Source organism: Trachypithecus francoisi, unplaced genomic scaffold, assembly GCF_009764315.1.
Source record: "Trachypithecus francoisi isolate TF-2019V2 unplaced genomic scaffold, Tfra_2.0 Contig01461, whole genome shotgun sequence".
Classification (NCBI taxonomy): Eukaryota; Metazoa; Chordata; class Mammalia; order Primates; family Cercopithecidae; genus Trachypithecus; species Trachypithecus francoisi.
The window spans coordinates 6,437,543-6,581,721 of NW_022681433.1; the positions used below are offsets into that span (position 1 = coordinate 6,437,543).

Consider the following 144,179-nt stretch of genomic DNA (forward strand, 5'->3'; position numbering starts at 1 on the left):
GCTGTCATCACACCACTACACTCCAGCCCGGGCAACACAGCAAGACCCTGTCTGTCAAAAAGTCTGAAAGAATTATACCACTGAAGAGGCCAGCCATCGTTATAGAAAAATAAAAGCTGTGAAAGTCAACAAGCATGAAACTAATTCCTGCAGAAAACTGTCCAGATGTTGCGCATGACTTCACAGGATTTATGACAGAGCCAATGAAAGAAATCATGAGGTGAATATGGCAAAAAAAAAAAAAAAAAAAGATGGCAGATGAACAGTTTTGACATGGATGTTGGAGAAATTCAAGAGGTAACAGAGACAACACCAGTTGAGTTAACAGAAGATGACTTGATGGAGACGAGTGCTTCTGAACCAGTGCCAGATGATGCGGAAAAAGACATACAAGAAGCAGGACTCCAATTATTCAAGACTGCTTGTCTTTTACAACTTGGACCCTTCTACAATATGGGCACTGAAACTAAAGCAAATGGTAGAAGAAGGATTGGTACTTTGAGAAACATTTTTAGAGAAACGAAAAAAAGTCAGACCAGAATTATGATGTACTAATATTTCCATGAAATTACACCAAGGGTGGCTGCCTCTCCTGCCTCCCCTTCTACCTCCTCCATCTCTTCTGCCTCTCTCACCTGGGAGACAGCAACACCAACCCCTCCTTTTACTCCTCCTCAGCCTACTCAATGTGAAGACAAGAATGAAGGCCTTTATGATGACTCACCTCCACTTAATGAATGTTAAATATATATTTATAATGTAACAGTCTTATATATTTCCTCTGCATACATTTAAAACCACATCAGTGTTACAATTTTTGCTTCCACAATCAATTTTAAAAACTCAAAAGGAGAAGGAAATTTTATTTATTTATTTTAGTTTACCATATGCCTTCTTTCTTCCTGATATTTCAAGGTTCCCTTTTTGGTTTTTTGGCAGTTTCTAAGTCGTTTTATTTAGAATTTTGCATTTGTTTCCTGAATCAATAAATACTATACAACACAACGTAAACATAGCTACCATTTTCTGTTCCCTGCTTCCCCCTACCTGGGGACAATCCCCTGGCAATCTCACTCAGGAGTTTTAGGGGTTCTCCCTCCAGATTTGGTCCAGAAAATGAGGTTGAGTGACCTAGTCCCTTGAATCACTTTCAAAGGAGCTCAGCTGAGGTGAGGAGTGTGCTCTCTCTGAGATCTAGAGGTTACTAGATTGGGGAAATGGATTAGTGATTTTTGGGAGAAGAGCTGGCACCTGGGGCAAGAGCTTACCCCAACGAAAAGGGTGTAGAATGTGATGAGTTATGTATAATGTAATACTTAGAGAAATCACGAAAAAAAGCTATATAAATAGATATACTCAAAAACACTATGAATAAACAAAAATTGAATTCTAAAAATTGTTCAACTAACCACAGGATGGCAGAAAAAGAAAACTGAAGTAAAAACAAAACAGAAGTCCAGGCATGGCGGCTCACGCGTGTGATCCCAGCACTTTGGAGGACCATGGCTGGAGAACTGCTTGAGACTAGGAGTTTGAGACCAGCCTTATCAACACAGTGAGATTCCCATCTCAATAAAATAAATACATAAATAAAATAACCAGGCTTGGTGGTATGCACCTATAGCCCCAGCTACTTGAGAGGCTGAGGCAAGAAGATGATTTCAGCCCAGGTGTTGAGGTGCAGTGAGCCATGATTGCACCACTGCACTCAGCTTGGGTAACAGAGTAAGACCCTATTTCAAAAAAAGAAAAGACAAACAAAACTCAGACATAAAACAAGGAAAAATGATGACAGACGTAAGCCTTAAGCATATCAAGAATATATTACATTAAATGTAACTAATCTAAATTCAAGTAAAAGAGATTAGCAGAGTATTTAACAACATGACCTAACCATATGCTGTCTACAAGAAACTCACGACAAATATAACAATATAAGCAGGTTGAAAGTATAAAATGGAAAAAGATATCATACAAACTAATCAAAGGAAAGCAGAAGTGGCTATTATAATATCAGATAAAAGACTTTATATCAAAGCAAATTACTAGACTCAGAGTGGGATTTTGTAGTAAGAAAGATTCAATCCACCAAGAAAACATAATCTTTTTTTTGTTTTTTGAGATGGAGTCTCGCTCTGTCACCCAGGCTGGAGTGCAGTGGCGCGATCTTGGCTCACTGCAAGCTCCGCCTCCCGGGTTTACGCCATTCTCCTGCCTCAGCCTCCTGAGTAGCTGGGACTACAGGCGCCGGCCACTACGCCCGGCTAATTTTTTATATTTTTAGTAGAGACGGGGTTTCACTGTGTTAGCCAAGATGGTCTCAATCTCCTGACCTCATGATCCGCCCGCCTCAGCCTCCCATAGTGCTGGGATTACAGGCGTGAGCCACCGCGCCCGGCCCAACATAGAAATCTTAAGTGTGCATGCCCCAAACAACAGATCTACAAAATGCATGAGGCAAAATGGACACAAGTGCAAGGAAAACAGATGAATTATAGTGGGAGATTTCAATACTTCTCTCTCAGACAATTTTACAGGAAAATTTTACCAAACATTTAAAGAAAAAGAATTAACACCAGTTCTACATACTGTCTTCCAGAAAATAGAACAGATATCAAAAATCAGACCAAGAGAACAAGAAAACTACAGACCAATATGTCTCATGAATATAGATGTGAAAATCCTTAATAAAATATTATCAACTAGAATTTAGGAATATTTAAAAAGATTTATCCATCCTGACCAAGGCTAGCTCATTATTTAAAAAACAATCAACATAATTCATTATATTAACAGGCTGAGGAAGAAAATTATATGATTATATCAATTGACTCACCAAAACCACTTGACAAAGCTCAACATCCATTCACAATAAAACCTTCAGAAAAACAGAAATAGAGGGGAACTTCCTCAACTTGATAAAATGTAACCACATAAAACCTACATAAAACATTATACTTAATGGCAAAAAACTGAATATTTTCCTCTTAGGGCAGGAACGAGGCAAGGATGTCTACTCTTACCACATTCTTATTCAATATAGTATTGGAAGTTTTCGTCAATAAAGGGCAATAAAAGACATACAGATCAGAAAGGAAGAAATAAAAACTCCATATTTGTAGATCACATGATTGTCTACATAGAAAATTCTAAGGAACCTACCAAAAAAATCCACCTAGAACTAATAAGTGAATTCATTAAAATCACAGAGGCCAGGCACAGTGGCTCATGCCTGTAATCCCAGCACTTTGGGAAGCTGAGACAGGCCGATCACCTGAGGTTGGGGGTTCGAGACCAGCCTAACCAACATGGAGAAACCCCATCTCTACTAAAAATACAAAACTAGCCGGGTGTGGTGGCACATGCCTGTAATCCCAGCTACTCGGGTGGAGGCAGGAGAATCGCTTGAACCCGGGAGGCAGAGATTGCTATAAGCTGAGATTGCGCCTTTGCATTCCAGCCTTGGCTACAAGAGCGAAACTCTGTCTCAAAAAGAAAAGTCACAGAATACAAGATAAACATACAAAAATTTATTGTATTTATATATACTAGCAATGAACACATGGGCACAGAAATTATACATGGAATATCATTTACGATCAATAAAAAAAATGGTTAAAACATACCATATTCCTAAATTGGAAGATTCAACATAGTAAAGATGTCAATTCTCCCAAAATTGATATACAGGCTTAATAGAATTTCTATCAAAATCTCAGCAAGAATTTTAGTAGATGTAGAAAATATTATTCTAAAATTTATATGAAAATGTAAAGGAAGTAGAATAACTAAAACAATTTTGAAAAAGAAGAAAGAATCTACCTCTTTGACTTCAAAACTTATTAGATAGCTACAGTAATCAAGATTGACACTATTGGTGGATAGATAGATACAGATCCATCAATAGAATATAACAGAGAACCAGAAATAGGCCCATATGAATATGCCCAACTAATTAAAAAAAAAAATTTAGTAGAGACGGGATCTCTCAGTGTTGCCTAGGCTGGTCTCAAACTCCCGGTCTCAAGCAATCCTCCCACCTTGGCTTCCCAAAATACTGAAATTACAGGTGAGCTGCTATACCTGGGCCCAGCTGTTTTTTGATGAAGGCACAATTGCACTTCAGTGAAAGACACAACCTTTTGAACAATTGGTACTGGGACAACTGGACATTTATAGGCAAAAATTGAACAACCTAAGTCTGACACCTTACACAAAACTTAAAATGGGTCACAGGCTTAAATGTAACATGTTAGACTTTTGGAAAGAAAAACACAGGAGAAAATCTTTGGGATCTAGAACTAGACAAAGAGTTCTTACACTTTATACTTAAGTCACAATCAATAAAAGGAAAAATTAAATTGGACTTCATCAAAATTAAAACCTCTTGCTCTATGAAACACCCCCTTAAGAGGATGAAAAGACAAGTTAGAGAGTAGAAGAAAATACCCCAAATCCACATATCCAACAAAGAACTAGTATGTTAAATACATTAAGATATCTTAAAACTCAACAGTAAAAAAAAGTAAATAAATAAACAATTCAATTTAAAAATGGCCAAAAGTATGAAGAGATGTCTACCAGAGAAAGATATGCAGGTAACACATAAGCACATGAAACCATACTCAACATCATTAGCCGTTACCAAAACACAAATACCACAATGAGATATCTACTATACCCCTAGCAGAATGGTTAAAACAAAAAATAATGACAATGACAAATGCTGGCAAGGATGCAGAGAAACTAGATCATGCATATATTGCTGGTGAGCATGTAAAATGGTACGGCCACTTTGGTAAGTATTTTGGCAATTTCTTTAAAAACAACACATGCAACTATTACACGATGCAGCAATTGTGCTCTTGGGCATTTGTCTCAAAGAAATGAAGATTTATGTTCACACAGAAACTTTACATAAATATTTATAGCAGCTTTATTCATAATAGCCCCAAACTGGAAATATCCCAGAAGTCCTCCTATAGATCAATGGTTAAACAAACTGGAGTGTATTCGTACCATGCTATACTACTCAGCAACCAAAAGGAACAATTATTGATACACTCAACAGCCTTAATCTCCAGATTATTATGCTGAGTGGAAAAAAGCATGCATACTGTATGATTCCATTTATGTAACATTATTGAAAGGACAGATTTATAGAAATAGAGAATGAATTAATGATTAAGGAAAGTGTTGGAGTAGGAAAAAAGTGGATGTGGCTATAAAGAGGCAGCATGAGGGATCCTATGGTGATGGAAATGTGCTGTATCTTAATTGTATCAATGTCAATATCCCGGGTGTGGTCTTATACCATAGTTTTGCAAGGTGCTACCATTGGGGGAAACTGGACAAAGAATACTGAAATCTTCCTGTATAATTTCTTAAAATTGCATTTTGTCATTGTTCAGGCTGCTAAAACAGAATACCGTATACTGCGTGGCTTAAACAACACAAATTTATTTCTCACATTTCTGGAGGTTGGGAAGTCCAAGGTCAAGGTGCCAACAAATCCAGGGTCTGGTGAAGGACTCTTCCTCATTTGCAGTAAGCTGTGTTCTCATTGTGCTCTAATTTGGCAGAGAAAGAGGGAGAGTGGGTTCTCTAGCATAAGGACACTAATCCTATTCATGAAGGCTCTACTCTCATGACCTAATTACCTCTCAAAGGCCCATCTCCCAATACAATCATATTGGGGGTTAGGATTTCAACATATGAATTTTAGAGAGACACAAAACATTCAGTCCATAACCCATGTAAATCTACAGGTATCTCAAAATGAAAATTCTAATTTTGTTGTTGTTGTTATTTGTTTGTGGAGATAGGGTCTCACTCTGTCAACCAGGCTGGAGTGCAGTGGCACGATCTCAGCTCACTGCAGCCTCCACCTCCCAGGCTCCAGTGATCCTTCCACTTCAGCCTCCCGAGTACCTAGGACTACAGGCGCATGCCACCAGGCCCGGCTCATTTTTTATTTTATTTTTATTTTTTGTAGAGAAGGGGTTTTTGCCATATTGCCCAGGTTGGTCTCAAACTACCGGCTTCAAGCGATCTGCCTGCCTCGGCCTCCCAAATTGCTAGGATTACAGGTGTAAGCCACCATGCTCAGCCTGAAAAGGTTAATTTTGAAAACTAAAATAGGCATTTAACTCTTTTCCCCAGTCCTGTTATTATTGTTACCACCACTACCAGCTACTACTGCCGCAACTACTGGTTTTGTTTTATTATTATTTTTTTAAATGCACAGACATTCTTTTAATTCAAAATGTAAAGGCTCTGGTCTTTTTATAGAATAACAGAACATCGGAAGAGGTCTTGTGATTCCACAGGCAATCTTCTGGCATCACAAATGGGGAGCTATGACCCCACTGTAGGAGAATCAATAAGCTATGCATGCAAACTAGTGTCCAACTTGCCCTTTTTAAAATAAAAGCAGTATTGGCTGGGAGCAGTGGCTCACGCCTGTAATCCCACCACTTTGGGAGGCCGAGGCAGGTGGATCACCCGAGGTCAGGAGTTCAAAACCAGCCTTGACCAACATAGTGAAACCCCATCTCTTCTAAAAATACAAAAATTAACTGGACATTGTGGCATCCGCCTGTAATCCCAGCTACTAGGGAGACTGAGGCAGAAGAATTGCTTGAACCCAGGAGGCAGAGAGTGCAGTGAGCCGAGATTGTGCAACTGCACTCCAGCCTGGGCAACAATAGGGAAACTCCGTCTCATAAATAAATAAATAAAAAAAATACAATACAATAAAGGGAGCATTAGAAGAACCTATCAAATACAAGCCCTAATCAGGAGAGGACAGATTATCATACCACTCCAGATGTAGGTAAGGTGAGATTTAAGCCCACTAATGTTTTCAACTATGGTTACTTTTCTCTTCCCACAGGCTGATTATGTAAAGAGAAAAACAAATGGAGGTTTTAATTTTAAAACCCTCAGTTTAATCTAGTCCCATATGTTTTACCCTCTTTAACACCTGCAATTCACCTGATTATTAATAGTAAGTCTATTATCGCTGAGCTTTAGTGGCAACCATATTACATTCACTTTTTTACATTACTCCATAAAAATTCTTCTAATGAAAACAGAACCTTATTTATATTTCACATAAGAAATATATGTTGGAAAATTTAATCTCATTAAAAATGTGGTTTCTTGGGCATCATAGTTTCCTCTAGACAGGCATTGGTTTTGGGGATACCGATTGGTTACTATGTTACTTTTTCCAGTGAGGCAAGCTGTGTGCATCTCAGTTTTCTTATCTATGACATGGGAAGATGGAGATATTATGTGGGCTGCTTCCCTACGGGGTTATAGTGATAACCAAATTAAATAATATGAGCGTCAGCTTACAAACTAAAATTTTATGAAAATGTGCAGTAACACACGTGTACATATCAGAAAGAATATGTTGGTATCTGGTAAATACAGAATATTATCTCATATTTTATTTATGTGTTTATGACCTACCTTATTCTATATGCAACTTTATTTTAAAAGACTTCATTTCAGGCCGGGAATGGTGGCTCATGCCTGTAATCCAAGCACTTTGGGAGGCTGAAGCTGGCGGATGCAATGAGCCGAGATCGAGCCTTTGCACTCCAGCCTGGGTGACAAGAGTGAAACTCTGTCTCAAAAAAAAAAAAAAAAAAAGACTTTATTTCTCCACTCAGACTTCTCACTCTAAGAGTAATGCAAAACCTAATGAAGTATCAGGATTTGTTTCCTTCTATGTCTATTTAAAAAATTTATTCATTTTTAATTGATAAATAAAAATTGTATATATTTATGGTATACAACATGATGTCCTGAAATATGCACACATTATGTAATGGCTAAATTAAGCTAATTAACATATGTATCAACTCACACACTTATCATTTATTTGTGATATACATATATATTTAAAATCTCTCTTAGCAATTTTCAAGTATACAATACATTGTTATTAACTATAGTCACCATGTTGTATAATAGTTTTCCTGATCCTATTCCTCCTGTAAATGAACTTTTCCATCCCCATTTTCTTTTCTTTTTTTTTTGAGACTGGGCCTTGCTCTGTCACCCATCCTGGAGTGCAGTGGTGGGATCTCGGCTCGCTGCAACCTCCGTCTCCTGGGGCTCAAGTGATCCTTCCACCTCAGCCTCCCGAGTAGCTGGGACTACAAGAACGCGTCACCAAGCCCAGATAAGTTTTGTATTTTTCTTCTGCAGAGACAGGGTTTCACTGTGTTGCTCAGGCTGGTCTCGAACTCCTGTGCTCAAGTGATCGACCTCCGAAAGTATTGGGATTACAGGCAGGAGCCACTGCACCTGGCCCCTAACTATTGTCAACAGAGCCCTAAAAAATAGACCTAAGACTCATTAAATGATATGTGAACCAACAGAAAAGACATGGAATCAACCCAAATGCCCATCAACAATAGACTGGATAAAGAAAACGTGGTACATATACACCACGGAATATTATGCAGCCATAAAAACGAATGAGATCAGCCGGGCACGGTGGCTCAAGCCTATGCACTTTGGGAGGCCAAGGCGGGTGGATCACCTGAGGTCAGGAGTTCAAGACCAACCTGGCCAACATGGTGAAACCCCTTGTCTACTAAAAATACAGAACAGCTGGGCACTGTGGCAGGTGCCTGTAGTCCCAGCTACTCGGGAGGCTGAGGCAGGAGAATCACTTGAACCTGGGAGGTGGAGGTTGCAGTAAACCAAGATTGCACCATTGCACTCCAGCCTGGGTGACAGAGTAAGACTGTCTCAAAAAAAAAAAAAAAAAAAAAGGAATAAGATCATGTCTTATTGCAGGGACATGGATGAAGTTGGAAGTTGGAAGCCATTATCCTCAGCAAACACACACAGGAACAGAAAACTAAATGCTGCATGTTCTCACTTATGAGTTGGAGCTAAACAATGAGAACACATGGACACAGGGAGGGGAACATCACACATTGAGGTCTGTTGGGAAGGGAGGGTGGGAAGAGGGAGAGCATCAGAATAAATAGCTAATGGATGCTGGGCTTACTACCTAGGTGACGGGTTGACAGGTGCAGCAAACCACCATGGCACATGTTTACCTATGTAACAAATCTTCATATCCTGCGCATGTACCCCAGAACTAAAAATAAAAATTTTTAAAAATGATATGTGAACACAGAAGTACACCATCAAGGAATAAAAGTGATTAGGTTTTATTGGTCAAATGTTTAAGATTCTGTGTGCACATAAAGCATTGTATGTGTATAGAAAATGCTTTTAGAGATATTCTTTTATTATCATTTAAAGTATTCTGAATATCTCTTTAATTTCTCTTAGGGTCTATAAAATGAAAGAGCAGTGTGTGGATTGGAGAGCATAAGATTTATTAGCCATTATAAAGATGATAATACCATGAAAATGGCAAAAAGGCAACGTGTTAGTCACTTCACAGTTACAAGGAAAAAATTAGCACGTTTCAGAGAGGCAGCACACAGGCAGGGGTCTTGCTGGTCTAATGGCTTCAACCTGTCCTTTAAAGGAAAGGAGAGAATTTTTCTAGCCAATTTGAGGCAAAAACTTGGCTTTAAACTAATGATTTGTTTTACCCGTTATTAGTGGTCAACCCCAATTATAATTCTGGGGTTCCCTAGGTTGTTGCCTTTTATTTTAGAAAGTATTGCACAGCTTCCAAATCAAAATTAAATTTATCTTTAACTTAAATATCTGCTATTCAAAAAGAATGGGGCTCATTTAGTTCTATGGGGATCAGTTGTCACAAAATCAAACACCCCCATCACAAACTACAAATATATATAGAAATGAAATAAATAAAATTTAAATGTAAAAAAAGCCATTATGATGGGATTAGAGTCTGTGCCACATATACCATCAATTAATTAAGTCCCATGTGAAAATAAGAATAAGCCTTAGTTTCACCCTTACAGTGGATGTAAGTTTTATGGATCATACTCTGTCTCTTCAGCTCCTTTAACATGCTTGCCACTTCTCTATGAACATGCATCACCACCCAGTTCACCCTCACTACACACACACACACACACACACACCACACACACACTACTACTACTACTGTTAGTCTTCCAAAAAAGAGTCCAGGGGCAGGCATTGTTTTCTCCTGCATTGCTCTGCACCTGGGATATGAAAAACCCAAGCCCAAGCTCAGGATTCATTACCCTATTCTCTTCCTCTACTCATAGTAAATCTTCCTACATTTCATAAGTATTTAATGAGCATTTACTATGTGCCAGACACAGTTTTAGCTGTGAGAAATAAGAGCAAAATCAGATACACTCATCATTCTTTTTGATATTATAATTAATGAAAGGGGACAGATATTAATCAAATAGTTAAATATGTATCAATGTGGAACAACAGTGTTGATTATGAATGAGAGAGATATAGGCCGCACAAGAGTACAAAACAGAGGATCTGACTAAGTCAGAGAAGACCAAGAAGGCTTCTCTAGGATGTGACACTTAAACTGGGATGCAGAGGAAGGGAAGTCACTAATGAGGCAAGGAGGGGAAGAGGGAGCACTCTATGAGGGAGCCCAAGTGAAATTTCAACTGGGAGTTGATTGTTGAGTAAGTCCTGCCACTTAATTAAGTAGAAGCCTTTCTGTTCTTTTATATTTATGGCATATTCAATCATTTATTGATTTAATTTATTAAAAATCTTTCTGGGTTTGTTAAGGGCAGCAGAGGTATCAAGAATGAGAAGCAAATATGACATCAAAAGCAAAGCAATGAAAGCAAAAATAGACAAATGGGACAACATCGAACTTAAAAAACGTCTGTGCATCAAAAGAAACATTCAAAAGAATAAAAAAATCAACCTACAGCATGGGAGAATATATTTGCAAACCACATACCTGATAAGGGGTCATCTTCAGATTACATAAGAAACTCCTACAACTCGACAGCAACAACCACCACAATTACAACCAGAATAAAACACTGGCAAAGGACTTGAACAGACATTTCTCTAAAGAAGGTATACAAATGCCAACAGGCATACGAAAAGATGCTCAACAGCACTATTCATAAGAGAAATGCAAATCAAAGTCACAACGAGCTATCTCCTCGCACCCTGTAGGAGGGTCGCTATCAAAAGAACACAAAATAACAAGATTTGGCAAGGATGTAGAGAAATTGGAACCCTTGTGCACTGTTGGTGGACCTGTAAAATGTTGCAGCCATTGTGGACAACAATATGGAGTTTTCTCAAAAAATTAAAAACAGAATTACTGTTTACTCCAACAATCCACTTTCTGGATATATATCCAAAGAATTCAAAGCAGAACCTCAAAGAGTTACTTGCACACCTATATTCATTTTTTCACAACAGCCACAAGGTAGAAGCGACCCACATGTCCACTGATGAATGGATAAAGAAAATATGGTATATATATGCAATAACAGAATATTATGCAGCCTTAAAAAAAAAAAAAAAGAAATCCTGTCACATGCTACAGCATGGATAAACCTCCCGGACACTATGCTAAGTGAAATAAGCTGGTCACAAAAGGACAGATACTGTATGACTTTACTCATATGACATGTCCAAAGTAGTCAAAAATCACAGAGACAAAAAATGGAAAGGTAGTTTCTAACTGGGGGAACTAGGGGAGAGAGCATTAGTGATTAATAGACATTCAGTTTCAATTTTGCAAGATAAAAAAGTTCTAAACATCTGCTGCTGCAAGACAATAGTTAAGACTACTGAACTGTACATTTAAAAAAATTAAAGACATTAGCTTCCGGTTTCATGAAGCCATGGCTTACGATGCAGACATGTCCAAGTCCAAGAACCACACCACACACAACCAGTCCCGAAAATGGCACAGAAATGGCATCAAGAAACCTCGATCACAGAGATATAATCTTTTTTTTTTTTTAATTGAGATGGAGTCTCGCTCTGTCGCCCAGGCTGGAGTGCAGTGGCTCGATCTTGCCTCACTGCAACCTCCGCCTCCCAGGTTCATGCCATTCTGCTGCCTCAGCCTCCCGAGTAGCTGGGACTACAGGTGTCTGCCACCACGCCCGGCTAATTTCTTATATTTTTAGTGGAGACAGGGTTTCACCATGTTAGCCAGGATGGTGTCGATCTCCTGACCTTGTGGTCCGCCCGCCTCGGCCTCCCAAAGTGTTGGGATTACACTGTGCCCGGCCGATAGGAATCTCTTAAGGGGGTGGACCCCAAGTTCCTGAGGAACATGCACTTTGCCAAGAGGCACAACAAGAAGGGCCTAAAGAAGATGCAGGCCAACAGCGTCAAGGCCATGAGTGCACGTGCCGAGGCTATCGAGGCCCTCGTAAAGCCCAAGGAGGTTAAGCCCAAGATCCCAAAGGGTGTCAGCTGCAAGCCCAATCGACTTGCCTGCATTGCCCACCCGAAGCTTGGGAAGCATGCTCGTGCCCTCATTGCCCAGGGGCTCAGGCTGTGCTGGCCAAAGGCCAAGGCCAAGGAACAAACCAAGGCCCAGGCTGCAGCTCCAGCTCCAGTTCCAGCTCAGGCTCCCAAGGTGCCCAGCCCCCTACAAAGGCTTCCGAGTGGAGATCTTTGTCTGCCAACGTGAGGACAGAGAACTAGTGCGACACCCCCAGGCTGTCGTGTACATGGGGCTGGTGTTCTCCTGTGCTATTTGTACAAATAAACCTGAGGCAGGAAAAAAAAATTAGACATTAAAAAAAGTCAGTCTCATCTAGTCCCTAAAATGGTTCCAAATAACATATTACTAAGCAAATTTTTAAATAAATGAATAAATCTGATTAACTCCAATAGCAACATGAATTTAACTGAAATAATAAAGGTGCATTTCAAAAATTGTTTAAAAAGAATGATAGTCAACAAAACACTGAATTAATGATTAAAAGGTCATCGGTGACCTCTAAGAATATTAGGACAGCACTGAAATCAAACAGTGGACAGCGGAAGACAAAAGCCAGATTTGGTGAAATTAGGAAGGGTGGGGTGGCAAGGAAGAAGAAATAAATATCAGCCCTCCTTGTGAAGTCTGACAGTGGAAGAAAGGCCAAATACTGTGTCAGTTTGAGAAAGGGTTTGTTCTCTCCCAGGACGAAAAGCTCTAATTTGATTGATTTCATGACCTTAGTTATTGTTTCTCTCTCATAGAACAAAAAGAGAGATGCCAAATGGACTTAAAGAGAAGTGAAACCCAGAGGCTGCAAATTGCTAGCCGAACTTGGTTCACAATAAAACTTAAGTTGGTTGCAAAATATTTTAAGCCTGTAGTGGCTCCTGCCTGTAATCCCAGCACTTTGGGAGGCCGAGATGGGCGGATCACCTGGAGATCAGGAGTCTGAGACCAGCTTGATCAACACAGTGAAACCCCATCTCCACTAAAAATACAAAAATTAGTTGGGCATGGTGGCATGCACCTGTAGTCCCAGCTGCTTGGGAGGCTGAAGCAGGAGAATCGCTTGGACCCAGGAGGTGGATGTTGCAGTGAATCGAGATCACACCGCTGCACTCCAGCCTGGGCGACAGAAAAAACTATCATAAGTTGTAAGATTTTCCACAAAATTCTGGATGTCTGTTATCTCTTGAAATGATATTATTATCGCATGGCCACAGCTGGCTGGAGCTGCATAGCAATCTCTCCCTTCAGAAAGGCAAAGCCACATCTCTCTTGTCATTACTTCCTAATATTTTTCACCACATACTAAACATTGCATTCATTCGACCAATATTTATTGAGCACCTACTATGTGCCAGGCATTGTTCCAGGCTGTGAGGATACAAGTAGTGAGCAAGACCAGCCTTCTTACAGAGGAGCCAGTCAAAACAAACATATACATAGTTTATACAATTTCATGTAATGATGCTGCTGTGAGGGGGAAAAAGGTAAATTCATTTTAGGAACAATTGTGGGAAGAGGAGGGTGATTTTCTTTTATCTTTTTTCCCCAAAGTATAGTTTCCTGCTTCACAGTACCTATTTATTCTAAAGGTAGCATTTCCTTCCACCTTCGACCCTTGATTTCTCCTTTTTTTTTTTGGCCAAAGTTTATTGATTATCTCTTCAAAGTGTGCATAAATGCATCTCTTCCTCACTTTTCTAGAATGCCGCAGAGCCCACCACATCATGCTGAGATGGTTGCAATGGCTTCCCAATTGGTCTCCTTACCTCTTATCTCTACAAACTTTTCTCCCTCACCCCCGTCCACCTTCTAGCCTGTGTAGATTATTCTTCCTGGGACGTCACTGCCCATGTTGCATCACTTTTCAACTCCACTTCAAGTTCCAGGACAACAATGAGGTGTACATACCTGGGTTTTGGAGTCAGGCAGCCTGGAAGGGATAGTCTGTATGTCCCTCAGTTTCCTCACTGTAAAATGCAGATGATAATTCTCCCATGAGAGGTCGTGAGAGGGAAATGAGAGGAGGTGTGGGAAGCGCCAGTCCAGTTCCCGGTTGGGGGACTCTCACAATGGAAACAGCATCTGATCCTCACTGCTGAGTCAAGACGGTCCATCGCTCTCTTGTCTCAATCCTTTAGAACGTATTTGGTGATGAACTGCCACGTTAACATTATTTTTCTTATCTACCCAACTAGTTTGACAATTCTCCTAGGAAAACTGAGGCTTTTCTACTCAAAGCCTCAGGGAATTCTGCACATAGCAGGCATTCTGCCTTTATGATTGAACAAGTTGGGCCTGCATCAGTGTCAGGCCAGGGTGGCAAGTGGGCTGAAGTGCAGCCTGCACTGTGCTGGGAGGCCGGCACCTGCAGGACTGCACCCACTGAGGCAGGGTGGAGGCCTGGAGGGGCAGGACAGTAGGTGTTCATGCTCTCTTCTCAAGTCGGAGCTGAAATTTCGACCCTGTGAAGACCTCCCTGACACCTCCCTGTGCCCATTCCCCTACGGTGACACACAAAGTTGTGTGATAATCATTTCTATGTGTATCTCTCTCTCAGGCTGCATTTACTAAGGGCCAGTGCTCTGTGTTCATATAGTTAATTCGGGTGCCTGGTACTTAGGAAAGCGTTCAATAATGATTACGGAATGAAAGATGACTTTCAAGGAAAGTCCGAATGGGAGGCAGAAAAACTGCAGCATCAGGACAGAGTTACAGATAAAATTTAGAGAGGAGACTTGAGGTGGGAGGAGTATGGAGGCTCTGATTCCTAGTTATTACTCTGACTGGAAACATTATCAGGCTAGCTCAAACTTAAGGTACTAGAGACGTACAAAGCAGAATCTTTGCATCCATGGATGACTACAGACTTTGTTACAATCTGTTTTTTTAATTTTTTAATACTATTTTATTTATACTCACTATGAAAAAATGGTAATACTATCATGTTTACATAGATGCTAATATTGGAAACAGAATTCAGTAACAAATTACATTTAAATTTTATAAAGAACACACAAACATTAAAACACTGATTGGTTAAAGGAAGCAGAGTTTGAGGAAAAACCATTAGCTATAATTTTTACTTTCATTAAAGAGCAGCACCCTCTGAGAAGAATCAAATCAATCAGTAACATTCATCTATACCATAAAATAAAAGTACAAAGGAAAGTTAGTGATTGTACTGATTTTGCTTTTACTAAGCCATTTTACGTTCCTCGCACTCAATGCGAATAAAACATAATCTGAAGAAAAATATCTCATTATTATTCGCAATAAAAAAATCGGCTTCATTCTGCAGGCCTGGGCAGACTGTACAATAGAGAGCACTTACTGGCTCAAGTGGATCAATGTACCGGTTTGATTCTGATCCACGGAATAGAATCTCATCCATATTTGGTGGCTGGACTAACTCCATGGGAGCTGTGGCAGACTGAACCATTTTTGTGGTATCCCCAGATCTCACTAAATAAGAAAAGACCCTACCCCAGAAAATATAACAATTGATCTGTCCATAAATTTTATCTATATGCTTCTTCTTTAGTATAAGTTGGAAAAAGAGGCCCTTTCTTGAGCACATGGATAAAAGTACTGCCGTCTAAAGATTGCTGGATCGATATTGTGATTTATCGATATAATAAAGAGAAGGTACACATTGAAACCATTGTCCGATTAAGAAACTTGCACAACTTGTCTCAATTCTTCAAAGAATGGAGTTTCTTTTCTAGGCTGACAATTAGTCCTGTATTGGCATTGCTGCTGGCTATGAAACTCACTACCAAAGGTAATGATTTAATTGAATCACCTGGTAGGTGTAACAGTAACAGATGATACTTTTATTTTTTGAAAGTCCAAGTTTGCTCCTTTGGTCTGTTGCAAGGGCAAAAGTAGATGAGAAATCAGGTCTCAAAGCACGCTCTGGAGCATTATCATTGGCCACTTTAAAATAGGTACTCCAACTCTGACACAACAATTTTATACATGAATCGCTTTAGGTCATCCGCCATGATGAACTCCCTTCTCTTGCAGGATCAATCTCCATGCCTGGGGGTTCTGGGCTGCCCGGTTCTCTCCACTGTCACTTCAGGGACAGCTTCAAAGACCACAATCTGGTTTTATGTTGGGTATATGGCAAATGCAAAGAATTGACTCTTGGGGTGAGGAAGCTGCCCTTCCTACCACTGTTTTATAGCCTGAGGGAGCTCATGTTAGGCCAAGACCTTACCGTCTTTCAGAAAACAGATCTCAGTTTTGCCATGGTTTTGAGGTCCTGAACCAAAACGTCACTGGCGGTTCTACCAAATCACAACCTCTGACTGAGTCTCTCCTCTCATATGATTCCCATAACAGAATGTTTTGGTGGAAGTTCTGTTAAGCAGTAAAACCACAGCCAACCAAGAAATCACCGATAAAGCAAAGTCTAGCTTTCCATTAACCAGGACAGTCAGCTTCTGTAAAATGGAGTGTCAACACTGTGCCTTCTGTACTAGGCCAAGTGTTTTCTCCTTCTTGGAACTCACCAGATCTTATTGTTCTTGAGTGGAATGGATTAACTTTCTATACTAGCCTTGAGGAATACATGATAGGAATTCTATCAGTGACAGACTAATGTTTAGGCAGGAAAAAGTCATCATCATGCAGAAATATCCTGGTATGTAAATGAGAACGTACAGAAAAAAGCTGACTAGACATACTCTAAATCAAAGGCCTGCCAAGAGTCAAGAGAATTCCGCGAACTGAAAAAGACTCCATGCCAGAATCATGAGCCAGCGCTGCAGAGGTTATAATTTCTTTCTCTGCATTGTGTCCTCTGCATTATGCTCACATACGAGAAGAAAACTGAGATACTGATTGGGCCATTTCTTTTCTTAATTTAATTTTTAAAAACTTGAGCCACAAGGTATCAATTCTGAGGACCAAATTAGTTTACTGGCAATAAAGTCCACAACCAGCATAATCCTTAAAATATAATCTGTAGCCCTTACCAGTTCCGCTGTTTCCTGGTGTTTCTCACCCAGGACGATCTCAAACCCAACAAGTAGCCAGGAGCAGAGGTATCTGGGCCAATGTAGGAAGAAGACTTTGAGGTTAAGGCATGGTATTTAAGGTTCTGCTGCAAATGTTGTTTTAAACAAATCACCATTCAACTACAACGGTATAATAATGCAAACATATCATCTGCCATGAAGAAAGTGCAGTGCTTTGAGAACTAGAAAAAGCAGTTAAATTTAAGGCCTTGCTTTATATTTCGGAGCTGCTATCGGGGCCTATGACTTTCCTGCACCCAGGAGCAAACTGAAAACTGTCCTGTGTGGCTTTATTCCACGTTCACCCCTGCAGCAAATGCCTTTTCTGTGAGGAGCTACCGGCTGATGGGGAATCAAGAAGTGGTTCCTCCTAAGTGGCGTTTCTGAGTGGGTTCCAGGAGTCCACAGTGACCTTAAGAGGCAGGCTACTTGGGGGGCAGCCAGGCCGTGAGACGAGAAAGTTGTTAAGTAACATTGCTGTGTGCCCATAAGTTTGTATCTTTTATTAGATTAGATAATATATCTCACATGCTGGGTTGTTAAGCAAATAAATATGCGTAAGGAAATTACAATCCACATAATTATATGAGTCGTTTCAACCACCACTCACCCCCAGAGTGACTGTATTTTCTTGTGCCTATGCCAGTGCAGCCCAGTTGCTCTGTCACTGTCAATGGGGACAGGATCCCCTTACTCCGAAAAGCAAATCAGGAACAAACAGGGCAAGTGAGAGTACATCAGGGCCCAGAAACATGTGAGAAACAGCAGCTCAGAAGGGTCTCCAGACTGATGGGCGCGTGATCCTATATTCTTGTTGGGCTGACAACCCTTCTAAGGCTTCAGGCTCCAGGTGCTGGCAAGAAAGCTCAGAGGTGGGGTGCGAGAGAGACACGCGAGGCGACCCACGCAGGCAGAAGGCTCCCACCCCACCCGGGGACGCCCCCCCACAGCAGGCCGGGATCGCCGGCAGGGGCTGAGCCTGGGGTCGCGCAGGGGGACCCAGAGGGCAGCCCGGGGCTGGGGGTGGGGAAGAGGCGGGAACCCAGGGGCGGACCGCTGCGAGGTGTACTCCCCCGCCACCCCTGCGCCGCGAGTTTCCGCGCACGTGGCCGTGGGGCCGGCCTCGCTCCCGCCCCCCGCCGGGTCCGCGCAGCCCCCTCCTCCGCTGTTCCCGGAGCGGCCAGAGCGCGCGGCGGCGGGCGGGGGCGGGCCGCAAGCAGGGCTCCCTGGCTGCTTTCCAGGTCGGCGCACTAATACGGGCGATGAGGCTTCGCGGCTCCAGTCTGACTGACGCCGGCTGGGGCCGCCGCCGCCGCCGCTGCAGCCGCTGTCTCGGTCCCCGCCGCCGCCGCCGCCGCCGCCGGGCCCTGCAGGCGCTGGGCGCGCGCAGCCAGGCAGTGAGTGCGCGACGCTCGGAGCGGGCAGCCGGGGGACCACCGCGGGGGCGGGGTGGGGGGCGCCGGACCTGGGTGGGGGAGGGATGAGTGGCACCGCGGGGACAGGTAAGACTTGCCCTCCCCGGCCGCGCGCTGCTTGTGTGCGTGCGTGTGAGCGCGTTGAGTGGAGGGCTAAGTTGTTCGTCCTCGGGGCAGCCTGGGAGGCTCCTCGGCGTGTGGCTTGGCTCCTGGCGCTCGCCGTCCCGGTGCTTCTCGGTGGGGCCTGTCTAGGGTGGGGTGGGCGCGGAGCCGGAGGGGACCGCTCCGGGGACTTGCTCGCAGGGCCGCCGCCTTCCTCGCGCCTGCATCCGCCCGCGCCGCGGGCCCCGGGACCTGTCAAGGGATGCTCGTCCTGCGGCGGGGGCGGCGGCCGGGCTGGAGCTGGGGCTCGGGGTGTAGGCAGGGACCAGGATGGGCGCCAGAGGAGTCGCTTGCTGTAGCTGGAGAGCGGGGACAGCGGACAGAGGGGGCGGCGGGGGTCGTCATTGTGATTCTTTGGGGGCCACTTTTAAACTCGCCAGTGCCCCATTGGCCTCGTTGGCCTTCTGTTTCATAGGCTTTTTGCTTTGCTTACCTTTGAGGCATGCGAAGTGAGAAAAAAAAAAGTTAGGAATGTTGTTCAAGTGTCTCCGGGCTCGCGCTTGGACTGTGTCGGAGCCCGAGTGTTTGTCTTTTCCTTGGCCCGCCCCTCGATGCCAGTTCTCCGCAGAGGGGAGGGGGCGAGGTGGGGAGCAGATACAGGAGACTGCCTGACGCCAGCTTTGTGATCGGAAGGAGGAGCGCGGGGAAAGCATTTTTATGGATGGCTAATCGCTGACAAGTCTTCCCGTTACTATTCCTTCCTCCTCCCGCCCTTGACCGTGAACATTTGAGATGATAGTTTGGAAATACTACGTTGACTTATTTCTGGGCTGGAGTGGGTACTCCTGAGAAGTAACCTACAAATGATACGAATCCAGTTTGGGGATAAAGTTGTATGTCAATTCTTTACCCAGTAGTTCACAGTGAGGTACACACCCACAAGGGCACTGTGGAGTGCTTTGGATGGATCCAGTTTACTAGTACCATTTCGGTGGCTTGCCAGATTTCTTGGATGATCTTTTGGAAATGTAGGTTAGCAAGAAGCGTGGAGGCTGACCGTAAAGTCGTGAGGCATTTAATAATGCTGCCTCCTAAGCAGTAACTGAGCAGAACGTTTGTGGCATCCGTCTGGGAAAGTGAAATGTGACTACTACAAGCATATCTCCTGCCTTAGCATTCCTCCAAGTGTGAGGAAATGCCTTTGGATGTTTACATTTTAAAAATAGTGATCTATATTTAAGAAGGCATTTAAAATAAAAGCCAAAGACATTCTCAACTCCAAATAGACAAAGATTCAATAAATGAGTTTCCCTGTGCTTGTAGGAAAGCATCAACACGATTTTAGACTGCTTTTAGGTTTGTGGTTATCCAAGGAGGCTTCAGATGAGAAAAGGATGTGACGCTTTATAAATAAGGAGCATTTTAAATACAAGATGACAGAAATTTCAAGTACTGTATCCGAAAAACAACGTTTAGTGGCAATAGTCACCTTCACTGATGGCAAAACAGCTGTCTACCAGACAGCCTTCGGCCTCTTAATGTATTCTGACTCAACCAGCTCCCATTTTTATGCTTGACTGGTTATCTTTGTCAGAGTTGTTTTATGCTTGAGCTCTGTGGTTTCAAACTATGCTTAAGGGAATGCCAACATACTCTTGATCTGAACCAACTCATTTTTATCTGCAGTGTTTACTAAAAATCAAAGACGTAAACAAATTTTGGGTTAAACCTCTAAGTACTTTAGAGTTACCACATCTTTGTCATCAGTCTTTCAAAGTCAACATGAACTATTTGGCTTTTCTCCTTTTAAAATCTTTTTTTTAACTTATATTTTCCTAGTTAATGAGTAATCAGAAAATATTCACAGATGTCAACTCTTGCACCTCTGATTGCCCAAGACATGGAATGAGAAAGAAGAGTTTTGTTTTGTTTTTTAAATGAAACATTACTAAAGATATCCATACGTAAAAAACAACTGGTACACTATTTATCTTTACTAATCATGTGGTCAGTCGGAGGGAAAAAAGTCTGTCCAGAAATTGTTTCAGGAAGATGAAAATATTCAATGTCAGCATGAAAATACTCAATATATTTTCCAAATAGTTTAATTCTGATTAATGAGAGTGCAATATGCGTTGCCAAACTGGAGGGATAGTGTTTCATAAGTGATTGCTATAGCATTAAGGTAACTAGTTTATATCTGACATTCCCTCTGTAATAAATAAGACAGCAGTTTCATCATGTTCTGCTTTAATATGTGGGAAATAATCCTTATCCACAGGATGTACTCTCATTTAAGGGAAGGTAAAGGTTATGACAAATACATGGTTTTTCTGATGTGCCAAACATACTATGCTAAATTTTAAAGCTTTAACGAGGCTTAGTGCAGATTTTCTGTATATTGTTTTGGACACTTAGAGAGGAATTAAAAAACGGGAAACTGCCCAGAATAAAGCAGTAAATACAGCAGTACGTTGAAACCGTGAATCTTCTCAAATAGTTGTAATTTTAGGCTGTTGGATTTATATTTCCTTGGTTACTGTTGCTAGTGAGTTGAAAAGTTATTCTAAAGCAAAAAAAAAAATGCAAACAGTAAATTCATAAGTACTTATAATAGTGTGAGTATTTTCACAATGTTTCATGTTATCCTGGTGAATGTCCATGTCCTAAGGACATTAAAAAAATAAACAATTATCCCCTAGTAATAAACTAACCTTTTAAAATAAATATTCCAGTAAGTTATGTGTCTTAAGAAACTTGTATCCACTAAAGTTGTTAGGATTTCAAGATATCTGTTAGCATTAGAAGTCATTATACCCATGAAAACTGGATATTCTTCTTGCCTGGTGGTCTTCATCCTGACACTTCCTACCCCAAAACCATGAGGTGACACCTCAGCCGCACTTGCCTGACTTATATTCTGCTCTCCTTTAGTGTCGGCCTCCTTATGTGTTAGGCTGACTCAAGACCACTTTTCCAGGCTTATCTTCCCGGTCTTTCCCTATTTTATGCTGCAATAAAAATAGCGAATGCTAGTTTCCACGCATATCCTGGCTTTCCTCTCCTGTGCACCTTTACCCCACGCTGAGGCCTTCCCAGCTTCCCCACCTCCCACCAGATCCTCAAATGTGACTTCTTTATCTTGTATGCCCTGTTCAGGCGCTGCCTTCACTGGACTTTCTGTGATCACCCTGGTCCCAGGTATGTCCTTCTTCCAGCTCCTGTGGCTTTTTGCCTTTTCAACTCTTGTCTGTCTTATATTAAGTTACTCATAGACGAATTTATTTCTTCCCTTCAGACCGCCCTTACAAGATCCAGGAAGGAAGGGTCTGTTTCATCTACCTTTTTTATTCCCTAAATGCGGACCACAGTGCCCTTTATGGTACTCTATCAATTAACAACAAATACATGACACATTTTTTCACTGAACCCTTGGTCCCTCCTGAAATAAAACCTGTAAAAGCATTTCATCCGTAGGATAAGGTCCATCTTTCAAGAAGCTGGTGTTGAATCTGAGCTGAGGACTTGTTACGAGGCCTGAAATCGCCTCAGCCCAGTTGCGAGCCTGCTTCTCCTGAATATTGTGGCTGAGCTACAGTCAGGAAAGCTTCTATGATACTCTTATTGCATTAGCAATTTTCCATATCAGATTCACTAAATACACAATGGAAGCCATTTAGTAGAAAAACAGATTTTAATGTGATATGGCTACCACAATGAAACACTAATGTGATTCCACAGAAAATTGCTAACACGATATGCTGATCCCCCCCGCCACCATAGCCGCATAAAAATTGATACTGTTTTTAGTGTATGTGTTTCAAACTATGCTCACAAAAGGAAAGCAGACTTCTACTGAGATGAGCTGCTGCTTTGTTCACATCGGGTGTATAAAGGGTCTTGTTATCAGCCTTGTCAGAGGCTGAATCTCCTTTCTGTGCCTGGTCATTCTGTTATAGAAAACAGTACTAACTCTTATTTTTAAAATATATCACGTTCTGTGTAATGATCCAGTATTAAAGTTAATATGATGTGAAAAAATAGAATTTGCTTATAAATACCATGCCTGTATAATATATTCAATTGTACCGTTTTAATTGAGAAGCTCTAATCAACTCAAAACCCATTTTTCAAGAATCAAAATGACTCCAATATAAAATTTAAATTCAGAATTTAAAATAAAATGCACAAATATTAAGAAATGGATTGTAGGCCGGGCGCGGTGGCTCACGCTTGTAATCCTAGCACTTTGGGAGGCCCAGGCAGGCAGATCACGAGGTCAGGGGAACGAGACCACGGTGAAACCCCATCTCTACTAAAAATACAAAAAAATTAGCTGGGCATGGTGGCGGGTGCCTGTAGTCCCAGCTACTTGGGAGACTGAGGCAGGAGAATGGCGTGAACCCGTGAGGCAGAGCTTGCAGTGAGCCGAGATCGCGCCACTGTATTCCAGCCTGGGCGACAGAGCGAGACTCTGTTTAAAAAAAAAAAAAAAAAGATGGTAGATGTGTGTGTGCACAAGGCTGTAACACTTTAGAAATCATAAGCACTGAAGAGATTATGGTTCTTCCCCCTCACTCCCCAGCCCACATTTAATTCAAAGAAAAAAGTTTAACCCAGAGAATAATTATAAAGGAGACATAGGTAGTTCTGATTTTTCCTATAATGACAATTTTCAATTCCTCTTTTTTAGATATGAAATATCCAAATCTCTCTCTGTCTCATTCTTTGGTGCTCTATTAGCTGATGTCACTGGTGGGGATTATTTTTATGTGAATTTCCCCTTGGGGAAATTTAATACTTAGTATCTGATCACTTTTCTTTTTCATATTTAATTCTGAGGGACTATAAATAGAACACGCGTACTCCTCAGTCCCAGGGAGAGTTTGGTGCTGCAGTTGTGAAAAGCAATCTTCAGTTTACAAGCACTGGGTGTGCCAGGGATGGCCATTCATTCTAGGACTCCAGTTGCCAGTTTTCTGTCACTGAACGAAGGAATCTGGACAGCATACATGTGGTCTTGGGGCCACTCAAACGTGTTGGTGACGTTGGGGATTCTGAGCTGAGGATTCTGATGACTTAGAGTTTGCAAGTAGTGGAAGTGTGAACATTGTGAGGTAGCCATGTCCTGAACCCACTGACCCCGGGAGCGCATCCCTAGATAGACTGGGCCATTTGCCTTAAATCACTGCTTTAATCTACGGAATATCTTCTTCCATATAGCCTGTTAATTTTTACGTTTAATCTGTTAAAGTGCTTAGAAGCCTATCAAATACAGATTTACTTTGGTTACTGTGTATTTTGATTTGTTTTCACAAAACGCAGTAATTGTGCGGTGGTTAATGTCGTTCTAAAGGATTTTGTCCTAAGTACTTGTGGGCTATGGAAGGTTTACAGCAGATTTGCAGATCTTTTTTAAGAAGCATTTGATGGATGGTAGCATTCAACTGAAGTGCCAGGGGTTGCTTTCTGAATTCTTGTATCTAAATTTAACTGACTTGGTAGTACCACGTTTCAGGAATTAATGGTAACGCAGAAAGGGATTCACAGATTCCATCAGTTTCCCACTTTGTGGCAGAATATTTAACATCTCTTATCTGTACACTTCATCATAAGTTAATGAATTCATCTTGCTCCTTTCTTTGCTGAGAATCACAGAGTTTGGCTGAGAGAAGGAGTGAGGAAGGAAGAGTAAGTGTTGTTTTTTTTTTTTTTTTTTTGAGACAGAGTGTCATCCTATTGCCCAGGCTGGAGTGCAGTGGCACCATCTCTGCTCACTGCAAGCTCCGCCTCCAGGGTTCACACCATTCTCCTGCCTCAACCTACTAAGTAGCTGGGACTATAGGCACCCACCGCCACGCCCGGCTTATTTTTTGTATTTTTAGTAGAGACTGGGTTTCTCCATCTTAGCCAAGATGGTCTTGATCTCGTGATCTCGTGATCCGCCCGCCTTGGCCTCCCAAAGTGCTGGGATTACAGGCATGAGCCACCGCGCCCTGCCCAAGAGTAAGTCATTTTAAGGCTTGGGCAGTAGCACTGTTGAGAATTTCGAAGCACCTAAGTATGGAAAGAGGGTGTTGCAGAAAGCAGATTGGCAGATGCCAAAAGTGGACATCACATATTTGAATTAGTGTTAGCAGTATGCAAGGCACCTGCATTATGAGTTAGGAGGATCCTAGTGAGCTGGCCAGGGCAGTACATCAGCACGCATGACATTGTTTCTAGGGGAAAGTGAATTCCAGTTTCCAAATCACTACACAGGATTGAGCACAACTTGTTCATAAAGCAAGACCGCCAGTGATTGATGATATGGGTGATTATTATTAATGATATAAGTGATTATTAGAAGCCAAGAATGAATATGGTAATGAATATGGAAGATGAAAAATGTGTTAAGCTAAAAAGATTTTAGGTCTCATATGGTTTTCTTTCTCTTGTTTATGCATTTAGTCATTCTTTCTTTGTTTTCTAGTGGAAGTAGAATTTTATTTTTAGGAATAGGAGTTGAATAAAATATTTGTCAAAGACAAACATTTATGGACCTAAATGCTTCCCTTTCGGCTTATTGACTATATGTTTACACAAAACAGTCATTAGGTGTTGGCTGTGTTTGCAAATAATGACAAGTTAGTATTATTTCAAAGGAGTGGCAGTTTTACTTGCTTTCTGTTGTCATTGCATCTAATTTTATTGCAAGATATTCTAAATACACTTCATTTTTTAAAAGTTGTATTGGTTATATCTTGGAGTTTCAAAGTGTTGCAATTTTGTGGGTGTAGGAATCACTTTAGAAGGTGGAACGTGTAAATTTATGGGGCTTGTATAGGATATTCATTCAACCAGTATTTACTCTGTGCCTGTTATATCTACACTGCCTGTGAGGCCCCAGAACAGGCCCTGGGGACTACACAACGAAATAAAGTGACAAAAATAAAATCCCAGTCTCCAGGGTTTCATAGCATAGGTAGCATGGAAGAGATCAAGAGGCAAATACTAAAATGTTTCTCCGGTAGTAAGATGTCTTACCTCCCCAAACTATAATCTGTTTGGGTTTATTTCTCTATTCAGCTGGCCTTGTGAGTCAGTGGCTTCTGCATCAGCAGATTCAACCAACCGCAAATGAAAAATATTTAGGAAAAAAATAAAAATAATACAAATTAAAAATAAGATAAAAATAAAAACCGTGTACATAGCATTTACAGTATAGTAGGTATTATAAGTAAGCTAAGATGATTTAAAGTATAAGGGAGGATGTGGTAGGTTATATGCAAATATACCATTTTACACAAGGGACTTGAGCATCCTTGGATTTTGGTGTCTGTGGGCATTCTGGACTGATTTTCCCGTAGATACCTGGGGATGACTGTATTTTTCCTGATTAGACTTCCGTATTTTCTGTGTGTGAATTTTTAGTTAGTCTTGTCAAGGATAATGAGAATGATCCCATTTGGGATTTGGGAGGTAAACTAGAAGGTAGAGGTAGAATAGAAGAGACATAAACAGGAAGAGATTCTGTCAGGAAGTCCTTATGAGAACTTAGAGATGCTGAGAACATCCCTAGGCCATGGAATTTCATTGCTTACTCAGTCTGTCAGGAGGAGGACCCAGGCTTTGTACAGTTTCCTCCTGTTTTTCCCTGCTGTCCTTTACTGGTTCAAGGGTGAGTTTGCATGGCTGGTCCTATAGGAAAGCCCACCCAACCCTTTTAGCCAGCCAGGGGCCTCCAGACCACTTTGAGTACACTCCTCTAGGAACTGTTGTAGTAGTGCACCTATTACTTGTCTGATAATAATGTGTTTCGATTGCTGTCTCAATAATGTTATAGAGGAAAGGGACCACGTCTTATCTGGAAATACTCAGCTGCTAGGGTAGTGTCCATTTCATTGTTGATACTTGAACCACTCCACCTTTCACTTCCCTAAATATGTTGGGGTTTCAATGACCCCACCTTTCTTTTCCCTAAATAGGTTGGTTTTTGTAGGATGAGGTGGAAGGAAGGATAAGGAATTTGGATTTAATCTGCAGGCAAAGGAGAACTATTCAATTTTAACCCATAGTCAAGAGAATTATTAAATGGTTTGAACAGAAGAATCACATGATCAAAGGGGTATTTGGAAGAGTAAAGACAAATTCAAGTGAGGTGCATGCTTTTAAATGGCCACAACTCCTAGCTAAGCAATTGACACACCATCTCCACTGCTTCATTCTTCTCTTTAGCAAATAAAAATCCGAGCTTCCCCGGCTGGGCACAGTGGCTTATACCTGCAATCCCAGCACTTCGGGAGGCTGAGGCAGGCAGATCACCTGAGGTTGGGGGTTCAAGACCAGCCTGACCAACATGTAGAAACCCCGTCTCTACTAAAACTACAAAATTAGCTGGGCGTGGTGGCACATACCTGTAATCCCAGCTACTGGGGAGGCTGAGGCAGGATAATGGCTTGAGCCTGGGAGGCGGTGGTGGTTGCAGTGAGCTGAGATCGTGCCATTGTACTCCATCCTGGGAAATGAGTGAAACTCTTGTCTCAAAAAATAAAAAAAAAAATTAAATAAAATTGAGCTTTCCCAAACAGCAGTTCATAACACGGCTTGTTTGTGATTCTTTATCAGTTTATGAACTCCACCCCCGCCCAGGCAGCCTTTCGCCAGGAAACAGCCTTCCTCGAGACACACACATCCATAAAATTTTAAAAATTGCCCACACATCATTAAAAATATATATATTAAAAAGATTATTTATAGCCATTTAACACTTTGCAAGTATTCACAAACAGGTTGTGCTCTATATAATATTACCTTAAGTAGATAGACTATGCATAGGAAGTAGGGAATGCATTATGTAATTCTGTCTTTCAAAGAAATTTATTGTATCGTGTTAGTAAAGCAATGGGCTTTAGGTTAGAACTTCAATTAATTACATGGGGCTTAATGATACAATAGTTGGCCAGGTGCAGTGGCTCACACCTGTAATCCCAGCACTTTGGGAGGCCAAGCGGGGCAGGAGTTTGAGAGCAGCCTGGACGTGGTGAAAACCCTTCTATGAGAAAAATACAAAAAAAAATGTAGCTGGTCTTGGTGGGGTGTGCCTATAGTCCCAGATACTCAGGAGGCTGCAGGGGGAGGATCTATTGAGCCTGGCAGATTGAGGCTGCAGTGAGCTGTGGTCATGTCACTGCACTCCATCCTGGGTGACAGAACAAGACCCTGTCTCAAAATAGTAATAATGATACTAATAACACAATAGTTAATGATATTGATAAAACTGGATTTTACTTTCATTCATTCAGCATTTATTGATGGCCTCCTGCATGCTAGTTAGGTAGTACAGACCACAGTGTGGCTTGGCTTATGGCCTGGTAGGAGACAAGGTATCTCTGGAGAAAACACTTAACCAAATCTGGGGATTCAAGTGTGGTGAGTGCTGTTGTGAGTGACGGTGCATGGTAGGTGCTGTGGAAGCCCAGAGGAGCAGCAGAGAACTGAGCAGTGCTGTTGCCTGGGGACCTCCAGGGAAGGTTTCCAGGAAGTTGGCTTCCAGCTCTGTTTTAAAGGAGGAGCAGGAAAGATAGAGCTGCACAGGGGCCTTCTGGGCAGGTAGGGATGGGCAAAGGGAGTGAAAAGAGATGAGGCTGGGAATGTAGTCTGGGGAGGCCAGATTGCGAACAGCCTTATTTGAAATTGATGTTACAAGCATCAACTCACAATCCTCACCTTATGATATTTAGTGGGCTTTTAAATGTAAAATGTATGGATATAGACTAGGGTAGAAATTTGGGGGATTCACTCTTGGTGGTGTACATTCCGTGGGTTTGGACAAGGTGTATCATGACATGTATCCAGCGTGGTAGTATCCGGTAGAGTCATCTCATTGCCCTGCAAATCCTCTGTGATCTGTGTTTTCATCCCTCCTTCTTCTCATACTCACTATGGTTCCATCTCTACATTCCAACACAGTGCATTTGAGGATCCTGGAGTCACTGGTAGTTAAATTTTAGTTTAAAGAGATTGTTTTTCATTTTTTTGGGGCACCTTTTAACTCCCACAGTGAAGCCTACAGGAGGAATAAACAGAAGTATTGTTTGATAATATACAATAATATTATCTTAGTTTACAGTTTTCAAATTGCTTTCTTTCACATCCCCTTAGTACTTCTGCACAAAAGGTAGTGACTGTTGTTTCCATTTTACAGAGGAGGAAACAGTATGGAAGTGATTAATTGAAGATGACAGTGATGGCACTAGCACTCAGACTGGAGTCTTCTTCCATTCTTGTGTTTTACTCATTATATCATGTTGCTTCTTGTTTCTGGAAGCATTAAATTGTGGGCCTTCCGAACTTAAATAATAACACATTTGTGGGGTGGCATACAATGTTTCCAAGAATATGCTGACTATATGTGTGTGTGTGTAAATTATATACAGTTTATTACATATGTGTAAAGAATGTAAGTTGCAATACTAGAAACTTACACCGTGATCTCTACAAGGTAGTGTTGGCCTTCTCTTTTATCACTGTTATGTTGGCTTACCATTGAAATGTTTAAATAATGATCTCAATATTCAGACTCTTACATGCAAAAACATACAGCATTCTAAACCTACCTTAAGTGACCCAAACTATTAGGCATGACCTTTAGACTCCCCTCTTCGCTGCTTTAATGCCCATTCTACTTCCTTTCACTACATAGCAAACAGGCAATGGAATAGTGATTCTGTCTTCCAAAGAAGTGATAACGAGCAACAATAAAAACTGTATCTAGTCTCTTTAATTTAAAAAACAATTCAAAATCTCCGGTGAAACTTTAAAAATGATATCCAATCAACAGAAACATTCTAGCCAAAAAATCAAACTGTACAAGTGGCCAAGAGAACTATATCTCAGAGATGTAAGTAAACGTAGACTAAGGCTTCCCAAGTGGCTTTTTAAGTATAAATTCCTGTGACATCTGCTTACCATAGTACTTCATGCCATGAGCACAATGCTGCCTGGTAAACCAAGAGTCTTCACTTGGGCCACGTATATCCCTTTTAGTCATGGCCTTCGGTTTCCTGTGAAATCCAGTGTGTATATAAAAAATCACGCTGTTGTTGGAGAGTTTCTGATTTTACAATGAGATTGTTTGTGTTTTGTATGTGTTGTGTCTCCTCCCACCATAATTAGTTGTTTAGTTGCTAATTTATTTTTATTTTCACTTCTTTGTTTTTCCTTTTGACTGTTTTATCAGATGAAACTCAAGCAATTATTGTGTCCCTTCCTGTGGGCCACAGTATGCCCAAATTCAGGAGTGATGATAATGTATTTTTAAAATGAACTTCAAATATTCATATATTTAGTTGTGTGTCGTAAAGTAAATTCATTTAACCCAATAATATTTTTATGTCGTAGATTCTATTCTGTTGTATTCCTGTTCCAGGAAAGATCATAAAGTCCGTTTTATGAAAGAATGAATTTCGAATTTTGTGAACTTTTCAATTGATTTGAAGTCATGGAGACTCTGGGGTATTAGTAAAATGTAGCATGACAGAAATTTCTATTTCTTATTTCAGAATGCTCGCAGTTGTTGAACCTAGGACTGTTTGTTGTATTTAATTATTTGTTTTGACAAGAAATTTTATAGTTTGCATTACAAGGGTAACTTGTTCTGAGAAAAGCTGAATAATACTGATGCATGGCGTATAACATTGCTGTTGGATGGTTGTGAAATAGAAAATAGATCTCATTAAAAAAAGATTCCTCTAGAGATTGTTCCATATTTTCTCCCCTTTTTAGTGAAGAAGCAAATGTTATTTGAAAAACAGTACTTTCTTCTCCCCCTCAAAACCACCACCATCAGAGAAAATGGATATGTTTACATGAATCGGCACTAAGTAGAAGAAAGGATCTGAAAGGCAGCCTGCCAGGGATCTCATGGGGCTGGCTGTCCTTCAGAGAGGGTGGGCTGCTGAAAGGAGGTTAACCTGTATAACTGGGTCTGGATGAGTGTGAGGATTTCCCAGCATTTTACCTTATCAGGGATTCTGTTTTCTTCCAAGGCTTCCAGGCACCGATGGCACGTTATTTTCCACCTGAAAAATTAGAGTTTATTAAAATACCTCTAATTTGGCAGAGGGAGAAACTCCACTTGTAAAATCCCTTGAAGGTAGTGATGAAGCAAATTATTATAACATTTGGATAGGATTTTCCTTCATTGTGGTAAAATATAAATAGTAATAAAATTTACCGTTTTAACATTTATTTATTTATTTATTTTTAGAGTCAGGGTCTTGTTCTGTCACCCAGGCTGGAGTGCAGTGGTGCAGTCATAGCTCATTGCATCCTCAGACTCCCGTGCTCAAGCCATCCTCTTGCCTCAGCCTCCTGAGTAGCTGGGACTGCAGGTGGGTGCCACCACGCCTGGCTAATTAAAAAAAAAAAAAAAAACTTTTGTAGAGATGGGATCTCGCTCTGTTGCCCAAGCTAGTCTTGTACTTCTGGCCTCAAGCAGTCCTTCCACCTGGCCTCCTAAAGCCCTGGGATCACAGACATGAACCACTGCACACGGCCTCATTTTCAACATTTTCAAGCATGTAGTTCAGTGGCATTAAGCACATTCATGTTGATGTACAGCTACCAACACTATCCATTGCCAGAACTTTTTCATCTTCCCAAACTGCAACTCTGTATCATTTAAACAATAGTCCCCATTTTCCCCTTCTCTTAGCCCGTGGTAACCTGCATTCTACTTTCTTCTCTATGGATTTCCCTCTTCTAGATATTTCGTATAAGTAAGTGGAATCATGCATTATTTGCCTTTCTGTGTCTGGCTTATTGCACTCAGCATAATCTTTCGAAGGTTCATCCACGTTGTAGCATGTGTCAAAATTATCATTCCTTTTTAATGGTTGTGTAATATTTTGTTGTGTATATATAAGAATTTGTTCATCCATTCATTTGTTGATAGATGTTTAGGTTGTTTTCACTTTTTGGCTATTGTAAATAATGCTGCTATGAATGTTGAGTACCTATTTTCATGTTTTTGGTGTATAATTAGGAGTGCAGTTACTAGGTCACATGATAATTCTACATTTACTTTTTTGAGGAGCTACCAAACTTGCTCCCACATCTGCTAAGCCATTTTACATTCTCATCAACAATGTGCAAATTTTTCCACATTCTTGATTTTTTCCACATTGTTGTCGACTCTTGTTATTTTCTGTTTTGTTGACAGCAGCCATCGTAGTGGATATGAAGTGGTACCTTGTGATTTTGGTTTGCACTCATTCCCCTAATAACTAATGATGTTGAACCTCCTTTTATGTGCTTATTTGCCATTTGTGTATCGTCTTTGGAGAAGTGTCTATTCAAGTGGTTTGCCCCTTTTGAATTGGGTGGTTGATTTTTTGTTGTTGTTGAGTTGTAAGAATTTTTAAATATATTCTGTTAACTTTTTTGGTTTTGCCTCAATTTCCTGGTGATTAGATATATTCTGGATATGTATCCCTTGTCAGAAGTGTGATTTGCATAGAATATGGTTTTTAGTGGGACGTTTCTCAAGAAACTACACTTTTTTCCACCTATTTGTGTGAGTGTCTTTTCACATCTAAGATAATTACTTCTGTGGAATTCCATAACATATGGTCATGTAAATAAAAGGAATAAAACATTTTTAAAAATTTCCTGTTTCTAAAAACCCACCAACTTTTGTACACATTAATTTTAAATAAATCATGGTTAGAATAAAAGATACCTAGCCAGCATAAGAGATAACAGTCCAGTGTGTGATATAACATTCAATGACACAGCATTTATTCTTCAAATGAAATTTGAAGGGCCATTTGGCCTTTGTAGCTGTAGAAATTTGATCAGTGAAGAAAAGTTAGCTGCCATTCCTTAGAGTCTTTGTTATTTTTCCCTTGGTGTTCTCCTTATTTAAAACTTTAGTTTGAATTAAAAGAGTTGTAAAGCATGTAGATTAGAAATAAGAATTTTTGGCCAGGCCCAGTGGCTCATACTTGTAATACTAGTACTGTGGGAGGCTGAAGCGGGAGGATTGCTTGAGACATCGCAAGAAAATATAGCGAGACCCCATCTCTATTTTCAAAACAATAAACAAAACTTTTTAAAAATATAACAAAGGATGCCTGTAATCCCAGCACTTTGGGAGGCCGAGGTGGGCAGATCACTAGCCATGAGACCAGCCTGGCTAACATGGTGAAACCCTGTCTCTACTAAAAATACAAAAAACTAGCCGGGCGTGGTGGTGGGCGCCTGTAGTCCCAGCTCCTTTGGAGGCTGAGGCAGGAGAAAGGCGTGAACCCGGGAGGCGGAGCTGGCAGTGAGCCGAGATCTCGCCACTGCACCCCAGTCTGGGCGACAGAGCGAGACTCCTTCTCAAAAAAAAAAAAAAAAAAAAAAACAAAGAATATAAGATTTTTTTTTTTTGAGACAGGGTCTTGCCCTTTTATCTAGGCTGGAGTGCCATTGCACAATCTCGGCTCACGGCAGTCTCAAATTCCCAAGCCTCAAGTGATCCTCCCACCTCAGCCTTCCTAGTAGCTGAGACTGTAGGCCTGCAGAACCACGCCTGGCTAATTTTTATTTTTTGTTTTTGTTTTTTGTTTTTTTTGTAGAGATGGGGTTTGGCCATGTTGCCCAGGCTGGTCTCGAACTCCTGGGCTCAAGCCATCCGCCCACCTCGACCTTCCAAAGTGCTGGGATTATAGGCGTGAGCCACCGTGTCTGGCCGGAAATAAGAATTTTTAAAACGGCTCCAGTTCTGCCTTTGTCATATTGGTATATTGATTAGTAGTACTGAAAATCTGGCAGTAACTGTAACTAAGAAAAGAAGATATTCAAAAGAAGTGTAAGACCTTTTGAACACGGTAAGAATGATTAAGATTTTCAGGAAGAGTGAATTACAACAGAGAAAGAATGGGAGTGGGGTAAAACAACCAGAAGTCGATTTCAAGTCATGAAAGTCTAGATGAGGGTTTCTCAACCTCAACTTTTTTGGCATTTGGAGCCCGATCATTCTCGGGGCTGTCCTCTAACTTGTAGGATGCTTAACAGCATCCCTGGCCTCTGCCTACTAGAGGCCAGTGGCACCTCCCTCCCCCGGTTACAACAACCAAAAATTTCTCTAGGCATTGCCAAATGTCCCATGGGGGTCAAAATCATCTCTGTCTTCCCTCAGTGGTCAAGTGATAAGAGCCTGAGCTGAGTTCTAATGGCAGAATGGTGATAAAAGGATGAAAACAAGTGAAATCTCAAGTAAAGGAAAAGAGAATTATCAATAATTAATATGTATGAAGCTTTTACTGTATCCTAGGCACCGCTGGGCGCCATAGTCATTTCACATAAATAATAGGAATTTATTGAACACCTCTTTTATGGGAGAGATTGGAGCTACAGAAATGAGTAAAATACTTGCTGTCTTCAAAGGCTTTGTTGCTCAATAAAGAGACAAATGGACAATAAGTGGTAGTCCCAAGTGAAAATAGAAATATGTACAAGGTACTGACTGAGCAGATAATTTTATTTGGGGAAGTCACAGAGTCCTGGGATGTCTGAGCTGTGGTTGAAGGATGAGTAGCAGTGTTGTCCCTTAGAGTGGGTTTTGCAGATGAGGTAATAAATGGCCTGAGGCAATGTATTTGCCCATAGCCTTTTAGTGGCTGAATTGAAGACCAAGCAGGTGGCAAAGCTGTCTCCAGACTGTCACTGCCGTCCAGGGAATAAAAGGCCCAGACCGTAATTAAGGCTGTGATGATTGCATAGGGCAATTATATATTTTCCCTGAGGCTTGAGTGCAGCGATTCGCACCTGGCAAATCCCAGAGCTATGCAATTTTAGTGACAGTTTATACACTTCACATATTGTTGTAAATCATTATCCGGGCAAGGAAGATCAAGAGTCGCATATCTAACTCCCACCAGGTATCAGACTGCCTGCCAAGTTACATTGATGACACATTGTTGATTTTGAAAAAATCAAGTAAGAGGTACGCTTGCATCCCCTGCTTAACAGTTTCTTTATTAACCAGTAGTAGGTGTGGTGTAATGGAACCTGGAAACAGATGGGACCATATGGCTTGATTTGTGGAGTGGCAATATATTGCTTAATCTCTTACATAGCAGTATTTGCTATGTAAGACAAATAGTTATTCAGTGGCAGTTTACATAATACATATTAACAGTAGGGTGCTCTTTGGACTTCCATAATTATTTATATGTTAAATATTTTACATTGGAAAAGAAAGTAGTATGCATCACAGAAAATTGCTAATGAATTTCTTAAGGTGCATCACGTGTGCCCTGTAATGCTGCTTTTTCTTCACTGGCTTCTGTTCCATTAGCAACAGTAATGTTCAGACTTGCTGATGTCACTGCCCAGTTATTTAATTTGACTAAAAGTGATAAGTGTGATAATTGTGTTTATTTAAGATTTTGTTCAGAATGTTTTTAAAAAGGTCACTATGTTACTTCTGCATTATATATAATATGATATGATTGTAAAATTATATTAACTTATCAAGAAGAATTACTTGTATACCCTAAAAGTTTTGGAGACTTTTGAGATAAGATGCAAAAGCTATTTTCCCTCTCAGTTCAAAGAAAACAGTTCATTCCATTCCATTTCATTGTTATTCATTCCATTTCATCTTACCTGATGTTTTATTTTTGAAAAAAAATTTGTTTAATGTGATAGTTACTACATGATTTTTAGTTTTGGTACATTTGAAATACTGAGGACTGACTTGCACACAAGAATAGCCGCTGCTGTTTGCCTACTCTGCCAATGAAGCCTTGAAGCGGCCCCCCCTCAAGGCTGTGCGTGGTGGTTCACGACTGTAATCCCAGCACTTTGGGAGGCTGAGGCAGGCAGTTCATGAGGTCAGGAGTTCGAGACCAGCCTGACCAATGTGGTGAAACCCTGTCTCTACAAAAAATACAAAAATTAGCCAGGTGTGGTGGCATGTGCCTGTAATCCCAGCTATGCAGGAGGCTGAGGCAGGAGAATCTCTTGAACCAGGGAGGAGGAGGTTGCAGTGAGCAGAGATCGCATCACTGCACTTCAGCCTAGGTGACAGAGCAAGACTCTGTCTCAAAAAAAAAAAAAGAAAAAAAGAAAGGGCCCCTTGACACTAGATCCCAAGGTCTAGACCTCCCCTCCTCCCTGCCATTTCAACTCCTCTTTGACAGAAATTGCTCAGCCATGGTATTTTCTTCCATGCCTCTTATACTCCCATCCTCACGCATATCTCAGCTGTGGATGACTTTATCTTTTTGGCAGCCCACTCATTCATTTAGCAAACATCAAACACATAATATGTGTCAGCCTCTATTCTAGGTGCTAGGGTACAGTGGTGAACAAAATGGACAAAAGTCCATATCCTAATTGAGGCTGTATTGTGCTAGGAAAAGAGACAATAAATAATTTTTAAAAAGTAAAATACAACACAACATTGAAAAAGAAGAACAGGACTGGGTGCAGTGGCTCACGCCTGTAATCCCAGCACTTGGGGAGGCTAAGAGGGGTGGATCACGAGGCCAGGAGTTCGAGACCAGCCTGGCCAACATGGTGAAATCCCATCTCTACTAAAAATACAAAAATTAGCTGGGCATGGTGGTGTGTGCCTGTAATTCCAGCTACTCAGGAGGTTGAGGCAGGAGAATCGCTTGAACTTGGGAGGTGGAGGTTGCAGTGAGCCGAGATCACGCTACTGCACCCCAACCTGGATGACAGAGTAAGACTCCATCTCAAAAAATAAAAATAAAAATAAAATAAGATAGGGAAGGCTTCATTGAGATATTTGAGTAAAGTCCCAAAGCAGATGAGGGCAGCAGCTATGTGTATACTAACAAGAAGAGCATTGGAAAAGCAGTAAGTGCTTTGAAGTAGTTGCATTGAGGGAAATTAAGGAGGCATTTGTGGCAGGAGTAGAGAGAGCGGGGCAGAGTACAAGGAAAAGAAGGCAGGAAGGTAACAGGGATTTGTGCTCAAGCGGGATCATTCTAATATGCCACTAGTACTAAGAAGTAGTGGTGTAGGCCATTGTAAGGCTTCTGGCTTTTATTTAGAGTGAATCAAACCTTTGGAGAGTTTGAAGCAGGGAAAGATTGTAACCTGACTTATGTTTTAATTGGGTCAACATGGCTGTTGTGTTATGAATAGAGGGACGAGTGTAAAGCAGGGAGACCATAGAAGGCTACTTTAATAATTCAATAAAATGTTCTGCTTTTGCTTTTCATGTACTATCAATCTCATCCAAACTATAGTTTCCTTTTCCCCTTATATGCTGATAAATTTAGGATTCCATCCTTCAGTTCAGCCTCTCCTTTGAGCTCCAGACCCTGAACCCACCTACCAACTGAATTCCATTTTGATATTGTACTTCTCCCAACTCTCTCTCCAGCTCACTACCTCAGACTCAGTAAATCCAAGATGGATGTCTTTGCGTCTGTGTTACCCCCAACTTCATTTTGTTCCTCCTGAATTTGTCATTTTGATGAACGGCATGCCCAGGTGCCCAAGAAATCTGGACTCTTCCTACTTTACTGATCCCTAATCAATAGTCAAGATTTTGCGATATTCTACATACTTTTTCATATAAATTTTAAAGTCACCCTATCAACATACAATAAAGTACTGCAAGGAATTTGGTCAAAATGGCATGGAATCTGTAGATCGATTTGGGGAGAACTGAAATCCTAAGGTTACTGATTTTGCACATCCATGAACATGGTATATTTCTCTATTTAATTTCTTTCTGCGGTGTTTTGCATCTGTCATTTTCGAGTTCTCCCCCACCGCCCCACCTTTTTTTGGTTAAATTTATTTCTAAGTGTTTTATGGTTTTTGAACTATTGCAAATGTTTTCACTTTTTAATTTTCCATTTGTTTGCTGCTGGTAAATAGGAGTGTAATTGTTTTTGTACATTTACCTTGTATCCTGCAATTGCTAAATTCACTAATTAGTTTCAACAGTTTTTTCAAAAAAATTTTTTTTGTAGATTTCTTTAGGATTTCCTTACTTTGTTCTTTCTGTTGCCTGTGAATACAGAAAATTTTACATTTTCATTTCTAATCTGTATGCTTGTTTTTGGTTTTGTTTGTTTGCTTTATTGCACTGGTTAAGACATCCATATAATCATGAATAGCAGTAGTGAGAGTGGATTTCTGTGCTTTGTTTCCAGTCTTAGGAGAAGTATGCAGTATTTCACCACTAATTCTTATGTTAGCTGTAGGTTGTAGTTACACTTACAGATTGTGGAAGTTTCCTTCTATTTCTAGTTTGGTGAGAATTAATTTTTTAAAACTCACGAATGGGTATTAAATAGTGTCAAATGTTTTTTTCTGCCTCTATTAAGATGATAGTATGGCATTTCTCCTTTATTTTATTAGTATGGTGAAACATGCTAATTTGTTTTCAAATTTAATACCACTTTAGCATTTCTGTGATAAACTTTATTTTGTCAAAATGTGTGTTAGTCCTTTTTCTACTGCTGGGTGTGATTTGCTAATATTTTGTTAAGGATATGTACATCTGTTTTTCTGACTACTATTTATCTGTGTTTTCTTTTTTCTTCTAATATCTTACAAGATTTTTGCATCAGGGTTATGCTGGCCTCATAAAATTATTTGGGAACTGTTTGCTCCTTTGTATTCTGAAGAGTTGGTGTATAATTTCTTCTTTAAATGTTTGATAGAGTTCTCCAGTAAAATCATATGGGCCTGGTGATTTTTCCTGGAAAAGTTTTAAATTGTGAATTCAATTTCTTTAATATATATAAATCAGTTCAAATTTTCATCTTTCTGTGTAGACCAAGTATGTTACCTACCCCTAATAAGGGTAACCCGCACCCTTATTAAGACGTAGGACATTTCTGTTACCTTGGAATGTTCCCACTAACGAACTTTGGGTAAATAGCTCCTTGTAAGTAATGAATTGAGCAATTATAACTGAAAATGCAAATGCATTATACGTTTTTTACCCAATCAAGTAAGAGGTTTCTTTCATTAGCAGTTTTCAAAAAGATAGGAATTTTTCTATGTTTTCTCTTTATGAAAATCAGGTTATCAAATCCTGCACTGTTATTTTTTATTTAGGAAGATGTTGACTTTCTAATTTCCTCTGAAGATATCCCACATTTTGTCAGTTGATGCCAGTTTTCAAATAGACAGTCATGAATATATTGTAGATTTCATGTACTGTGGGAGACTCTCTTGTATAGCAGGTTGAGCTTAAGCAGAAAGGTCTTTGCCACAGTATGGAATACTACGAAGCAGTTACGAAGAATGAAGTGGATTTATGTCCTGTTACAGAAAATATCCTCAAGCAAGTTGCAGAATGCTTAAATCTCTTTAAAAAATCAAACTAATGCTATATTTTTTTGTAAGGACTTCAATATGTGAGGATATGCAGAGTGAAATATCTATAAATAAGTCCAAGCTAATTTTAGTAGTCACACGAAAGAGTGCATAAGGATTTGGGGACTGTGGCTGATGGTCAGATGAGATTTAACCTGATCTATAATGTTTGAATTTTCATAGGAATAGCAGATTACTCTAGAACTTACATAATTAGAACTGTAAAGGGCTGTGGCAGATTTATTGATGACTGGAGGGAAAATGCCTCTAGATTTTGTTTTTGTTTTTGTTTTTGTTTTAGCAATTACTGTGAAGCTGTTGAAAATCAGCTTATAAAATCTACACAAAGAGTGCTCTAAATTTTTTTTTTTTCAAATTATGGCATAAAAAAGTATTGCAAGTAAAGTTCAGATGCAACTTAGAATTCAAATAAAAGTTGGATATTACTCTTGGTACCTGAAAACTTTAAAACCATTAAGTACTTAACAACATGAAAATGCTTGGAGTATACCATTCATTGAAATAGGCAGAATATAAGATGTATCTATAAATGAATTATTTACAAATGTTTATTTAGAAAAAAATACACAAAAATGTTAATAGTGATATCTCTGGGTGGATAAACAGTGATTATTTGAGCCTTCTTTTTTAGGTACTTTTCCATAATTTTCTGGTGTTTTTGGTTTGTTTTTCATTCACACAAATTTCTGAAAAGGGAAGAGAAGAAAGAAAATTCTTAGCATTTATAGGCATGCTACAGGGAGGTCTGGTACTTTTTAACAGGAGAATGGTAGGATCAGATATGCATTTTGGCATTTTGGAAGTCTGGCAATTTGTGGAAGAGATTTGGGAGGTCTGGAGGGAGATCAAGAAGATGGAGAGGAAGAGTTGTTTTTGAAGGATGTTTAGTAAATAAAAAATCGGCCGGGTCTGGTGCCTCACACCTGTAAGCCCAACACTTTGGGAGGTTGAGGTGGGTGGATTGCTGGAGCCAAGGAGTTCGAAACCAGCCTAGGAAACAGAGAGAGACCTTGTCTCTACAATAAATACAAAAATTAGCTGGGCATGGTGGCATGTGCCTATAGTCCCACCTACTCGGGAGGCTGAGGTTGGAGGATTGCTTGAGCCTAGGAGGCAGAGGTTGCAGTGAGCTGAGATCGTGCCACTGCACTTCAGCCTGGGCAACAGAGTGAGACTCTGTCTGAAATAAATAAATAAATAAATAAATAAATAAATAAATAAGAAAAACTCAACTGGATTGGCAACAGGGTGGGTGGGAGTAGAATGAAAGAATAAGGGAGAGGTTAATTTTCTGCCCTTAAATTTGACAATTTAAAACTAAGTCTTTTCAAATGTATTTTGTAACTGCACATTCCTTCTGATTTTAGGTAACATAAATAGGAAACTGCAATTCTTCCCTTTCTGTGACAATAACTCAAGCCTCTGCTTAGGTGGAAATCCCAATTTCAGGCTGACTTGGAAAATGCTATTTATTTCAAGTAGATTAATATCTGAATATAAATACTATGATGCAAATCCTTCTAATGTCTTCAGCCTGAGTAGCTTCACTGGGTAACAGTCTTAGGCCAACTTAAAAAAAAAGTACTGAATTTCCTATGACTAGGATTCAAAACTTAATGTGTGTGCAGCCATTAGCAAAGCAATTTCTCTACAAATATTGAAATTCACATTGAACGCATCTTTCTCTGAAATTCTGCTTAATTTCTATTTAACAATTACCTAAATCTAAAAGATCTTGTGATTATTGATCAGAATCAGGATTTATGCTAAATCAGTGGTTCTCTGCAGAGGGTGACAGGAGATATTTGACAATGTCTGGAGACATTTTTGGTTGTCGTCACAATTTGGTGGGAATGTGTGCTACTGGCATCTATAGGTAGAGGCCAAGGATGCTGCTAAATACCCTGTAACGCACAGGACAGCCCCTCCACACAAATCTAGCTTCAAATGTCAGTAGTGCTGAGGTTGAGAAACCTCTAGACCTTTAGATGGATACAGAGATGCAAGTGAGCTCACGTTTTAGTAAGGGACGAAGGGGTTTCTTCTTAGTCATGTCTAAGAGGATAGATATATCCACATCACAGGGTTGTTTACAGTTAAGGAAATCATTGATACGTATGAGTGTAGAAATTTGGGACTTACTAGAAAAGGGGTGAACTGGGAACATTGAGGATGATGTAGATTCGAGGATTTAGGGTTGATGGAGTGGTGGAGGAATCTAACTGGTTAATGTAACCTAAAGCTGACAGGTGCTGGCTAGAACTGACTGCAGGAGATTGAGGTGAGTGTTAAGTAAACAGGCAGTTTGGAGTCCCTCACTACCAGACAATTCAGGGAAAACTGATAGCCCTCCTTGCCATGAAAGTGAAGGAGAGTGTGACATAAGTGAATTTGTCATAAATTATGACCAAGTAGTGTTCTTGGGGTGTGAGATGTTTCTACAAGGGCTGGTTCACTGCTGTCTTTTTCATGGCATCATTTGCATGTCTCAGATGTCACTTGGGGGCTAAAGGAACCACAGGCTCCAGGGAAAGTAGGGTTCTCCACAGGGACCTCAATCAGCATGATGCCACATAGGATAAGTTACATAGGAGAAGTACAAAGCATCGGGCAGGGGATCAGGAGGACTCCATGGAGGTGACTGGACCTAGAAGAGGGGACAGGAAGAGGTCAGGAAGCAGAAAGACAGGAATGAAGATACAGAGCCAGGAAAGAGTTTTCAGTCTATAACAAATAATTTCACTCTTGGGCTACTCACTAGTTGTTCCACGTGTTAGTTTTGTAACGTTATGAGTTGTTGTATTAGTCTGTTCTCACCCTGCTGATAAAGACATACCAGAGACTGAGTAATTTATAAAGAAAAAGAGGCTTAATGGACTCATAGTTCTACATGGCTGAAGAGACCTCACAATCATGGCAGAAGGCAAAAGGCCCGTCTTACATGGCGGCAGACGAGAGAATGAGAGCCAAGTGAAAGAAACTGCTTAGAAAACCATCAGATCTCATTAGACTTACTACCAAGAGAACAGTATGACGGAAACTGCCCTCATGATTCAGTTGTCTCTCCAGCTCCCTCCCACAACATGTTGGAATTATGGGAGTTCCAATTCAAGATGAGATTTGTGTGGGGATGTAGCCAAACCATATCAAACCATAGTGGTTGTCCAATAAATATTGTTCTTAACCTTATTCATTGTTCTAAGGCTCTTCTACTTATGGATTAAGATTCTTACTTTTTCTTAATCTTTGAACATTTGTTGAACTTATATCTGGTAAGAAATATTGTTAACAGCAGGGACCATGTTATATAAAATCATCTAGGATTTTGTTTTAAATTAATTAAAATATTTTGTAATATTTGATACATTCAAAAGAATATGTAGCACACTTACAAAAGTTATGATGGAATATTATAATAATACAACATATAATATAATATAATATAACAGTATAACATACTAATGCCACATCTTCCTGTTGGGCTAATCCCCTGCCTTCTGCTCAGAAACATGAATTTCCGAATTTTGTGTTTTTATTTTCTTGATTTTTACAGTGAAATTTAATCACATATGTATCTCTAGGATGTTTAGTTTTTATTTGTTTTTAAACTTTATCAGAGTGGTTTCATACTCTATGTCATCTTCTAGGCTCTGCTGTTTTTCACTAAATGTTATATTTCTAAGATTAATCTTTGTGGATATCATTAATATGTTTTTATTACTATATGAAATTCAGTTGTAAGATTATTTCATCATTTATTTAATCCATCCTCTAGTCAATGGATATTTGAGTTATTTCCAGATTTTTGCTGTTTTGAATAATGCTGCTATGAATATTCTAGTATGTATAGTGGTTTCTTTATACATATATATATATATATTCATTTATTTTTTACTCAACTTCGCCTTCACAGAATATGTACATAGTTTCTTTAGCGAAAGTGGCTTTCAATTTTTTTAAAAAACTATAATCCAATAGGACGTATACACAAATACCTCTATGCGTCTCTTCAAAAACTTCAAGAAATAGTATTTTTCCCTACTATCAACAGTGACTGATAAAATCTAGTCCATTTTTTAAAATGCTGGTTGAGATCCAATGAATTTGTTTCATTAGTCATTTCTACCTGAGGTTTGGAAACTAGCCTAGGTTATATACTTTGTTGTGGAGTTACTATGTCTTATACAAATTTCAACTTTACAAGATAATGGCAAATTATTTCCAAAGTTCTTGAACTGAATATTTCTACAAATTCTTATTTTTCACATTCTTATCAACACTTGCCAATCCAGACCAAATTTAAGTTTTCTACAAGAAGTCTATTAAGTTAGTAAATCATATGACTATATTTTAATGATTTTTACTTATGTTCTAATTTTATAACTAAACATTTCTGACCCAACAAAGTGCCAGTGTTTCGAGAAGACTGGAGAATGCTGAGTTTTCCTATATTCTGTTTGAGATTTTACATAGGAATGACTTCACATTTTCTTTTCTTAAAAGTACGTCTTGCTTATTATTCTCTTTGCTTTGCCTCTCAAGGTTACAACTATTGATCTATCTCAGTTGTGGCTTTGTGCTGGATTATTTTAAAGTTAAGCATCACTGATAAGTTATCGGCTTAGTAAAACGTAAACCTACTGAGAAAACAGCTCCATCGTTCCTGATGTAGTCTGACCCATTTCGCTCAGAAGACTGGAATGTTTATGGACAGTTGATGCTGTCAACTTTAAAGCACAAAGGATGGTTAAATTTATACAAGCAGGTGGTTTAGTGGAAAGTTTTGGTTGATTTTGTCAAAATGTGGTTTTTAATATCTGAAGCGAGACAGGACGAACTTAGTGTAGTTAGTTTGTGGGCTTTGCCATAATTTTTAAGGTTGAGAATGTCTTTCCTGATATTTTCTTTGCACTTGCTAGGGTGGTGCTTTGGTAGGCTGGTGTATCCTGTCTTGGTTTTTGCTGTGTTTCATGACTCCTTAGCACCTAAAAATCTACTTGTTCATCTACATTCAGTGACTAAACTGACATAGGAAGAATTTTTGCTCTGCATGATGACCAACTTCATTACTCGTGGGTATCCACCATGACTTCGTAAGGTTCTTTCCTTACATTTGACCTGAGTGGCCCCAGTTTAAGTTTTCAAGTCAGTGGTACCATGAAGCCTAGTCACCCATTAATACCATTTTCTGTATATTTCAACAATCGTCGTTGACAAAAATATTTCAACATGGTCTTGTACTCTGTCATTTTCTGTGTGTTTTTCTGGCTTGAGAAGGTACAGAGCTCATTAGGATGGATGAGCTCACCCTTACTCCAGGACAGATTCAGTTTTTGGTTTTGTTTTGTTTTTAATTTCTGAAATTCTTTCCCAACCTTAAGAATACAAACTGCAGATCTAAAGAAGTGCTTGTTTGTGTGGTGGGACTGTAGCATTTAACAGATGCCAGATGGAAGGAGCAGATAAATGATAGTGCAGCAGGATTAGAGCTCTAATTGCTGTCATTTCCTCAGTTACACCATAACTACATTTTCAGACTTCCACCTGGAGAAAACTGTAGCAAGTTGGATTAGCCCAAGCTTATGCCCTAGGGTCCATCCAGCTCTGACCTAGGGAACAGGGAAGCTGTCCTGTGGGTGCCAGTTACAGATTCTGGGGCTTACCGGGCTGGGTGTAATGAAGAAAATACATTCCTTCTGGCCTGGCCCAGAAGAGTTTTAGACTCTCTACAATGAAATCACTCTATTGCCACCTACGTTTAAAATAAAAACAAAATAAAACAAAGCAATACGTCTCCCCCCTTACCTAGTAAACCATTTACTAAGGCCAGAAGTAGCACCTCCCCAATCTTTTATTACATTTTTAAGACTCTGAATATTTGAAGCAGGCTAATGGCATCATATTCTTAGAGTTCTTATTCCATAGGCAATGGAGATTTTGAATCTGGGAAAGTATAGCTCATGGCACAGCACCCAGTGCATGGATAGAGTCTCAATAAATACTTGTTGACTGAATCAAAAATGAATGAAAGTGTTGAGAAGTATGTCAGGATGGCTTCCCCAAGGAGGTTTTAAAGGGCTTTTTAGAGATACTCTCTACTCCTAAGCACAAGGAAAGATGGTAACTTGTTTTTAGTAGGACTAGGCAAAATGGCCATTTATTCTTCTTAGGATTTGTATTTCTCAGAGGACCAAAGCGGGAAGGAGGAAAAGTGAAAGATCATTTGTTGGGTTTACTACCATGAACTACAGGCTGGGGTGAAGTTAATACATTTTCTGATAAGCTCCATAAAAGTGACTTGTGAGTTAGCATATGAGAGATTCTGAATGAAAAATAGGGAACGTTTTGAAGAGCATACTCTGTATTCTGTGTGGTGTGTCTGTGATGCACTGTTGCTGCTCTGCCACCAGCTCACATTCCTCCTGTTTTGGCTGAACAGCATTGATTTTGAGAGAGAGATAGGGGTCACAGGGGTGGGGAGAGGGGAGAGTGGGGGTTGAGAAGGGGAGGGAGAGAGGGCACGGGTGCATGCATGTGTGGTTGGAGGGGAGCTCATTTCTCTGGTTCCTAAACAGTCATCAGAGTTTAAAAAGGGCATCCAGACTCTTGAGGTGACTTTACAACAATGAGAAGAAAGTTGAATGTGTCTAGTTACCTACAAAGCCAATTTTAAACACCTACTTTAAACAAAGAGAAATATCTCTTCCAAATTTAAGCTAAGCTTTTCCACCTGGGTATCTTCTGATATTTAGAAAAATACAATTTATCTGTTTTCTGAAGGACATGCTGGGAACATTGAAAAAAACTGGTTCATTGACTACATCAGTAAAATATTATTTGCTGTATTGTTTACCAAAAAGCTGGAACAGTTGTATAATTCTTAAAGTTTTAAGGATGCTTAGTGTTTTGATGGGCAAAGAGTTGTAAAGTGTCTTCAAAACTAATTTGATTTGTTTTACAGTTTGCTTAACAGTGATATTCTTCAGTGCCCTTCCAGAACATGTAGATGAAAAGATAAGCACAATACATTTTAAAAGGTAGAATTATATTTTGGAAGTAGAAATGTAAATGAGATCTCTTAATTTTACTAAAGGTTATAGATTTTTTTTCTGACCAAAAATTAAATATGCCTTTAGAAAACAAAAAAGAAAAAAAATTAGATATGCCTTTCGAAGTAAAATTAGCAGTTACACAGCAAGAACTTGGTGTAAATGTTTATTTGAATGAAAGGATATTTATTCCTGAAAGAGCTGTCTGTGAATCAGATTTTTGTAAATTGAATCATATTTTTACATGTAGTATGACTCATTTCATAAGACAAATAATCTTTCCTAAGTTTATATTTTTGATAAACTCAGATTTTCATGGGTCAGAATTGCTGGAGTAAGGACACCATATGATGTTGCATAAGATCTGGTGTATTCTTTTCGAGGTTGCCAAAGTATGAGAGGTTTGGTTCTTTTTAAGGGTACTCATTATTTACCAGATGATAAACAATTCAGTGAAAATAGATTTCTAAGGATCTACATTTTGTAATTGATAAATCATTCATGCTAAAATAGTTGGCCTTGATTCTGTTCTCCTTGAGAATGTGTGGGATGTTTTATAAACACATTAAGAGTTACAAATAGAGTAGGGAAGGAAGAAATGATTTCATTGTCAGTAATGATATAATTTTATGTATACATAACATTTCAATCAAAGCGCTCTAATAAAAATAAAAAAGCCTGTTAGAGTGAGATCTATATTAAGAATTGTCTTTAAGTAACATGGGCTTCTTTCTTGTAGCCATATTTGGGTTCTTCTGTGAGTTAAAGGCCCATTTTTCTTTTGTTTTCTCGCTTGTCTGCTGAGTTCTGGCGATTTAATTAAAGTTTTAGGACAAGTAGGAACTCGTGATGAATGGATTGTCCCTGTTAGTAAGGTAGTCACTACCTGCTGTCTAACTGGAAAGTGCAAGACTTATCTTGAGCATGAAAGAAACATGGGACCGCATTTTAAAGTAAATAGCACACAACTTTCTGCGTGGAGACAGGAAATCCAGTGTTCCTGTGGTCTTGACAAGAGCTGGACCAAAATATGTGGACACCCCAGAGACACTAATCATATCATACTGCTTCAAAGCATTTTGAGGAAGGGTGGGAAAAAATGAATCTTTGCTAATAAAACATTTATTCAGGAAGAAATTCAATTATGATTTTTCTCCTGAAGCAGAATCAGTGTTTGGAAAAATAGTGGGCAACCTATTTCCCACGTTTCTGCAGTCCTCTTCTCAGTTTTCTATTGTGATTTTTCTGACTTGGGAGGCATTTTTCAGTTGGTATAAAATGCAAACTGAAATATCTTCCACCCTTCTCCTCTGGCCACATTCCCTTTCCAAAGGCAATGAATGTGGTCAGTTTCATGTGCATCCTCTCTGGCACATGGAAGTGTTTTCCCTTCCTCTCTAAGCTATTATATTAAAAGCGTTCAAAAGCCGATCAAGTTAATCGCATCCTTTAGTAAAGCACACAAACACTCTGTATTCCCATTTCAGAATGTCTCCCCACTTCCTCACTTCCCGGTGCTGAGTGTCATGCATATCACAAAACATATTTAGGAATGTTGCTTTTTCCCACTTGAGAGCACCACCTACTTTCATTATAACGTGATCAGTGTATGATTTGGGAGTTGATTGCAGTGATATTTTTGCATCTGTTATACATAAGTGCCCAAATACTTGCCTGGCTCTTCTGCCTCTTTATCCAGCTCTGGTCACCTTCTCTTATCATAAAGGTGAAAAAAGCCCAGCGGTAAACTGTAGTAGTCCATTCTCACACTGCCATAAAGAAACAGCCTGAGACTGGGTACTTTATATAAACGAAAGGGGTTTAATTGACTTCCAGTTTCACATGGCTGGGAGCCTCAGGAAACTTACAATCATGGCAGAAGGTGAAGGGGAAGCAAGGCACATGTTACATGGTGACAGGAGGGAAAGAGAAGGGGGAAGCGCCAGACACTTACCAAACAACCAGATCTCACGAGAACTCGCTCATTATCACGAGAACAGCAAGTGGGGAATCTGCCCCCATGATCCGGTCACCTCCCACCAGATCCCTCCTTCGACAAGTGGGGACTACAATTCAAGATGAGATGTAGATGGGGACACAGAGCCAAGCCATATCCGTAACCAACTCTGGTTTCAGGCTGAACACCCTGAAACAGCAGTGCTCATTTATTCTGAGAGTAGAGCTCCTTTTTCTGAAACTCCTTAGAGTGGGACCCTTCCAGTGGCTTTGTTGTCAGCCCTGGCTGACAGGCTCCTGTTGGAGTTTGTCTTTTGTTTTCTATGCAGAACACACTTCTGCTTTCCCACACTGTGGCTGCTTCCCACCTTTGCCTTGCTCCTCACATCTGTCCCCCTCCTCCTGCCTGTCTCACTAACTTCTCTGCAACCTTGGAGTTTTCAGAGGGAACCACCCTCATCATCCTGTGACCAGATAGACAAACCTGCCTGTGTGTGCTCTCGTTTACTCCTCTTCCCTTCTGTTGTCCCACTTGTATCTTTTGCCACATGCATCTCTCCTTTTTATGGATAATCAGTAAAATGAATAAGATTATCTCTAGAAGCCTCATCTTTAAACAAAACACACCGCACTGACCTCACCTTCCCAGTAACTACTTCCTCTGCCGGGTCTCCCAGCTCTCACCTGTCCCTCTGCATTGTCTTCTACTTGCTCCCCCGTCTGATCTATTCTCCATATAAGCAACTAGGACGATCACTTAAAAATGATCAAGTCGGCCAAGCGCAGTGACTCACACCTGTAATCCCAGCACTTTGGGAGGCCAAGGCGGGCCGACCACCTGAGGTCGGGAGTTCGAGACCAGCCTAGCCAACATGATGAAACCCCATCTCTACTAAAAATACGAAAATTAGCTGCGTGTGGTGGTGTGCACCTGTAATCCCAGCTACTCAGGACACTGAGGCAGGAGAATCACTTGAACCCGGGAGGTGGAGGTTGCAGTGAGCCAAGATCGTGCCACTGCACTCCAGCCTGGGAGATAGAGGCAGACTCCATCTCAAAAAAAAAAAAAAGAAAAAAGATCAAGTCAGATCATTTAACTTCTTTGTTTTTCAAACCCATTCAGACTGGACATGGTGGCTTATGCCTGTAATCCCAGCTCTTTGAGAGTCTGAGGCAGGAGGATCACTTGAGTCCAGGAGTTCAAGACCAGCATAGACCTCCTCTCTCCAAAAAGAAAGAAAAAAAAAAAAAAGAAAACCCATTCAAGGCTCCCCTTTGCACTTTAGATAAAACCCATTTTCCATATGCTGCTTTCCAGCTCCAGCAGGACACTCGTGTCTTCCCCTCCTGCCTCACTTCCAGCCACTCACACCCTTGCCCACTCTTCCTTGGCCACAGTTTTTCCTCCAGTTACCCAAATGCATGGAATTCTCTCCACCCCTGTGCCACCCTCTTGGCATTTTTCTCTGGAGGTCTCACTCTACAGCCCCTAGAGTGGCAGCACTTTCTTGTCCTCTTGATCTCATTGTCACCTCCTCGGGGGTCTTCACCAGGAAGTCCAAGCAGGTCCCTGGACCCACAGTCATGTTTGTTCCTGCATAAGACTTCATGACTTGTTAATATTTACATGTTTCATATCCAGACAGTTTCTAAGCCCTCTATGGACAAGGGCCATGTCTGCTTTGCTCCCCACTGGGCAGGGGCTGGCACATGATAGGCATTCATATCAGGGCCATTTGCTGAGATCTGTGAATGGCTGAATGGAGGCTGGCATGCAGCTCAGCTCAGGTTGGTCCTTTCCTTTAGGAGACAGAGCCAACCTCTCTGTTGTGTTTCATGCCCCTTTAGAGCCACAACGTTTTGGAGATTGAAGAGATCTTGGAGGGCTTCTCTCTCACATTTCCACCGTTCAGGCTCCATCTCCCATCCTCCTGCATTTCAGTACAGCTCAGGCCCAGCCTTGGGTTCAGGGGGTCTTTTGCTGTCCGTCTCGGCTTGTCAGGGGATGCACCCATGTTGCTTTCCTCCCATGTCCTTTGGGAGTGGGATTATGGTGCAGTGGCTTACGGTGTCTGGAGCCAGACTGCAGGGGTCTGAATCCTGGCTTACTAGTGGTGTGACCTTGGACAAGGTACTTAATCTCTGTGTACCTTGGTTTCCTCACATGTCACGTGGGGTTAATAAGCACATGCAGCTGTGACAGTGATTCAGCGAGTAAATGTATTGAAGGCATTATCATGAAGATAGTCAATATGTGCTGGCCATCTGCCTGTCTCCCCTCTACTTTCTCATGATTTCCACGCACTATAGTCCTTCTAGGCTCTTCCCAGCACCCACATAGAATAGTCAGCTACTCTCTACAGTCCCTTTAGCTTATTCCCTTCTCACTCTTACTTTCTCTTTTTCCCCTTTTTTCTAATTCAGTGTTGTTGTTTTTATAACCTTTTGGGGGTCACAGGCTCTTTTCAGAATTTAAAGAAGAATACCTATGGGCTGTTGCCTTAGAAAAACCCAGTATTTGTACAATTACCCAAAATGAGCAATTCAAGTGTCCACAGATGGCTTGGAATCTCTCTGCGGCCCCCTGGATAGAACTCCCATTACAAGCAGCTGCGTTTCTGTTGTCTTCTTTGGTGCTGTGGGCCAAAGGTATTCCACCCAGAGAACTAGAACTGACCCTTCATGGATATTTAGGAAACCTCAGAATACACCTAGAAAAGTCGCTTTCAGAAGATGAAATCATGATACCTTTTCTATATGTATCCAACCGCATTATACTGAACTGGCATATGCATAAAGTGATTATTTATATCTTATAATACAAGTTGTGATTGCTACTCATTTGGGACATATGGGAATGCCAGGCTAGTGTCAGGGAGGACAAATTTGAATTAAATATACATGTGTGTGTGTGTATGTAAGCCCAGTTCCTTCTCAAGTTGTACAGTAATAAGACATGATGTGTGTGTGCCAGTGGTGATAATAACAGCCAACTGTTTTCTAGATAGAAGTCCTTTTGGACGTAGTTTTATACTTGTGTGTAAAGTATAAAGAAATTATTGTAAAGTAAAATAAGCATTTATCATGGCTGTATTAATTACCAGTGTACAAAAAGTGCTGCAGAAATAGTCTAGATAACAGTGTTTCTTGGAGGGGGTTAAATGTTCCTTCAGCAAAAGTGTTCACTTTCTAAATTGGTTAGTAAACTGTTTTATAGATACCAAGGTATACTTAATGCTAGTCATGGATTAGAGGGTCAAAACTGATAAGCTTGAAAAATTAAAAGACAAAAACAAATAAGGAAATCATGATGTTTTATCGTGGTGATTGTTTCTGGACTAGGCCCTTGCAGAACAAACACGTGCTCCCTGACCCCCTGGGCTGACCGCATTGTGCAGCCTGGTAGGTGATGGAGACCTCGGCCACACTGACCCAAAAGTAGTGCCTGTGAAGGATTGCTCAAAGGTTCCATGTGCCCAGGGCTTAGGAATGCTCCATCTTAAACGGTATTTTTTAAATTGTATTTTCTTCAGGATTAAAATCACCAACTGAACCTTCCAGGGAGATCAACTGAGTGGAAATAATCTTCAGTAACTGCTAATGGGAGCTGGATTTAAAACCGTCAACTTAAAATAAAAAAGCTTATGTCTCCTGAATTGTTACCCAGCCGGGTAAATTGTTTTTTACTGTGGAATTATGTGCACTTAAATCCTGGTGTATGCATGCGGTCAGCACTGCTTTTCTTTTAAGTGGGCTTGTTTATTTAAAAGACTCGAAAATGAGAAGTTGTTTTCTTACTCAGTTGGGGTTTATTGTAAAACTCAATGCCAGAAAAAGAAAAAAGTACTGTTTTTGTGCTGCGAGTGTGTGAAGTGTGTCCTTTCCAGAGAAAGGACAGTCATGGTGTTTTTTTCTCTCTGCCCCAAAGAAGGAAAGCTCTAAGGACCAGCAGGAGGCTTTGTGGGGGATCTGGGGTTATGAACGCTAATCACGCACTGACCAATGGCTTCAAACACAGGAATGCCCAGTATATGTTTTTACTCTTATTCCTTTGCAGTAATTCAAATACTACTAAAATGAAACAAGTAGCTGGAGAGCAAAGTGGGAATTGGTTCGTGTTGGTAGATGATACTTGTTGTTAACAGGGTCAGTTTGATAGCCGTGTCAGAGCTGTTGTTTTGCCCTGCTCTGTGCCATGAAGCGTCATGAGTGAAGGTCACGCTCCGACTGCTACGGGTAGTCCCAGTAGCATCGAAGCAGCTGAGCAGGTCTTAAGATCCCATGTGGCACATCCAGCCAACAGCCCAGGCAGACCCTCCCCTGGAGACTGAGCCTTGTCTTGGTCTGCAAATGAGGAGGGAGTGGGATCCAGAGAGACAACATGACTTGCCTAAGAGCACACAGTTGATCTGTGACAGGGATACACGATTTTCTTACAAAAGTGAGACTATACCACACCAAAAAATCTTAGAAAATTATCCTAATCCACCACAGTTTATATTTTTATTTTTTATTATTTTTATTATTTTTCGAGACAGTCTCCCTCTGTTGCCCAGGCTGGAGTCCAGTGGCACAATCATGACTCACTGCAACTTTCTATTCACAGGCTCAGGCGATCCTCCTGCCTCTGCCTCTCAAGTAGCTGGGACTACCTGTAGGCGCCACCACGCCCAACTAACTTTTGTATTTTTTGTAGAGCTGATGTTTCATCATGTTGCCCAGGCTGGTCTCAAATTCCTGAGCTCAAGCCATCTGCCTGCCAGTGCCTCCCAAAGTGCTGGGATTGCAGGCGAGAGCCACCATGCCCGACCAGTTTATTATTATTTTTTTAACTGTGATTTAAATCCTTTTAAGTGCAGCCCAGTTATCCTCTCAGGAATTTTCCAGACTTCCCACCCCCTCAGGTTTTGCTCACTTATTGTTTGTTTCATTCTTCTTTGCACTTTTGAGAAATGTAGTAACTGAGAGAAATATTAATCGCCCCTCCTCCTATTTTTGCAGCCAGTTGTTTTTTCACTGAACGCTCTGAAGGTGCTCTGTTTTCATTGTTATGGTGAACCTGGGCCATGGAGTTATCAGGAGATGACAGTAGGTTAGGGCTTAGAGTTTATTCTTAGAGTTCTCTGACAATGGAAAGCTATTCGGAGCCAGGTTGACACAACTGAACAAACTTGCACTGTTAATGTCAGGGCGATGACCACCTGGAGACAAATAGGGAGGCCCTTTGTTCTCCTAGTGGCTAAAACATTATAGGAATGAGAAGGAATAACCTTTATGAACCCTAGAGTGCACTGCCTGGACAAATAGGAACAACCTAGACAAGAGGATGGGGTCTCTGCCATCCAGACCGGAGTGTAGTGGTGCAGTCATAGCGCACTGCAGAGTCAAACCCCTGCGCCCAAGTGATCCTCCCACCTCAGCCTCCTGAGTAGCTGGGACCCAGGCTGTAAGCCACCGCACCTGGCATGATTCATTTTTTACACTTAAATTTTCTATTAAAAATATGCCAAGCATACAAACAAGCATAGAAAATAATATTTTGAACATCTGTATACCCACCAGTCAGCCTCATTAACATCTTTTTGATATTTTCTGTTTCTAGCCTACCTGGAGGCCACTGTTATGAATTGGGTGTGTATCACTCTTGAAGTTCTAAATTTAACTCTTCCGGGACTCCCTCAATGCAAGGGCCTGCGTTTAATGGGACAGGATCGGTATCTTGCAGCAGTAAAATCATAGTTTTGGAACTGTCGTGAGACCACTATAATGATTTGAAATGTGTCAGTGAGATCGGTCTGCAGAGAGCTGAGGTGTTTCAGACCCTAGATTCATGACTAGATGGCAATTTCCCAAGGTATGAGAAAGTATGGTGGCCACTGAAGGTCACTCATCAAGGTAAACCTCAGACAGACAGTTTCAAGAAAAATGTATGGTTTAGGAGCAGTGCTTTTCAAACTTTTTTTATTGTAATCCAACTTAACAAGTAAATTTTCCACTGTGACCCTGGACACATACATCCCCCCTGGCCACACACACACGTACACACACACACACACACACACACACACACAGCACATACTTCTGAATGAACATTCTTAATGAAATGATTATTATTATACTTAATTATTTTTGTCAGCTGCTCTGCAATAAAGTCTATTTTGTTTTATTGTTTGTACAAAAGCTGTTTTGTTCCAGTAGAGTTCACATGCCATTGGTAAATAGGCACCCACAGTTTACAAAAATGAACCAAACAAAACCTGGGTTAGCGAACCGTTTCTTGTTTCGTGGAGCAAAAATTTCTAAAAGGTATATTTGGTTTAACTCTGCTGAGTGGTTTTATAAAAAGCTTTTCTCCACGACTGACCTCAGCTTAAAGATCTATGCCACAACTTACTGACAATGAATCCCATGTAAGACTAAGCAGAATTCACAACTCTTCTGGGGTTCAGGTTATTCTATCATGAGACTTCTCCTTAAAGCTCTTAACCGTCTTCAGCCATTGCTTTAAGGCAGCCTGACTAGATTAAGTAAACAGAACTTGAACACAGTGACTGAACTATACTTTATAAATTCATGATTGTGAAGTCACAAAAGCAACCTTTCCAAATAAAACTGAGCGTAAGTCAAACTGCCAAGCGAAAAAGAGCAGCTATGGGGCTCTCAACTCTCCCTTTTGTCATAGTTTATCTCTGTACAATGCCAGATGAGGAATAAAGTGATGTGACTATTGCTTTATACTCATTAAATCTCATTCATTTTTGTGGGACCATACTGCCATCCTCCTCACCTGAGGTGCCCGATAATGATCACCTTAGCAGGGGGTTATAAGGCACCTATGTTCAAAAGAAGTTTGTAGAATTGGACTCAGAAAGGTATAGCTTGCCCTCCAGGGAAGCAAAGGAGAAGATTATATTTAATGCTTATTAAACAAACAGTTGTTGGAGACTATGAGCTACATTGATTCCAATAGCCCAAAATACTTGAGTCAGCTTGCTCCAAAATGTTACCAGCCAGCCATTTTAAACATTAATGAGGCGGCTGGTTTCTAAAATCTGGAAGAAGGAGGAGGTTTTGTTTAAGCCAACTGTTTCACAGAAGAGGAAATACAGTTCTACCTCAGGAAATTTAAATAAGACTGCTAAATAACCGGGAAAGAACATCTCCTGTGGATTAGAGGGCAAAGAAGAATTCAGTTGATTTTATACCAAATAACAAACGTGACAGCTGTGCTTTCTTGCATATGTATTTGTGTCTGTGATAGTGTATAATTTCTAGAAAAGCAGTTATCAGGCATTTGGGTCTTAAAATTTTCCACTTTTAAAAATCATCGAGAACAAAGAACTCTTCTGTTGGCTGGATCTATTAATTTTTACTGTTTTAAAAATTGAAACTAAGAAATTTAAAAATATTTATTGATTCATTAAAAACTATTATATATTAACATAAAATATTTTTATTTAAAACATTGTTTTCAAAAAAGTTATTGAGAAGAGTATTACTGTTTTATATTACTGCAAATCTATTTAATATTTGGTTTAATAAATGGCACCTAGATTGTCATTATCTGTTTCTCCATATACTCTATTGTGCTATGTTGTTTTGGTTGAAGTGTGTAAAGAGAAGTTAGTTCACACAAATAAGTAATTGGAAAAGAGAGAACCTCATAGTCCCCTTAAAAGGATCTCAGGGATTCCCAGGGATCCTTGGGGCACACTTTGAGAGCCACTGCCCTGAAAAGTAGTTTGGAAGACTATGTTAAGTGTGGCTGTCCAGGAGTGGTGAGATTATTCATGATCCGGTTTTTTTTTTTTAATTTTATTAGTATTTATTTTTTACAAGAAGATGGATTGCTTGTGCAAACTAAAAATGAGAAAGAAAGAAAGAACATACGTTGAGGGAAGATTATGGAGGCCCTGGAAAAACCCAGGCAGAGGAGTTTACACTTGGGAGACCAAGGAGCCACTGTGATTTCTTAAATGGGAAAGTGCTAAGAACTGTGTTTGGGAGTAAGTGGATTAGAATGGAAGGAGAGAAGGGGAGATGCCACTTCAGAGGAGTGGTGTGGTGGGCCAGACCTCAGGTGTCAGTGGAAATGGAGAGAACGGGACAAACTCCAAAGACTTTGAAGGCAAAATGACCTGAGACCTGAATATAGGGAATAGAGGAGAGTGCAGAGTCAAAGACAACAGTTTTCAAATTAAAACATTTGAAGAGTGTTTCTTCCCTTCTATCCAACTTTGGGGCCTGGTTCTGTTGCTCAGGTTGGAGTCCAGTGGTGCAGCCTCGACCCTCCTGAGCTCAAGCGATTCTCCCGCTTGAGTAGCTGGGACTGCAGGTGTGGATCACCTCTTTCTATCCAACTTCAACTTTTTCTGAATGTTACCCTGATTAAACTAATTGAAGTCTTGTGTTTTCCAGAATTGGCCAGCCTGTTCAAGGACTTAGGAGAAAGTCAACACACTTCCCAACTTGAATTGGTCCTAGCCGCTCCCAGAAGAACGGGCGGGTTGGTCCCTATGCCACCCTTGGAGAGCTACTCGCCGCCCACTTTGCCGTGAAGGGCTGTACGGTTCCCGTGCGCGCCGGAGCCTGCTGTGGCACCTTATGCACTCCACCACCCCCATCAGCTCCCTCTTCTCCTTCACCAGCCCTGCAGTGAAGAGACTGCTAGGCTGGAAGCAAGGAGATGAAGAGGAAAAGTGGGCAGAGAAGGCTGTGGACTCTCTAGTGAAGAAGTTAAAGAAGAAGAAAGGAGCCATGGACGAGCTGGAGAGGGCGCTCAGCTGCCCGGGGCAGCCCAGCAAGTGCGTCACGATTCCCCGCTCCCTGGACGGGCGGCTGCAGGTGTCCCACCGCAAGGGCCTGCCCCACGTGATTTACTGCCGCGTGTGGCGCTGGCCGGATCTGCAGTCCCACCACGAGCTGAAGCCACTGGAGTGCTGTGAGTTCCCATTTGGCTCCAAGCAGAAAGAGGTGTGCATTAACCCTTACCACTACCGCCGGGTGGAGACTCCAGGTGGGTCGTCTTTACCATGTCGAGGTTTATTTTCAGAGTGAAGGGCGTGTGCCCCACTGATGGAGAATGACGGGGTACCAGCAAACAGGGACCTGTCCCAAAAGAGAGAGAGAGGAGAGGGAGGTTCAGTTTTGAGGGACTGGTCCACATTTTTGTTTCCTGGAATGAGGCAGATGTCCAATCAAAGAAAGAAGGTTCCCATGAAACCATATTCCTGCCTGGAATGCCACAGGAACATTCAATCCAAAGAGAGTCGCAGTAAAACCCTGTTATAGCCAGTGTGAAGGAATGAAGGTAAACTAGCCAGAAAAATCTAGAAAGAAGATACTTCCATTTGATTTCATTATGCTTGTAAGCTTTGTGTGATTTTGAAAATAAGGCAGATGACTAATCAAAGAGAGAAAACTCCCATAAAAGTTTTATTTTGAGGTATCTTGGACAAGTTGACATAATCTTTTACCAGTTCTTGGGGTCCTGAAAGGTTTTTAAAATGGCCTTGATAATGATGAGCTGTAAAAATTAAACATCATCCTCCCCCCTCAAAAAACTGGACTGAACTGTACTAAACTGAACTAAGGTGAGGTTTTTGGCTGCTACTTTGTTCAAGTTCAGGTAAGTAGAAGGTATTTTGTATGTAGGTCTGAAAACAGTCAGTGAAAGAGTTGCTGGAAATCATTCCAGGCAGTTATTTTGAAAAATGGTTTTAAATACAGATAGGTATCACTTAATGATGGAAATACATTCTGAGAAATGCATCAGTAGGTCATTTCTTTCTTGTGTGAACACGCTGGAGTGTACTTACACAAACCTAGATGGGATAGCCTGCTACACCGTTAGGCTGTATGGTGGAGCGTGTTGTTCCTAGGCTACTAACCTGCACAGCATGCTACTGTACTGAATACTGTAGGCAATCCTGACCACAATGGTACTGAATGTATGTGAACAGGTCTAAACATACAGTATCATAATCTTAGGGACCACTGTCTTATATGTGGTCCCTCAACAAAATCGTTATTACACAGTGCATGACTGTATAGGAAAGTACCTTTCTAAAACCCTTCACACCCCTGTATGTGCGTGTGTGTGTGTGTGTGTGTATATTATATATATATGTGTATATTTTTATATATATATCTGACTATCTGTATTTCCCCCTTCTCTTGGAGAAGCCAGGTGTTTATCTTTGTTCCTTCACACTGGCTGTAACAGGGTTTCACTGTCATTCTCTGATTGTTTCTGTGGCATTCCACACACGAACACAGTTTTACGAGAGCTTTCTCTCTTTGGCCATCTGCCTCATCCCAGGAAACCAAAGCACTGACACATTAGCTCATGGAAATTGCCCATGTCCAATGAAGAGATGGTCCCGTCTACATAGGCAGGTTCAGTTAACCTTAAAACAGTATCCAATAAGTGACTCATGCCCAGCCTACCTCCGTCTAGCTAAGTGATCTTTCCAGCTCCCAGAACTTAAGGAAGTCATCTACCTGTGTGTGGATGCCTCCCACAGCCCGTTCAGGGACTGAGGCCCTGGCTGAGAAGGTATTAGAAGGTTCCACATGCTTGGCAAATCTGATGTGTTTCCCCTAAATCCTGGAACGAGTTGCTTTCCTCCCTTCTTCCCTGCTTCATTTTGACTCTCTTCGTTTACTTTAAAAAAAAAAAAAAAGTCAATAATGTCTATGCTTATAATAAAATGACTTGATTCCATTTTGTGTTTCAAAGATTTGAATTACATTAAGCATCCAAAATATGCCCAAATGGAAAAATGTTCATTAAAAAATCATTTCTCTCTTCCTGAATAATGTAGTTGTAAAATGTAACAACTTGTAAGAATTATCTTGTAAAATGTACCTGGTTTTCCTTTTGAATATTCAAAAGCCTAGTTTTAAAGAACTGTGGCCGGGCGCGGTGGCTCAAGCCTGTAATCCCAGCACTTTGGGAGGCCGAGACGGGCGGATCACGAGGTCAGGAGATCGAGACCATCCTGGCTAACACAGTGAAACCCCGTCTCTACTAAAAATACAAAAAACTAGCCGGGCGAGGTGGCGGGCGCCTGTAGTCCCAGCTACTAGGGAGGCTGAGGCAGGAGAATGGCGTAAACCCGGGAGGCGGAGCTTGCAGTGAGCTGAGATCCGGCCACTGCACTCCAGTCCGGGCGACAGAGCGAGACTCCGCCTCAAAAAAAAAAAAAAAAGTGCAGTGGCGCAATCTCTGCTCACTGCAACCGCTGCCTCCCAGGTTCAAGCGACTCTCCTGCCTCCACCTCCTGAGTAGCTGGGACTACAGGCATGTGCCACCTTGCCCAGCTAATTTGTATTTTCAGTAGAGACGGGGTTTCACCATGTTGACCAGGATGGTCTCCATCTCTTGACCTCGTGATCCGCCTGCCTCGGCCTCCCAAGGTGCTGGGATTACAGGTGTGAGCCACCACACCTGGCCCTTAGTTTTTCCTGTTCTGTAAGATTTTTTTAGGAATGATGGTGTGAATGTTTTACATATGGTAAATAGATTTCATTTTATCATAATTTAGCTGTGAATTTCCAGAAGGAAAGATGGGTGTAAAGATTATATTAATTTAAGGTAATATTTAAGTTACAGAGGTTTTTCTTCCTCTTGTGATTTTTTTAATAGAAAAAGTAGATTTTATATCTAGTTAGCTAGCTATCCATATTTAAAGTAAATATTTTAAGAATAATAAAAATGTTAACATTAAACAAGTTTGCTGACTTCCTATTTGTCATAAAGCTGAAGTTTTGCCTTTGAAATCTCATTTTTTGGTCATCTATTGTAGATACATTGAAGGCTGTGTTCCCATTTTCTTTGCATCCACACATCCACTTCAATAATTGACTTCAGTGCTTTCTGAGTTATGTGTGGTGAGGGATCAGTTTTTATTTTTTTAATTTCCAGTCCTTCAAACGAATACTTTTTTATAGTACAGATAAATTATTAGGCAAATGAAATTTTAAAAAGACTTAGAAAATATAAGCCCAATTTAAAAAAGTATTTAAAGAAATATAAACTATAAACTGTGAAATTGCTGTGAAAAGTTTCTAAGCACTAATTTCTTCACAGACTGGTCCCCAGCAGTTGGCCAAGGGTCCCCAGTCCTCAGACCACACTTTACCTGGCATGGTTCTGGTGGAAGCCATGCAAGACTGTTGTGGTACATGATGATTTTACTCCATTAGGCCGGAGGTTATTTCAGTAGTGTAATTTCTTTTTTATATAAAATATTCATATTATGTCAAAACCACATGACTTTTTAAAAAAGACAAAAGTGTTTTTTTCCAGCTCTGCTTTGCACCCCCATGTGCCCTGTAACTCCTTCTGCTGTTTCCTCCTGGGTAACACTGAGATGTAAAGATAGCATGGTATTTAAAAGTGGCATAAGATAGGAATGAGTGTCTATAAGCGCACTGTCATATTTACAAGCAGCAGTTGTGTAGAAGTGGAATTAAGTAATTAGGGATAGCTGTGTTTTTGAGTGAACGTATTTAAAAATATGATCTGTGCACATTTAAGGCAACTGAGCCAGTCAGGTCCAGTAACAACCAGGATGAAACCATCAGTTTTCTTTGCAAGCATCCACTGGCTTTGATTTTACCCAGATGGTAAAAATATATTATCAAGATGGTTGTTATGATAAAGGAAATGTATCATTTATTTTCTCTGGGTGCCTCAGATCTACAGGTCATGAAGAAATAGAAGTCTCTCCATTCAGACGGATAGGAGGCATTATATTTTTATCAGTGTTAGGAATACACCGTAGATACTTTACATTAAAACTGAAGTCACAGAGATTACTCAAATTCTTCTTCATAAAAAAGTGAGTGTTTATTTGAACATTGTTAACGTTTTGATGAAGGGTCATTGACAAGCCACACGCATTTGCTGTATCAACTCCTCACTTCAGACTACTCATGAGGCACATAATCTTTTATTTCTTGCATAGTTGTGGAATATTAACACATTAAAGGAAATTTAATAGTTTATTATCCATGTCACTGTTTCATGGTGATGTTGAATGTTTGTTCTCTGGTGTCATAAGGCTGCATATGTATACAAATACTAGCTTGTAAAAGGGGGAGAAATTGTTTCTCTGCCACCCTCACTTGTAGCAATTTTAGTTTAAAACCTTTCATTGACCCTTTTGAGTTTATTTTCTGTCCATGTAACTGAAAATTACTGCTTGTTAAGAAGAGAGAGATGTATGATGTCAAAGGCAGATGGCAGACTTTGAGGTTAATGTCACTGTTATTGTTATTGTCTGTTTATTCCAAACATTTACCTTCTTTAAGACCTTATTTTTTAGAGCCGTTTTAGAACATTTACTTTTTGTGAGTTTTTCTTAATACTTGCCTATGACTGACAAATCAGTAGTGTGATTAGAACCAAGATCTGTCCTATTTATACCCAGAGACAAACTCTTTTAAACAATTATTGCTTAGTTCTTTTGTATTTCTTTCTATTATTGCTAAGAATTATGACAGGAACTCTAGATAATACATGCTTATATATCTATTTCCAAATTTGTGACCTTTAGATATCATTGACTCTCTAACATAAAAGATGAGGATTTCACTCACTTATTTATATTTATATATATGTATATATACACATACACATTTTTTTTTTTTTTTTTTGGAGACAGAGTCTCTCTCTGTCGCCCAGGCTGGAGTGCAGTGGTGCAATCTTGGCTCACTGCAAGCTCCGCCTCACGGGTTGATGCCATTCTCTTGCCTCAGACTCCCGAGTAGCTGGGACTACAGGCAACCACCACCACACCTGGCTAATTTTTTGTATTTTCAGTAGAGTCAGGGTTTCACCATGTTAGCTAGGACAGTCTCGATCTCCTGACCTTGTGATCTGCCCGCCTTGGCCTCCCAAAGTGCTGGGATTACAGGCATGAGCCACCGCGCCTGGCCTCGCTCGTATTTTAATCTTCTTCTTTCCTCCTCTTCTCAGTCCTTGATTTCTATATTTTAGTTCATAGTTTGTATTTGTTTTTGGTTATTCCAGTGGTTTCCATTGTGGAATTTGGGGATAAGAATTATTTGTCCTCAGAAGGGCATTGGTCCGTTGACTCTAGGAGCCAGGGTTGGAGTGGGAAGTTGAGGTCGGTTGATTCTCATTTCTTTGTAGGTGACTTTGTGGTGATCCTCTAGGAACTTTTGGAATATTCCAGTTATTAACCACAATGTTTGAAATTCAAGATGGAAAGACTAGGTCGGGATCTTATTTTCATTTATCGAGCTCTGCACACTCTGTGGCTCTTTTCAATATGAAGACATAGGTCCTTCGTAGCTCTTTGAAGCTTTCCTTTGTTATTTCTTAGACCACTTTCCCCTTGTGTGTTCTTTGCCTCTCTCTCTGGAACTTAACGTTGATTACAGATGGCTGTCCAACAACATTTTTGGAGTAGCTACTTTATACCAGGCATTGTAACCTAGGAGTCGGTAGGACGTGAGGGCCTGGGCAAAGCTTTCCCTTAAGAATTTGAATTTATTCTGAAATTTTGTATAGAATCAAAATCAAGAACTGTAACATTCTTTTTAAAAAATGAAATCCAAAAAAGCATAGTAAAATGAACAAACATCATTTATGTTTTCTTACTGCTGCTCTCTCTTTTTTTTTTTTTTTTTTTGAGACAGAGTTTTGCTGTTGTCACCCAGGCTGGAGTGCAATGGTATGATCTTGGCTCACTGCCACTTCCACCTCCCAGATTCAAGTGATTCTCCTGCCTCAGCCTCCTGAAGAGCTGGGATTGCAGGTTCCCGCCACCACACCTGGCTACTTGTTGTATTTTTAATAGAGACGGGGTTTCACCATGTTGGCCAGGCTGGTCTCAAACTCCTGAGCTCAGGTGATCTGGCCGCCTCGGCCTCCCAAAGTGCTGGGATTACAGGCGTGAGCCACTGTGCCCTGCTGCTGCTTATCTTTTACTTAGTCACTTTTATTGTTATTCACCATTTGTATTTTACTTAATAACTTTTAATTACTCACCTTGAAATCTTTCCATTAAGGACGCATAGAATGTTTTTATTTCAGCAGCGCTACTGAACCTGAAATTGTGTCTGGTCATCTAAATAATTCAGCATGATCTCTGGAGGAAAAACATTCTGGGCATCACTTAGGGTTTCATTGCAAGCAATAGAAACTGATTCTGCCTTGGGGGGAGAAAAGACTTATTTGGCAGAATTAAAGAAAGATGTAACCATCACATCGCCAGAAGGCCAGGTATTAGGGTAGCTCTGGTCATTCCCAAGGTAGGAATAAATAGCAGGTCTCTTTAGAGTGCTGACACTAGAAAGATCCTTCTGCAAGTATTTTTTGGGGACGATGACATTCTGCTTAAGATTCGGGTTACAAGGAGAAGACTGTTACCTTAGCTTCCTCACATGCTCGCTTCTTAGGTGGAGATGGGGACTGAATCAACAGTTTTATAATGAGCACAAAGACTAATGGGAGTAGTTCCCAAGGGGAAAAACAGCTCTATCATCAAAAAAATAGATAAGAACAGCAAGTATCCACTCTGTTGTATACTGATGAGCAATGTTCAATTCTAACTGTCCTGTTCCTTTCTGATCCTAGTGCTGCCTCCTGTGCTCGTGCCAAGACACAGTGAATATAACCCCCAGCTCAGCCTCCTGGCCAAGTTCCGCAGCGCCTCCCTGCACAGTGAGCCACTCATGCCACACAACGCCACCTATCCCGACTCTTTCCAGCAGCCTCCGTGCTCTGCACTCCCTCCCTCACCCAGCCACGCGTTCTCCCAGTCCCCGTGCACGGCCAGCTACCCTCATTCCCCAGGAAGTCCTTCTGAGCCAGAGAGTCCCTATCAACACTCAGGTCAGTAAGAACTATGGTCTGTGGGGAAATACGGGAAAATAAGCCCAACATGATGATTTGTGATGAGCAGTCACAGTGACAGTCATTGTAACTCATTCATATAGTGTAAACAGTTGACAAAGCAATCAGCCTTAAAATGATTAAGACTATACCCATTTTGAAGCAGTTACCCTGGAGATACAACATATTTTTGCTCTAGTTTTAGTTCTAATGCTCTGGGAAGCTCTCAGAAACTGAATGGATTTGAATAGTATCCCTGGGAATTTCCAAGGAATTTTTTTTTTTAAGGCAGTAGAAATAAGATTAAAAGACTTCTGTAATCCAAGCAGAAGACTTGGCCTGAGGACAAGCAACATGGAAGATCAATGCTAGGCCTTAACCTTGGTTGCCTCTTTCAACAATCAAAGGAAGTTTTTGCCTAAAACGTATGCCTGCATCCTTTGAATGAGGCAGAAAGTGAAGCCCCTGCTCCAGCCAGTGCATTCTCCCTTTCTGCCATGTAAAGCCATGTGAAGAGCTTAAATACAGAGCTCTTCAGTTTGCTGAATTGAGAAAGCATATGGAAGGGAAAGGGAGCCTCTAGCATGCTGTCATAATTGCATTTGCTACCATACCTGTAACGTGGATCTAAGTTGAGATAATGAATAAAAGATACATAGGCACCTCATGAGTGTGAGAGAAATACTATGCGGAACTGGCAAGTTCCTAAAGGCATGCATAAATACATTTGGTGCCAGATGTTACAGTCTGTTGCCAGATGTTACGGTCTGCCTCATTCATTTATTCCTACAATCATTTACTTAATGGATATTTATTAAACTCTTACTATATGCAAGTATTGCCTTCGGATTGCTGAAAGGGGAATTAAAAGGTTAATAAAAATTGTGCCTGTCCTCACAGAGCTTATACAATGTGGGAAGATAAGGAGGGAATTGCTTCTTCCCTTCTGAGTTACTTAGTTCCTTTTGCCCCTCAGCAAGTTACGTGAGTGTCTACTATTACATTTATTGCACTGTATTATATAATTCCTGTGTATCTATTTTCCCCATTAAACAGTGAGCCTTCTTTTTTCTATGTCCAGCACAGAGCCTGAAATGCAGTGGTTGCTCATCAGTTGCTTATTGAATAAATAAATTACTACACAGGTGTTTATTTATTTTTATTTATTTATTTATTTTTGAGATGGGGTCTTGCTCTGTCACCCAGGTTGGAGTGCAGTGGCATGATCCTGGCTCACTGCAGTCTCCGCCTCGCAGGTTCAAGCAATTCTCCCACCTCAGTCTCCCTAGTGGCTGGGATTACAGGGGCGGCACCACCATGCCCAACTAATTTTTGCATTTTTAGTAGATGCAAATTTTGCATTTTTAGTAAGTTTCACCGTGTTGGCCAGGCTGGTCTCGAACTCCTGACCTCAGGTGATTTGCCTGTCTTGGCCTCCCAAAGTGCTAGGATTACAGGCATGAGCCACTGCACCCGGCCCACACAGCCATTAGAACATGGACGTGGAGCTCCAGACCATAGGCACAGGTTTTATTGACTCAGTAAGTGATGACTGAGCACCTGCGAAGTGCCTGGCACTGGGCCAGTGCTAGAGGTGCAGTGATGATCAAGACAATGTAGTCGTCCCCTCTTATATGAGGTTTCAGTTACCTGAGGTCAGTTGCAGCCTGAAAATACTGAATGGAAAATTCCAGAAATAAACAATTCATAAATTTTAAATTGTGTGTGGGGATGAAACCTCGTGCCATCCTATCCAGGTTCTGAATCATCCCTTTGCCCAGTGTATCCATGTTGTAGACGCTATCCACCTGTGAGTCAATTAGTAGCTGTCTCTGTGATCAGATCAACTGTTGAGGCATCGCAGTGCTTATGTTCAGGTCACTCTGATTTAGTAGTGACCACGAAGTACAAGACTAGTGATGCTGGCATATTTTTCTAATTGTTTTACTTTATTATTAGTTATTGTTCCTAATCTCTTACTGCGTTTAATAAATTAAACTTTATCACAGGTATGTACAGGAAAAAACGTAGTATATGTGGTACTCTGTACTAGCCACACTTCAGGTATCCCCTGGGGGTCTCAGACTGTGTCTCTGGTGGAGAAGGGGGACTACTGTGGTCTCTAGCCTTCAGGAGGCAGTAGCTGTTGAGAGCCATCACATACAGGTAGCCTGTAGCAGTCCAGGCAAGTGATTATAAGGACTTGAACTAAAACAGGGATGTGGGGTTGGAAAGAGGGCAGTGAATTGGAGGAGGGGGTCTAGCAGGACTTACTGTAGGGTGAAGGCAGAGATGCTGGAGGGTAGCTTGAGAGTCATTCACTCAGTGTGGGAGCAGGTGGTTGAAGTTTTGCAAGTGGCTGAGTTCACTGAGAAAGAAGAAATACAACAGAAAGAGAAGTCATTTGAGGACAGAGCCTTGGTTAAGGAACAGGAGGATAATTGTATTGCAAAATATATATTTACCTAACACACCTCTATGCTACAAAGACTTCCTGTGCTGACTTTGAATTCCTGCCCTGATTACTCTGACAGATTGATGTTCTTTTTCCTCTTCCCACCCACGCAGGACAGACCCCAACAATGATGCAGAAGCTGGTTAGTTTCTCACCGAAGGCATAGCCCTTTTCACTTCAAAGAAAATAATTCTTGTCTGAATGATTAACAGCAAAATGCCAACCTGAGTAACAGACCCACAGATAAACAAGCATAAAAGGAACCTTGGCAATTTACTGGTTCAGCCTCTAAATTTTTAAAAAACTCTATTGAGGTATAATTCACATACCATACAACCACCCATTTCAAGTGTACAGGTCAATGGCTTTTCATATGTTATTTTTTTTCAAGTAGTGGTGAATTAGATCTAACACAAAATTTATTTAACCTTTTTTTTTTGAGATGGAGTTTTGCTCTTGTTGCCCAGGCTGGAGTGCAGTGGCGCAATCTCGGCTCACTGCAACCTCTGCCTCCCAGGTACAAACCATTCTCCTGTCTCAGCCTTCCAAGTACCTCAGATTGATTACAGGCATGTGCCACCATACCTGGCTAATTTTTTTTGTATTTAGTGGAGACGGGGTTTCACCATGTTAGGCTGGTCATGAACTCCTGACCTCAGGTGATCCACCCACCTTGGCCTCCCAAAGTGCTGGGATTACAGGTGTGCTCCACTGCGCCCAGCCCATTTTAACCATTTTTTAAGAGTAAAATCTGGCTGGGTGCAGTGGCTCATGCCTGTAATCCCAGCATTTTGGGAGGCTTAGGCAGGCGGATCACTTGAGGTCAGCAGTTCGAGACCAGCCTCGCCAACCCATGTTGAAACCCTGTCTCTACTAAAAATACAAAAGTTAACTGGGCATGGTGGTGCACCTCTGTAATTCTAGCTGCTCAGGAGACTGAGGCACGAGAATCGCTGGAATCCCGGAGTTGGAGGCTGCAGTGAGCTGAGATTGTGCCACTGCACTGTAGCCTGGGTGAGGACTATTAAAAAAAAAAAAAGTACAATCTGATGGCATTAGGTGCATTAATAATATTGTGCAACCATCACCGCATCTATTTTCAAAAATTTTTCATCACCCCAAACAGAAACTCCATACTGATTAAGCAATAGCTCCCCATTTCCCTACTTCCCCAGCCCCTGGTAAGCGCTAATCTACTTTCTGTCTCACTGAATTTGCCTATTGCAGGTACCTCATATACTAGATTCATACAATATTTGCCCCTTTGTGTCTGTCTTATTTCACTTAGCCAAGTGTTTTCACAGTGTTCGTGTTGTGGCATGTATCGGTAGTTCATCTTTGTGACTGAATGATGTCTCATTGTATGGCTATGCCACATTTTAAAAAATCAGTTCATTAGCTGTTGGATATTTGGATTGTTCCCACCTTTTGGCTCTAGTAAATAACACACTGCTTTCAATTCCTTCGGGTATATACCTAGGAGTGGAAGTGCTACATTATATGGTAATTCTATTTTCAGTCCCCCTTTTTAAATTTTATTTTATTTTATTTTATTTATTTATTTTTTTTTTTGAGACGGAGTCTTGCTCTGCCACCCAGGCTGGAGTGCAGTGGCCGGATCTCAGCTCACTGCAAGCTCCGCCTTCCGGGTTTATGTCATTCTCCTGCCTCAGCCTCCCGAGTAGCTGGGACTACAGGCGCCCGCCTCGTCGCCCGGCTAGTTTTTTGTGTTTTTAAGTAGAGACGGGGTTTCACCGTATTAGCCAGGATGGTCTCGATCTCCTGACCTCGTGATCTCTCGGCCTCCCAAAGTGCTGGGATTACAGGCTTGAGCCACCGCGCCTGGCCCCCCTTTTTTTAATTTTAATTTTTTAGAGACAGGGCCTTGCTGTTACCCAGGCTGGAGTATGGTAGCACAGTCATAGCTCACTGTAACTTCAAACTCCTGGGTTCAAGTGATCCTCCTACCTCAGCCTCTGAGTAGCTAAGATTACAGGTGCACACCACCATGCCCAGCTAATTTTTAATTTTTTTTGTCGGATGGGGTCTCATCATGTTGCACAGGCTCGTCTCAAACCCCTGGACTCAGGTGATCCTCCCACTTCAGCCTCCCAAAATGCTAAGATTACAGGTGTGAGCCACTGTGCTCAGTCTGTTCTGCCCCTTGAGTAAATAGACGTATTTAGTCAAAGACCTACAAAAAGACCATCTTGCCTTATAACTTTTTTACCAGAGTCATAGGAGTCATAGTCCATTTTCTCAGAAGGAAATACCTTGTCCATGGTTTCCTAGTATGGTCCATGAACCCTGCATTAGAATTGCCATCGGGGCATGTTAAAATGTACATGGCTACATTTAACCACTGACCTATTGAATCAGAATTGCTAAGGATGGGGCTAGGAATCTGCATTTTTAGCGAGCTCTACTGGCAATTTTTTTGTACACCTAAGTGTGAGAACTACTTGTGTGGACAATTAGATACAACAAAGGCAGATCGATCCAACCTTTTATGCTGTTGTATTCTACCACGGATGTAACAAGACCATTCTGAACTAACATTAGACGTGCCTACTGAAGGAATCGGTTGTTTTGTGCTGAGGCCCTCCATAAAGAGTTTTCCCTGTGCCTCATGAGTTTTTACTGTGTTACAAATTATTTTCCATGGAATGCATCCCATTTGCCTAACCGTGATCACTGTCCAGTCACAGAACTGACATTTGGGTAGAAGGGCCCTTCTCAGTGTGCCTTGGGTACAAGGTTATAATTACATTTCAGCTGTTCTGTGTTTTGGGGGCATATCCTGAAGTATCTCAGGGATAGAGCGTCCCCGTGGCCATTGTACAATTCGTGATAACATAGAAGCTGAAAATTAAGCTCACTTCAAAGAAGGTTTAGCTTTCTCTGTGTTTTGCAAGCTAGATCACAGACTGTTCTGCTATGAGAAAAGCTAGGAGAACAGGTCCTGCATGTGAAAGTCTTGCCCTGAAGTCATTAGAACTCAGTGATAACTCAAAAGTCGGAGGGAAAATGAACTGACCCTTTAGTGAGGCTCTCAGAACAACCAGTTTCTTCTGTAGAGCACTCACAATGCCACTTCAGAAGAGCCTTGTTATGTTCATATGGTCTCTCTGTAGGAGTAGCGCTGTCCACCAAGCTCAGGAGTTTAATAGCAAAAGATGTCGGATCCAGCAGTCTTTGTGTGGTTTATCGATTTGACAATTCCTTTGTTCTACTGCTTTCTTTTAGTTGACACACCACCCCTGCCTTATCATGCCACAGAAGCCTCTGAGACCCAGAGTGGCCAACCTGTAGATGCCACAGCTGATAGACATTTAGTGCTATCGATACCAAATGGAGGTAAATTGCAGATGAACAGTGAAATGTAGCTATTTTCCAAAAGTATTTCCTATTACCCCCAAACAAAGCAATTCAAAAAACAGAACCAGAAATGTACTGGCCTGCTGTTTTGCATGTGTTTTAAGAGGCAAATGGGATGGCTTTGCATTTTTACTTTGACATTCCTCGGTACCATAGAATTAATGTTTTATCATCCTCATTACTAGAATAAGTTAATTTTTATTTTAACTTAGCATTTAGAAGTTTGTAGTCCTTGATGTTAAGTATGGAGTTGGGAACTCAAGAAGTTAGGGATTTTATTCTATTTGTGTTTTTACCATATGTTTATAGTGGTGTCTTTCATTAGGCCGGAGAGGTACTCTTAGAAATATACATAAATGAGGTTTTTACAAAATTTTATTTGCATCTTATAATAGTCTAGATAAGTGTTGCTTGACTTTAATGTTCTTATAAACCATGTTGTGATCTTGCATAAATGCAGATTTTGATTCTGTAGATCTTAGGGTGGGGTCCAAGAATCTGCATTGTTAAGCTTCCATGTAATGCAGAGGCTACTGTTCCATGAGCCAGATCTTGAGTAGAGAGGTTCTAAAGAAGTGTACCATTTGAAATACTCCAAGTGAATATTTTATAAACTAAGATCCTTTTGTAAAAGAAATAATAACCCCCGAATTTATCTATTTCATAAATTTATATTTAGTGCCTATAGGAACACACTCTAGATGCAAGGATGACAAGGATGTTCAAGGAAGACAAAGATAATATAATCAATAGAAAGGCAGAGAAAGGGTGTGGGTGGCAAAGAAGAGGAACTCTGAGCTTTGGTTACAGAAAAGTGACTTAACTTTTATGTTGGGTGTGAAAACATTCATGGGTTTCCTGATGACATATCCAGCTCTCTTTAAATGTTTTTTTTTTTTTTTTTTCCCCGTGCATAAGTAGATGTCCACAAAGCAGAATGTGAGCCCCTCTATGTGGAACCTTTTTTTTTCCTTAAATAATTTAATGTCCTATTCAGCATTATTGATTTGCTCTTTATCATAGTCAAACGATTATTTTCCATCTCTAGTTTGTTAGAAAATGATACTGTTTGCCACAGGGTTTCAAGTGGGCACAGTAATGGCAACACGCCATCTTTCACATGTTTCTGAAAGAAGAGGTGACCTGCCAGCTTCCTTTGAGCTGTGCTTGCTTTAGGGCCGACAGTTTTTTTATGTTCATCTCTTCATGTCATGTTTTCCCTGGTCCCTTCATGACCAATACACATGTTTATAAATGCTCTAGCCATGGAAGATGAACAAGGACCATGGACTCTACATCTCAGGTGTGCTAGTGAAAGGAGCCAGCCCCAAGCAGCTCCCATGAGAGCTACAGGTTCTGAAAGATTGCAGAGTGGCATGCTTGGTCTTGCAGCCGACTTTCTGGTGAAAAGTGTTAACTAAGTTTCCTGGTGGAATCACGAACTACACAGCCCAGGTATGACAGTCGCCATGCGCTCTCTGGTTTGTTTTCTTCCAGACTTTCGGCCAGTTTGTTACGAGGAACCCCAGCACTGGTGCTCGGTCGCCTACTACGAACTGAACAACCGAGTTGGGGAGACATTCCAGGCTTCCTCCCGAAGTGTGCTCATAGATGGGTTCACCGACCCTTCAAATAACAGGAACAGATTCTGTCTTGGACTTCTTTCTAATGTAAACAGAAACTCAACGATAGAAAATACCAGGAGACATATAGGAAAGGGTAAGAGCAAAGATGCCATTCCTTTAGTCGTCTAGCCAAAATGTAGATGGTCATGTGTGTAGAAGTGCACATGACCACCCTCACATATTGGTCATGTGCCCCTGTGGAAGGACCCCAGGGCTGGTGAGCTCTGAGATAGCTCTGACATTTCCACTGGGGAAAGCACATGGGTCACCAGGATCTTAGTCTCTGCCTCTAACGTCATCATGCCACCTTCTAGGGGTGGCATGGACTGGGGATTGTGAAGATAAGCAAGATGATAGATATGAAGAAAGCTAGGTGAAATTATTGAATAGAAGTATTATGCATTATTTTTCATTTGCCTAAAATGTGCAAACTAGGATCATTTCTGAAGAACAGGAATTCTGACTAGATGATTATTTGTATCAGGTAAAGTTCCCTTTGGAGACTTAGCAGCTGGGTAGTTAGAAGGAATGACTGATGTATGTCTGGAAGCCTTCGGCATGTGATTGGGGCTCTCCTGTGTGCAGGTGCACAGCAGCTGATGAGGTACAAGTCATACTGGTCTCTGTTCTGACCTGTGATGCTTTTGAAGCCCATCTCATTGGTCTGAGTGATGGTAGCAAATCCCAGCTGAGTGTGTGGTCTGGCTGCGGATCTTTAAATTCTTTTCTATTATATTGGAATAGTTGGTATCTTCAGGTGATAGCATGGAGTCACAGATGTCAAGAACCTTCTTCAGTCATTTGACCTTTTCTCTCTCCATCCAGCACTTAAACCACCTTGGGAAGGGAGCCTGAGCCTTTTCTTTGAAATTTCCAGGGGAGATTCATTGTTCCATTTGGTGGTGCATTCTAATATTCTTCCTAACATGCCTTCAAAATGTCTCCTGCTGGAGTAAACCTAAAAGCCATTGTTTAGAAGCAGGCTGAAATCATTCATTGATGTTGACTGTTAATGGAGACAGTTACTTTATGTTTATTTATATTCCGTCTCCATAGTGGCTTTGAGGCAACTTACGAGAAACCACTGCAGTGAAATGATATATGAAAAATAGAAAATCAGAAGCACAGGGTTGAGGGGAGGGGAGAAGAATCCAGATGTTCCAGATATGTCATCCATAAGGGTTAACATTGTTAACCAAACTAAGCAGGGTTGGGCCTGGTTAGTACTTGAATGGGCGAAGGCCTGACCTCGTGGGAATGCAGCCCAATAGGTCTCAGCCTTATTTTACCTAACCCCTGTTCAAGATGGAGTTGCTGTGGTTCAGACGTCTCTGACACAGAGAGCTGGAGAAGGTGGTGGTGATTTTGCTCTAGATTTCCTGACAGGGAGAGAAGAAATGAACACCTCACTCTGGAATGTAATTTTTATCCCAAAGTGGGAAAATAACCATACCTCAAAGGAAATAGTCTTTGAATTAATTCCTAAACAAGTTTTTTGAGCATGGCTTTACTTTCAAATGATTCTTAGAAGAACCTTCAGTGAACTCTGAAGGCAAAATATTAACGCATAACGTTGTGAAGCAGTTTGCTGAGGAGCTTTGCAGATTGGTGTGTGTCTTCAGTTTCCGCTGGTACCGGTGGATCCAAAGACAGGATTCAAATATTAAAGGAGTGCTGAATGTGTTCTAGAAGCCTGTCTGCAAGTCGCTTCTTCAAGGTGCTCCTGCTGAGGACATGGAGAGTCTATGGTAGTCTGTTTCGTTGCGGTAAAGGAATATCTGAGACTGGGTAATTTATAAAGAAAAGAGGCTGGGCATGGTGGCTCGTGCCTGTAATCCCAGCCCTTTGGGAGGCGGAGGTGGGCAGATCACAGGAGTTCGAGACCAGCCTGCCCAACATGGTGAAACCCCGTCTCTACTAAAAATACAAAATTAGCCAGGTGTGGTGGCGCATGCCTGTAATCCCAGCTGCTAAGAGGCTGAGTCAGGAGAATTGCTTGAACCTGCGAGGCGGAGGTTGCAGTGAGCTGAGATCGTGCCATTGCACTCCAGCCTGGGCAACAAGAGCAAAACTCCATCTCAAAAAAATAAACGAGAAAAGAAAAGAGGTTTATCTGGCCCATGGGTCTGCAGGCTGTACTGCAGCACATGTGCTGGCATGTACTTCTGGGGAGGGCTTTAGGAAGCTTCTAATTGTTGTGTAAGGCAAAGTAAAACACACAGTAAAAAATTACTTCCCCAGCAGCAAGTAATCCAGGAAGTCTGGGCATTGTCTTTTTTCCACTGTTGCATCCCTAGTGTCCAGTCTGGCTGAGAGTTGGTGCTCAGTAAAGTTATTTGTGAGATGAATGCATATCACTAAAATCTAACGTCTGCTAATTAACTCCACAGAGCAAGTTAACTCATTTGCTAGCCTAGGAATGCATTTTGCAGCTCACTTATTCAGGCTGGTGCTCCTGGAAGCCATGCTGCTCAGAACCCAGATAACCCATGGCAGCATCTGAGAGAGATGCTGTGTGTCACCTGGGAAGAGACAGAGAGAGAAGGGAGGGAGGTGCTGAGCTCTTTTTAACAAACCGATCTGGCAGGAACTAATAGAGTGAAAATTCACTCATTACCTCAGGGAGGGCACCAAGCGTATCATGAGAGATCTTTCTGAGTGACCCAGACACCTCCCTTCAAGCCCCACCTCCAATACTGAGAATCAGATTTTGATGTCAGATTTGGAGGAGTCAGATATCCCAATTATATCAGTAGCTCTTATGTTGTTGACTGAGAGCTCATCTTTAGGGTTAAGAAGCCACATGAGCAAGAGCCGGGACTGATGACCTGTTCCACAAACCAGAGCACCTGATAGTGCTCCCCTCGATGCAAGGGTACGCACTGTCATGTGCTCCGAAGGCAAAGTTGCAGTTTTCTCAGAGCTGCTTAGGAATTGCTCCAATGTGGAAAAACAAAAAAAATGTTTTTTTAGACATGCCACAAGCCTTGCCATAAAGCATGGTGGAAAAAAGTGTTGGCTTGGGAGATTTTAAAGCAAGGGCAGTCGGTCTTCTGTGACATCACAGGATTCTCTCTCAGATGCTGCCATGGGTTATCTGGGTTCTGAGCAACATGGCTTCCAGGAGCACCAGCCTGAATAAGTGAGCTGCAAAAAGCATTCCTAGGCTAGCAAATGAGTTAACTTGCTCTGTGGAGTTAATTAGCAGACGTTAGATTTTAGTGATATGCATTCATCTCACAAATACTTACTGAGCACCAACTCTCAGCCAGACTGGACACTAGGGATGCAACAGTGGAAAAAAGACAATGCCCAGACTTCCTGGATTACTTGCTGCTGGGGAAAGACAGACACGAAATACAGCATATAGTATGTCCAGTAGGAAAACACAAAGCAGGGGAAGAGAATGGAGACTTTAAACCAGCGTAACCAGGGAAGGCCTTCCTGAAAAAGTGACGTTTGAGCAGATGTTACCAGAAAGGTGTCCCGATCCAGACCCCAAGAGAAGATTCTTGGAACTCACACAAGAAAGAATTTGGGGTGAGTCCATAGAGTAAACTGAAAGCAAGTTTATCAGAGAAGTAAAGAAGCAAAAGAACAGCTACTCCACAGGCAGAGCAGCGGCACGGGCTGCTCGACTGATACTATAGTTATTTCTTGATTATATGCTAAACAAAGGGTGGATTTTTTCATGAGTTTTCTGGGAAAGGGGTGGAGATTTCCTGGAGCTGAGGGTTCATTTCCTTTTTAGACCATATAAGGTAACCTCTGGGCATGGCCATGGCATCTAAACTGTCATGGTGCTGGTGGGAGTGTCTTTTAGCCTGCTGATGCATTATAATTACCATATAATGAACAGTGAGGATGACCAGAGGTCACTTTCTTTTTTATTTTTTTATTTTTTATTTTTATTTTTTTGAGATGGAGTCTTGCTGTATTGCCCAGGCTGGAGTGCAATGGCACTATCTTGGCTCACTACAACCTCTACCTCCCAGATTCAAGTGATTCTCCTGCCTCAGCCTCCCAAGTAGCTGGGATTACAGGCACGCACCACCATACCCAGCTAATTTTTTGTATTTTTTAGTAGAGACAGGGTTTCACCATGTTGGCCAAGCTGGTCTTGAAATCCTGACCTCAGGTGATCCACCTGTCTCGGCCTCCCAAAATGCGGGGATTACAGGTGTGAGCCACTGCACCTGGCCTACCAGAGGTGACTTTCATGCCATCTTGGTTTGGGTGGGTTTTGGCTGGTTTCTTTATGGCACTCTGTTTCACCAGCAGAGTCTTTGTGACCTGTATCTTGTGCCAACCTCCTATGTCATCCTGTGACTCAGAATGCCCAACATCCTGGGAATGCAGCCCAGCAGGTCTCCGCCTTATTTTAACCCAGCCCCTATTCAAGATGGAGTTGCTCTGGTTCAAATGGCTGTGACACAGAGAGCAAGGAACTCAGTGTTCATGGAGCCTGAACCAGTCTTTCAGGTTAAATTTTAGAGCTCCCTGGCTGGGTGAGGGTCCATTCAAATTGTTGTGGGGCCTTCAAATTTTATTTTTGGTTTACAACATGATCTGACTTTACACTTCGAAAAGATTGCCTGGCTGTTCTATTGAGATTCATTAGACTGTGATGGGCAAGGATAGAAGATATCTTTTTTTTTTTTGAGATGGGTGTCTTGCTCTGTCACCCAGGCTGGAGTGCAGTGAAACAATCTCAGCTTACTGCAGCCTCCGCCTTCAGGGTTCAAGTGCTTCTCCTGTCTCAGCCTCCCGAGTAACTGAGATTACAGGCACGCACCACCACACCCAGCTACTTTTTGTATTTTTAGTAGCAACAGGGTTTCTCCATGGTGGCCAGGTTGGTCTTCAACTCCTGACCTCAGGTGATTCCCTGCCTCAGCCTCCCAAAGTGCTGGGATTACAGGTGTAAGTCACTGTACCTGGCCTGAATATATCATTTAAAAAAATTTTTTTTAGTGACTGGACATGGTGGCTCACGCCTGTAATCCCAGCACTTTGGGAGGCCAAGGCAGGCAGGTCACCTGAGGTCGGGAGTTGAAACCAGCCTGGCCAACATAGTGAAACTGTCTCTACTGAAAATACAAAAAGTTAGCTGGGTGTGGTGGTGGGTGCCTATAATCCCAGCTACTCGGGAGGCTGAGACAGAAGAATCGCTTGAACCCAGGAGGTGGAGGTTGCAGTGAGCCAAGATCGTGCTATTGCATTCCAGCCCAGGTGACAGTGTGAGACTCCATCTCAAGAACAAACAAAAAAATTCTTTTTATTATAGTTAATGATGAGCCATTCCCCTACCCAGTAGTTATCAATTAGCCTTCACGCCACTTCTGGCTTGTATTCCTTGTGACTTAAATTAGCTAAGATGGCTGGCCCTGCTAAAGGAAGGTCATGTTGCCATCCTATCAGCAGTGCGTGCATTTTGAGTTTTGTGTTCTCTGGTGGTGATGATGGATGCTGATTTACCCCACTTATCATCTAATGGGTATGTCCCTGAGGTAGAGGGGCTGGTAGAAAGCATTTATTTGTAGCTATGCAGCAGTTAACTGGTACAAAGGGATTGAGCCTATGACTTTGACCTCACTAGCAAGATGCTTTAAATAACTACTAACAGTTAGCACTAGCATACCCAGAAGCTACCACTTAGATGTCAAAGGCAATACCTTGAGCAGCCTGGAGCATCACATTCCAGTGTGGGACCTATCCATATTCTTCCTTAGAAACTAGGCAGACCACCGGAACTCTCTCCAGTAACATAGCAAATAATAATAATACGATAATAGCTACCCCCATTGATTACCTAATACGTAAGAGACACGCTGGCATGCACTTATATGTATCATTTCTAATCCTTATAGTAACTGTACAAGATAGGTGTATCAGTCCCATTTTACAGATGAGACAGCTAAACCTCTGAGAGTTCAGTAGCTTACACATGGTCACCCAGGTGATGCCAGGGACTCGCACCCATGAGGACTCAGGCCCAGTTGCTCCCCTCTGCTAGAGGGGACGGACCCTCCTGCCCTTTTATCTTGGCGCCCCTCATAGTGGTTTCTAGAATTGAATCTTTCAGTATGGCGTGAAAATGCCTACCATATGCCACAATCCTTGTGTGCCATGATCACCTCTGCAATGTTGAAAGAAGGCCAAAATAATAATAAAGTGCTGAAATTTTACAATATTTTACTTTTAAAAGGTAAATCAGAGGTTTTATGTTCTTTTTTACAAAAATATTGTGCGAGAAGGAGAGTACTACACAGAGATTTTACATAGAGCTCACGGGTACCTCTGTGGAGGATTGTAAGGATCTTTCCAGTAAAAGGACAGAGAACCACGGACATATAATACTGGTATGACTGATACGTGACAGCGCAAAAGAAAGCAAAGGGCGAGTTCCTGATGATGTGGGAATGATGTAATAGTCAATCTAGATAATTGGAGGATACTGTGTGCCTGTTTTTTTAGACTGGCTTTTAAGGTGGCCTCGATTTCCAAATAATTATGCAAACCACAGCTTTGAGTTGACTGCACGAACATAGAACTTGAGGTAGGATTATATTTCTTGGAAATTCATGACTTAATATAATCGTAATCAATAGTACAACATTTTTGAGCACTGACAATTTCTGCTGTCATTGAAGTTAGCTCTGGTAACCTTCACAATGAGCCTGTGCTGGGTTCTTGGTATGCGAGGACACTTTGAGCAAGACTGGCCCATTTCTCTTTTGCAGATCTCCCTTTGTGGGAGAAAAAAATGATAACCATTAACCCTGGTTATTGAACTTTTGGAGATCAAGCATATCCTGAAAATATTTATCACATATTCCAAATCATTGCATTGTTTTCGGAATTGGATTTTTAAAACCATTTTATGAATCTTTCTTTTCTTGTATATCTCAAATTCTGTAGAATTCTAGTAATTCTTCTTGTTTTATGAAAGGAATTACCCTTGCAGAGGTGTTACCGGAAAGTGGTCCTGACCCAGACCCCAAAAGAGGGTTCTTGGATCTCTCACAGGAAAGAATTGGAGGCGAATCCATAAAGTGAAGGCAAGTTGATTAAGAAAGGAAACGAATAAAGAATGGCTACTCCAAGGACAGAGCAGCCACGAGGGCTACTGGTTGCTCATTTTTATGGTTATTTCTTTTTTTTTCTTTCTTTCTTTTTTTTTGAGACAGAGTTTCCGTCTTGTTGCCCAGGCTGGAATGCAATGGCGAGATCTTGGCTCACCTCAACCTTCACCTCCCAGGTTCAAGAGATTCTCATGCGGGAGGAGGGATTGCACTGGGAGTTATACGTGATATAAATGACGAGTTAATGGGTGCTGATGAGTTGATGGGAGCAGCACATCAACATGGCACAAGTATACATATGTAACAAACCTGCACATTATGCACATGTACCCTAGAACTTAAAGTATAATAATTTTTTTTAAAAAAGAGAGAGATTCTCATGCCTCAGCCTCCTGAGTAGCTGGGATTACAGTCATGTGCCACCACACCCTGCTAATTTTGTATTTTTAGTACAGATGGGGTTTCTCCATGTTGCTCAGGCTGGTCTCAAACTCCCGACCTCAGGCGATCTGCCTGCCTCGGCTTCCCAAAGTGCTGCGATTACAGGCGTGAGCCACCGCGCCCGGCTGGTTATTTCTTGATTATATGCTAAACAATGGGTAGATTATTCATGCCTCCCCTTTTTAGACCATATAGGGTAACTTCCTATATGGTCGCCATGGCATTCGTAAATTGTCATGGCGCTGGTGGGAGTGTAGTAGTGAGAATGACCAGAGGTCACTGTCATCTCCATCTTGGTTTGGGCCAGCTTCTTTATTGCAGCCTGTTTCATCAGTAAGGTCTTTATGACCTGTATCTTGTGCCAACCTCCTATCTCATTCTATGATTTAGAATGCCTGTCTGTCTGGGAATGCAGCCCAGTAGGTCTTAGCTTATTTTACCCAGCTTCTACTCAAGACGGAGTCACTCTGGTTGAAACGCCTTGGGCCGAGAGTCTGCATGTCCAGGTGGTATATGGGCTGCCTCCTTTCCCAATGGATTTCATTTCCCTGTTTCAAAATAGTCCTTTTGTTCTGCCTCTGAACACGTGTAAGGCTTCTCATATTAAAAAAAGCAAATCCTAAAAAAGCATTTTAACATAGGATATGATGTCACACTGTTACAGTCATTAAACTTGATGTTGCAGAATACTTAATATCTTGAGAAAATATTCACAAGATACTATTAACTGAAAACAAGTTTTAAAACATCCTGTAGAGTATGATCCCAATTTTCTTCTTAAAAATGCACATGGCTGAGCACAGTGGCTCACACCTGTAATCCCAGCACTTTGGGAGGTTGAGGTAGGTGGATTGCTTGAGCCTGGGAGTTTACGACCAGGTGGGCAACATGGTGAGACCCTGTCTCTACAAAAAAAGTTAACTGAGTGTGGCGGTATGCATCTATAGCCCCAACGAGTCAGGAGGCTGTCTCAAAAACACATAAAAAAGACTGAAAGGTATGTAATAGATGTTAGCTTTGATTATTTATGGGCTGTGGATTTGTGGCTGATTTTTCTTTTCTGTCTGTATTTTCTAAATTTTCTATAGTGGGCTTTCTCCTGTGAGGATGGGGTGCGCATGGTGTGTAAGGATGCTCTGGAAGGCAGCAGCATGGTAAGGGAGACACCTCACAGTGCAGCCCAGGCAGAAGAGTGGCCACATGTTTGAGCGCAGTGATGGAACATGCCATATAGTGCAGTTGGACCCAAACAAGCTGTTCATCGTGTTGTGCCGAGAGACTCAGTCATCAGGGACAGTCTTAGAGGACCAGCCTTGCTGTCAGCCCAGTGATGACTTTGTGTGAGTTAGGAAAAGGTGCCTCTTCCTCAAGAGAAACTACTGCCATCTGCTGGGAAAGGGTTGTAATAATTACACAAAGCTCTGAAGACTAGGAGGCAAACCCTGGGTTGCAGTGGTTGTGCAGTGCACAACGGTAGGCACAGTCCTGTGGCGGACCTGCCTCCATCCTCTAACCTAGGCCTTGGTGTGGATCTGGAAGTCTGTATTTTTATATTATTAGTATTTTTTTTTTACGACCCATTAAAACTTTTTTTATTGTGGGAAATTCGAAATAGGAAAACGGGAATACAATGAGTCTTCATCTTACTATCTCCAGCTTCAATAAAGATTCACATTCTGTGCCATTCTTTTTCATCTATCGCTCTACAGTATTTTTGCTAGAATATTTTAGAGCAAATCTCAGGCTTCATATCCTTTTTCCCATCTATTGGAGTTTATATCTAACTATATAAGAAATTTTTTAAAATACAGTTATTACACTCAGAAATATATATATTTTCTTAAAGCTTCTAAAATAGCTGTGCAGAAGAAAAGGCAACAAAGGCAAGGGAAAGATTAATTACAAACTCAAGAGGAGGTGTTGTGCTTGTGCTGGGACGTTTAGGTTTTATCCTAAGAGTTGTGGAGAGGTTTCAGCATTCTCTGTGCAGGACACTCTGCCTTTTATGATGATCTTTTTGCCTCCCTCCCAGTGAGGAGGGTATCCCTGCACCTTCCTTCCACTTTGGGACACCGACTTCCTCCTCTGTGAGTAGATTCCAGAGATTGGCGCACTCTCACCAGCCTGCCCAACCTACCCTCTTCCCAGTCATTTCCTGTCATTCAAGACAACGGAAGAGGATTAAAAGGGGACACCCTTTTGAAGTTCGACCCAGCAGACCCAAATTAAACCCAAGGTTCTTCTGGTCCTCATTAACCACAACACAGGACTCCACACTCCCTGATCTCATAAAAAGTGGGTGGCAGTCACACTCAAGTGAGAAGTTCAGATAAAGAAAGACACAGCCCTTAAAGAAAGACACAGCCCAAGCACATACGTAGTTCAAGATGTGGGTGGAACTTGCTTGAGGGCCGCATTGCCAGAGTTCTCGTTATGATCTCAGGCAGGACTTCTTTTGGGGCATTTATTCCTTATTGCTAGGAGTTAGAACAGACTGCAGGATTGTGACATTAGCTTTTCCTTCCAGAAGCTTCTAATGCTTCTTAATTACAATAATGAACATATTAATGGCATATTTGATGGCAACAATAATAGGTATGATGTCTCTTGAGCATTTCATACAAGAACTGTCAGAATGTAGGCTGCAGTAAAATCTGGACATGTTCATGCTTTTCCTGTACCATTTTAAAGGAATATCACTGGCTGGGTGTGGTGGCTCATGCCTGTAATCCCAGCACTTTGAGATGCCGAGGAAGGCAGATCACCTGAGGTGAGGAGTTCGAGACCAGCCTGCCCAACATGGCAAAACCCCATCTCTACTAAAAAAATACAAAAAATTAGCCAGGTGTGGTGGCAGGTGCCTGTAATCCCAGCTAATCGGGAGGCTGAGGCAGGAGAATCGCTTGAACCCGGGAGGCAGAGGTTGCAGTGAGTCGAGATGATGCCACTGCCCTCCAGCCTGGGCGACAAGAGGGTAACTCCATCTCAAAAAAAAAAACAAAAAAACTGCAAGTCACCTGGCCTCACCCTGGACCTGCTGAAGCAGTGATCTGTTTTAATAAGCCCTGCAAGTGGTCTTACTGCAAGCTAAGGTTTAAGAACCACTGTTCTACTCTGTGGTGATCTTGAATCTGACACTAGTGTTTAAAGCTACTATTTTGGCCTACCAGATGGATGCAGATAACATCGTTGGCTTACTTGACTCCTCCTCAAATGCTGATGTCTCTAGCCAGAATCTGGCCTCCTTCACCCTGAGGCTGGGTTCCACCCTTTCCTGGTGTTTCTGGGCGGGCTCCGCGTGCTTGTGCCATTGGCTCTGCTCTTCTCTCTCAGGGTGCTTGGTGACTGCCTACCTGCCCAGGCTCTTCTCTGCATTGGTAGCTTTGCCAAAGTGGACTGTGGTTGCAGATAACCTGAACATGATTGAAAACCAACCCCCAAAGACCAGACTCATATAACAAAAAAATCGTATTTATCTTATGTAATAGGTTTTGAGAGGATTATATATTTGAAGGTCATTCAATTCACATATCGACTAAATCCTTAGCAGCTGCACTCTGGCTCCTTTACCTGCTTTCCCTCTTGATAAAGCCTCTGCCCACCCCCACAAGGCAGGCCTTTCCCCTTTGGAGCCCGCAGGGGTGGTTGTAGGAGGCAGTGTTTGCATTTTGCCCCAGCCTGGGATTCTCTTTATGATCGTGAGGGTCCAGCCAAGTAACTCTCCCAGCCAGTTAGGACCAACCTTCTGCCCCTTGGCACCACCGCCTAGGCCCTGGGGTTAGGGCCCAAGGCCATTCAGGAGAGCGGGTGGCAGTGATGAGATAGAGGAGGGAGAGGAAGGCTGAGGGAAGCGGAGAAGGGGAGCCAGTTTCTGGCTGGGGAAGAGGAGAGGCAGTGACAGGACAGTTGTGGCCTGGCTATCCAGGGCTGTGCTTTAGCTGTGTGACCCTGGCTCAGTTGCTTCAGAGTGATGTGGTTGGGATACATACTACTCAAAATTGTTCTTTTCTAAAATTGTATTAAGGGAAAAGGAAACAATAAATATGGTGGGATGTAATCACATATAATGCAGAACTGCGTCAAGTGCTACTTAGGACCTGACAAAGAAACTCCCAGCGGCTACATCAGTAATGTTTCCTACGTTCTAAGTTACGCACACGGGGCCCTCAGCAGTCCCGAAAGCTGTAAGTTCTGTTCTTTAAAACTTTCACAATTTCATTTTGAGGAGACCCCAAATATGTAAATATATTCTGGATTGTTTCTACAAACACCTTTTAACTGCATAGTGATCATATGTATAATCACATTGACTTCTAGTGCTGGAGACTTTTTTTCCCTATCAAAAGTTGGAGTAAAATTGTTCTGATATTTAATATTCACTAGACTAGAACTTCTTCATTTTTTTCTAACATCAGTCCCTTGCTATACATTTATATTAAATCTCAAACCCAGACATTTAGAGGGAAAGAATCAACTAAAATCTAATTTGGAATGGAAATTAGCATGAGCAGCAACATTCTCAGGATGCTCTTCTTTTTCTTTTTTTTTTTTGAGGTGGACTCTCACTCAGTCGCCCAGTCTGGAGTGCAGTAGTGCCGTGATCTCGGCTCACTGCAGCAGCCTCCACCTCCCAAGTAGCTGGGATTACAAGCATGTGTCACCACGTCTAGCTAATTTTTGTATTTTTTAATAGAGACATGGTTTCACCATGTTGGCCAGGCTAGACTCGAGCTCCTGATCTCAAGTGATTCACCTACCTTGACCTCCTAAAGTGCTGGGATTGCAGGTGTGAGCGCCTAGCCTCAGGATGCTCTTTTGAACTTTAATTCCAAGAATATTAGATGAAGTGCTATAGGCTATATTTTGCTTATGAGTTTTTATATTACCGTATCTGAAAATGTGATAGAAATTTCACTGTTCACAAATAAAAAATAGACATTATTTATATGATTTATATTAGTGGATGACAAACTTAAATAGGTCTCTGAGGTATTTGTTAAGAGAAACAGATTTATAAGTGTTGGTACATTTTTTAAGCGTCATTTATTGTCTCCACTGAAGTGGGTTTAATATGTGCACTTAAGTAACATTTTCATGATATTAACTGTGTCCAGTTTTAAATTTTAAAATTTGTAGGCTGGGCACAGTGGCTCATGCCTGTAATCCCAGCACTTTGGGAGGCCGAGGCAGGTGGATTACTTGAGGTCGGGAGTTTCAGACCAGCCTGGCCAACATGGTGAAACCCCGTCTCTACTAAAAAACAAAAATTAGCCAGCCGTGGTGGCGGGCACCTGTAATCCCAGCTACGTGGGAGGCTGAGGCAGGAAAATCACCTGAACCCGGGAGGTGGAAGTTGCAGTGAGCTGAAATCGTGCTACTGCACGCCAGCCTGGGTGATGAGTGAGACTCCGTCTCAAAAAAAAAAAAAAAAAATTAACATTTGTATATGTACATGAAGGATTATTTGATTTTTTTGCATGATATATTCAGTTCATTTCTAATATTACAAAACCTTATTTTTGGAACAAATAGGAGTGATGGGAGGAATAGTATATGAGACCTTACTGACTGGTTCTTGGGGGTGATCGTTAACATGGATGGCAATCCACTTTTGTTTATTTTATTTTTTTGCGATGACGTCTTGCTCTGTCACCAGACTGGAGTTCCATGGCGCTACCTTGGCTCACTGCAACCTCTGCCTCCCAGGTTCAAGCAATTATCCTGCCTCAGCCTCCCGAGTAACTGGGATTACAGGTGCCCATCACTATGCCTGATTAATTTTTGTATTTTTAGTAGAGGTTTCACCGTGTTGGCCTGTCTGGTCTTGAACTCCCGACCTCGAATGATCTGCCTGCCTCGGCCTTCCAAAGTGCTGGGGTTACAGGCATGAGCCACTGCACCTGGCTGCAATCCACTTTTAAATGGATTTATGGAAAAAGCACAGATTATAATTAAACTAAGTGGTATTTAGGTCACACATCTCATTCAGCTGATCAGTGATCTGACAATGAACCTGACGGGAGAGTCACATCTCCTAGGGTTTCAGGAATCAGTGGGAGAGGCACGCTGTGAAAGGGAATGTGAAGGAAGGCTGTGTTTTTGTGTTGCAGGTGTGCACTTGTACTACGTCGGGGGAGAGGTGTATGCAGAGTGTGTGAGTGACAGCAGCATCTTTGTGCAGAGCCGGAACTGCAACTATCAACATGGCTTCCACCCAGCCACCGTCTGCAAAATCCCCAGCGGCTGCAGCCTCAAGGTCTTCAACAACCAGCTCTTCGCTCAGCTCCTGGCCCAGTCAGTTCACCACGGCTTTGAAGTTGTGTATGAACTGACCAAGATGTGTACTATCCGAATGAGTTTTGTTAAGGTAAGGAGTGCTTGCTATCACATTATAAAATGTTCAGTGAAAAACAACAAAACAAAAAAGCACCCTGACTGATGTGGCAGTTCTGCAGTCAGATAAACAAAACCAATTTTTTTTTTTTTTGAGATGGAGTTTTCACTCTGTCACACAGGCTGGAGTGCAGTGGCATAATCTTGGCGCGCTGCAACCTCCGCCTCCCGGGTTCAAGCGATTCTTCTACCTCAGCCTCCCAACTAGCTGGGACTACAGGCGTGCATTACCACGCTTGACTGATATCTGTATTTTTAGTAGAGACAGGGTTTCACCATATTAGCCAGACTGGTCTTGAACTTCTGGCCTTGTGATCCGCCTGCCTCAGCCTCCCAAAGTGCTGGGATTACAGGTGTGAGACACCGTGCCCAGCCCAAAAGCAATTTTTTTGAATTCTGTTGTTTTTAGGAGGAGTTCCTCTTTGAGTATAAATTGTCTTGTTTAGCAATTACATGAAAATTGTTACACATTACTTTTGAGGAAAAACAAGTAAGGTGGCTCTCTGTTTTTAATGCAGATGATAAAGTAACAACAGTAATTTTATAGGACTAGTGCAACAGAGATTTTTCCATCCTTCGAATTGCCAAGCACTATTATCACTCAGTGAATGTTGGCGAATTTATCTGAATTCAGTAAGATCCTCTCCTGACTCTTCGAAAGCATACAGGCACATGGAGGAGATACTATTTATGAATAAGCTACAAAATAGGCAGGATTGGTTCTAATACAAGACAGTAGCCGGGCGCGGTGGCTCAAGCCTGTAATCCCAGCACTTTGGGAGGCCGAGACGGGCGGATCACAAGGTCAGGAGATCGAGACCATCCTGGCTAACACGGTGAAACCCCGTCTCTACTAAAAAAATACAAAAAATTAGCCGGGCGAGATGGCGGGCGCCTGTAGTCCCGGTTACTTGGGAGGCTGAGGCGAGAGAATGGCGTAAACCCGGGAGGCGGAGCTTGCAGTGAGCTGAGATCCGGCCACTGCACTCCAGCCTGGGTGGCAGAGCAAGACTCCGTCTCAAAAAAAAAAAGACAGTAAATTACGTAGTGTTATAAAGGTATAAACAATCTGGAATAGAAACATGAGGTGGGTGTGATTAATTCTGAGAGTAGTATATGTTCTGTTGATGAATATTTGTTGAATTTCTCGAATCTTATTAAGGTTGCTATAAAGGCTAGAGAACCAAGGAAGTTTCTTAGTGGGAAGGAAAAACAACTGGGTTTGTATAAGGAAGCAAAAGCCTTCAGTTTCATCACCTGCTATTTTATCTTCTGCAGAGTACTCGCAAATCAGTCTAATATTTCAAAATCGGGGCTTATCCAAGTATCTGGGTTTGTGTGACAGTTTTCAGACTGCCATGCCTCCATCCGGGGAATCAGCATGGCTTGTTCCAGGCATTTTTTTCAAAGTAAATTTTATTAGCACTTTAAAATTACCATGACAAATAATTTTTCTACAGTCAAATTTTGTTTTTATTGTTTATAATTTTAGTAATTATTTAAAAACTAAGAACAATATAGTTTCCAATTTTAAAAAACAGCTCCTTGAAATTATTTCTCTTTCATGGTGACAAAGCAGTTTCATTCAAATTTAGTGTTTTAAAAGCATATATTATAAAGTTATATTAACAAATAACTTGGAAATCTTTTCAAATGTTCTGTTGCTTTAGAAACGGCAGAGGGCATCATTTGAATCATACAGTTTTTTTATTTTTCCAGGTCTGTGTTTTTAAAATTAGGATGAAATGCCAGTATCTCATAGGTAATTATTTCACTCTAATTAAATATAAGCTTATATAGAAATCTGATTTTCCTGATAACTAGATACACTTCTCAGATAGGCAACATTTAAATTCATAAAGCTACACAATTGACACAGAAGACGAACTGTTCCTAATACTGCAGGAACTTTTAAAATAAATACACAGTAAATATAACTATAGATCATTTTTTTAAACATTTGAGATGAGCAGCTGTAGCTACCACTGGCCTAATGGATTAGATCTCTTTAAGGTTTCTTTCAGCTCTGATTTTTACCGATTCTAGGACTCATTCAGTCAGTCGACAAATATTTATTGAGCACCTACCATGTGCAGTCCAGGCACGTGGGACAGAGCAATGTTCACTCACAGATCTCTACTTCAGGGAACCAATATTCTAGAAAGGAGAGACAGATAATAAACAACAGCCGTAACACAGAAGAAGGATGGAAAGAGAAAGTGTGGGGCAGGGTGAAGGGAATTGGAGCACGGGGGCAGTGGAGTCATCTGCACATCAGGGTGGGCCTCACTGAAAAGGTGACAGGTCAGCAGAGACTGGAAGGAGACATGGAGCTAGGCCCGGGAACCTCTGGAGGAAGAGCAGAAGCAGAGGGAAGAGCAAGGCAACAGCATACACCTGGAAATTCTGAAGAGCAGGCAGGCCAGTGTGGCTGGGGCCTAGGGCCTAATAAGCAGGGGGAGCGAGATGAGAGCAGCTGCAGGGAACCACAGTGAGGCCTCCTGAGCCATTCCTTGGAATTTATCGGTGACTCCAAGGAGGTGGCGAGCTTTTGCAGGGATCGGAGCAGAGTATTTTCATGATCTGACTTCTGTTCTTAAAGGATCGCCCTGCCTGCTGTGTGGAGGAGAGAGATTACACAGACAAGGTTGCAAGTAGGGAAACCAGTTAGGAGGCTATTGCAATATTCAGGTGAGAGTCGCCCTCACCTGGAGGGATCCAGTACAGCTGTGAGAAGTGGAAGGATTCTGAATTGTGAAGGCGGATGAGGCATGGGGGTGAGAAAAAGAGGAAGATGAAGTTAGTTGCCTTCAATCAAGATGGAGAAGATGCAGGTGTATTGAGATGTCTGTCCACACTCAAGTGGAGTTGCTGAGTAGCCAGTTTGATGTAAGAGTCTGGATTTGGGGAAAGAGATTTGGTCTCGAAATACAAATTTGGGAATTGTCAGCAAAGGGACAGTATTTAACTCCTTAAGTCTGGATGAGAACACCAAAGGTTTGAGTTTAAACTGAGAAGGGCCGGGAGTGGTGGCTCACGCCTGTAATCTCAGCACTTTGGGAGGCTAAGGTGGGTGGATTGCTTGAGGTCAGGAGTTCAAGACCAGCCTGGCCATCGTGGCAAAACCGCATCTCTACTAAAAATACAAAAATTAGCCAGGTGTGGTGGCGCATGCCTGTAATCTCAGCTACTTGGGAGGCTGAGGCAGGAGAATCGCTTGAACCTGGGAGGCAGAGGTTGCAGTGAGCCGAGACTGCACCATTGCACTCCAACCTGTGTGACAGCCAGATTCCATCTCAAAAGTAATAATAATAATAATAATAGTAAATAAAAATAGAGAAGAAAGGGGGCTCTAGGACTGAGCCCTGGGACACTTCAACATTTAAAGATGGGACAGAAGGGACAGAATCAGCAAAGAAAACTGAGAGACCAGACAGTGAAGTAGTAATAAGACCAAGAAGTGTGGTGCTTTGGAAGCCAAGAAAAGACAGTGCATTATTGAGAGGGTGTGATGAACTAAATCAAATGCTGCCCACGTAACACAAAAGCTGAGAGCTAATAATTCATTTTTACAACATGAAGGCCTTTTTTGATCTTGACAAAAGTTTTGTTGGCGGCTGGGGTGAAATGATGATCAGAATGGATTGAAGAGAGAATGGAAGGAGACAAATTGAGACAGCCAGTATGGATGACTATTCTGAGGGTTTTTGCCAGAAAGGGAATAAAGACATAGGGCAGTAGCTGGTGGGGGTGGAGAAGTATCTTTAAGATGGAAGATATTTCATTGTGTTCTTATGTTGACGGGAATGATACAGTAGATGCAAAAGATTGCAGGAGAGAAGGAGAAGATTTGCTGGAATGATGTCTCTGGGAAGGCAGGTCTGAGAGTGCATAAATGGGTGGACCAGCTTATCTGGAAACATGGATAATTAATCTGTGGTAAGAGGTAGAAAGGCCAAGTATGTGGGTGCAGGTCCTGTGGAAACTCTTATTTCTGATGTCTTCATTTTTCTCGTTAAAATACAAAATCCATCAGTTGCAGGTATGGACAGGGAAAAAGGGGTTGGAGGTTTTAGTGGGGAGGAGCAGTCACCTAGGAGGGGGACATGAAAGAGGGGACTGGAGGGTAGGTTGTGACTGCTGGGGACATCACAGGTCAACTTGAGGTTCTCAGTAGTGAAAGTAAAATGGGATCAGGCAGCATGGTTGTGTTGAAATCCAAGTTTTAAAAAACTCTACAGAGAATCACTGTTCCCAGTCACAAAACTGATGGACTTGGCTGTGATATCCCTACATTTTGAAATATCTTTTCATTGATATATAACATACAGAGAAAAATATGCAAATTATTTTTTAAAAATTTTTTACTGTCTCTCCTTTGAATGGTGATAGAAGGGAAATTGCCAGGTGAACCAGAGAGAGAGAGAGAGAGAGAGAACGAGAGAAAACAAGCAAGCTTTGATAATCAGCCCTGAAAAACCAAGAGCGCCTTCCAGTTCCGTCTTTACGACTTTCAGGTCCAGTCACTGGTCTGCAGTAACCAGCAAAACACTGTCCTGGGCATGAAGAGGTGAACAAAAGGTCAAGTTTCTTCCTTTGTGGAAGGGAAAATGATTTTTCAATGCTTCCCATGTGACTGGAGTGCCAGAACCTCTCTAGATCCGAGTACTCAGTTGTGAGGGAATGCACTGATTTGGATTCATCTGAAGGCATCTGGTTGGTGCGAGAGTTGACCTGTGTTTACAGGAAGGTAGAGGCCATGTTCTCTCCCTCTCAGGTCTCAGGAGCTACCCTGGAGTGTGGGCTCTGCCCCCGCTGAGCTGTGCCTGGGGCTCTGGAGGCTGAGTGTAAGTGTGGCACCATCACTCAGCTCCGTTCTTGTTTTTCAGGGTTGGGGCGCTGAGTATCATCGTCAGGATGTCACCAGCACCCCCTGCTGGATTGAGATTCATCTTCATGGGCCGCTGCAGTGGCTGGACAAAGTTCTGACTCAGATGGGCTCTCCACATAACCCCATTTCTTCAGTGTCTTAACAGTCATGTCTTAAGCTGCATTTCCATAGGATAGAGGCTATTGCAGGGAGTGGCTTGTATCATTTCAGATTTGCAACTAACTGAAGTTTCTAAAAACATGTGTAAATACACAGAATGTATACTGTCCCTATTTTTTTTATCACCATTTGTTTTGTGCTTTCTAGTTAACCTGATGCCAGTACAGTGCAATTGGAAAAGCAGGCCTTTGGTGCCTGTGCTATAAGCAGCAGATTTCGTGGGAGGAAACAATTGAGAGGCAATCTTGTCAACAGTATTTGCAGGGTGTTAGCAGAATAAAATGCAGCTTTAGTCAGCCGTGTCATTATAAAGCATGTTGTGTGGCCTCACAGACACACTGAAACTGTTTATACAGCAAAAGTCAGGTATTAGCAGCACTAGAGCAAATATCACTCAGATGAAACAAAGCAGTGAAACCCCTGCAGTTGAAATGATGTCACTTTTAGTGCTATTGGCAAGAAAAAAAACAAAAAAAACTTGTACAATGAATTAATGAGATGATCCATAGAAACTTTATTTCTAAGGTTGACATACCTGTAGCTGGGCTCCTGTGCTCATATTCAGTGGTACATTTTAAACAAACTGTAATCGGAAAAGAAAAAAAAAAACTGTGAAGCCGAAAGTCATGTTCCCTCAGTCTACCGCTGTAAAAAAAACAGAGTCTAATATGGGAAAATAAATACGAAAACAGCATGAAATGCTGTTTCCCAAATTACAAGATAAGACCAGAACTTGCTCCAAGAGCCACCCAGGGAGACTCCTGCTTTCCACAGAGGAGACCAGGTTCCCGTTGTCCTGGTTGTTCGTGTCATGCCATCCTGCAAACTTTGAGTCTGCGCAGCATGCCAGAATAGCACGTGTTTCAGTCTTGTGTCAAGAAGCAGGTGAAACCAAAGGTTGGAGAAAAGTGTCACACGTCGACTTACACTCCTTTCTCATTTCCCACGTTCCAGTCTCCTGGGAAGGGCACTCTTTTGCCACGTTTTCTTGCCTCTTGGCAAATATTAACTCTTTGCAGATTGCTAAAGCAACAGTAAAGACTTTGAGAAAATCTAGACACATTATTGGATCAATGAGTTATTTAACCTAGTGTTTCTAGTGATTGTCTAAAGTCTCATAGCTGGAAATAAATTCCCAAGTAAAGTGATAATAATTTCATAATCGTCTATAATTTCTGGCGAACAGTGGTACTGAATAATAATATATCTTTTAAAAATATACACAATATTAAAAACATGTTCTTATTTTACTTTAGATGAGGGAGGAAGATCCCCCAAATTTCTCGGTACTTTGATATATATACTTGCCATGCACTAAACACTGCATTGCTTGGAAACATGCTTCACACCCTCTTTAAAAATGTACAATTTAAGATAGCAGTTATGCTTGTAACAGACAGCACTTCAGTAATCCAAGAAGTTTCTTCATTTATACATTTTATCTCAACTCTTTCTAGCATTAGTGCACATGGTAGTTTTTCTAATTAAATTGTATTCAAGGTAGAAATGATCATGTGAGAAAGATATATGATTGAGCTACTACTGTCACCTCTTATAATGACTAATGTTATCTAATAGAAACTTTCATACGTACACAATAGAAAAGAATTATTACATTTTACATTGAAAAATCTAGTATGTGGCTCATGTAGTGTTTAGAAAAATCTGTAGTTTATTGGTTCATCAACTATGTATTGTGCACCTACCTATAGGTGTCCGGTACAATGTTAGGTACTGTAGAATCAAATGTAAATAAGAGACAGTCCCAGCCCTCATGGAGCCGAGAATCTCATAGTGAATCTGTTTGTACAGACGTCTTCATGTTTCAGAACTTTTAAAACAAAACAATGCAATCTGTCTTTTGCTTGAAAGAATGTAATTAATTTCTTATCTCTGTTTTGACATTTTTATTTCCTTGCTCTTCTGCAGAGTCAGGTAATGGATTCCTTGTATAAATGCTACTTTTCTTCCATGTCTCAAAGTGGGTTTTGTTCCTCTTCTTGCTTCCCTATTTTCCAATAATTCTCCATCTCCCCTTCTCTTGGAAAAGGCATTAATATGGTAAATCTCATATGAGAACCATTCCATGGGAGAACTTCAACACAGCTTTGGTCCAGAGATCAAACATAGCTTTCATGATCTCTCTACCAGCTATCGAACTTATCCTCTGGTAATCTTTTATTTTTTTTGAGACAGAGTCTTGCTCTGTCGCCAGGCCAGAGTGCAGTGGTGCGATCTTGGCTCACTGCAACCTCTGCCTCCCAGGTTCGGGCGATTCTCCTGCCTCAGCCTCCCAAGTAGCTGGAACTACAGGCGTGGGCTACCACGCCCAGTTAATTTTTGTATTTTTAGTGGAGATGGGGTTTCACCATGTTAGCCAGAATGGTCTCTATCTCTTGACCTCGTGATCCACCTGCCTCAGCCTCCCAAAGTGCTCGGATTACAGGCGTGAGCCACTGCGCCCGGCCTCCTCTGGTTATCTTACACCTTTACAGAATTAATCTAAACTGGTGGCTCATAAATGACATTAAAAACAAAAAACAATCTGGATGCAGTGGCTTATTCCTGTAGTTCCAGCACTTTGGGAGGCCAAGGTGGGAGGATCACCTGAGCCCAGGAGTTTGAGGCTGTAGTGAACTATGGTCACACGACTGCATTCTAGCCTGGGTGACAAAGTGACACCCTGCCTCTAAACAAAAATCAAGCAACAAAAAACTTGTATTTCCCTGCAGCTTTGGGAAGCCAGAACACAATACTGCAGTGAACCTGAATTTTCTGTGACAAATAAATTACTAAATTGGCACATATGATCATCACCAGTCGTGTCTGATCAAAAGTCTTTATTAAGATGCTTATAAAATTTGAAGAATTTAGAAGTGATGAGAAGTTAATCCCTTAGTCATTGTAACATAATCATATTTTAATCAGCTTTTTCTTTTGCTACCAAGAGTTTCAAAAAGATGAATGCAGTATTTGATTTCAGGCTTCTAAAGGTGCTCATTTAGCACTCATTCCTTGATACAGACAATAAAAGAAAAAGCCAAATAGCATTCTTTCCAGGATAACTATTAAAGCAGACAGCTAAGCCTCTGAACATGAGCACTGCGGTGCATGTTTAAGGTTGCCACGGACAAAGATCACACAACAGAGAACACTGTAGTAACATTTTGGTCTGCTCACAACACCCAGAACATTTACCAGTTTTTGTTGTTGGTTTATTATTTTTCTGTTAAAACATTGTGAAAAGTTTGTTTTAGCTGGATGATATTTTAATAGTTGCCACTGTTTTGCAACTATAAAGATGTCACTACTTAACCACATACACCTTATATTTTGTTTTGTTTTACACTCAGTATAAATCAGGAAAAGTTAGCCAACCACCTAGCATTTAGAATCCTCTTTTTTATTGTCTTCTGAGGATATGGATGTTCCCATAAGAGCAACAAAACAGCAACAAAAACATTTCATAAATATCACTTGATAAGACTTTAAGCACCTGCTTAACTTTGAATGTGCCCCAAATATTTAGTGTGTGTATATATATATATATATATATATATTCAACAAATAAAGCAAAATATAACATGCATTTCACATTTTGTCTTTCCCTGTTACGATTTTAATAGCAGAACTGTATGACAAGTTTAGGTGATCCTAGCATATGTTAAATTCAAATTAATGTAAAACAGATCAACAACAACAAAGAAACTTTCTATTTGAGTGAAGTCATGCTTTCTATTATAACTTGGCTTTGGTTATCCATCAAATGCACACTTACACTGTTATCTGATTGTTTATAATAAAGAATACTATACCTGTATGTCTTTTGGCTCATTTTTCCTGTAAACCTCATAGAAGATTCACTGTGTGTGGGTCTGCAGCATCTTAAGTCAATTAATTTTAAACCATTCTATTTTGAAAATGGGATGTTAAATTCCACATGCTATAGAGAAATTAGGTAGTGGTTTTGATTAAACACCTTAGAATAACCATCGTGAAGTATAGATCATGAAGATACTTCACAGTAACTTTAGAAAGGATATATGTAGAACCTTTTTCTGGATAGTAGCAAATACGTGATATTGCAGTGTATAGGGAAGAATGAGCACTTTTATTATTGTAAACATCTGTACATTGCTACAGATTGCCTAGAAGGTGCTAAAAGGCAACTGGTGAGGGAAAACTAAGATGAAATCCAAAGAAATAGGAACACATCTAAAAATGTAAATTCTTAATTCCTTGCATCTAAATTTCCTTCTAATCTTAAAAGGAAGGGGAAACTCTCCACCTAGAAAACAGCTTTCTTATTTACTTGATCAGAGTTGTCAATTTTTTTTTTTTAACGAAATGGAGCCCTTTATTCAAAAAAAGTGTTTTGTGGGACTCCAAAATATAAACACATGAAAGATGTGCCAGTTTAGATCCAGGTGGGGACCATGAAGCCTCCAGTTTACACTGTCAGTTTCTGGAGAGCAGTGATTGTGTCTTGTTTGTCTGCGTCTCCCGTGCGTGGTTCCTGACCCTGTGCTTGCACCTAATATTTGGCATTGGCATTTCAAACACGAATACACATTCTTTAAACATATCATGGTACAGACATAAAAATACTGTCTTTAAACATCAGCCTGTCTTAGAGAAGTGTTTTCATCATAGACTGCTTATGTTTACTTATCAGATAGTTCTTATGCATCAGCAGGCACTGCAGACACAATGACAAAGTCCCTGCTTTTGAGGAGCTTACCGTTTTGTGGAGGAAGATGAACAAGTAAACCACTAATAAGCAGTGTGCTGTCAGCTGTGACAAGCTGCTGGGACCACCGCGTGACGTCTACATCAGACCCTGGGTAAGTACCAGGGAAGGCTTCTGGGCCGGTCGAAGTTGCCATCCTTCATGTCGGTTCTCTTGGTAAATCATCCCGGGCATTCGAAAGCAGGTTAGTGCCTCCTGTCTGTGTTCCCATAATACTTTGTGCCCATCGATGGTCCATATCAGTTCCTGCACTACCCTGTTTACTTATCCTTCTCTGCCAGGCTGGGACGTGTTTAAGGACAGGGATTCTACTTATTCATTTTCAGCATTTTCCAGCTACTGTTTGTTTAGAAAGGCTTTTGGGGATCACATTGTAAAGGCAGAAATGGTAGTTGTTTTTAACTCTTCCTTTAAAAATATCAGTAAGTATTTAGCTTCTCCCTTTCAAAATAAAATGCATTGCAAGCCTCCAATTGCATATCATGTGACCATGCACAGCAGATAGGGATCAGAAAAGCATGCTTGTGTTTCAGTTTGGAAATAGTTATCCAGCTGCATAGCAGTAGCACGGAAAAGTAGCTTTAGCAATTAAAAAGTTAAAATTGCTTTTATTCTAAGCATTTAATTTGTTTTCACAATGTGAATTTGAGTATGACAAGCATAAAGAATTTTGATGTTGTAAGACCAAGTTAACAAAAAGACACTAATTCTGAAAGTTTACCTCTGCATGATGACTGATGGTTCCATTATTTGCATGCATCTGATAAAAATGTTAGGTATGGCCTCAGAATGACTCTTAATCTAAATGCCAATGTTAAATGGAGTAAATATAAGGAAAATTATATTCAGTTTGGTTTGTAAGCCAAACAGAATTCACACCTGCAATGTGTTATTTGGAGAGAACGCTTGCAAGTGGCAGGCTAACTTCTCTCTGGTCTCATCATTTAGGAAGGAAAAGCCTAAAAATTATCAAAATAGGCCAGGACCGGTGGTTCACGCCTGTAATCCCAGCACTTTGGGAGGCCGAGGTGAGTAGATCACCTGAGGTCAGGAGTTCGAGACCAGCCTGGCCAACATGGTGAAACCCTGTCTCTGCTAAAAATACAAAAATTAGCCGGGTATGGTGGAGGGCACCTGTAATCCTAGCTACTCAGGAGGCTGAGGCAGGAGAATCGTTTGAACCTGGGAGGTTGAGGTTGCGGTGAGCCGAGATCTTGCCATTGCACTCCAGCCTGGGTGACAGAGCGAGACTGTCTCAAAAAATAAATACGTAAATATTATCAAAATGATCCACTGATGTTTAATTTCAAATATTCCAAACATCATGCTGTAGAAGTGTTTTGTCTTTTTTGATGCCATAATAGTATATAGTTTCTTACACATTCAGTCTTCAAGCTAAATATACCATTTTACAATTCACTGTTGACACACTTGCTTTTCTTGACTCAGTTATTTTAAAACATTAAATATAGCCCATCACTAAATAACTGTGGAAAGTCAAATTTGTCTTAATAAAATATTTAAAGGTATACTGAAATGATTCTAGTACGATGTTTAAAACATGTTTATGTACAATAAAATATTTTAAACTTAAGATCATTTCTTTCATACATCATGAAAAAATGTTACATTGATGATTGTTTTCTAAAGGAGTTTGTGAGATTATAGATTTTTCTCCTGGTTTGACATAAAAAGGAAATACAAAGCTCAGTGCTGAAGGAGGAGAGAGAGCTCTTCAACTTGCTGAGGAGTGGAAAAGAACTAAAAGGATGGAAAGAACTTCTGCGAAGCAATGATCCATTAGCATTACGCCGTGTGAACTATGATGGCTTGAAGTAAAGGAGAGAGGCAGAAATAGGCAGGAGCTTGGAGGTAAAGGGTTTTACATACTAAACTGAGACATTTGGACCACAGGTTCTTAAATCTACAATGACAATTTAAAGCATTGCTACTAGTTACTTTAAAAAGCAACAGTCTATGATAGACCCTCCTTGGGGACCCCTGAATCATGATCCCCCCATCCTTGCTCCAGACATGCTACAGATTGCTTTGGAAAATCGTGTTGGAAGACATCTCAGAATTTGGGAGTTTAAGGCTCCAAATAGTCCCACTGCTTATAAGCTTTATTTCTGCGAGTTTGGTTGAGGTTTAGAAAGCTTTGGGTAAGCAGCAGAGGGCACTCAATGTACAATAAATATCACATATTCTAACTTGAGGGAAATGGGTTTTTGATCCGGGGTATGCTATTGGCTGGGTGCGGTGGCTCACGCCTGTAATCCCAGCACTTTGCGAGGCCGAGGCGGGTGGATCACCTGAGGTCAGGAGTTCGAGACTAGTCTGGCCAAAATGGCAAAACCCTGACTCTACTAAAAATGCAAAAGTTAGCTGGGTGTGGTGGTATGTGCCTGTAGTCCCAGCTACTCAGGAGGCTGAGGCACAAGAAGAGCTTGAACCCGAGAGGTGGAGGTTGCAGTGAGCCAAGATTGTGCCACTGCACTCTAGCCTGGGCAACAGAGTGAGACTTTGTCTCAAAACAAACAAGAAAACAAAGACTATGCAATCATTTTTCTTACATTTAGTTACAAGTATTATAGCATACAATCTAGTTGGTCACTATTGTTTATACTAGCTAAGTTTATCTTTTAAATAAGCAAGATACTAAGCAGTGCTTGCCTTAGAAACGTGATGAGATTCAACCCCTAGCACTGGAAGGGGTTATTAATTTCCTGTTGCTGCTGTAAAAAAGTGCCACAAATTTTGTGACTTAAAACAGCATAAATTTATTGTACAGTTCTTACCCTTACAGTTCTTGAGTACAGAAGTTTGAAATCTGTCTCACTGGGATAATGACAAGGTGGTGGCATGGCTAGTTCCTTCTGGAAGCTCTAGGGGGAATCGTTCTCTTGCTTTTTTTAATTTTAATTTTAATTTTTTTAGCTTCTGGAGGCTGCCTGCATTCCCTTGGCTGGCTATGCTTTTCTTGAATCTCTCTAACCTGTTGCTTCCATCATCACATCTCGTATTTCTTCTTCTGTAAGCAAGCGTTCCTCTTGTAAGGACACCTGGGATTACATTCTGAGCCCATCCACATAATTCAGGTTGATCTCTCCATCTCAGAATGCTCAACTTAAGCACCTCTGCAAAGTTCCTTTCGCCACATAAGACAACATCAACAATCCTGGGAATTAGCACCTGGATATCTTGGGGGGCCATTATCCAGCCTATCACAAGACTCTACTACTGATACTGAGGGGAGGCAGGGAAGTGCTGGGTAGAGAAGGGTGGGGTCCCAGGTGAGGGCTCCACCCTTGGGCCTGTGCCCACGGACCTAAGTGAGAACAGGGATTCTTGTTTTTGCACCCGAATGTTGCATTTCCCAAGACCACTCTGGCCTGCCATGCCCCCATCCCATGGCCATATAAACCTGAGACCTTAGTGGGCACAGACACAAGTGGCTGAACATTGAGAGGAGCAGAGAAAGAGAGTGGCAGAGAGTGACAAAGAGTGGGAGTGGCAGGGCGGCACGGCAGAGAAGGGAAGAGGCGTCTCAATGTCAACCAAGAACGGCGGGACTCCAAGGGAAGAGCACCTTCTCTTTCCGTCCCCCACTTCCGGTTCTGCATCCATCTTGCTGAGAGCCTCCACCACTCAATAAAACCTTGCACTCATCCTTCAAGCCCATGTGTCATCCGATTCTTCTGGTATGCTGGGCAAGAACATGGGGTACAGAAAGCTGTCACACTGGACACTGCCCTTGCGATAAGGCACAGGGTCTATCGAGCTGATTAACATAATCCATCTGCAGACGGCAAACCTGAAAGAGCACACTGTAACACACGTCCACTTGGGATTCGGGAGTCACAGCCAGCCATCCCTACATGCTGCCACGAGCCCAAAGCCCAAAAGCGCTCCCCAAGGCCTCTGCACCTGCCTGTCTGCATGCTCCTCCTATGGGTTTGAGCAACAGGGAGACCAAAGGAGTGAGCCATACCCTTGTTGCATGCCCTGCAAGGGGGATAAGGGAACTCTCATTTCACTAGTTATCTTGTGCTCTAATCAGAACCATCATCACTGGAAGTTAATGGTTAAAAACCATTATTGTTCATGTTATTAGGTTGTATCTATTTCCATTAACATAGGGTCCTTTTTACAGCTGTCAGCTGTCCAATAAACCAAGAATTTGACTGACTTACTGTGTAACTATGGGAGGTTTTACTTCAGTGGCCTCCAGTGAGCCACACACATCCCAGTGTTGATGGCCACCCGCATGACTTTGGATTAGCTGTGTGACCTAATTTGGCCAATAGCATGTTAGCAAGTATCGGGGGAAATTCGCCCCCAATAATTCAACGTGGGTCCTTTGCTATTTTCCCAAAGTGTCGGCTGGTCTGAGAAATAAAGGGAAAGAGTACAAAAGAGAGAAATTTTAAAGCTGAGTGTCCGGGGGAGATATCACATGTCGGCAGGTTCCGTGATGCTCCCTGAGCCGTAAAACCAAAAAGTTTTTATTAGCAATTTTCAAAGGGTAGGGAGTGCATAATTAGGGTCAACATAAAATCTGTCTTTTAACACATTCCAAAACTCAAGGCTTAATTTGTACACAGGCTTTATTCTTATGGCCCAGTGATGGTGCCTCCACTGCCAGAATGCAAGGGGCATGTCGAGATTGCATTGGCCTGTGACGAAAGCTTACAACAGTGTGCAGTAAGTTATTTGGAATCAGAGGGCCTGGATTTAAGTCCAATAGCTGTGCAGTCTTGAGCAAGCGATTTGACCTTTTCAAGTCTGCTTCTGTGTTTATAAACTAATAATTGTGCATGCATTATGGGATTGTTGTGGAGAGCAAGCAAATATGCAGAATTGTTTTGAAAACTATAAAGTGCTAGAAAACTGGCAGATTTTGTCATATTGTCTTTAGATTACACTTTCTTGGTGAATCTCCAGCAGGGAAGTATATATTTTGGACCCCAGGACGGCCTGTAAACTCCAAGGTGAAATCTCACTACAAATAAGTGTCACATATATGTAAAGATTCACAAGTAAAAAATTTTTCGAAATTTTTTAGAAAAATAGAAAACAACGGAGCAATAACTGTAAGTATAAGTTATCTATACATCTCAATTTTTTTTTTTTTTTGAAACACAGTTTCACTTTGTTGCCTAGGCTGAAGTGCTGCGGTGCAATCTCAGCTCACTGCAATCCTCACCTCCTGGGTTCAAGTGATTCTCATGCCTCAGCCTCCCGAGTAGCTGGGACTACAGGCGTGTGCCACCATGCCCGGCTATTTTTTTTTTTTTTTTTTTTTTTCTGTAGAGAAGGGGTTTCACCATGTTGGCCAGGCTGATCTCAAATTCCTGACCTCAGGTGATCCACCTCCTCGGCTTCCCAAAGTGCTGGGATTACAGGCGTGAGCCACCGCGTCTGGACACCAATTTCCAACAATATTTTTTTAGTTTGTAGTAAGAACAGCATTTCTGAGAAGGTCATATATGCATGGTAAGAATTCAAGCAATATAAAAGATAATTTCAACAAAAGATTGTCTCCTGACTACTGAATCCTCCCATCCCACACCACCATTGCCCCAATTTTCCTTTGTGGCAGTTTGCATAACTACACCTGAAGCAAAACATTATTCCATAGTTTTCTACTTCTTCTGTCTTGCCATTTTTTAAAATCATTTTTTTGCAATGCTCCAGAGCTCTGCTTGATGAGCTGAAGCAAAATGCTTTGAGCTTCTCCTTGAGGTGGGTCCTGCCTGAGTGACTTTCCTGCCATTAAATCCTAAAGGCTTGTTTATTTAATTGCTCCAAATCAACTCTTCAAGCAGAAGCCTTATGGTCTAGCTGCTGAGCATTTCTAAGGGCCAAATTTATTGATAAAGATTTATTATAGAATAAAAATTGGGGCTGTCACTAATTGATTGTAATGAGTACTGCTCACTTCCTGAGTCCACAGACTCCTAGCTGAAATCCCTTGTGCTCTCTCATTCTTCAGACACTTACACTGCAATGCCATAGGAACCTCCAGTCTCCATTAGCCTCATTTCTTCTCTGCTCAGCTCAAACCTATTCCTACTCCTTTCAGAAGCATCCTAACATCCTCATCCCTTACTTCCTTCCACCAAATGAACCCTACATCAAGCCTGTCATCTGTTTCCTACTACTACAGATGGCTGAGCCCAGTGAAACAGTGTCACATAACTGCAGATTGCCATTACAAATTCCTGGTTTCCAGTAGGCCAAGTCTTCAATGCCACTTGTCAATCCTTTTCCATACAGTATTATTTAGAGAACAGATTTGGCTGGCTGTCATACTAATAACCATGGTTATACCATCATCATAACTGCAGTAGCAACAATATACTTTCCCATTATTCCGTCTGAAGAAGCATAAACTAATGTTTTTCACCATAAAGGGTAACTTAAGCTTCAAAAAACTCTCAACATCCTAAGTATGAGAATAAACTAACAGTTAATAACAGACAGTAGATGAATTCCTCTGCGTCTAGTAAGAATAAACTAAAGAACAGAATAAAGAAATCAGCCAACTCAAAGGTCAACAACTGGACTTTAATGAATTAATTTTGTTAAAAGCATTTTGAACAGATATGCAAGTAAAAACACACACATTAAAAAATGAACAAAAACATTCTTGCTTTCCATAAGTACTTCTCAGAACAGCCATGATTAAGTTTAACTATATATAGAGTTTAAAAAACAAGTAACAAATTTTTGTATAGTTAAACTTGAGACACATACATTTATATCCTAATATTGGATATACTCTCTTGACATTTAATTTGTTATTCCTATTGGTAGGTTTGCCTTTTTAAAGTTTTAAAGTTTTCCTAGGAGAAAGTATAAGAAAAAAGTATCCAGATTACCCATCATTTTTGAACATAGGAATAGCAGTTTTGAGATAGCTCAATTGTGAAAAACAATGACAAAATGCTGGACTGTTAGTTTTATTTTCAGGACCTCCTTTTTGAAAAGGATCTTTTTCATTTTGTTTAATAAAAATAAGTATAAGAAAAATAATTTTGTCTTGGCATTGGTGGGCTGAGATCTATACTGTTCACAAATTCAACAAGAAATGTCTGCTTTAAGAGATCAACACTAACAGGTAACACGAAAGACAGAAGCCAACTGTAGGAGACACATCCCAGTGTGCTTAGTTAATCCCTCAGGTTTTACTAGCACACCTCTGAAAAAGAGATGCACATCCTAAATTCACAGATATTAAACAATAATCACTTTCCTTACATCTATATAAAATGTGCTTACCTCTCTGATAGCTTCAGTCTTAACTGCAAAGAAAGGTTATTAAGAGAACCCAATTATAGGTGCCCCAACTACATGTTAGCACCACAAAATAGCCATCAACATTTCTTAGGAGTGTTATTGGCACTGTGGGTGAGACAATCCTTAGTATGTGGGACTACCCCTGATACTGCAGAACATTTAGCATTCCTGACCACTCACTAAAAACCAGTGGTTTTCAAGGTCACTATGACAATCAAATGGACCCTTGATGACAACCACTGAGCTAGATTAGTCAAGATTAATATCTATTAACTTTATGACTTCCACAGAAAGTAACTGCTTCATTACCTTCAGTAACAATGACTGAAGAGGAATATCTTTTTAAAAAACATTATAATTAAATGTTATTTCGGAAAGATAAGCTGACTTCTTCAAACTCATAGTAATCTGAAAGATTAGATGCACAAAGTGCAATACTTATTTATCCCCAAATGCACACATACATTTACAGGAAAATGTTTATGTTCTACAGGCATATATTATTACCCCATTTATGTTTGGTAAAAAAATATGCTCATCTATTACAGTAAGGTAAAAACCATGTAGATGTTCTTGATAAGTTCCCTCACATTGATGCTCCTGGAAACTGCTGCTGTCTTTGCTCCAAAACTTGCTGATTTAATAGTTGTTGCTGTTTCTGTAAAAATTGCACTACTTCTGGACTTCTTAGTAACGACTTAGAAAGAAAAGAAAAAAATTATTAATAGCATTAATCTATGCGATTAGACTGTTTTCATGCTATGAAATTACTCTGATGTGTCCCTACACATGACACAATATGTTCACTAAAATATGCCTGAATCAAAATCACTTTTACATCTGATGCACTGCAACTAAGCTGCAAACTGAAAATAATGTGATGTCACACATCAAAATACTAAAACCTAAAAATAACAGGTGAAGTCTGTTATTGGTGACTTTGTGCACAAAGGAAACGCCTTCTATAATATGCCAGCAAATATCTCTTGAAATACGTAAGAACAAAGAGCAATGACCCAGGATTATAGCAAGAAAAAAAATGGAGATGAAAGGGGGCCACATGTGAAAAGAGCAGCTAAATGCCAGTTTGTACATACATATAAACTAGTGCTAGAAGTCAAGTTTCTCATTAGCCAACTAAGTCTTCATAAAGAAATTTAAAATTGTGTGTATAGGTGTGCATTTATATATGTGTGTATATATATATAGGTATATACCAAAATTTCAGGAAAAAAACTAATAGAACTGCTCCAAAACATCCAATACCTTTCTGTACACTCATCATTTTAAAATATAGTTGTCATAATATAACAAATATAACAGACTATGATTAACATATGATTATTAGAGACAGGGTCCGCGTTCCCCACGCTGGAGTGCAGTGGCGGGAGCATAGCTCACTGCAGTCTTGAACTCCTAGGCTCAAGCAATCATCCTGCCACAGTCTCCCTTAATATGTGTTTTTTTTTGTTTTTTTTTGAGACGGAGTCTCGCTCTGTTGCCCAGGCTGGAGTGCAGTGGCCGGATCTCGGCTCACTGCAAGCTCCGCCTCCCGGGTTCACGCCATTCTCCTGCCTCAGCCTCCCCAGTAGCTGGGACTACAGGCGCCCGCCACCTCGCCCGGCTAATTTTTTCTATTTTTTTTTTTAGTAGAGACGGGGTTTCACCGTGTTAGCCAGGATGGTCTCGATCTCCTGACCTCGTGATCCACCTGTCTCGGCCTCCCAAAGTGCTGGGATTACAGGCTTGAGCCACCGCGCCCGGCCAATATGTTTTTATAATAAAATACTTACATAAATTTATAAAGAAAACATCTTTGGCCCCAATAAGTTGCAAAAAGATAAACCGAATAAAGGGAACATACTATCATTAAATCCTGATTTTAACATTATATGTATTATATCTTAGTACGTTTTCTATTTATTAAATAGTTTTGTTTAAAAATCATCTTAGCTGTTATGACACCGTTGGACATTTAGGCTGTTTCAATTACCTTTTTACTATTTATGATAAAAATATTCCTGGCAATATCTTTATGTTTAACTCCATCCATATTTAGGATTTACGTCCTGTAAATGCCTTCATATTAAATGTGATGTCTGAGTCAAAAGGGATGACTCCTGGTACATAATGCCCACTGCTTTCCGAAAGTGCTATACCAATATATAATGCCATTAACTGCAGGAGAATGCCCATTTCATGAAAGTCTCAACATCATTGCATCATTGTGTGTAATCGTTTAAACAATTTTCACTTCTTATTTTTACTGATATTGAGTACCTTTCCATATCATTTAATGGTATTCCGCCTTTTTTTTCTGTTTGTATCTTTTGCAATGTATTGAAGTCAAAGGTTTTCCTCATCAAATTATAGGAATTGTTGTAATAACCTTTCTTTGCAGTTAAGACTGAAGCTGTCAAAGAGGCAAACATATTTTATATATAGATAAGGAAACTGATCATGTTTAGTGATTTATAGGGTGCTCTGTTGCCTAGGCTGGAGTACAGTGATACGATCACAGCTCATTGCAGCCTCAAACTCCTGGGCTCAAGCAATCCTCCTGTTTCAGCCTCTTGACTACAGCTACATACCATCACACTCAGCTACTTTCTAAATTTTTTTGTAGATGGGGTCTCGCTATGTTGCCCAGAATGGTCTCAAATTCCCAGCCTCAAGTGATCCTCCCACTTGGCCTCCCAAAGTGCTAGGATTACAGGCATGAACCACCATGCCCAACCAGGAATATTTTATGTGATAAAATACTAGCCACAATAACCTCAGTCTTTTATACTTGTTGTACATATTTTTGCTCTAGGTTATTGTGCATTTTGCCACTAGTTTTGACTATAGCATTCATTTTTATGTAATCAAGTTTATAATCTTTTCCCTGTGATTTTGTCTATGTAAGCTAAAAAAAAATCTCGTTACAGATTTTTGAGGTAAAGTTTCGATTCTTTTTTTAAAACTTTGACTCCTTATTAGGAATTCATTTTGATGTATAGTGTGATGTCATGTGCTAAAATCTCAAAAATCTCAATAGTTCCACTTATAACAAAAAACGTTTGTTAACACATTTATAACTGATTTACAAACAGATATTTACCAGTCTTTTTTGATTTAACACTTGTTCTAAAAGAGTAGGTCTTGCAGGACGATCCCCAAAAGATCCTGTTCTTTGTTTAACAATGGAGAGTATGTTATCTGCACTTTCCTGGGATAAATGATAAAAATGCAAATAGATAAACAGTTAATGTAATAAGTCATGATTACAGGTATTTCAAAGAGGTAATGAACAGGTCTTTCCATTTCTTCCTTCTTCTTGCCCAGTCTCTGTAGAACTGGAAAGTTCTTCATTATCATAGGCAAGATAATGGCAGTTAATTTGATGTAACATTCCTTCTCGCTCCCTCTCCCACCTGATTTTCAACCTGGGTTCTTTAGTCTCTTGACAGGTCTCAAAATTAATAGTGTGTGATACAGTGTGATAGAGTAACAGTGTGAGAGGTGGGCCACTAAGATTGAGGCAGAGTTACTTGTGAGCTATTTTCAACATTACAAAAAATGCCAAGTGGAATTGACCATTCTCTTTTTATAATGCTATCCAGGCCAACACATAATCTGCTTGCCTTTGGATGAAATATATGAACTCAGAGGCAAATTATACACTGCTCAATAAGATATCTGATAGCTTTTACCCAGTTAACCACCAAAACAAATGGGGGAGTAGTAAAATATTGTTTAAAGAAGCAATTGATAACCAAATCTTTCAAAATTTAGATAAACTTGCTTGAAAAAGCACTAGTATAGTCTCCTGCCACCTGTATGAACAAAACAGGTAAGTCCTAAAACGATACCATTACCCTGAGATTTAACTGCCCAAAAACAAAACCAGCCGCACTTATTACCAAATATGTACTCCCAGTACCTGACTGCATCTTAAATACTTGCAATTGTGCTGGCATAACAAAATATTGTTTAGCTGACTGAAATATTCTGACTCTTACAAAACTATGCTACAATACCACATCCAAAATTCTTACGAAGTAAATGTAAAACTATAAATGTTTTACCAGAAAGCCATACTTTACATGAATTTAACCTCTTCGTTCTTTACTTAGAATATTATCCATGCTGTTTTTTCCTCTTGGCCTTCTTTCTACCGGCCTCTGAGTTATCTATGAGAATATTCTCTTAATCTCTTTCATTATGAGAAGTTTACCAACCTTATGTTACAAAAACATTTCATCCCTAAACATTTTAGGCCTCAACACATAACAACTGTAAAAAGAAAATTCTAATACCCAGAGGAAACGAAAATAACTTCTTCCTCCCCCACCGACCCCCGAGTTGATTTTATTTATGAGATTCTTTAATTTTTATTTGCAAGATAATGGAATGCTGAAATTGACTTGACGGTACAGGACCCTCCGCCCTCACAACCTCACTATGCAAATTCAAAAGGTTAATATCACAAAATATTAGATACTGAATTAGATGGAGAAGCTTGCAGTGAAAATAACCTTTAGTCATCTAGTCCAAACTTGTACAGATGTTGGAATTCTTTTTCAAAAACTTTCAATGCTCTTTGTCCTACAGAGTTTACCACTGTGCCTGGCCTAGAACATTATATTTGTAAACAATTACAAGGTCTAATATTTTAGTAATGGAGCACTTCAAGTTCAGCCGGAAACTAAGAAATTTAAAGACTTAGAATACATCCTAAGACTCTAAGACAGCTTGCAGTTAAAGAAACAAATTTTTTGACCGCTTTTTTTTTTTTTAAGGAGACAGGGTCTCACTATGTCATCCAGGCTGGAGTGCAGTGATGCAAACAAGGCTCATCGCAGCCTTGAACCCCTGGTCTCAAGCAATCCTCCCACCTCACCCTCCCGAGTACAGCTGCGTATACAGGCACTTGCCACCATACTTGGCTTGGATCACTTGTAACAAAATGAAATTTTTCTCTACACTGAGGGATTACATAGCTCTCTCAAGAAGAAATATCTGCTTATCTGTGACAGCCTCAAAGTATACCACTAACAATGACAATAATAACAGCACAGGTTTGCAAACTTTAACCAGTTGCTGGACACCATGTGAACACTCAGTATGGAATAGCTCACATATTCACAGCAACACTGTGAATGACATACTATTTTAACGCTCATTTTACAGAGTTTCATAACCTATTCAAGCCACACAGCCAGCAAATGATGGAACAGGGCTTTGCACCCAGAAGTCCAACTCCAGAACACTGGTTTTACCTTTGACTCAGTTCAAATCAAACAATCCAAAAGTTTTTTGAGACTTAGACTCCATTATCATCCTTTTTTTCCCCCCATCAGGGGTACTAAGAAAAGGGATAGTGAAAACAGGGTACTAAGAACAAGGATACTGAGAACAAGGTATATTAAGTATTGGGGTAGTGAGAACATGAGAACAAGGGACTAAACATGGGGTACTGGGAACGGAGTTGTAAGAAAAGGGTACTAAGTACAGGGGTACTACAGACAGGCAACTGAGTACAGTAGTACTAAAAATAGGGTACTAGAAAGAGGGTTAACAGAACAGGACACTAAAAACAAAGTATTAAATAAAGGACTATTACGAATAGAGGTACTGAGAACTGGATACTGAGAACAGAGTAGTGAAAACCGAAAGAGATGACTTTCTCAGAAGTACCAACTTCAGCTAGGTTCCTAAGTCTCCTTTAGTGATGAACCAGACCGAACATTTACTCTGTGTCCTTCCAGCCATATCCCAGATCTATGACAGCTCTGCCGATGTCACATTATTTTTACTGAAATTTCGGCACCTATCATATGGGTGCAACAGAACTGTTACTGCTTTGCACATGTTGGTATAAACTTTAATTTAGGGCAAACATTCTAATTCTCAACCACTAACTCAGTCACTGCAACCCGGCCCATTTGCAAGCGGATGGGCCGGCCCTGGAGATGAGGTTTGCGTTAAGATTGGGTTTCTTCTTCCACCGCCCACCCCTAGGCCTCAGCTAAGTCTGATACCTCGAGTTTGACGTTTCCCGCGCTGCCAGTCGAGGCAGTCCCACCGCAGTTCAGGGCCTGGTCGCTCTTCTTCTTTTTATACTTGTCCTTGTACATCTTGTTGCGGTGTTTCTTGCACATCCACGGCTTGCGCTGCTTGGCCACCTGGCTCGTGGTCTCGCTGCAGCCTTCGTAGGTGCAGGTCTTGCTCATGCTGCCCCCGCCGCTGCCCCGCCTCCGGGCGCCGCCGCTGCTGCCCTCGCCCCCCGAGTGGGTCTCCTCGTCCTCCAGATCCTCCAAACTAGCCGCGCTCTCGCCTCCCCCTGGAGGGTCCGAAGTGTCTAGCAGGTCCGCTTCGTCCTCCCCAGCCTCCTCTTCGCCATCCCCGGCCCCTTCGCACAGGTACCTAACGGGCTTGCCCGCCCCAACGCTGTCTCCGGGGACCGCGGCCTCGTCCTGCCCAGCACAGGGTTGCATCACCAGCAGGGTGAACTGCGAGGCCGCGGTCGCCACCGGGGCTGGCGCCAGGGCGGGAGCCGCAGCCGGGGCTAGGGCCGAGGGGTGGGGCACGCCGCTGGCGGCGCCCGGCCCCGCGCCCTCCGCGACACCCTGCGCCTCCATGCTGCTGAGACCTGGCCGGGGTCCACGACTCCGGGCTTTTAGCACCTGCCTGGCCTAGCGGCACTTTGCAAAATACTCAAGAAACGCTACGGGAAACAGCGGCGGTGCCCCGAAGGCGCCCCGACTGCGCCTGCGTGTCCGCAGCCTGCGCGTCAGCGTGTGTACGCCCGCTGGCTGTCATGGAGCGCGGCGCCTCTGGGGGCGGGGCTGAGCGCGCAGCCGACGGGACTGACTGCGCATGTGCTGATCCGGCGCCTTCGGCCTGCTGGGGGATTTGCAGACCGGGTCTGCGGGGCTGTGGTTGGCAAGGCAGCGCCACCTGAACCTATTGTGTCTAAAGCAGTTCAAATCATCTTCTACAGGAGTTCCAGTAAGCAAATTAAGATTGTTCCTGAGCAGTCTCACGACTTGTAGTGTTAGGATGCTAATTTTATTATTTACCCCCAAACTGCCTGCAAGGGGAGATTTGAAGCTGGGATGTAGTGGTGTCACAGCCTGGAGTCACTAGCTCGCAGTCCATGAAGGCAGAAATGACTTATTTGAAAATAGTGGAGCGGAGAGGGGTGGGCCACACCTTTGGCTGAGTTGTATTTGTATTGAGGGTTAACTTTGTTTTTTTCTCCTGGAAACTCGCTTGATTTTTAATACTTGATCTTTGCTGTGGCTGCTGAGATAAGTCTTAACGTTTTCATTTCACAGAGTGAAAATGTGTGAAAAGCAATACTGAATGGCAAAAGTTTAAAAAAAACAATGAATGTTCTATTAGTTCTATCAGTTGCTGGGTAATTGCTGGTTGTTAAATCTTGGCTTGCCCAAATCCCAGGAGAGAAAACATCCTGCCGTATCCTGAACTGTTAAGTAGATATTCTTTTTCCCTTCATCCTGTTCTTTCGCCTGGTCAGATTTCCCATCCCACCTACCGGAAAGCAATGACTTTATTCAACAAACTATAAATCCCTTCACATAAAGATGTTTGGGTGCTGACATGTAGGTAGATCAGTTATGTTTTAAAGAGAGGCAAGTGGAAGGGAGAAGGTTTGGAATTAGAGCAACCTAGGTAGTACTGTCCTGTGTGACTACAGCAAGTTGGTTACAGCCTCTCTGAGCCTCAGTTTCCTCATTAGTAAAACTTGGCAGTCGGTGGTGTGCTAGGGCCAACTGATGATACCTGGTTGCTAACATTTCAGAAGTATAATTAGCAGAAAAATTAAACACTGCTATTATTAAAAATCTTACTACATGAACTTACAATAAGATTATATTAAAAACTAAGGTTACTGCCGGGCGCGGTGGCTCTCGCCTGTAATCCCAGCACTTTTTGGGAGGCCGAGGAGGGTGGATCACGAGGTCAGGAGATGGAGACCATCCTGGCTCACACGGTGAAACCCCGTCTCTACTAAAAATACAAAAAATTAGCCGGGCGTGGTGGTGGGCGACTGTAGTCCCAGCTACTTTGGAGGCTGAGGCAGGAGAATGGCGTGAACCCGGGAGGCGGAGCTTGCAGTGAGCCGAGATCTCGCCACTACACTCCAGCCTGGGTGACAGGCCGAGACTCCGTCTCAATAAATAAATAAATAAACAAACAAAACAAAACAATAAAACAAAGATTACAAATCTCAAAACTCTTCATTTTCTAATTATTTTATGTTTTATCGTTATCTGTGCTCTTAAGGTTATGTCGTACCTGTATACGGAAATATTATTTAGTGGTGTGTTACTGCACATTTTCCCAACTCTGCCTTCGGTATGTCATGTTGATTGCTTGAAATCAGCCACTATTGGAGTATTTACACCAGGGAAATTATCAAACGCTACAAAGCAGGTTTACACTTATTGTTGATTGTCTCTGCACTTAAGAAACTGATAGTGAAAATGTTAATGAAGATTAAATTTAAGGCCGGGATCAGTGGCTCCCACCTGTAATCCCAACGCTTTGGGAGGCTGAGGCAGGCAGATCACGAGGTCAGGAGTTCGAAACCAGCCTGACCAACATGGTGAAATCTCTACTAAAATTACAAAAATCAGCCAGGTGTGGTGGCCCACACCTACAATCCCATCTACTCAGGAGGCTGAAGCATGAGAATCGCTTGAACCCGGGAGGAAGAGATTGCAGTGAGCCGAGGCTCTGCCACTGCACTCCAGTCTGGGCAGCAGAGGCGAGACTCCATCTTAAAAAGAAAAAGAAAAAAAAAAAGATTAAACTGAAAATGTATTCTATCTGCAACTGTCACATTGTGCATATCCAACCCCCACAACTGAGGAAATACTCTTTCAGCGTTTGAAAACTATCATGCAATTCAGCAAAGAAATTGCTTACATCACATCACTGAACAAGTGAAGATCTTATATACATCTTAATTGTTTCACTTTTGCTTTTTCTCAATTAAACAAAAATATCTACCAACATTCATGTCAAAAGTACACTTTATGTCCTTGCTGTCATCAAAAAAAAGAAAAAGAACAAAAAGTACACTTCTTTACTGAATTGAACAGCAACCAAGCATTTTTCCTTTTTTAATGAAAAAATATAACTTTATTCATAAATAATGTTACTTTTTTTTCCTCAACTTTTATTTTAAGCTCAGGGATACATGTGCAGGACATGCAGATTTGTTACATAGATAAGCATGTACCATAGTAGTTTACTGCACGGATCATCCCATCACCTAGGTGTGAAGCCCAGCATTCATCAGCTATTCTTCCTGATGCTCTCCCTTCCCCACATCCACTTTTAACAGGCCCCAGTGTGTTTTGTTCTCCATTGTGTGCATGTGTTCTTATCATTCAACTCCCACTTATCAGTGAGAAGATGTGGCGTTTGGTTTTCTGTTTCTGCGTTAGTTTGCTGAGGATAATGGCTTCCAACTCCATCCATGTTGCTGCAAAGGACATGGTATCATTCCTTTTTATGGCTGCATAGTATTCCATGGTGTATATGTGTCTATCATTGATGGGCATTTAGGTTGGTTCCATGGCTTTGCTATTGTGAATAGTCAAGCATTTATTATTATTATTATTATTATTTAAGACAGGTTCACTCTTGTTGCCCAGGCTAGAATGCAGTGGCATGGTCTTGGCTGACTGCAACCTCTGCCCCCCAGGTTCAAGTGATTCTCCTGCCTCAGCCTCCTGAGTAGCTGGGATTACAGGCACATGCCACCATGCCCGGCTAATGTTTGAATTTTTAGTAGAGACGGGGTTTCACCATGTTGGCCAGGCTGGTCTCGAACTCCTGACCTCAAGCGATCTGTCCACCTCAGCCTCCCAAAGTGCTGGGGTTGCAGGCGTGAGCAACCTCGTCTGGCCGCATTTATTCTTATTTTAAATATGGGACACTATTGTTGGTGAATTCATAAAAACTGATAGTGATTTTCCTAAGAAATAGTAAGTCACCTTGAAGTTATGGATGTATAGGATTTACAGTGTTGAGTATTGTATATTTTATCAATGTTTGTGAATCTTGTGCTAACATTCTTTATCTCAGGTAGTGACACATACGGAACCCCAGAATTGGCATAAAGATTATTTAAGCTGAAGACACTTGAGATTCAATTGGTACAGAAAGCAGCCTTCTCAGACCTTCCTTTATCTGACTAAAAGCTGAAACTTCTGATAAATGAAGACAGTCATAAATTCCCCCCTGAGGAAAGTTACTCCCTGGACAGAGACCAAGAGTAAATCTACCATAAATACCCCATGACCATGAGTTCAGAAAACCTACATAAACATATATTATCACCAAATGCCTTATTTCGCATTTGTTCTCCTAAAACCACGTTTGTTTTTCCTAAAGGAACCTATTTGTTCATCCCCTGGGAACTTTCACTCCGTCTCCCCTTTCCTCACTAATTTAGGTACATAAACCTCAAATTCTAACCATCCGTTTGAGTAACTCATCTCTGAGCCCTCCTGTGTACATGTAGTTCTTGTAAATAAACTCTTTTCTTTTACTAATCTATCTTTTGTGACTTTAATTTCCAAGCTCCCAGGCAATAAACCTAAGCAGGTGGGAGAAAAGTTTTGTTTCATTTCCAGCCATCAGTTAACTGGTTAAAAAATTTTTTTACCAGCATACTACTCAGAGCAGTATTATTTAAATCTTAGTACAAATACCTGTTACGGTGTTCAGTAAGTGACAGTAAGCTTAAAAAGTAAACCTACTTTTTTTTTGAGGTATGATTTTTCTGTGGTTTGAACATGTCCCTCAAAAGTTAAATGTGTTGGAAACAATTGCCATTCTAACAGTATTAAGACGTGGGGCCTTTAAGAGGCTGTTAGCCCTCATGAACAGATTAACGCTGTTATGGCTTAGTTATCACAGGAGTGGAGTCCTGATAAACAGGTAAATTCAGCCTCCTATACTCTCTGTGCTTGCTTCTGCCCTCTGCCCTTCCACTATGGTATTACCCTGATCGGATGCCAGGGCTATTCTCTTGGACTTTTCAGCCACCAGAACTGTGAGCCACATAAACTTCTGTTCTTTGTAAATTACTCAGTGTGTGCTATTCTATTACAGTGACAGAAGATGAACTAAGACAAATTTACACACCAAAAAGTCCACTTATTCTAACTATACGATTTAAAGATTTTTAGTAAATTTGTAGAGTTGCAATCATTTTTACAAAAAACTTTTAGAACATTTCCATCTCTCCACAAAAGACCCTTCTTATCCATTCTCAGTCAATCCCTGCTCCTTCTTCCAGCCCCAGGAATCCACTAATCTCTGTCTCCATAGATTTGCCTTTTCTAGACATTTTGTTAGGAGCAATGAATCCATACGGGTCTGCAGCGACCTCAGTTCTTGCCTCCTTACAAGAAAGAATTCGACTGAGGGGTCTAACACAGAGTGAGAGACTGAGCCAAGTTTTCAGCTAGAGTAGAAGTTTATTTAAAAGCCTTAGAGCAGGAACGAAAGGAAATGAAGTACACTTGGAAGAAGGCCAAGCGGGTGACTTAAGAAATCTAGTGCGTGATTTGACCTTGACATGGGGTTTTATTTGTTGGCACGCTTCCAGTGAGTTGTGTCCCTTCTCCCCTGATTCTTCCCTTGGGGTGGGCTGTCCACATGCACAGTGGCCTGCCAGCGCTTGGGAGGGGCTGCATGTGCAGTGTATTTCCCAAAACTCTGCACATGTTCACTTGAAGCATTCTTCCCTTACCAGTTGAGTGTTTCTAGAGGAAGATCATATACCAGTTAAACTCTGCCATTTTGTCTCTTAGTGTGCATGCTTGAGTCACTTGCCCAACTCCTGAGATCTTATTGGGAAGCTGCTGATCACCAATTTTAGGTGTTTCTATCTATGGGGAGACTGCCTTTCCCTGGCGCAGGCTGTGACAAATTATTACTTTAGAGAGACAGTTTAACAGCTGCCTGACCATGATCTCCTGATAGTTGCCTGACAGTCCTCCTAAGGGGACACTCTCCTACCCTGTTCATGTCTCAGTACCTACTGGAACAGTTTCATATCAATGTAATCATGTAATATATGGTCTTTTGCACCTGGCTTCTTTTACTTAGCATAATGTTTTTGAAATTCATTTACTTTTTCTTTTTTTTATCCGTAGTTTGTTCCTTTCTATTGCTATTATTTCATTGTATTGCTTATCCGTCTACCAGACTATGGACATTTGGATTGTTTTATGATTTTGGCTATCACAAATGATGGCAATAGATTTTCTTATGTAGTGCTTAGCACATAATAGGTCTCCCAAGTATTTTCTGAAGGACTCTATTATTTTCTGAATAACTCTTTTGAGTCAGGTTAAGGGACGGAGCTTGAGTGAATGCAGGACTGTCGGGTTCTAAGCCTGACTTTGTTCCTAAGTGTCAGTGAAACTGATCAGGCAGAGACCAGGAATCTCTGAGCTTAAGACTTTCCCTCTACCCTCTGAGGGTTTGGTAAAGAGTCTAGAAAATAAGCTGACCGCAGGCAGATAAACAGGAGAAAAGGTATACACGTTTGTTACTTGCACAGGGGCATAACGGAAAAGCGAATACCCCCAAACCGAGTGAGATCTGGAAGCATATATACCTTCTTCACAGGGCAGAGTGAAGTGGGGATGTAGGTAACTCAGGGGAGAGTAAATAATTTCTGGGAAAAATGAATGGGCTCTTAGAAGAATAGATGACAGTTTGTGACAAATGTTGTCTGGATATGGTACTGACTTCTAGTCTTCCTCTCCTATGATAAGAGTTCATCTTCCCTAGTTGATAAACCCTCCAGTGATGGGATTGGAGTTCCTTTTGGAGTATATGCCTTTAGGGAGATAAGAAATGCTCAGAGAATGCCTCTGTCTGCACCCAACGTCCCCCAGGTGCTCTCACTTCAAAGTAGTCAGTATACCAAGGTAATATGGGATGGCCTTTCCTGAACCTCCTTAATGATCAAGTTGGTCTAAATGATCTGTAAGCTCTTTCCTAAGTTTAGAATGTAATCTACTATAATGACCTTTTATGGGCCTGTCACTTGGGATTTTGATTTAATTGGTCTGGCGAGGGGCCAAGCCATCCATATTATTTAAAAGCTCTCCAGGTAATTCTAATATGCAACTAGGGTTGAGAATCCCTGAATTATGTATAATATACTAAGAAGTAATCTAGTATACTTAGATGTATAAACAGATATCCTAACGCAGGGATTCGTAAACATAGTGTATTTGTCACCAATCAGTAAGATTTTGCATATACGGTATTTTTTAAGTGGTAGAAACTCAGATTGTTGTCAAAGCAAAATTTTAGCATTATTACTATTGCCATTATTTCATTTAGATTCCATCCATTTACTCTTTAAAGACTTACTACGGAAGACAAGGCATTATGTCAATTCTGCATGGGCTTCATCTCCTCTATTTATTTCCTTACTAATCCTCCGATTTCCCTATAGCCATGCACATTCCTTCTTTTGTGTTTTTGAGAATGGTGCTTAGCAATTACCAAAGGAGTAGTCTTTCTCTTTTTTTTTTTTTTTTTTTTTTTTGAGACGTAATCTCACTCTCTCATCAGGCTGGAGTGCGGTGGCGCGATCTCAACTCACTGCAACCTCCGCCCCCTGGGTTCAAGTGATTCTCCTGCCTCAGCCTCCCACGTAGCTGGAATTACAGTCATGCGCCACCACACTCAGCTACTTTTTGTATTTTTAGTAGACACAGGGTTTCACCATGTCAGCCAGGATGGTCTCAGTCTCTTGACCTCATGATCCACCCACCTGGGCCTCACAAAGTGCTGGAGTGATTACAGGCGTGAGCCACCGCGCCCTGCTAGGAGTAGTCTCTTTAAGTGGGAACCAGTGAGACAAAGAAGTGCTTATTCTTTTTTGATAATCTGGCTTATTTGGGCTTTTTTCATGACAAGGAAGCAAGGCCTATTAAAGGGGCCTCAAGCTCTGGGGGTCAGGGTGGGGCATTGCCGTGAGTAGACAAAACTAGGACAGAATGGCATCAGCATTGAGGCAGGGCTAGGGACCAGCTGCTCTCCCCAGCTGTCTTTCTCTCAGGTCACCGACTTTTTTCTGGACAGTTTTCCTTTGTCTACCAGCTTTCTTCAGATCCTTCATAACTTGGGCTTGTACGTGGCTTTCTGGTTGGTCTCTGTTTGCAATGTACTTTGTTTGCTGTCCCCTGTTCTTTTCTGTGTTAGGGGTGGAGGCAGGCAGGACTGAACCATACCAGAATTCCCATGGTCTCTGGATTCCGACTGGGTGTGACTAATGAGTGGGCCGCTAGAGCAAGGGGAAAGTGAGCGATGAGGATACTGCCTGCACTCCACTTCTCTCCTGCACTCCGCTTCTCTCCTGCACTCCGCTTCTCTCCTGCACTCCGTTTCTCTCCTGCACTCCGCTTCTCTCCTGCACTCCGCTTCTCTCCTGCACTCTGCTTCTCTCCACCACTTTGCCTCTCTGGCAGACTCTGTATCCCTCCAAGGCTACAGCTCCTGCTGAGGGGCGCTCTTGCACATTACTAGGTCTCGCTGAGCTCCAGTAACACTATTTCTGCCCCCTGCTCCTTCATGCCCAGGTAGTAATGGCTTCCTGCTGCTGCTACTTTCTGGATGGCTTTACCATCCTTTGTGTGTTCTCTTAACCCTGCTTACATTTCTGCAAACAGTCTTGGTTAAAGTTTCTTTCTTTGAACCATCTGTGTCTTCTGATTCCTGCTGGGACTTTAAGATATAGTGGCCGTCAATGGGATTCATGTTCTTCAGTTCCTGAGGACCTTTCCATCTTAATTCTCACTGCTCACTGGTGCCATTTCTCCAAGGTTTCCATTTCAGACTCCAGATATGGAGACGTTATTTTGCCTCATTTGTTCTTCTTATTGCTGGGTTGGTTGGAGCTCATGGGAAAGCCATGGATGGTTTACACCTGGGTAAGGTGCCCATTCTTGATCCAGTCAGTGGTTGGAGGAGGAATCCTTTCACATAGAACAGTGGCTGTGGCTGTGTGGTTTCCCTTAAAGGGGGATGCAGGCTGGTAGGGACCAATTGATTTCAATCTACTGCTTTAATTCTACTTTCCCAACATTCGTGTAATTTAACCCTGACTTGGACTTCTGCCTTTGGTAAAGAAAATGATATATGGTGAATTTTTATTTAACTTTAATAAAAGTTAAGAATTATTTTCTAGAACCAAAGGGCTGTATCCTTTCTCCTCTATTTCCAACTCTATGCTCCATTTCCCCTTTTCTAGCTTATTTTTCTTTTATTTCTTGTCTTCATAAAACAGTGTCATGTTTTCCTGAGAAGTAATTTATGCTGTGATCTGGGGGCTGAGGAAAGGAACCATTCTAATTTTCTTTTGCCAATCACCTTTTTTTTCAATCCTTTTTCAATCACCTGTGAAGCTTGGTGTCCACAGAGTACCAATTCTCACCAAAACAGAACTTTACCATTGTTATTATAGCATAGGAATCACAATGAAGAATTCTGATATGAGAAATTTATGACAATCTGTATTACACATTATATCATATATCACTATTTTATATAATTAAAATTTATTTTTTTTAAAAAAAACCTCATCTTTTGCTTCCGGGAAACTGAGAAGAGTATTAGGAAAATAAAAATGAACATAGAGTTCATTTTTCAGCCTCTGTATTTCTTGCATTCCTCAGTTCATAGATAATGCATGAACAAAAAAGAGACTGTGCTCAGAATTTCAGAAATACTGTTCTGATTTTGTTTAGAATAGCCAGGAGATGACCTCCTTTGAAAGAAGATTCTAAAGAATTGTTGGATACATAACACTTTTATGTTTATCTCATCGTGTAAGCGTGAAGCAGTTTTAGGGGCTTACATATTCTTAGATAGTCATGCCTCATATGTTCACTTCAGTCAGAGGCTGAGTGCCTATGTTTTTTATCTTTTACATCCCAAATCATTCTTGTATCTGGCCTAACATAGATGTCACAAGATGTATTGCTCATATGTTAATACAACATAGGATAGCAGAGAAATATCCCCAAGCATGACCTTCTGTGGTTCCTTTACAAGAGCAGTTCTTTTATCAACACATGTGTGTTAGTCTATTTTGTGATGCTATAATAGAATACCCGAGGCTGGCTAATTTATAAAGAAAAGAGATTTATTTAGCCCACAAGAAGCATGGCACCAGCATCTGATTGACTTCAGGTGAGGGCCAGACATGGTGGAGGTCAAAACACAGTGGAGAAAGTCACAGGGAAAGTGGTCACGTGTGAAGAGGGGACAAAACAGGAGGAGGAGCCTCACGTTATTATAGCTCGCTTTCATGGGAGCTAATCCATTCCTAAGAGAACTATTCCAGTCTTGACAGAGCAAAAACTAACTGCCTTGAGAATGGCACCAAGCCATTCATGAAGGATCTGCCCCCATGACCCAAACACCTCCCACTAATCCCCATCATCCTATATTGCCACACTGGGGCTCAAGTTTCCACGAGTTTTGGTGGGGACAAACCACGTCTAAGCCATAGCAACATGACATATATTCACAATAATTGTGATGTTATCAGGTACTCACACACCAAGCTGATTCCTCATTTCAACAGGAGTAGGGAAATTTATTTTAAAAACTATTTTTTAGTAATCTAGATAAGTCTGGTCCCAGACAAATAGTGTGACTGGAAGGGCAATGACAAGCAGTCCTTGATTCATATATAAACATAGAGCTGGCAACCGGATCCATTTGCCATGGCAGCCAAAGTCTGGGTCTGGATGGGAAATACGTGATGTTCTCATCCTTCTTGCTATATGTAGAGATGGGGGGGCGGGGTAGCATTTTTTTGTTGTTGTTTTTTTGTTTTTTGAGAGGGAATTTCGCTCTTATTGCCCAGGCTCGAGTGCAATGGCTCAATCTTGGCTCATCACAACCTCCACCTCCCGGGTTCAAGCAATACTCCTGCCTCAGCCTCCCAAGTAGCTGGGATTACAGGCACCCGCCACCACGCCCAGCTAATTTTTGTATTTTTAGTAGAGGTGGGTTTCACCGTTTTGGCCAGGCTGGTCTCGAATTCCTGACCTCGTGATCTGCCTGCCTTGGCCTCCCAAAGTGCTAGGATTACAGGCATGAGCCACCGTGCTCGGCCGGGGGTAACATTTTTTAAAAACTTGTAAAATTTTTGGTTTAACTAAGTTGCTTATTTATTAAGATGCTATTGTTTTGATTAAGATGAACTGTAATGAGGCATTAAACCCTATCAGTTTATAGCAACATTAATTTTTCCAAGGAAGGGAGATTTACAGAAATGTGAGTAGGTTACTTTACCAAAAGTCCATTCTAGTTAGGCAAAAAAAAGCCTTCTAGTGACAGAGTAAAGATGATGACTTTGGTAGCCCAATATGTGAAGTAGTATTTGTTCTGGGCCATTGCAATCTGGCAAGACCAGTGCCCTAACTATATTTTAGACCACTCTTGCCATTATACCTTCATCGAAGGACTCTGAGGAGATCTCAAAGGACAGAGATATAGGACAGGGAGCCAGGGAAAGAAGCCTAATCATATGATACATAAAACATGCAATTCACCTACAGATGTACTTCCGGCTTGTAGTACTGCTATATTTGTGTTTAAAAGCACAAACATTCTGGTAAATTCTATTTTGTACAATTTCCATCAAAAAAGGAAAGAAATACATGGTACCTTATATATTTACATATTTTTAGTGTATGTGCTATATTCCTAACAGAAGAAGACTTCTTTTTGAATAAGCATTGATGAGAAACAAATCTTGTATTTATAATTTTACACATTCAATGAGAAGAATAATTTTCTTTTTTTCTTTTTTTTCTTTTGGGTGGGGGGTTAGGGACAGGGCTCTGTTGCCCAGGCTGGAGTGCAGTGGTGCAATCTCAGCTCAATGCAGCCTTGACTTCTAGGACACAAGTGATCCTGTACCTCAGCCTCCCAAGTAGCTGGGACCACAAGCACACGCCATCATGCCCAGGTAATTTTTTTTTTTTTCTTGAGATGGAGTCTTGCTCTGTTATCCAGGCTGGAGTGCAATAGCACAATCTCAGCTCACTGCAACCTGTGTCTTCCGGGTTCAAGTGATTATCCTGCCTCAGCCTCCCTAGTAGCTGGGATTACAGGTGCGGGCCACCACACCCAGCTAGATTTTGTATTTTTAGTAGAGATGGGGTTTCACCATATTTGCCTGCTGATCTCAAACTCCTGACCTCAAGTGATCCTCCCACCTTGGCTTCCCAAAGTGCTGGGATTACAGGTGTGAGCCACTGCACCTAGTCAAATTTTTGTATCTGTTTTAAAGGACGGGATTTCACCATGTTGCCCAGGCTGGTCTCAAACTCCTGAGCTCAAGGGATCCGCCTGCCTCAGGCTCCTCTAGTACTGGGATTACAGATGTGAGCCACTGCACCCCGCCATATAAATTTTCTGTAGATTGGTTTCTGGTTCTATACATTTCAAACTCTTTTTCTCCTCCACTAGCTCATGCTGAGAGCTGTAGGACACATTTATATTGTGATTTGACCTCTGGCCCTACATTTTCTTGTCATGATGTCCAATGAGTCAGCACTGTAGGAAGTGGGAATATTCCTGAAAGCCACTGGGAGAGCCATTGAGCAATTCCTGAAGTATTAACAGAAGAGACTGTGAATGACATGAATATATCCCACTAAGCCCAACATAACTGTATTACAACCTCACTCACTCAGCCAGACCCCGAAGGCCCAGTGCCTCTTCAACACCACCCAACATGAGATGAAATGTGACAGAAGGAGAGTTCCAGTGGAAAGACACTGTGATTGGGCTCAACTGATTAAGGTTAATTACTTTCTTTTACAAATTTTACACAAACATAGGACCATGTAAACACATTGCTGGCCTCTCCCAGCCTTGGAGGGGAAAGTGGAGGATCAGGAACTTAAGTTTCATCTTTGCATAAACCTACCTCTTGTTATAAGTACTCTGTCCAGATAAGGGGTGAACTGAAGGTTTGTGTTTCCATGGCCTCTCAGAAAGGACATATTTCATTTAAATTTAAAGGCCTTCTTAGGGCGATTATGGTTTGGAATTGTCTTAGGTAAAGGATTTCCTTTTTTCTTCATATTTAAATACGATTGTGCAGGGTCCTTATCATCGGGACTCATTTTTACCCTTCCTTCCTTCCTTCCTTCCTTCCTTCCTTCCTTCCTTCCTTCCTTCCTTCCTTTCTCTTTCTTTTCTTTCTTCTTCGTTTTTTTTTTTTGGGGGGGGGGCAGGGTCTTGCTCTGTCACCCAGGCTGGATGCACTGGTGCAATCATAGCTCAGTGCAGCTTCAAACTCCTGGTCTCAAGTGATCTTCCTGCCTCAGCCTCCCTTGTAGCCGGGACTATATATCAGTGCCACCACACCCAGCTAATTTAATTTATTTATTTATTTTTGTAGAGATGGGGTTTTGCCATGTTGCCCAGACTGGTCTTGAACTCCTGGCCTTAAGTAATCCTCTTACCTCGGCCTCCCAAAGAACTGGGATTGTAAGTATGAGCCACTATGCCTGGCTTCATTTAGCTTTCCAATCACTCATTCTTTCAATATATAGTCTTTGAGCTTCTATTATTTACGCTGTGGTAGAGGTAAATAAAACACTTTTCCTTCAAGGAGCTTAGAGTGGTGGTTCTTGACTCTGTTAGACCCAAAAGTCCCTCGTTTTTTTGTTTTTTTTTTTTTTGTTTGTTTGTTTGTTTTTTGAGACGGAGTCTCGCTCTGTCGCCCGGGCTGGAGTGCAGTGGCCGGATCTCAGCTCACTGCAAGCTCCGCCTCCCGGGTTTATGCCATTCTCCTGCCTCAGCCTCCGGAGTAGCCGTGACTACAGGCGCCCGCCACCTCGCCTGGCTAGTTTTTTGTATTTTTTAGTAGAGACGGGGTTTCACAGTGTTAGCCAGGATGGTCTCGATCTCTTGACCTCGTGATCCGCCCGTCTCGGCCTCCCAAAGTGCTGGGATTACAGGTTTGAGCCACCGCGCCCGGCCCAGGTCCCTCGTTTTTTAAACAAATATTTTGTAAAATTTCTTTCACAATCTCAAAATAAAATTCGCATTTAAAATGACACACTTATGCAGAGAATTTAAAAATGAACATTATCCTCGGGGGCTGGGAGGAGGGAAAAATAGAGAGTTGTTTAAGGGGTATAGAGTTGCAGTTTAACTGGATGAAAAGTTCTGGAGATTGATTGCACAACAATGTAAATATACTTAGCACTATTGAGCTGTATAATTTAAAATGATCAATATGGTAGATTTGGAGATGTTTATTTTTATCACAATTTAAAATATTCCACATTGTCCTAAATATAATATAAAGGAGACATAAAGAAGAAAGTAATTTGTAATCTAATAATATGTGTATCTCACGTGTTAATTTCCAGGCTCAATTAGGCAGAACTATAATGATGTAGTCAAATGCACTCATCTGACAAAATAAATAAGAAATAGAGGTCATTTCAAAATAAGAGGTACAGGAAAAGGAAAGAGCAGAGGCGTATGTGAACACCAGAATAGAAATAGTTTAGGAGAAACTAAAACAAACCACACTAGTTTGTATACGATAAGAGAAAAAGATGAAAACCTTTAATTGAAGTAGGGAAAACATCCAAGACAAATTATGGGCATTGAAGGGAGAAAATGAGTTGGGCATTATTTAAAAATGAAGGATAAAATAATACTATTGTAGCACATGGTATGGATAACAGTGTCTCACATAATGTCTTAAAATCCCACAATTTATTTAGTTATAAGACCAGTCTCTAGAGCTTAAAAATACATGGGTGACCATTCTCTGATAAGCAGCAGTGAATAGAGTAGACTGGAAAAAGAAGCCATCAGACAAGAGGCTTTAAGAGATTGTGCTCTGGGGACTCCAAATGGCAGAGGAAAAACAAGTAGCCAAAAAATAAATATATAGTTGATATGGTTTGGCTGTGTCCCAACCCAAATCTTAAGTTGAATTGTAGCTCCCATAATTCCCACGTGTTATGGGAGGGACACAGTGGGAGCTAATTGAATTATGGGGATGGTTTCCCCCATGTTCTCTTGGTTTTCCCCCTTGTTCTCTTGGTAGTGAATAAGTCTCATGAGATCTGATGATTTTATAAGGGATTTCCCCTTTCATTTGGCTTTCATTCTCTCTTGCCTGCTGCAATGTAAGACGTGGCTTTCGCCTTTGGCCATGACTGTGAGGCCTCCCCAGCCACGTGGAATTGTGAGTCCATTAAACCTCTTTCCTTTATCAATTACCCAGTCTCGGGTATGTCTTTATTAGTAGCATGAGAACACACTAATAACAACAGTTTCAAAATGTAATTATCATAGCATATATATCTTATCATAGTACTTTCAACTTAAACAAATATATGCTAGTAATATTAAATATTTGAAAACAATATCTTGTATTAAAATTCAGTGACATGTCTGTTTCCTAGGTCTATTCTTCAGTATTTTGTACAGAGCCTATGAAAGTTAGCTTAAAATCTCCTGTCACCGGTTTGCAATTGATTTTCATGACATTTGCAGTAAGCGTTTTGAAACCATCCTCAGCTATATGTGTAGTAGGAATGCTGCCATATGGCCATACCACTCTGAACCCACCCGATCTCATCTGATCTCAGAAACTAAGCAGAGTCAGGCCTGGTTAGTACTTGGATGGGAGGAGTGCTGCCATAATTTAGATTGTTTTCAAACAAGTGGGTGAGAAAGTCTTAGCTGGATCCCAGATATTTTTATAATGACTGATTAAATCATATGTTGTCCTCAAAGTTCAATTTTTTCTCTTTTTATATGAGAGGCACCATACTGAAATCAATTAACTTTTCTTGAAAATGCTGGCAAAGATATTCCACATCTGTTTGAAACCACCCAATCTGGTATTGTAAAATGTTAATGGATCTTTAAACCTAATCATCACAGCATCCAAATGCGAGGAATGTATTTCTGAGTCAGTATCTTTTAACCTACCCTTATGTCAGATTATGCGGCAAAGCTGAAAACTATAAAAATTATCATTGAGCAAGTGCAATGGATTGAATGTTTATGTGCCCTTCAAATTTAAATGTTAAAATCTTAACACCCCTGGTGATGGTATTAGGAGGTGGGTCCTTTGGGGGTGATTAGACTATGAGGGCAGAGCCCTTATGAATGTGATTAGTGCCCTTATAAAAGAGACTCCAGGGAGATTCTTCACCCCTTCTGCCATGAGAGGACACAGCAAAAAGGCGATTATGAATTCGGAATAGGCCCTCACCAGACACAGAATCTGCTGGCCCCTTGATCTTGGACTTCCCACTCTCTAGAATGGTGAGAACTAAATATTTGTTGTTTTTATGAGTCACCCAGTCTGTGGTATTCTGTTAGTAGTCTGAAAAAACTAATCTGGCAAGCTTATTTAAAAATATTATATCTATTGATTAAGTCATGAGAATTCCCTATACTATAATGAGATTGAGCTCCTTTCCTTAAAATGGAAGAAGGACCTCATTTGCGCTGTAGCTCTACCTTTGCAGTGGATAGGACTGTGCCCTCCTTAGCATTAGTTATAGGAGGAAACGTGACATCTGCTACCTCCTGATGTGAGGAAATATGAACTATAAGCATCACATGTGATTCTTGCCAAAAACGTTTGATGTGAATCTAATGAAGTCTATAGAGCTCATTTCGTATTTATGGGGAAGAGAGGGAGGAATAAGTTAAATGGCACCATGAAGAGACAGTCAGAAAAATTCAGAATTTGGAAATTCGAAAGGACAACTGGCTTAGTAAAAAAAGGTCAATTTTATAAAAATTATATTAAAAAATAGGGTCAAGAAATTTTCTAGCTTAAAATAGAGTCATGATGCACAAATGCAATTGATTTTTGTTATTGTCAAAAGGTATTTTGGGGACAGTTGGAGACATCTGAAAATGAACTGGGTATTAGATGACATTAAATAATGATTCTGAATTTTTTTTTACTCATGGTACAAAAGCATTTAATAAGTGATGCATCAGTGTAGAAAAACACATCACTTGTAGCTTGTCCTTTAAAAGCAAGATGACCAAGTGAAAAGTCAGTACAGATTCTTATTTTTATGTTTCGAAAATCAAAGGTACACATTAAGAATTGAACTGCTGTGATTTTTCTTCTTTCCAGAGATGACATACATGTTTTCTGATAAGTAATATTCTATCACACATTGCACTAAGCCAAAGCAGACAGATGACTGGTAAGGGTGTTTACGATTTCCAACTCATACTGAGCTAGACCAGCAGTGGAACACTATCTCCGTAGGAGAGATCTTGACAGTAAGAAATGGCAGAGTCCCTTCCTAACCCTGAGAACTCAGCAAACTTGTTTATACAGAAAGTATTTTCAGTTAACATGCAAACACATAAACATGCTATAAGAACAGGATACCTTTTAGTGTATTTCTAGCACACAGCATGCATTCATAGGTGCCCAGTAAAATAGGAATGAACGCCAACGTAGAAAGCATTTTTGCCTTCATAACATTCACTAAAAAGCACATGGTATATAATACTTTAATCTTTAAGTGGGTAATCATGGAAGTTCCAAAATCATATCCGGGGGAATGAGACTTTTAATGGCGGTCTTGCAAGATCGCGTGTCTGATAGGCAGGCACACCCAGGGCAGTCACAGCGGGGAATTTATCTCCTAGCACGCAAGTCCCTCCCCAAGTTACTCATTGGTCGAGTACTGTGGGACTACAGTCTTTCTGGATATTGCCTAAGTTGCATTATCCCCTTATAAGGTCATACCCCACCCCCTTCTCTGCTTAAGTTTTGAATTCCCTTACCGCAAGGCTACTCAGGCTGCTGGTTTAGCCTGAGAATTCATCTATACAAGTATTTTCCAAAATAACACTTTAAAGAGACTTCTGAAAATAGTGGGACTACATCAGGACCAGCAGAAGACATAGTCACACAAGGACTTCAAATGTTAAGACCAGGAGTTTTCACATGTAGCTTTTAGGTAAAGGACATCTCTTTCCGTTGATTCCTCCAGCCAGGACAAGCTGTGATCACAGGAGATTCAAAAATCTCAAGATGGACAGCTGGCTGGAGTAACACCCCAGATAAATATAAAAAACCTCCCTGAGGCTGAAGAACTGAAACTCTGACTGATGTCAAAAATGAGATGCAAGTGCACAAAAAATTTATGCAAAGCCTGCTGGGATAAAGGGGGTTCATGATGGTGGGTTTTGATACACAAACATGAATGCTGGGTTGAGGAAGGGCCCCCCACGGGGTGGAATGCTTGACATGGGCTTGCTTACAAGGTGCCTGAGTCAGAAGCACCTGAGAGAGGTACCTACCTGGGGAGGGGAGGAATATTAGGGGTTAATGAATTCAAGAAGGTGATTAGGTCGGGACGGTGGGGGGTGGGGGGTGGGGGTGGCTTGCGCCTGTAATCGTAGCACTTTAGGAGGCCGAGGCAGGCGGATCACTTGAGGTCAGGAGTTCAAAACTAGCCTGGCCAACATGGTGAAACTGAGTCTCTACTAAAAATACAAAAAAATTAGCTGGGCATGGTGGTGGGTGCCTGTAATTCCAGCTACTTGGGAGGCTGAGGCAGGAGAATCGCTTCAACCAGGGAGGTGGAAGCTGCAGTAAGCCGAGATGGGCCACTGCAGTACATCCTGGGTGACAGAGCAAGACCCTGTCTCAAAAAACAAACAAACAAGCAAAAAACAAACAAACAAACAAAAAACCCAGTAAGATGTTTCAGGATAAATAGGTCCAGGAGGGTTAAGTCATGCTGGCTTCTACCTATCAATGCTTAATGCAAATGAAGAGGTGCAGAACAGAATCAGTGTTTCTGGGATATGTTCTGTCATCATGAGCCGGGCCTATGGAACTACTGAGCCTGTGACATTGAGAATGATCCCATTCATTGTCTGGAGGTAGGTCCCAGTGCTGCAGATTGTTCTGGGAAGCTGGCATAGAAGATGATTTGCACAATGAAGTCTCCACTAAACCACGGCTTAAGTCCAGTCTCTGGCCTTCTTTTTCTGCTCTGCAGTCCAGAAACATTTCTTTAAAAGCTGGAAAATCTGTAAATGTGAGCCGCATTTGGAGTACGTCACCAACCACTTCATCTTTGTGGTGCTGTAACGTTGTGAAAGCTGCCATGTTAAAGCCAAGAATTTGCTCCAGCAACTGTTCTTCTATATACTTTTCTGCCAAAGAAATATATTCATTAAAAATAGGTGTGTAGGTGAGTTTATTCTCTTCGGTGTCCTCAAACTCCTGGTAGTAGTTGTTGATGAAATTTCTCTGTAATAACTGGAAGTCTTCATCCATGATAATGTCCTCTAAATATCCAACCACAGCATCAAAATGTGCATCAGAGTCAGAGAAGAAGGGCACAATGAAGCCTTCTTCTAAAGTACTCATGGTTGGTGCCACCGCACCCACCCAAGTGAGCTGGTCCATTGGGTCCCTATGGTTTCTAGGGCACAGAGGTCGGCTGGGGGAAGCCTTGCCCAGGCTGAGGCCCACTCCTGAATTTTTTAAGGTATAGTAATAACATTGTGATTATGCAGGAGAATATCCTTATATTTAGCAGATTCATGATTAAGAACTCAGAGATGAAATAGCATGGTCACTGCATTTTACTTTGAAATGTTTTAGTCAATTATACAAACATACAGGAAGCAATTATAGCAAAATACTTGAAATTGCTGAATGTGGGTGGCAGGCATATGGGTGTTCCTTGCTCTAATCCAAAGGTGTTCAATCTTTTGGCTTCCCTGGGCCACTTTGGAAGAAGAACTGTCTTGGGCCACACATAAAATACACTAACACTAATTGTAGCTGATGAGCTAAAAAGAAAATCGCAAAAAAATCTCATAATATTTTACGAAAGTTTACGAATTTGTGTTGGGCCGCATTCAAAGCTGTCCTCGTCCACACGTGGCCTGTGGGCTGTGGGTTGGACAAGCTTGCCCTAGTCTTTCAACTTTTCTGTATATTTGAAAATAAATATATGAATATATAAAATATAAATTAAAAAATTATAATTTGAATAATGAAGATCTTTTCAAATAAGCTTGAAGGCTATACCTCATCAATTTGCAGTATTTCCAATTATATATATATTTTTATTGATCATGTTAAAGATCCATAAAGGTCCACAATGTGAGCCAAACCTTTTAAATATATTTGCTTGGTGAACTATCTTATTTGGACATGACATTCGAACACTTAAATGACATTTGAAAGATTATGAATAATCTGTCAGTGAGGGGATTATTTTAAAACATTCATTGATGATTATCTCTTTCTCTGAGACTTGGTAATTAAGTTGTTGATGAATAATAAAATGACTTGTTCACACCCGGTACCTCTTTTTAAAGTTGGCTCTAAACTTACATTATTGGTGCTCCATCTGTTAAATAAGCAATGATGTTGGAAAAGGAAATTTTTTTCCCTTTAATTTTAGGGTTCCAAATATTGACAATTTTTTTGCATTCATTGTTAGTAATTTTGAAAATAATCTTTTCTGCATAATTTTTCTGTCCTTGCACACTTTATAGATGCAAATATTAAAGTCTTATGATTATCCAGGTTACTTTTGCCCAATCATAATCAAGATTATTTGCATTATGCAATTAATTTCAAGATCTTTTACTATCTTCTTAAAGCAGTATTACAATGGGATAGAGAAATTATTTGGTTTGGATTTCTTTTTATCCTCTTTGTACTAATCTCTTATATAGCTTATAAAACTAATTTTCTTAGAATATTATACGATGTACCATATTGCATGATCTTTTATGTTGTTCTGTAAGAACCAGTGAGACTCATCTCCTTTTGCAGAGAACATTCTTGAACATTCCAGTGACACTATAGCAATTTTCAGTTTTCCTTAAATATCAGAAATAAATAAATAAATATATATATATATACACACACACACATAGCTTTGCCAATGTGATCAACATGTTCCTTTGTAAAATGTTCACTTACTCTTGATGGGTTCATTGGCTTAACTAGAAAAAAATGTGTTGGCGGAATAGACATGTTGGTGACTGTTCATTTCTGCATAAAAGCTGTAAAACCCAATTTAATATATTCGACTGAATATTTGCCCACATTTAAAATTTATATTTGACATTTTGAAATAAGAGCTAAATGAGGAAATCTGTACATCTACTTGCAGTCACCATGAATGCCTCATCGACAAATGCAGATGGATACAGGAGTGTTGTGTTGGTGACTCAAATACCACCCTCAGTGGTGCCCATAGTGATGTGATTTCTGAAATGGGAAACAACTCTTGATAAAGTTCTGAACATAAACCAAGTACATTCTTTCCTCAGTTTATGGCAGTTATATTCCTGTGAAATTCAATATATAACACCATACAAAAATACTTTTGATTTGATATAAAACACAGTATGAATCTTTTTTTTTTTTGACAGAGTTTTCGCTCTTGTTACCCAGGCTGGAGTGCAGTGGCGTCATCTCGGCTCACTGCAACCTCTGCCTCCTGGGTTCAAGCAATTCTCCTGCCCAGCCTCCTGAGTAGCTGGGATTACAGGCATGCGCCACCATGCCTGGCTAAGTCTTTTTTTTTGTATTTTTAGTAGAGATGGGGTTTCATCATGTTGGCCAGGCTGGTCTTGAACTCCTGACCTCAGGTGATCTGCCCGCCTCAACCTTCCAAAGTGCTGGGATTACAGGTGTGAGCCACTGCATCTGGCTCAGAGTTTGAATCTTAACTCAGATAATTATAAACAAGTTTTTCACCTACAGAAAGTCCAGTGGAACATTCCAAAGTTGAACATGATGCATATAGTTTTTTTTGTTTTTGTTTTTGTACTGAACTGTATGGATATTGCAAGGTATCTAGCTTCCTGGCTTGTCCACTGAATATCTGTTGTGTTCTCCCAACCCCTAAACTTATTACAACTAAAAATGCCCCTTACATTTGTAAAATGTCTCCTAGGAGCTGTATCACCTCTTTTGAGAACCACTGGCTTAGAGTTGAAAAAGAGTCAATAAATACATAAGAAAAATAAAACATTGTGAGTGCTCTTAGGAGAAGTGATATGTAAACTGAGTCTTGTAAAATCCATGTGGACTAGGATAAAAGGACATGGTAGGCAGAATGAATATGTTATCAAGTTTATAATACTTAAGACTTGCAAATAGTTTGGTACAACTGGAATCTAGGATGCAGAGGTGGAGTTTATCAGGAAACAATTCAGGGAGGTACATAGAATCCAGGTCATGGAAAGACTGTCTTGCATGCTAAGGTGCAAAGGTGCATGGGCTGTGTGTGTGTGTGTGCTGTGTGTGTGTGTGTGCTGTGTGTGTGGTGTGTGTATGTGTGCTGTGTGTGTGTGCTGTGTGTGTGCTGTGTGTGTGTGCTGTGTGTGTGGTGTGTGTATGTGTGCTGTGTGTGTGTGCTGTGTGTGTGTGCTATGTGTGTGCTGTGTGTGTGCTGTGTGTGTGGCTGTGTGTGTGTGTGTGTGTGCTGTGTGTGGTGTGTGTGCTGTGTGTGGTGTGTGTGTGTGTGTGTGCTGTGTGTGTGTGTGGTGTGTGTGTGCTGTGTGTGTGCTGTGTGTGTGTGTGTGTGTATGTGTGCTGTGTGTGGTGTGTGTGTGTGTGTGTGCTATGTGTGTGCTGTGTGTGTGCTGTGTGTGTGTGCTGTGTGTGTGGTGTGTGTATGTGTGCTGTGTGTGTGCGGTGTGTGTGTGGTGTGTGTGTGTGCTGTGCGTGTGTGTGCTGTGTGTGTGTGTGCTGTGTGTGTGCTCTGTGTGTGTGTGCACGCACGCTCTGTGTGTGTGTGTGCACGTGCATGTGTAGTTTGTGGCAAGGGACTGACATGATCACGTGTGCTTCTCAGAAATGAATGGATAACCAGGGTGCAGGATGGAAGGCAAGAAAATCAGTTGCATTTGCTATAGACTTTCCAGTAATAATTTTAAGAATCTAACATTTAATAGTTTCCTGGATCTTAGACCTCTTGAATGTCATTTTAGTGTACTCTTGTTTTTACACTCCTTTAAAAAAAATCTCTGAAACTTCTGGAATCACTGTTTCTGTTCCAGTAATAACTACACAGTTTCCCTGCATCTAACACCCTCCCTCATACAAGTTAGACCTTGCTGCATTTTCCTTTCCCTTTTATTTATTTATTTGTATTTATTTTTATTTTTTTAAGACGGAGTCTTGCTCTGGTCACCCAGGCCAGAGTGCAATGGCGCAATCGCAGCTCACCGCAACCTCCTCCTCCCGGGAGGTGGAGCAATTCTCTGCCTCAGACTCCTGAGTAGCTGGGATTACAGGCGGGGCCCGCCACCATGCCTGGCTAATGTTTTGTATTTTAGTAGAGACGGGGTTTCACCGTGTTGCTCAAGCTGGTCTCAAACTCCTGAGCTCAGGCAACCCACCCGCCTCGGCCTCCCACAGTGCTAGGATTACAGGTGTGAGCCACTGCACCCGGCTGCCTTCCTTTCCCTTTTATATATACTAGCTTTTGAGATCTCATTTTAGTTTAATTTCTCTTTAATATGTTCTCTAATATTGCAACCTTACCCCTAAGGAAATTTTCCTTTAGCTTGATCTGTCTCTTTATTTTCAATTTTCCTCTGCTTATGTTCTGATATTAAGACTGACATGTTTTTCATATGACTACAGTTTTTCTGTGACATTTTAAGCAATCATGTTCCTCAGAGACCGCATTGAAAAATTATTCGTCTTTTTATTGGAACAGTGATAGTTTCTTTCAGTTATTTCTCTACTGTTATCTAAGAAGATAACATATTTTTCAATGAGGGTGCCCATTTATTCCTATTGTTTTATTAATAAAATGTACCTCCCTTTTAGGTTGAATGCATAATTTTAGTCTGAAATCCAAAGCCTTGGTTTAAATTCATGAAATTAACAAATTCAGGGCCAACTTGAGTTTATATGGTTGGGGGTGACTCAACACTGTTCATCAGTCACAGGAATTAAAGATTAATTCCGCTAAATCCACCTTTGCTCTAAATGTAGAATAGAATTTGGGTCTACTCAAAGTGAGATCGTCTACTACCTATTTGAACCTAACACTAATAAGTTAAAGCTAGAATCTCACATGCTATTGCTCTGTGACCCATGTGGAACCTAATTTCTTTATAGACCTGGCTGAAAATCATGGTAAAAGCCAAACAGTGTGCTGAAACTCTGCCTCTTTCAAGGCAAAACCTCAGTAGGACTCTAAAGACCGTCTCTGGATTTATGTATTCCTCTGTCAGTCCTGGCTGCAATCACAGGCCTATTTGTGCTTGTGTTATTCAAGGCCATCTGCAGCTGCCCACAGACTAAGCTATTTTTCAATTTAAACTCAAGTTTGCTTCCTAAAGCCTTTGTGGCTAGTTTTGCTAACGCCACCGAGATCACTGAAGTGGTCAGTGCCTGCAGCCCAGGCAATACAGAAAGAGCCTCTTGGTTGTGTTGTCTGACCTTGATTCAACCACTAGGTCAGAATCTTTCAGGAGCCTGAGACTTCAACTCACTTGTCCAGGCTGAAGCAGCTAAAAGCCATCTTCATAAAAATCAGGCATAAGGTGCAATATTGGCTGCAGAAAACTCAATGTTTAAAATTCCCGCATGGCCCGAGCTTGGTGTAGTTTCCCCAAAGATTATATCACCCCAATCAATTCTTCTAGCCTCCAGAAGCCTTAATCTCTGTGTTCTGGTTTTGGTTCCCAAATTCACTCAGGTGTGTGGCACCAATGGAATTCTTGATACTAAACCCCAGAACTAGATAGGCTTTCCCATCAGGTATAAATCCAGCACTCCCCTGGCCCTCTTTCCTCCCAGAAGCAGAGTTTCTTCACTAAGCCTACACCAAGGCTAAGAGAGGCTCACACTGCTAAGCAGGCAGGCCGACCCCCAAAAAGAAGAGGACGGGAAAAGGATGGGCTAGAGCTCCCAAGTCCCAAGAGTGAAGTTTGGACTCTTGACTCCTCTTCCTCCGTGAATGAGAAGCAACGGTCATGGCTGAATAAGTCCTCCGAAGTGTATGTGCTGGAAGCTTCATCCCCAGTGCAGCAGTGGTAAGGGGGTGGGGACTTTAAAAAGTGATTAGGTCTTGGGGACTCCACCCTCATGGGTGGATTAATGCCCTTGTCACTGCAGTAGGTTAGTTATAAAGGCACATTCACTCTCTTGCTCTCTGTCGCATGCACTCTCCTGCCCTTCCACCTGCTTTCCATGCTATGATGCAGTAAGAAGGCCCTTGCCAAATGTGGCCCCTGGATTGTGGACTTTTCAGCCTCCAGAACTGTGAGCCAAACAAACTTCTTTTGTTCATAATTTCCCCAGTCTGTGATTTCCTGTTACAGCAGCAGAAAAAGAAGTGAGATAACCAGGGATGTACCTAGAACCTGGAAAAACGTATGAAGCAAAGAAAAGTAGACCTGATATGTGTACGCAATTTAGGGGATTCTAAAAGTGTTCCTAGCTTTTTCGTATTATCATCTTCTGAGAGAAAATCTTTAACACAGAAGGAAGGGTTTATGCTTTATTTATTTATGTATTTATTTATTTATTTTGAGACGGAGTTCACTCTTTTCACCCAGCTGCAGTGCAGTAGCATGATCTAGGCTCACTGCAACCTCCGCCTCCTGGGTTCAAGCGATTCTCTTGCCTCGGCCTCCCGAGTAGCTGGGATTACAGGAGTGTGCCACCACACCTGGCTAATTTTTGTAGTTTTAATAGAGACGGGGTTTCGCCATGTTGGCCACATTAGTCTCAAACTCCTGACCTCAGTTGATCCACCCACCTTGGCCTCCAAAAGTACTGGGATTACAGGCGTGTGTCACTGGCCAATGCCTTATTTATTAGCACTGGTGAATCATCGGAGTTTTAAAGCAGAAAAGTAATATAATCAGAATTTAATTTGGCAGTGGTGCCTAGTCAGAGGGCAAGGAGAGACTGTTAGGAAGTTGATGGAAGGTTTAAGCAGGAGGAAAAGGGAGATTTCACTCGAAGCAAGGAGAGATGAAAAGTAGGGCACTGATTCAAACACTTTTTCATGTACAGAAGATCTGAATGTGGGCAACGGAGGACAGGCACGAGGGAGTGGTTCTGATACTTGAGGTTTCCAGACTCCAGGTATAGGGGAAATGGTGGAGCCTTTAGCAAATTATGAAGACAGGAAAATGGTTTTGATTGAGGATATGGGCATGGTAAGTTTTTGTTTGTTTATTTTGCAGTTTTGAGGTCTTTTAGGACACTTTACCGAAAAAGGATACGTACACAGTGTAACAGTAAAACAAGTACAGATGGAAAAAGTCAGGATCAAGGAATAAAAGATCACAGAAGACAGGAGTGCACACTGTTGATGTGAATCAGATGCAAATTTGGTTGTGAGCCAACTGATGTTTTACGTAGTTCTCATTAATGGATCACACATAGCACATCAATTAATTGGAGAGGGGAGAAGAAAGCTTTCCATTATCAAATTGTTTCTTATTTGTTGTTTACTGTTATTACGTTATTATTGCTTATGATGATGATGATGATGATGAATAATCTAATCATAATAAGATTGGTAACTCAGTTACCAAAATCTGTTGGTTCTATGTTGCTTTACTCTCTCTAGACACACTGTACGTGTTTCTCTGCAGCCCATAGTTAATAAGCTGGGCCACATCCCATCCTACCTGGATTACTGCAACAGTCTCCAGTTAGTCCCCCTCCTGTTCCTCTTCACATTGCTGCCAGAGCCATCTTTCTAAAACGGAAATCGAATCTATTACTTTCCTGCTCCGAACCTTTCTTCTATTCCCCATTTTCATTCGGAAAAACATCCACATTTCTCAGCATGACTTAAAGGCCCTTTGTGATAGATTTCTGCCGCCCTCCCAGCCGCAGTCGCCCTGGAGTGAGCATTGACTGTTTTCGAGTTGCCTAGCAGCCATTCTTCTCCTGTGGGTAACAGGATCTCAGTTTCCTTCCCGTGGCTCCTGCGGACTGTGAGCTGTCTCTGTGGGGCCGTCAGGGACAGTCTTGCCTTCCTCTGGCCAGCAACAGGCGTGAGCTCGTTCAATCTGGCTCTCTCTTCAGGGACTTTGAGTCTTAGGAGGAATGACGCACAGGCAGAAACATAGTTAGGACTCATTATCTCGGAGGCAGTGCACTGACAAGCTTATTGCATCTCCTGTGTCACTGTGTCTGTCTCGTTCTGAATCTAACCTTCCTGCCCTTTAACTGCATCTGCGAACTACTGACATTTTGCCCATAAACTGATTTCTATTTTCCTCAGCCAGAGTGGGCTTCTGCTGTTGCCACCAGAATATCCCCCATTCTCCTGGCCAACTCCGACTGTTCTTTCAGGTCTTAGCTTACATATAATTTTTGTGCCGGCTTGTGCAGGAGGCAGATTTCTGCCTTGACTTCTATTACTTTCTTCCCTGACTTCCCAGGTTTCCTGTGGTTAAACAAAGGCGCGGACCCATGTTACTTACATGTAATTATTCATTTTCTTTACCCTGTGTTCGCTTATGTTCAATGGTTTTGTTTTTATATTAGGTTTTGTGACTATATTTACAGCAGTTATTTATATGTAAGCTTCTGTACCTAGTTTATTTTGGTTTTCCTACTTTTTAGTTCTTTATTTTGAATTACTTCAGTCAGCCACGTATCCCTGAGTAGTTTCCCTTCTCAGTCTTTGCCTTCACACGTGAACACCACTTTGACTGGGAATGAAATTCTTGATTATGTTTCCCCTCTCGAAATCTTTACAAATTTTTCATTATCTTTAGGAACTCAGTGTTGTAAAGAAGTCTGAGGAAGCAGGCCAAGTGTGGTGGCTCCCGTCTATAATTAGAGCACTTTGGGAAGCTGAGGCAGGAGGATTGCTTGAGCCCAGGAGTTCGAGGCCAGCCTGGGCAATATAGCAAGATCCTGTCTCTACAAAAAAATTTAAAAATATTAGCCGGGTGTGATGGTGCACGCCTGTAGTCCCAGTTACTCGGGAGGCTGAGGTGGGAGGATTGCTTGAACACAGGAGGTCAAGACTAGAGTGAGCTGTGATTTCACCGCTGCACTCCAGCCTGGGTGACAGGGCAAGACCCTGTCTCTAAAAAAAAAAAAGAGAGAGATTTTACTGCTTTTTAAGGAAAGTTGTTTTTCCTCCTCCCTATTTGGATATTTGCAGAAATCTATAAATATTCTTGAAATTTTAATTTTTGACAAGGTATGCCTAGTATGAATATTATTTAGATTAATTTAGAATTTGCTTGGAATATAATAAAACATTTTTCCAAATTCACTGTCTTTTTGGCATATTAAAATGTCTACTCTTATAGCTCCAGTACCAGTCAGGATATGATCAGAGACGTAAAACCAGTAGGAATATTATTTATTTTAGGGAATTAAATATGGAAGCCAGTCTTCAAGGCCGCTCACCCAATTATGCCTACCTCCATGTATCTACACCCTGTGTGAACCCCTACCACAATATAGCGCTCTTGGTCTGTGTGACCAATAGAAGTAATCAAAGGGATCATATGCTCACTCCAGGAGGAGCCAGCCATCATGCTGTGGGGACACTCTCGCAAAAGAGATGAGGAATGCAGACCTCTGCCAGTTGCCTGCACTAGATTTTAGTAATGTTAACTCCAGCCAGCATTAAACTTTTAGATCGGGAATCATCAAGCTATGACCCCCTCTTGGCCAACTAGTCGGCTGTTTCTGTAAAGAAAGCTTGTTGGAGCATGGCCAAGACCATTTCCTTACATCTTGCCTGTGGCTGCTCTTAAACTATAAAGGCAGAGTTGAATGATTGCAACAGAGACTGTATGGCCCACTAAGCCTGAAATATTTGCTATCTGACCTTTATAGAGAAAGTTTGCAGACTCCCTGTTAGCATCTTTTTATTTTTTTCTTTAGATGGAATCTTGCTCTGTCGCCCAGGCTGGAGTGCATTGGCACGATCTGGGCTCACGGCAACCCCTGCTTCCTGGGTTCAAGTGATTCTTCTGCCTCAGCCTCCTGAGTAGCTGGGATTACAGGCACGTGCCATCATGCATGGCTAATTTTTGTATTTTTAGTAGAGATGGGGTTTTGCCATGTTAGCCAGGCAGGTGATCCACCTGCCTCGGCCTCCCAAAGTGCTGCGATTACAGACTTGAGCCACCACTCCCAGCCCCTGCTAGCATTTTGATTGCAACTTCATGGAAGGCCATGAGTTAGAATCATTTAGCTAAGCCACAGCCAAATTGCTGACCTACAGAAACTGTGTGAAATAATAAATGTTTATGTTATTTTGAAGTAATTTGTTGTGCAACAATCGATAACAAATACATTGACCTTATATAATTCTGGGAGCTGGCTAGGCAGACTATGTGAGTCTATATTGCTTCTGTACCTGGTGCTGGAGCCTGAAATCTACAGGGCAGGTAGTTGGAAAAGGAAGATGGATGTGAATTGAAACCTGTAGCCCACAGGGAAGGAATTGAGCATGCACTGGTCTCTCACCTCTTCCAAACCTGCAACCTTGGTGATGAGGGTGTCCCAAAGGAGGTATCAGTGCCCTTTGCCAGGGAGCTAACATGCACCTGGCTCAGAGGTTGCAGAAGCTGAAGAAGAATCCAGTAGGAGCTAGATACTGGTGGCCCAGCTACTGCCCCCACTAACTAGGTGAGACAATGTGCCTGAGCTGCCACAGCACCTTGTTCCCTGACACAACCTTTTGAGCATAAAAGGATGGCCACAAATTCACTTCTGCCTTGGAAATCTCTAGCAAACTGTCTCTTCTTGCCTATGATAACATGAAATTAGGAAGGGAAGGGAATCTAGTTCTCGCTTTTCTATCCACCACTCTTTCATATATTTAAAGGGGAAGCACTTTTATTTAATTAGCATCATTATTAAGTGATTTATCCTTCTGCCATCCTCACCAACAATTGTAAATTGCTACCAATAGGTCTGACCCAGTCTGCAGTTCTTCAAGGGCTTCAGAGAGCATTAAGACACAGTCCGTCTCCTCAGTGGCTCTTACATGACCATGCAAGAGCCTTATGTGTTAAGAGACTGAAATGTTTTCAATATTGCTAGGCTGCTTCTATGCTTACAGAATGAAGAAAAAAACAATAGAGGCAGCTGTGTGCCAAGACTCTTGGTCCAAATCCTGCAGAACCCCAGGTATCTGAGCAAAGATCATGGGATCTGAGTTGCACGAGGTAATGGAATGTTGCGGCAATGACTTTTAAATAGTTCATGCCTTCCTTTATCCACACACTAGGATAGTCTCCTCTTTCATGGACTCTGACGTTGGGCATGTAACAGCTATGCCCAATGGGACAAGAGCAAACGTAACACAATTAGATTTGAAAAGTGCTTGTGAGTTAGTTTTTATACTGCTATGAAAATATTCCCAGACTATAACGTTAAATAAGCAACAGTAAATGAACAAGGTGAAGATGAGTATGTACGATACACTGCCAACTATGAAGCAATGATAGCAAATAGTATATTAATTCATATATGCATACACATGTTGGAAAAGATGCACAAGTGAATTTAAAAATCCAAATATTTCTCACATCATCCCTTCTGGCACCTCATATTCTCTTTTTAAAAGTATACCTTTGGAAAATTTTTAGTGAGAGTAAGCTGAATACTTTCTGGGTTATCTGAGAAGGTCTTTGTTTCATTCCCATTCTTAAAAGATGATCTAGCTGGTTATATGTTTTAGATGAGCAATTATTTTCTTTCAGAACTTTGAGGATATTGTTCTATTGCGTTTTGGATTCTTATTATTGCTGTTGAGAAGTCAGTTGTCAAGCTATCTGTTTTTTTTGGTAAGTAACTTGTTTTTTTCTCTCTGAATATTTAAGTTTCAGAGTCTTCTTCGGTGTTCTTCAGTTCTCCTGTAAAATGTCTGCATAGAGATTTCTTCAATTTGTCTTGGCTGCGAATTATTGTGCTTTCTGAACCTAAGGATTTCTATTTTTCATCAACTTTGAAAGTCTTAGTCATTACTCATTCAAATAAATACCTGTCTCACATAACATCTGTTCAGTTAATAACTTTTTACCTTAGTAACTCTCCAAAAAGCATACCTCTTTCAATTATTCTTTCTTTTCCCAGCATAATGTTTCCTTTGCCCAATGTCATACTATTGTGATTTTCTTTTCCTTCCTCCCTCCCTCTCTCCCTTCTCTCCTTCCTTTCTTCCCTCCTTCCTTCCTTTTTCCTCCTTCACTCTCTCTCTTTCTTTCTTTTGTTAATTTGCTCCTTTAAAGTAGGCATGTCTTTATTTTAATAATGTATTCTTTCTCTTTTTAACCATTTACTTATTGTAACCAGACAAGAATTAACACAGGATTCTGCATCAGTACAGTACTTGATTACTTGTGTTCTGCCTGAAAGACCACTTTAGGTTTTTTAAAACAACCAAATTACTTATAAAAACAATTACAGTGTTTCTTCTCTCTTTATCTCTTTTTGCCTATGTACAATAAAGGGTCTTGATATCTGAGTTTAAATTCATTCCAGAATTTAACTATCTGTGGAGTGAAAATTATCTCTTACTTTCCTTTCTTTCTCTCAGGTTTTAACTAATCAAATGCAGAAATTCTCCATGTTCATATTTAAGCTTATGGGAAATAAAGAAGGGATTATTTAACCAATGTCTTAGAATGAGACACACCGTCTTCAGAGACCCCATCCACTCCTTTCTCAGAGTACTTTTGAGTGCCATAGTTTTGATAAATCCTACTCTTCCCATTTAGAGAGGATCTCTGAAGGTAGTATGGTTAGTGGTTAAGGACATGGGGGCTCTCAAGCCAGAGTTCCCAGCTGTAAATCCTGGCTTCACTTTCCAAGTGGGAAACAGGCAAAATCATTTTACTCTGCCTCTGTAAAGTGGAGATCATCTTACTACATAGGGTTGTTGTGAGGATTAAATAAATTAATAAAGGTATAATGGTTATGACTATACCTACTACAAAACAAATATTCAGTATATGTCAGCAATGATTTCTCTTATTCAAATAAATGCAAATTGTAGGTACATTGCTTCAAAAGTGATGTCTGTTTATGTATTATCTATGCAAATCATTTTTACTTCATGCCTCACCATTTCATGTTAATGACTTCTCATCTAGAAGATGATATCGTTTGGATGTTTTGTCCTTTCCAAATCTCATGTTGAAATGTGACCTCTAATTTTGAGGTGGGCCTAGTGGGAGGTGTTTTGGTCATGGGGATGGATCCCTCATGAATGGCTTAGTGTGCTCTCCCTGATTCACATGAGATCTGGTTGTTTAAAATAACCTGGTATCTCCTTTCTCTCTCTCTTCCTCTCTCTTTTGCTCCCTCACTTGCCATGTGACACACTGGCTCCCCATTTTACTTTCTGCCGTGAGTGGAAGATTCTCAAGGCCCTCATCAGAAGCGGTTGCTAGTCCCCTGAAATATTTTCAGGAAAGGAATCCAAGCAGGCTGTGGAGCAACCAGTTGCTAGAGAGATTTAAATGGGAGCCAAGTGCTAATAGCCAAGACAATGCAAAAAAGGCCTTGGAGGCTTTTCAGAGATCTTTGAGGAAGCCCCTCCCATCACAGGCCCAGAGGCCTAGGATTAAAGAATGGTTTCAGTGGCCAGACCCAGAGTCCTGCTGTCTTGCACAGCCTTGGGACACTGCTCCCTGAACCTCAGCTGCTCCAGCTCCAGCCCCAGTCCTGGGTCAAAAGGACCCAGGAGTAGTTTGGGCTACCACTCTGGAGGGCACAAGCCATAAGCCTTGGCAGCTTCTACATCCTGTTGAACCTGCAGGCATTCAGAGTGGAAGAGTGAAGGAGGCTTTGCTGCCTCCACCTAGATTTCAGAGGATCCATGAGAAAGCCTGTATGCCCAGATAGAAGCCTGCTGCAGGGGTGGAGCCCTCACAAAGCACCTCTGCTAGGGCAGTGTGGAGGGGAAATGTGGGGTTGGAAGCCCCACACAGATTTCCCACTGGGATACTGCCTAGTGGAGCTGTGGGAAGGAGGCCACCACCCTCCAGACCCAAGAATGGTAGAGCCACTGGCAGCTTGCACCCTGAACTTGGAAAAGATGCAGGTATTTACTTCCAACCTGTGAGAGTAGCCATGGGGGGCACCCTATAAAGCCAAAGGGGTAAAGCTACCTGGGCATTGGGAGCCCACAATCCATACCAGTGTGCCCAGAATGCAGGACATAGAGTCAAATGAGTCTTTTCTTTATAAAGTATCTAGTCTCAGGTATTCCTTTATAGCAATGGAAAAGGACTAACACAGAAGGTGTTTTTAAATATATTTACATTTTATGACAATTTTTGTGTTTGTGTTTTTGCACCTGTGACTCACAAGTATGGGTGAGGAGTGCCATAAGAATCCACATAAAATGGCTTTCTTGGACTGGAATCAGTATTCCTTTGCAATTTTGTTCAGATTATAAAATAATAGTGGAGTTGATTCTTAGTTAGAAGTGTGAAAAACTTGCTGCAATTAAGAATTTATTCATGTATAAATATTTTTTAGAGTTGGAAAGGACTTTATACAATGCTTAAAGGAGTTTTAGGATAGTCATAAATGAAGAAAGAGCAACTCTCACTCATACTTATATGTATTATCATTGTCTTCTTTGTTCTTTGAGGTCTAAAGTTCTTTAAAGCTAAAGATATACAAGAGTTAGGAATACATGACCATGGGGCCGGGCACGGTGGCTCACACCTGTCATCCTAGTGCTTTGGGAGGCCGAGGCAGGAGGATCACGAGGTCAGGAGATCAAGACCATCCTGGCTAAAACAGTGAAACCCCATCTCTACTAAAAATACAAAAAATTAGCCGAGTGTGGTAGTGGGCTCTTGTAGTCCCACCTATCGGGAGGCTGAGGCAGGAGAATGGCATGAAACCAGGAGGTGGAGCTTGCACTGAGCCGAGATGGCGCCACTGCACCCCAGCCTGGATGACAGAGCGAGACTCTGTCTCAACAACAACAACAACAACAAAAAGAATACATGACCCAGGTAGAACTGTATGCAAAAACTTTATCTGGGTATATGATTTGGCAGGAAAATGATTCGTGTTTTATCAGATCACTTAAATACTTGATGGCCATGGAAAGGTTCCTCCCTTTTTCCTTCCCACACCCTAGAGCTTTTGAGGTTGAAGGCATCCTCTGCTTCTAGTCTGTACTCCCATAACTGCCTGTAAAATACTCACATGGATACTGTCTCCCTATTCTTTCTGTAAACCATGCAAACTTGTCACAGAGTAGCTTTAATATACCATACTCATTAAGGTAGGAAAACGACTAAAACAGTGTAGAAATAAGTAAAACAACAAGCATTTAAACAGATGCTTTTCTGCTAAATCTTCATTTAGCCAGAAAATATAAAAACCAAAGCAATTCATCACCCAAGTAGTTTCTTTTAACCATTTTATTAATTTGACCCATGATGTTTCCTGCCCCTCACTCTAACGAGGAATCCTTCATTCCCAGGTGATACAGCTAAACGTTTTGGGACTTGGCCTGACCCTCACCTGAGTCTACAAATGTGTGAAAGAGAAGCTTGAGAACTGATCTCAGCATCCTGTTGATTTCATAAATGAATATGCACACCTGGGTTGTTGATTGTCTTTCCTTTCAAAGGGTAAAAAATCTTATCTGCTTTTTAATGCCAGGCAATCAATGGGACATGCTTAAACTTAAGTTCTTCAGAGTGAAATCTCAACAGATAATGCAATGCTATTCGGCTTCTCCTCATCTTTGTGCGGGAGAAAATGGGCCATCATTTTGTGAAAGAAATGTAATGGGGAATAAAGCTATATTTCCACTTTGGTGTTTGCCTAGAGCTTGCTATGTCATTATACATGAAATTTTATGAAAAGGACTAAAACCTGAACTTTCTGGGCCTCTTGAGTGGCCATTCTATTTCTCAGCATGCTTTATACTCTATCCTCTCTCTGTCCAGCATTATAATATTGAAGTCTGAGGTCTAGAAATAGCTTGATTAAGGAGTGTGCTCATTTGGAACCTTCAGATCTTTGATAAAAGTTTCTTCTGTGGTAAGGAGATGAAGCCTCTTTAATGAAGCCTCTTTATTCTATGATTGCTGTATTATTCCTCCTATATTAGATCTTACTGAGGAAGGACACACAATCTGTGTGACATATCTCATAGCTCTCTGAAACAATTTTTGCCAAACTACATTCCCCCCTACTCATTCCCAGCCCACAAGTGCACAGCTACCTATGATTTGCTGAGATTCTCAACAAGGGGTAATGTTCCAGGAATGAAACAATGGAACAGTCTGTTTTGAAATGTAAAATTTAAACCTTCGCTGGAGAAGACCCAAGGGAGACAGAGAGAGAGAGAGACAAGAAAATTTCTAGGAATTAATCATAATGAACATCATTACAGTACGTTTCCTTGGAATCTGGAACTAACATTTCCACATAC

General features: G+C 41.2%; 3 protein-coding genes, 2 long non-coding RNA genes and 2 pseudogenes across 9 annotated transcripts; 2 read left to right on the forward strand and 5 right to left on the reverse strand.

Annotated features, from left to right (window-relative positions):
- The first annotated feature begins 6,349 nt into the window (after positions 1 to 6,349).
- On the forward strand, positions 6,350 to 12,829 carry LOC117096345 (annotated as a pseudogene).
- A 3,234-nt stretch (positions 12,830 to 16,063) lies between these two features.
- Positions 16,064 to 16,459, reverse strand: LOC117096468 (annotated as a pseudogene).
- Positions 16,460 to 18,504: 2,045 nt separating this feature from the next.
- SMAD9 (SMAD family member 9) lies at positions 18,505 to 94,425 on the forward strand. 5 transcript variants are annotated; one of them, XM_033235119.1, is made up of 7 exons: positions 18,505 to 18,815; positions 56,726 to 57,323; positions 63,921 to 64,178; positions 69,880 to 69,990; positions 71,509 to 71,730; positions 85,273 to 85,529; positions 90,445 to 94,425. In XM_033235119.1, the coding sequence occupies exons 2-7, from the start codon at positions 56,912 to 56,914 to the stop codon at positions 90,586 to 90,588; spliced, it is 1,404 nt and encodes a 467-aa protein (XP_033091010.1). In that variant the 5' UTR covers positions 18,505 to 18,815; positions 56,726 to 56,911; the 3' UTR covers positions 90,589 to 94,425. The 5 variants fall into 5 exon arrangements, with proteins under 5 accessions (XP_033091010.1, XP_033091024.1, XP_033090999.1 ...); XM_033235133.1 differs by lacking the exon at positions 69,880 to 69,990 and having other exon boundaries at positions 18,508 to 18,815; XM_033235108.1 differs by lacking the exon at positions 18,505 to 18,815 and having other exon boundaries at positions 56,632 to 57,323.
- LOC117097332 lies at positions 57,113 to 75,173 on the reverse strand. The gene is made up of 3 exons (XR_004442923.1): positions 74,520 to 75,173; positions 66,453 to 66,546; positions 57,113 to 57,415 (listed from the first exon to the last, which is right to left on the reverse strand). It is a non-coding gene; the product is annotated as an uncharacterized LOC117097332 (long non-coding RNA).
- On the reverse strand, positions 87,243 to 96,424 carry LOC117097328. Its single transcript, XR_004442921.1, has 3 exons — positions 95,347 to 96,424; positions 91,141 to 91,188; positions 87,243 to 87,712 (listed from the first exon to the last, which is right to left on the reverse strand). It is a non-coding gene; the product is annotated as an uncharacterized LOC117097328 (long non-coding RNA).
- Positions 96,425 to 101,904: 5,480 nt separating this feature from the next.
- RFXAP (regulatory factor X associated protein) lies at positions 101,905 to 109,447 on the reverse strand. Its single transcript, XM_033235149.1, has 3 exons — positions 108,684 to 109,447; positions 105,761 to 105,868; positions 101,905 to 103,354 (listed from the first exon to the last, which is right to left on the reverse strand). The coding sequence occupies exons 1-3, from the start codon at positions 109,281 to 109,283 to the stop codon at positions 103,244 to 103,246; spliced, it is 819 nt and encodes a 272-aa protein (XP_033091040.1). The 5' UTR covers positions 109,284 to 109,447; the 3' UTR covers positions 101,905 to 103,243.
- Positions 109,448 to 127,519: 18,072 nt separating this feature from the next.
- LOC117096349 (ADP-ribosylation factor-like protein 2-binding protein) lies at positions 127,520 to 128,143 on the reverse strand. The gene has a single exon (XM_033233684.1). It carries the CDS (start codon positions 128,141 to 128,143, stop codon positions 127,520 to 127,522), a length of 624 nt encoding a protein of 207 aa, XP_033089575.1.
- Between the last annotated feature and the right edge of the window lie 16,036 nt (positions 128,144 to 144,179).

Excerpts from the sequence above, each read along its gene's own strand:
- SMAD9 (XM_033235119.1), top strand. The coding sequence starts at position 56,912 with ATGCACTCCACCACCCCCATCAGCTCCCTCTTCTCCTTCACCAGCCCT. Across the intron at positions 71,731-85,272 it reads CAGGAGACATATAGGAAAGG|GTGTGCACTTGTACTACGTC; the intron begins GTAAGAGCAAAG and ends TTTGTGTTGCAG. Across the intron at positions 85,530-90,444 it reads TCCGAATGAGTTTTGTTAAG|GGTTGGGGCGCTGAGTATCA; the intron begins GTAAGGAGTGCT and ends CTTGTTTTTCAG.
- RFXAP (XM_033235149.1), bottom strand. The coding sequence starts at position 109,283 with ATGGAGGCGCAGGGTGTCGCGGAGGGCGCGGGGCCGGGCGCCGCCAGC. Across the intron at positions 105,869-108,683 it reads CGGGAAACGTCAAACTCGAG|GAAAGTGCAGATAACATACT; the intron begins GTATCAGACTTA and ends CATTTATCCCAG. Across the intron at positions 103,355-105,760 it reads TGTTAAATCAAAAAAGACTG|TCGTTACTAAGAAGTCCAGA; the intron begins GTAAATATCTGT and ends TTTCTTTCTAAG.
- LOC117096349 (XM_033233684.1), bottom strand. The coding sequence starts at position 128,143 with ATGAGTACTTTAGAAGAAGGCTTCATTGTGCCCTTCTTCTCTGACTCT.